Raw genomic sequence first — 144,179 nt, 5'->3', positions numbered from 1 at the left:
TAAAAAATATGAGAAATAGAACGAAGCCATAGGAAACAGGCTAGTACGTCAGCCCCAAGTGAAGTTTATCCGAGGACTGTGAGCCGCGTTGACCATTTGAGAGTTTTTTCCTGTAATTCACGTCATCAGTGAAATCCTGACTACAGCCATAGCTTCGTGAAAGAATAGTTTACCGATACCTAGCCAAGATAATATTAGCCAACCTCTTCCATGATACAAAAAAATAAATGGAGACAGCAGTTACCTTAGGGAAGGGGTAGAGGGTGTTATAACGTAGTTTGTAACTATCCGACTTGAAAGGTAGTTTAATAAGAGAATGTTTCTTTGGGGTTATTGAGTTTCCAATTCTTAATTCCAAGAGTACTGGCATACGCCTTTGAAGTTGAGTGGTGGGCAGGTGCGGAAGAGGAAGGGTTATAGTGAAAATATACAGAGTGCGAACTTCTCTTTCTCTCCCCTAGACCAAGCTGGCTCCATGTCTTCTCTCTTTACAAAGGGTCATTTTCACAGATTCTCATTCTTGCATCAACAAGCACCCTGGTTGGCACTGCTCACCACACTGTCATCTTCATCTGCCCGAACACACTCTCTTTTCTAAACCGAGATACCCTGGAAATCCACTCCGCAGGCATTAACGGATGGATCATTAAGGATTTTCCCAAAACGCAGTGCTACTCATGTTCTCGAGTTTGGTACTTGTGCGTTTCAAACATCGGCATCTTCTTACCATTGCTTTACCTACTACGTGAGAAGACAAATCTAGCAATTCTACTTATATAATTATGTCCCGTTTAAAAGTATAAAAACATATCCATGTTAACAATCCAAGAACCTTTACCTGCACGTGACCTGTTTTGAAATTCTATGTCCCTATTGCTGCTATATCCACATAACATGTTTGTTTCCTTTGCTTTGTCCATCTGACGTCCCCAATATTTTCAAGTCTGGTCAATAAATGATTTCACAGTGTCTTGTTCTGAGGTTATATTTTTTCCTCTCAGACTGCTTTTGACTTTTATATTCCATGGAAATGTCTCAGATAATAACGTGTATTCTTTTACTTGCTGTACCAAAACGTGATAATTATTAACACCTTCGCACCATCCTTCCCATTAATACGTGTTATATATTATCCCTCTGCATCATCTTGGGGGTTACACAAAGCAACCATTTCTATTAGCCCGCAGCCAATGATGTTTCTGAAGACACAATAGGAGCCAACAGACATGAACACTGAAACACTGTCTGTTTTCAAGGTCATGACTGAGAACTTCATTTGGTATCTAGATGTGACATCTAACCTTCTTTGTCACAGAGTCTGCAGCACTGGAAGTCACTCCATCTCTGTTAGTTATGTAAAGTATATATTAGGTTGTGAAATATGGAAAATACACAAGGGATTCCGAACTGAGTAGTCTTCTGTTGTCAGAGTTCCTCTTTATCACTGTGGGCTTGTACCCACACTGATCTTCAGTCACAAATATTTTTGAAACATAATCTTTTAAAAAATAACAATATTTTTTAAAAAGGTAAGCTATAATTTGGGGTATAGATAAAATAAATATGAAGAGTAGTATGTTGGTGGTGGTAACAGTAGTTCAAGGAAAAAAATGATATTTCAATCAGTTTTGTGCAGTCCTAGATTCTGACCAATTTGGATTTTCTGCTAGTTGAGATATGATGCATTTTTTAACACAAAGCAAAATTACTCAGCATTAGCTATAATAACGGACTGTTTGCCTGTCAATGCCATATGTCGTTGAAATACTAAAAATAAACTTGCAACTCAGAATAGGTTGTCTAGCACCATTATTTTTAGCAATGCTCTTGGGAGATACATAGCACATAATAAAACCACACACTCATACAAACAGTGCTAATAAGAACTGAGTACAGGGCACTTGGTGCTCTTAAGGAGGCTAATTTCTTTTAGTTCTGGCACCAGGTAAAAGCTAAATTAGAGATTAAACAGAGCAAAAGGCAGAGAGAGACATGAATTCCTGCATGGTACTCGGTAGGCAATAAACTTGGGTTCATCTGCTTGTTTTTTCTCTTTGATACATAATTGGATGGGCATGATTTTCAGATGATCATTTTACCCAATAAATAAGCAATTATGCAGTGGGAGCCTAAGAGATGATTTCCCCAAGGGTAAGTAGGACAGTGCAGTTGGAGAGTAGGGTAAAACAGGGCTTCAGCGAGAAGGTGACTGAAGCTTTATCCTCAAGTTTATCTTCATAAAAAAAAATACAAGATCAATGTCCTTCTCACACACATTTAAACAAAAACATCTTTGCACTTTCCTCTTTTATAGCAATCAGCAACAAAAATCTGTTTTTTAACCCTTGGTTTTTCTGCTGCCTCACTATTGGAACTATCAAGGCTACATTTAATGTCCAAGTACAAGGGCGTATGTCTACAATCTGACAGATTTGGAAAACAATGTGTGCATATGTGTGTGTGCACATGTGTGCACGCGTGCCTGTGTGTGTACATCTCATACAAATTGAGAGAGAGAAAAAAAGAAAGAGAGCAAGCGGAAAAGATTTAAAAAAAAGCAAATATGACAAAATGCTAACTTTGGGGACATCTGGTTGAAGGTTATACAGAATTCTTTGTACTGTTCCAGCAACTTTTCTGTAAGCCTGAAATGACATCAAAATAGAGGGAGGGAGGGAGGGAGGGAGGGAGGGAGGGAGGGAGGGAGGGAGGGAGGAAGGAAGGAAGGAAGGAAGGAAGGAAGGAAGGAAGGAAGGAAGGAAGGAAGGAAGGAAGGAAGGAAGGAAGGCAGGCAGGCAGGAAGGCCCGCTTCTTAAAATTCCAGGACTCTGCTCTGGGCTGTCAGGAAGGAAGACAAAAGCAGACCCACACATGTTCACGGCATCTTAAAACTATGACAAATCCAAGCTCTACAAAAGGAGAAATTGTCAACACTTTTAGATAATAGGTTTCTTTTCAGAACACAGTGGAAATAAGTACATGAATAGCAGAATCTGCCCCTTTGCACAAAATATTTACTAATAGCTGCTCCTTAGCCCCAGGAGGCAACCCTTCCGAAGGAGGGCACTGTTCTGCACGCTCCAATCTAGGAAACGGGGCAGCACTAACCGGCCTCTAAATCTCCGTCTCTGATGGAAATAGACAAGAAGGCCTGTGCCCTTCTCCTGGGGAACAAAACATGTGCCTTCCCCCAGCGTCTTTTATGAAGCAAGCCTACCGTCCCGACTAGACTCCCATGGAGAGTGAGGCAGAGATCTAATGAGGAAATCAAGCTCACTTCCATCCCCGCTCTATTACTGCCAATACCTTCAGGGGTCGTGTATGGACAAGTAACTGGACAGCGTGGCCGCTATACTATCTTGCTTGATTATATTTCAGCTGGATTGATTTTTTTTTTAATCTACAGAAAAGCAGGGAATTTTTTTTCATTCTTTGGTGTTACACACAGTTAAATTTGTCATGTAGTAGAAGAGTCGTGATCCTGCTGATAACAGAAACTCCGATATATTAGAAACAGACCCTCAGAGTCTATGTTTACAATCATTCCAATAAAACCATACAATCATTTATCAGCATCGACTCTCCCATCATACAAACAGGAGTCTGCAAGTCATGCATTCTTTCATTTATTCATTCAACATTTATCATCTCTTATGTGCCAGAGGTTCCTGTAGGCACCAGGAATTTGGTCATAAAACAGGAAAAAAAAATCCCTACCTTTGATTGAGTTTACATTTGAATAGGGGGAAATAGCAATAAATCAGTGATTAAATACAGTACAGACTGTATACGGTAATTAGTGTGATCAGCTGCCTCCTGCACGCCCCCTACTAGGGTGGAGCCCACAACCCTGGCATGTGCCCCAACCGGAATCGAACCAGCAAGCTCTTGGCTCGTGGGGTGAAGCTCAATGCACTGAGCCACACTGCCCAGGCTAGGTTGTCGTTTTTAATGTCTTCATCATGCACACGTTGGTCTACTTTGACATCGAGTACAACTTGCAATAAACGTGATAGCTTCTCCTACAATATCTTTTAGAGACACAAATGTGTTCCTGATTTTTTATTATTCAATTATTTCAGCCGTCAATTCCTGGTGAGTTAAAAGCGTATGCGATGATCCTCGACCTTAAAACTTTTCATGTGGTTTATTTCCTGCCTCCGATGAGTTCATGAGCACAGAAGCAAAATCATGAGCTTTTCAAATGTAAAGTCTCTTTCTCTTCTGAGCTCCAAATGTTTCTCCTCCGCCTTGGTCCTTCTCGGCAGCAAGTATAAAATTACCCAGCATTTAATAGAACCGGCTATTTTCTCCCCGAACATTAGTTTTATTTATTTGCTCCATCTAAGATACCATGCTGTATATTATCCTCGCTGTTGTCTTCACCTGGATCCATTCCAGAGAGAAACCGATGTTTCCAATGGTTTTGGAGACAGTATTTCAGAGCTTGAAGTTAATTTTAAGAACCATTAAACCCATTAAAGTAAAACACTTCAAGCATTCGCCTTTGCTGTTTTCTACCTCCCCCACTCACCATCTGCATCTTTTCCCCTTCATGTAAAGTAGGGGAAGTACTTAGCAATCTACCCGTAGAACATTCTCAATTGCTCCCGTGTTGACCCGTCTTCCTTCCCTAAATCCCCGCATCACTAAAGAATCATGCTGGAGTCAAGCCTTCTGTCCAGCCTCCCCTCCAGCTTGCTGTACTGTGTGTGGCTCTGTGTGCTGCATTCAGACTTCAGACTACAGGCTTCCTAGGAGAGAATGACATGATTTTGCTTTATTTCATCTTTCTCTGACCAAAGATACCCCCTCTGTGTGAAGTTTTCACTCCGACCCTGGCAACAGCACGTCGCACTGCTTAGCTGCTGGCCGCCTCTGGTTCCCCAGCACTGCCCACCTTCCTGCTGCTTCAGGAAGAGGGGGGCTGTCTGCTGGGTTAGCGAATGAACCAGCATCAGGGCCACTGAAAGTACCCCGATTGCTCATGAACTTTAAACATTATTTTCTGTTTTTAATGTCTGCAGTAGTTTTCACATGACCATAGTTCATTTTTCCTTTGTGGTAACTGCTACAGTTCTGGCAGCCGCACATGTAAAATACAGACAGGAACTGTCATCCTATTTGTTTTTTAATCAAGCAAAGGTGCCCACCTTTTGTATCCCGTCGGGGGCAATCGTGCTGTCTGCCACTTCTAAGAGTCTATCTCCTTACTTCTCCACAACTAAAGAAAAATTGATTGACTGATTTTAGAGACAATAAAAAGAAAACAGGGAAAAGGAAAAATTATTTTTTAGAGGACTCAGGATTTATTCTTAAAAATTCTCTATGTATCATATAGCAGAGTTAACTACAGTACCATAGGACATACGTACAACGTGGTACATAGGAAGTTTGTACCTGGTGACCACCTTCCTCCAACACCCCCCCCCAGTCTGATAGCTTTCTCTATGATTTGTTGGTGTTGGTGGTGTTGTTGGGGGCGGTTCAGATTCCACATGTGACATCACACAGTATTTGTGCTTCTTGATCTAACTTATTTCACCTAGCATAATGCCTCCATCCGTGTTGTCACAAGTAGTAAGACTTCCTCCTTTTTATAGCCAAGTACTACTCCCGTATGGGTGTGTGTGCGTGGGCGTGGGCGTGCCTCTTCCCAGGTTACGACGTCTTCTAGAGGTGGTGGACACTCACGGCAACGGCACGTTTTAATCAATGCTTCCCCGTCCCTTCCTCTGCAACAGTCTATACAGTGTCTTTTGCTTCATCAAGAGACCTGCCACTCCTGTGAACTCCTCAGTCCCATGATCATTTATAGTAACTCAAGTTCCTTTCCACTACCAGTTCTAGAAGCTGCAGCACCAAGTCCTAGATATAGTCTAAAAGGATTCTAGTCCACCCAGACAGCTGAAGCTGAATTCCCTCTAAAACAATTATCATTACCTCTATTCACAACATTTCCTTTTACAACAAATACAAAGTTCACCCTGTACAATTCCTCACCCAACCAGCAGTACCTAGAGGAGCTAAGAATCCCAAATAGAGACCCTCTGGGGGAACCCTGGGAGGTCAATATAAAGATTTCTACCGCAAACAGCCTTTGTTTCCAGTTCCAGATACTCCCTAGAAACAGCACCAGGAATCTCTTACTTAGACTGAGAGGATGTTAGCCCTTTGTTCCCAAACTTGACTTAACCTACTGGAATCACTGGCTTAACCAAAACTTTTCAGTGGAGACCTCACGACCCAGGTATCAATAACCTATGTTGCTTAAACTTACAAGAGAGTTACAATTCACAAATCCTCAAAACCAAACTGGAATTATGGTGTGGAAACCAGAAAGCTCCAGTGTAGCCACTGAAGGTAGATTTCTGCATTAGCTTTAGTTTCAGTAAAAATGTCTAAATACACCTCGGAAAGGTTACTCTGAGGAAAAGTCACTGATGTGGCTGTCATCCTGTAAAGTACAGAGTACAGTGTCATTAACATAGGGCACAGCTGGAGCAGTTATGATGGATTGTCTGCATCGTAAACTTCTCATTTCCAAATCAACTAACCTATTTTGAGGTTTTAATGTCATACTAAGAAACAAGCATATCAAGGTTATTTTAGGTAATTGTTGATGGAGAAATCTGTAGAGAGTTTGAGTGAAATCTTTCTTAAATTGCTCAAATGTCTTAGTAGTTCCAAAGTCCCTGAAATTGGAAATCAACATAAGACCCAAAATGCCTTTGTAGTCATGTACTTCAACCTTAAGTTTCAATATTAATCTTTTCAATATAGTCTTTGGAATTTTATTTTATAATCTAAAACACCTGAGATGAGCTTGCAATATTAGTTTATAAATTCACTCCAACGTAAAAAAAATCAATCTGACTGAAGATGAGAAAATCTGTTGTGATATCTGTATCTGATGGAGGGTAGCCCCAGGAGCATGATGAAACAACTCTAAAAATACAGCAAAATCATTACTTGAAAAATACCCATATATTGCTTTAACTGTTTAACTTTCAAAAAAAATCACGTTCTATGCCAATATGCATGAATTTCATTATTTTGCACGGCATGTTAAATCGCTTACACATATTAAAAATCAATTTCTAGAAAAATCTCTCCATTGCAACACTCCACACGGAGGCAGATAAACCGTGAAAATTCATTGAGCATGACTTTATAATTAACAATATTTACAGCTGGCTTCAAAATCTACAGAGAACACCTAAAAGTTGCTAAACAATATTACATTTCTTCCTGTTCACGGCCTGCAGAAACTGGCACAGTGCTCTGAAATCAAATGAAGTGAGCAGCACACTGGAAGTCATCTGCTATTCATAGGGAAGTGCGACTGGCGTGAGGTCTCTAAGGCACACCTGCTGACATATCCATGCACGATACTAGCCTGATGAATCCTACTTGCTGAGGACAATGTTCTCAGTGAAGTCAAAGCTAAAACTATTCTTTAAGGACAAAAGAGAAATAATTTCAGGTTCGGATTTAGCATGAAAACTTAATCTTTCCATCTAAGACAGTCTATAGTGGTTTCTACAATTTCACAGTTACCGCAGAATGAAAAACAACAACTAAATGTCTGGAGAGTCATAGAGGCATAAACATGCCCAATCTCCTGGGTTTCTGATGTAGGCAGCTGGAGAAATACAGTAATTTGATACGTGCTGTAAAAGACACACGCAAGCTATGGGCTGTTGGTGGTGGCGACATCACTTCTAATCACATTCTACTGGCTACATCTCAGTTGCATGGCTGCTACTAAATGCAGGAATCTGTAAGATGTACTTATCTGGGTTCCCTTTTCATAGGGGTCACCCTGTATTCTGCACATTTAATCAGACACCCCCTTCCTCTTAGACACCATGATGTTTCCTGGCAGAGGCCATGACCAAAACAAGACATAGCACTGTTAGTTTTGAAAGCTCAATAGACATGCTAGCAGGGATCAAACTGCTTTTCTTGAAATATCTTAAGTTCTAAAGGTGATATGTTCTTGGAAGACTACATCTGGCTATTGCCCTGAGAATACAACTAAGAGCCAGAAGGTCCCGAGAAAGGCCATTTGAACCCCTGGATTTACCTGTGCCTGGCTAATGTGAACCAATACCTTTGTTTTAGTTGTTTATAGATGGTTTAATTGACTTCTGTCATCTGCAATAAAATATTCACCATAAATCCTGGATAACTCTAGCATCTTGTTTGATGGAGTTCCAGACGTATGGGGTACAGATTGCACGTAAGAATTCTTTACTCTCGCCTAAGAAATTTCTCAACCGTTATGTTCAATGTCTTAATCAACCTTCATTGATTCATTGCTACAGGGTAACGGGAAATGCAACATTCTTGGCTGTGATCTGAAGTAAGTGAAAATGTTGAGCTTTCGTCCTGAGTTGACCTGATGGTCAATGGCTCCAAAGGAAAACACAATGAAGGGTGTGTTTTAGAAAAACTCAACATCCTGGAAGCATACCTGTACCACACTCGTCAACAGGCAGCCGGCTGGTTACCATGCAGCATGAATGTGTTTCTCACTTCCATTCAGCAGGGCTGAGAAGGTGACAGACACATTCATGCCTCTATTTTTTAATTTTATTTACAGAGAGAGAGAGAGAGAGCAAGAGAGAGATGGAAACACCGATTAGTTGTTGCACTTATTTATGTATTCCTTGGTTGCTTCTTGTATGTGCCCTGATGGGGGATCGAACCCTCAACCTTGGCATATTGGGAAGATGCTCTAACCAACTGAGCTACCCAGCCACGGCCTCATGCCTCTATTTCATACTGAGGTTTATTAAATCTCAGATGCTGAAGTGGAGACTGAGGATTGAAAGTGACGTTGAGGTTCCACTGAACAGTTACTTTCCAAACCAAAGCCTTCGTGAGCACTTTGAATTATCAGAGTAACTCGAAGAATAAAAGTCAATCTGTTTGATACCATCTGAAGACCCCATTTTCCCTCCACAGTGTATCTTTTGGCTACAAGAGGACGTCATCTCTGTGTTCCTGAAAGAAGACATAGGCATCACTCTGAGCTACACACAAAATGGGAATGAAGCATCTCTAGTATCAGAGAGCATAGGATCCTTAAGAAATTCCTCTTTATAAAAATGTTTACTCCTGTACACCTGAAACCTACATAATTTTATTAACCAATGTCACAATAAAGTGAATAAAAAATTTTATATATATGTGTATATATATATACACATATACATATATATATATATTACTCCTGGCATCAGAAGCTGATGCAGACAGGGTACCAGTCAGAAGTGCAGGTGTAGGAATCCACTCCGACTCTTGCCATCAGTGTGCTGAGTGTTGAACACTGGAGGGAGCCATTGTGTTGTAAGAGGTTGAGGCCAAAGATTCAGTGACATTCCTAAACCATTGCCCTTCCCTAAGAATATATGTGTGGAAGGAAGCCCAGTAGCAGGTAGGAAGCAGAGGGCTCTTTTATTGTTTGGGTCAAGTCACTAATGGGAGCAGAGAGCTAACGTGGTTGTTTCTAACATATAAGCTATCTACAGGGTCTGATGTCTTTCCCGAGAGTTGCAGAGAGAAGAGCCTAAAGTAAAAAGGTAATAGAACATTGTCAGAAGTGTTTACCGCCTGGCCAGGCATGGCTCAGCAGTTGAGAGTCGACCTAGGATCCAGGCGGTTGGGGTTCGATTCCTGGTCAGGGCGCATGCCCAGGTTACGGGCTCGATCCCCAGTCGGGGGCGTGCAGGAGGCAGCCGATCAATGACTCTCTCATCATTGATGTTTCTCTCTCTCTCTCCCCCTCTCCTTTCCTCTCTCTGAAATCAATAAAGATATATCTAAAAAAAAAAAAAGAAGAAGAAGAAGTATTTACCTATTCAGTAAAGATACACTGGATGTTTATTTTTTTTTTTTTCAGGTGTTCTTCTAGATTCCAGAACACACAGTCACTGCCCTCTAACATAGTCCATTAATTCCTTTCATAGGAAATGGTAGAAAGTGGGGTTTTGAAAGAGGGGGCAATAATTTAAGGACAGAAATGAAAGGGGCAGAAAGAAAACCACAATTTCCCACCTGGCATCACCTAGAATTGAGAGTTGCTAGCAGATTAAAGTCATGGGCAGTTCATTTCAGGGCTGACGCAGGTAATGAATGGCCAGTACCAGATCTTCATGAGTAGACAAGAGTTTCATTCAACACTTTGGGGGACAAAGTCATGAGCAGATAGTCAAGGTTGAAAGCAAATGACTAAGTGGAAACAGTAAATGTCAGGATGCTGTAATCTAAGAACAGATCAGTGTCCCTGGGAATGGGACACTGTCTCAAGTGTGTAGGACGGGCATTTAGGAGGTTCTCCGTGGGACTTCCCTGTTCTGCATGATAGCATCTTGTTCTGCTTTCCCGTTCCTCTTTTGTGGGTAAATCCCACATAAAAACAACAACAAAGCAACAACCAAAGAAAAGTTTTCTTGACATATTAAAGAGCTTACTTCCTACCTGACATATAAGTACATCCTTAGATAATCTAGTAACCTAGTTTCTGTTCATTCTGAAACAATGATTAAGCACCTGATAGGTTATATATAATATATGCACATTATAAAGACTACAAATTCCATGAGAATATACTATACAAAAATAAGACCCTGTTTATTTTATACCCATAATTCTCAGTCCTGATCCCCAAAGAAAAACACAATAATCTGGTTCTTGGATAGCTATACTTCCATATTTTCTTCAACAATTTATTTAGGAAATTACTTCATGTCAGGGTTTAATAACTCTCTTAAATTTGGATAAAATAAGTCATATTGAGCCACTGGAAATAAATAATGATAAACAATATTATAGGCCAAAAATACTGAAAAGATAGCTTTTCTAATTGATAGCATGGTCTTGTTAATCCATTGGTTTCACTATTTCCCTGCTTATTTGATGTTCTTTGTGTCAGTTAAGTGGTTTGAATGCATAATTTTCTCCAAAGAACTTTTCTTCTCGGGGGGAGGGCATCTACTTAAAGTATTTTTACTTCTACAACTAAAATTGGTTGCTTCTGAGTAGAGGGGTTGGCAAAGATCTGAACTGAGATCACTGGACACATGATTAATGGCTGCCAGGAAAGAAGGAACAGACCCGTGACAGGGTTGCTTGGAATCGGAGATTTCGATGACCCGGGTTTTTCTAGTCAAGCCCCCGAAGAGCATCTTGCTTTGGGAAAATGCCTAGCGCATTTTTACAGTCTGTTTTTATGGCCTGAGAGACAGTACTTCCAACTACGTCACTTAATAGACTGTTTCATCATCCATCTGATTTAATCATTTGGATGCCGCTTCTCTGGTCATCAGCCTCACGTTTTCTTTACTCGGTTTTATCTGATTTCCATTACTTTCCCTCTTTCCTCCATTAGTCCAGAGGAAGATGACCAGCAGGCCTCGATGGATGCATCTTGATGCACAGCCTTAATTTGGGGCATTAAAAATGATTAGGAAATTAAAACCATACAATTATTTATTATGTCTCATTAGTTGCCTTAAATATTCCTCCTATGATTTCACATTGGTCCCATGAGTAATGGTATAAGGAAGAGCTCATTATGTTACAGGGGATAAAAAACCTACACATTTATTAGATTTATACCTGTGGGTCAGAGTCCATTGCAATATTATCTCTGATTAATACTATTTCACTTCCCCGAGTTGCAATTACGCTCCGCGTGATGGGCGATCAGAATTCAGTACAATAAAGGAGTCGCCAAGGTCAAGGCTGCGCCAACGGAATGAGGTGAGTAATGGCTCTGAGGTCGAGAGAGATGTTACTAGAGACTCCACTATTTTCCTCATGTATGTGTCCTTCTTTTTATCTAGAAATGAGGACATTATTAATGTTCGGTGACATCATGCTTCTTTTATCAAACGGAAGTCCGAGACTTCTGCGTGATAGGCGGGAAGAGGAGAAGCTCCAGGCCCCGATGCTCTTACACAAACTTCCGTGTCACAAAAAATCAGATTTGAATTGGAGTCAGACAATGGATCCTAAAATACCCACATCTCTGCAATCTCTTCTTGCTGACCTGTTTTACTGATCCACAGAGCCCATTGATATAAAACGTTTTAAAAAGTGTATCTTTCAGTTCACACACACAAAAAGAGCCTGGAAGAACGCAGGTTTGCAGTTCTTATTGGTACTTTGGTCAGCTGGCACCAGGCCAGGTCTCCCTGTTAAGGAAGCAGGTGACAGCAGCTGGGGGCGCACAGGAGCCCTGGACCTACAAGCCACAGCTTCTCTCTTTGGCTGCCTGAGTGACTACACTCTAAGAAAACACGTAGGAATCCCAAGATAGGAACAATTAAAAGAGCACGTGATTTCATCATTGGACAGCATATCATTTAGACATAATGTTGTCAAAAGGGAATCTCAGCCTGTGAGGCAAAGTATGCAGGTAGGATTTCTAGAAAACCTTCCAGAAGACTGTCCCTATAGAATCTTAGGAAAGAATATGTCCCTGTTTTGCCAAGATCCTCTATCTAGACCTATTTGTGTCTCCCAAATGCACTTTTAAATCTACTAAGTTCTCAGCTAGTCCAGGTACAGTTAGAAAACAAACAGGCAACTTTAGATATAGTAACCCATATGGCAAAAAGTTTATTGTAGCCTCTTTCTTGTCTGGCAATCTCTCCTACCTTTGCCATATCCAGAAACTTAGTTCCTGGATGTCTGAATGTTTGGGTCTCCCTAAACTTCCTATGTTGAAATCCTAATGCCCAATGAGAGGGATAGCAAACAGGGGAGGTGACCAAAGCCCCCATAAAACAGGCCTGAGAGGGCTCCTTTTCCTCTCTCCCATGGGAGACATGAGAAATCTGAAACCTTGAAGGGTCCTTGTCCAACCACCCTGGTGCTCTGACCTCAGACTTCAAGCCTACAGGACTGCGAGTAGTAATTTTCCATTGCTTACAAGCCGCCCACTCTGTGATATTGCATTAGCACAGCCTGAAAGGACTGAGACAGCTCCTATGGACAGCAGCTCCGCCGTGAAACCCAGACCGCTTAGCAACACCACTGATGTCCAGCCAGCCAGTTTCTAGTCTTAGAGAGCTAAATCGGGCTCCCTGTGCCCCTGCTCACAGCCACCCTCGCGATGATGGAAAAGGCGGTCTCAAACCACGACATCACTCTTCACCCAAACATTACCTGTTCTATAGAGGACCACGGTGGACATTACCTACTACATTACACAGCTTTGGGTTTCTGTGATTAGCCAAAATGTACCTGGACTTGCTATACCCGTTTGGGTATTTTTCCCTAGAAGTCTCTGCTGTCCCTCAGGCACCTGCAGCTAATTAATTCATTTGCACCCTCTCCTACTTAGGAGGCCCAGCATGTCTTACCTGGGTACCCTCCCAGGATAACAATGGTGGCATGCTCCTAATACTGAGATGGACATTAATGCTTATCTCCATTTAGCAAGTGTTTTCCATGTCACGTGCTTAGGATTTCTCCAGGACCAGAGAGCATTAGGGAGGTCCCCAACCCACTGTATGCTATCTGTCCATTTCAGTGGTCATTGATGAGTGGGCATTCGTTTCTTGTCAAAGAAAAAATCTCAGGATGGGCAGAAGCTGTGGTCAGGGGGCTGATAATGTACTGTCCACACTGGAGTCCTCCTGGGAGTGAAAGGACAAGGGACAAATGTTAAGGTCCCAAGCTGTCTGGGACACCGGGCGTAAACCAGGCGAGAGTTTACAATCAGTCTACAATTAGGCTCCTGGTGCCAGAATCAGGGAATGCCTTCTTGCATACATTTCTTTATTGTTTCATTGAATGGCTACAATATGCTAGGCGATTTGCTAGGCCCCGAAGCTACGTGGAAATTGAGGAAGACATAATTTTGGCCTTCATGAACCTTGTAATCAAATGGTGAAAACAACTGAACAATTATGACTATAATAAGGGCTGCAAAGCCAATGGGAAAATATGACAGGGACATACAACTACAGACCTAGCCCAACTTGGGAAATGGACATAACAAAGCTGAAACCTGAAAAGTGAGTAGGATGTAGCTAGGGAGCAGGTAGGAAAAAATTATATAAAGAAGAAAAAAAGTATGTAAAATTACTAAGATGCCTTTAGCATTTCCCTTGGCATGACTAGAACTTAGACAGTTCCTTCCCAACTCCGGACCCCTTATCAAGGCTCCTATGTCACTCAAAACTTGTACTAAATTTCTATGCCTTTCTCCTGTTGATGTGGTTTTTGTATCTAATGCTCAGGCCAAATCAAAAATAAAAATAAAATATTCTAAGATGGTAAAGTGAAAATTTGCTTCCACTACAAAACCATTATTTCCCTTCCTGTCCTTGGATTGTCAAAATCATTACATCAATCGTCTGTTGGTCAGAGGCAAAATTTACTTTACTAAATAGTAGGCATTTTACACTTAAACAGAATGGCAGACTCTATTTAAAGGAATTAAATTTTCTTTCCAAGATACTGGCAATTTCACTGTAAGGAGCACCTGGAGGTGAAATGTCTGCAAACAACTACCATGGAAGAAACTACAGGGAGACTCTGATGTCCCTTCTTTCTATTCCTAACCTCTTCCTTCCCTTCCTGTTTCACTCAGGGCACCAACCACGTGCCGATCATTGGTGTAGGTACCAGGGGAATCAGAGTGAAAGGAAACTCGGGGTGTAATGATACTAAAACCAAGTAAAAATATAAATGTGATAACAATGCGATCATTAGAATTGGAGATAATAACAAGATCAGAGGCTAACTGAGGCCGGCAAGCATCACTGCAAAAGGCAGGAACGCAGAGCTAAGCCCAAACACCCTACCACATTTCGAGCCTCTGCTCACATCGAATCTCTTAGCATCACAAGGGCCAAAGCAAGTCCTACGGCCAAGCTGGAAATCCAGGAAAGACACTATGGACTCTAGACATTTTATAGAGTGGGAGAACCAGGTGATTCATCACAGGTCATCTCTACATTCTATGAGTCACTTCTACTGGGCCTAGGAAGCAAGGTAGCTGAATGGGTTTGAAAGGGTGGTAAAGACCAAAGAGGAAAAACATTCTGTTCAAGAGAAGATCTTTTAGAAGGATTTCCAGAAAATGTGGGGGAATATGAGACAGGGGGGAAAACGAGAATTTATTGGAGCACTTAAGGCAAACACTAAGTGGATCCCTGAATCCTTCCCTGAACTCGATAAATATTTATAACTTTAAACTCTTATCATTGTTGGTGTTTCCTTAACTACTATTCTCTTAGCACTTTGCAGATACTAATTTGTATTATTTGTGGCTTTATGTCAATATTCTCCTATTCCAGCCATATTATAGGCCACTTGATAGTCGAGGCCGAGTCTTATAGCTACTTGTAAACCCATCAGTAATTTAAGTCTTTATTCTTAATGATGTTCAGTAACATTGCATTAAAATATAATGTGGTAACGTACACAGAGTGCCTAGCACGATGCCTGGCACAAAGCAGCTGCCCAATAATTCTTACTTTTGTTCCTTTTCGTGCCTGTAAATATTAATTCAAAGAAGAAAGGGAGTGGAACACAGTAAACAACCAAACCGATGGCCATGTGGTTTTCCTATAAGTGAAAGGAAGAGGTTTGGTGGCTACAAATGTTACTGAAGCTGGGATTCTTCACTAAGTTATAAGTCCAGAAAAATCCAGTTATATAAAGATTTGTCTGATTTCTGTTTCATTTACTCGTGACTTTCCGTCTGATTGTTGTTGTTTAGCAACTAGACTCCCCTCTGACGCATGCATCCAGCTGAGGCTCCCTTATGAACTTCACCTGCTGCAGAGATACGCCCAGTGTTGTCCCCAGTGCTGCAGGCGCGACGGATGTTTCTCAAATGCATGACACACTGATACGGACAAACACCCAGTGCCGGTCCAGTACCTGGCACATCAGCAACCTTCCTGTAGACATTGTTGAAGAAATAATGTTGCATCTTCCATACAATTTAAGTAAATTTACAACTGGTCCTTAATCACATACTTCAATTATTTGAGACACTTCACATGTGCAGGTCCAATGTAGGCATCCAATAAATTCTTGTTGGATGGCTAATGAAAAGCTGATTAGCATAACCTGTGCCACTTAATCCGTCTAGTTTCTATAGTCACATTTCCTGACATTTTGTGCTTAGACAGTGAAAGAATTCTGAGAAAATACTGTCAGGATTAATAACAGAAACCATCTGGTGATTAAATCAATTTGGGGTAAAATTGTTCTGCATTATCAGTTTGGCTGGTCATCTTGATCATCAGTTGGGTCAGCCATGATATTTAACAATGACGAACAGCATCCTGGATCTGTGTGTGTGCTGATGACATTACACACACATATATGTATTCCTCTTAATATATGCATACCCACATAGGCACATATGTGTTCCTGTAAATCTTGAAATATGGAGCAGCAGGACATGGTCTCTGACTGCTAAGTTGATTCAAATTTTCTTTTTGTTGCCTTAATGATCTTTCTTTAACAACCCACTAAGCATTGGTATATTAACTAAGAACTGAAACAAAGAAGGCATCTAAGATTTTTAGGCACAAATATGTGCTTATAGTAGAAAAACATGGTACAAAATACTGTACATAATACAAACTTTTTGTATGTACCAAAATGTAAAAAAACTAAAATTTTTAAATGAAAATGAGGCTGAAATGAAACACAAAGAACATAATCTCCTGTGTTCTTTAAGCATTTCATCTTAATTATATATATAATATCTACAAGAATATCTACAAGAAAGGAACTCTACCTGATAAAAAAATTCTAGAGAGACTTCCAAAGTTGTTTATGTTTTGGGAAGGATGAAAAACATGCAATGACCGGCTAGGTGTGTGATTTTGTTCATTAGGCAGAAACGAGCTGGAGCTACCAGGGCAGAGCCGACGCTGGGAGAGTCACGCTCCGCCTCGTCCCTGGTCTGCGGTCCTGCAGGGGGTGTGCTACAGCCAGGGTAACAATTAGCTGTGAAGTATCTGAAAGCAGGACCAGCCTGCAGCCTATGTTCTAATTTTCTGGGACTTTAAAAAAAGAAGTTTCTAGATCTCTAGTTAAATAATTTATAAAATTCAAGATATGTAACTGATGACGTGGCGTGCTCCTCTGATCCACCTACGGACAGCATTAAATGCAACATAAATGACATTAAGTGTATTCTGTCTGGTTGGCGTCATTTTCCTTGGTGCACTTGTAGCAACACCTCACCTATGCTGTTGTTGCCTAAGTGCTGTCACCAGCCTAGATTTTGGTCAAAGGTTTACCTCACCCTCTTGGCTCATGGTTTTTTTTGTTGCTGCTCCTTTGTAAGAGGAGAGGTGTTGACTTGTCTCCGGTCTTGCAACAACTGTCTGATTTTTTATAGTTTCTCTGAGAGGAAGATGGTAGCTCCACAGTGACATGGAAAAGCTCTCCTCATGCGGGGACGTGATTCATCTGCGTTTGACTGTATAAACTACTCATGATGGACTATGCTTTCTCCCACTCTTTCTCATTTAATTAAGCATTAATCATCTGTTTTAAAGATGAATCCTGTTGCTTAGGAATAGAAAAGAAAAAATATCTAAAGGATCATCTTAAATTCACTGAAAGAAAAGCGTAGACTCCAGAGCCAGGTGTCCATGCCTCAAATTTATTTCTGCCACCAGTTAGCTGAGTGACTTGGGACCAGTTCCCTAAATGCTCTCTGCCTTAGCCTCCCCTTTATAAAAATGAGGATACAATAGGACACATCGCAAAGTGTTGAGAGAATATAACGCTGTAATGCAATGCATCATTTAAATCAGTTATTTTTCTATTTCATTTTTAAGCAAGTATGGTTTTTAAACCCCCTTTTACATATTTTGTATTTACTTACAGTAAAACAGGTTTGTCTTTGTTTCGCCTGTTGACTGACCGTACAAACAACAGGCATCATTATAAAATATCTGAAATAATCCTGGGCCGTCAAACATTTGTCTCACCCTCTGGGGCACAGTTTTTGGACATGTGCCTTCACATTGGCCTGATTAGAAAGCTAACCAAAACGTCCCTGTACTCATCATCAATGTTCATTATAATTTGTATAATCAGAATTGCATCTTATAGCACTGTTCCTCATAGTCAATGCAGTAATTCTATGCAGAGCCCACTGACCTCCCAATAACAACCTAAATAAAGCCTACAGTTTGGCATGACTCAGCATATTTTTTCAGTTTGAGTGAATTCATCTGCTTCCCTTGCATTGCTTTTGATTAGGATTAAAGCTTCAGGTATAATCTATTCATCACTTAAAATAATTGTGCTGTACATGTTTCCATATGTCAAGATTTTACAAAGATGATGCCTATTTTAAAAACTATTTTTAAAGGAGAATTTTGGTCTTTGCTCTCCTTTAACCAAATTCCTCAAAATGTCATAAAAGATAATAAATAAAAATAAATTAGTGGCATACAGAATAATAAGAAAGGATGGTTCTGGGAAATTCCATTTTGAGATAAGTTCCATGAGTGTAGAAAACATAATGGATGAAATTGAGAAGGGAACAAATTCAGGGAATTCTAGAGCCTAAAATACACATAAAAAATCACCACAAAGGCAACAGTCATTCCAGAAATTATCCAAATTCGGATTCAGTAAATCTGAGTGCAAGGGGCTCACGAGGTTGTTAGGGTAAGGAGGTCAAGAACCATGAGAATGACGCCAAATAACTGCTGAGAGGGGCACCCCCTGCCCCGCCTTTGCCAACACGACTACAAATAATATCTTTAAAAAGTGAAAGACCCTATGGAGATGGCATCTCAGTGGCACGACAGGGTTGGAGAGAACAGAAGAAAATTTCTCCTGAGAATCCACAGAGACACCTATAAAGCTAGAATCAGAGGCAACCGACTGACTTTTTCCTTTATAGATGTCTGAGGTTAGGAGGGTTATTCTCAGAGAGGGAGAAACGTCAAGAGTTTTTCCAAAGGCACTCTCTACTTTCAATCCAGACGTTACACCTTTCTGCTGTACTCAATGTCACCAACAACCTCCACATTACCCAATCTAATATTCAATTATTCATCTTCTCAGTATCACCTGAATAAATTAATCATAATCACTGCCTCCTGTTGGAAACATCCTTCACTTGACTTCTGAGATACTCAACTTTCCTGTTTTTCTTACTCTACGGTCAGTGTCCCTTCTTTGAACTTTTTCCCTTCAAGGACTGCAGTCATTTGCTGGGTGAATAACTCCATCTCGTGACTTTAAATACCAACATTAGATGTCATCAGACTTAATACTTTCTGCAAATCTGAGGACTGGGGAATGTGTCTCACTACTGGGATATGCATACCACTGATTCTTAGGAAAAACTGAACAGCTTTTCACATCTCTGGTTTTCTTTTCATGTATCCCGTGGTGCATTTATACTTTTAAAGAAATCCTTCCCCATTTCCTTTATAATAGACATTCTCCAGAAGTAAATAAAAATATGTTTTTAATCTGTGTTTTAATACCCCACCACTGAAAAGCTGGAATAAGCTTAGGAAAATCACTTATTCTGAGTCCCCATGGTCTCCTGTGTAAAATGGGGATAGTCAGGGTTCTTGTGATGATTAAATGTGCACCTTGCCTTACTTGACCCACTTTATGATTTTATAAATCACTCATATTCATTCATGTGGTCCCAGTCTATTAATGTGTAACTGTTGAGAGCATTTCATTATAGGAATATCCATGACCTATTTCTTCCTTCTGCCTTGGAGGGGAAGAAATCAGAGAAATCCTTAAGAAATCACATTTGATCAGAACTTTGAAGAACACAGAGCTTTCCCCAAAGATATACTAGAGGAAAAGTAATGAGGCTCCTGAAAGGCAATTCCTTTCACTTGGGGGATTCAACCTCAATAGTTTCTGCTCTTCCACAACTAATTAATCTTTTCATCTCTTTGACTGGAAATATTAATTTAAAGTTGTTTTCAAATTTCTGGTTCATTGAAAGTTACAAGTGGTTAGAACAACAATTGCAGTGGCTGTATTCCAGATACACCTCTAAGTAAATTTTAAAAAGTAGCCCGGGCCTATTAATGGCTTTGCTTTGTGAAAACTGAATTTTAATGAAACAGTCAAGTGAAGCTCCAATGATTAGGGCCTCCCTCACTTTCAGTTTGGGTGGAGGCATTTTTAGGAAGGTTGTGACAGAATCTCTCCTTTGGAATAATCAAGTGTGCTCAGAAAATTAAATTCTCTGGGCTTTTCCTTGAAAAAAAATGCTATTTCAAAAGTACTTTTGCATCTTTTGTTACTATAAACATTATTTTACTTGTGGTCTTTTTGGACTGATATTTTAAAACATGAAAATTACGTTTTCTTTTTTTTCTTTATTTTTATTATTGACACTATTACAAATGTCCCCGTTTCCCACTTCCCTTTGCCTGCCTCCACCCCCTCCCTTTCCCTATGGCCATTACCTCACTGTTGTCTGTGTCTATGGGTTATGCATAAATCATGCTTTCTATACCCCAAATGTTTCCCCTTAGAATACAGAAGATATTTGAAGCTAAATAAATTTGATAACGTTAGAAATCACAAATCAACCATAATTATTTGTAAACTTATTAATTTCAATGTATCATAAAACTTGTTTAAAATTCTTGCTGTGAAATTAAAATACACCACCATCATTCTATATACCAGAAAGATAATCCACCATATATATTGAGATTTAGTCCAAGTTCAAATAATCTTAAGTACAATGAGTTACTTCCTTCCATTGTTTTGGATTCTGTATGCTCTTTTCCCAGAGATGTCTCCTTTTATAAACAGATTAATGCTTACTGAAATAATTCTTAGAACATACATAAACACTCTTTCAGGGAAAAAGATCTAAAAATATAAAAAACTTGTAGCATTTTAGTTAAAATTTCTTGAACTAAACATTTAACTTTTTGTTTCAATCTGTTTTTTTCCCTTATCTGTCAAATGAGCAATATGATATTAGTCTTGATTTGGAAGATGATACTTAATGAGATTCTAGTGGGTACATCAATAAAGTTATTCAGAATATTCTCAATTTGCTAACAAAAATGCTTTTACTTTTCCATCTTTCATTTTCTTCACAGTCTCTTAGGTTTGATATGATTTGTTGTTTAATGAAGGAATCAAGAAAATGTTACCGGTCCGGAGCATTTGAGCAGGCCAGGTATTCACAGGCAATATTAAAGGAAATGTTATAAGATGGCTGGGTTACATATAAAGCTGTTTAATGGAAAACAGGCCATAACTATTTGGAGTTATCCATAACACTAGGCAGAAATTATCTGCATCTCTACTGGACAAAAATCTACATGTTAACAGATAAATTCACTACACATGGGACTTCTGATCAATAGTAACAAAGGAATTAATTTAGTACTTCCCAAGACAGTCCCACCTTTTTTGTCTTATTTTCAAGATGTGGTTAATTCTTCTACAATAACTCTTTTAGTGCCTAAGACAGTTGCAAAACGTTTGTTGACAAATGGATGGCGTTTTCATATTTTTTATTTCCCATACTGTTACTACTCTTTCATTTTCTCAAAGAACAGAAAGTGCTCCAAACAATGAACAAAGCCCAACTGCCATTTTCTTCTTAAATTCAGAACTTATTTTTTTCATGTACCTTTTTAAAATTGAATTTATTGGGGTGACATTGGTTAATGAAATTACATAGGTTTCAGGTGTACAATTCTATAATCCATCACTTGTATATTGTACTGTGTGTTCACCATCCCCAGTCACGTCTCCTTCCATCACCATTTATCCTCCTGTACCCTCTTCTACCTCCCTCATCCCCCTTTCCCTCTGGTAATCTTCCACTTTAGGAACCCCAAATCTTTACCTTATTGTCTTACTCTAAAATTTTTCTGTGGTAATTTCATCTCGGCAAGAATTGTCTTATTGATCACAAATCATCAAGCCAAGAGTTTTGTGTGTGTTTGTCTGGTTTGGTTTAATGTTTTGCTTTTTAACCAGAGAGTGATAATATACCAATTAAAATTAGAGAATATAGCATATTCCTTCTCTCTGAAGCTGAACCACTATCAGAATTCTTTTAAAAGTTTCTGCTTGGGTTGAACCCAGCGGAATGACCTTTGCTGTGATTAGGAGAGGCCCATCATGTGGAACCCTGTTAGAAACCGGAGGCTGTGCTTCTAAATGAAGAGATTAGCCCTGTCTTTCCTCCTATATTTTTTAATTGATAAAAGTAGCCACTGCAATATCTCCTACCTATATACTTTCTCATGTCTGTCCATTTAGAAAATATCAGAAATGTTTCTTGTTTCATAAAAAGAGATTCATGGTAAGATGATTGCTTAATTAGAAATAATTGGATGTGCTGGATTAACAGGGCGTTGAAAGGAGCCTGGAGGAGTTACCTGGCAAGTGATCAAGGTGCTTTGTCTCTGAAGACAACAGTCACATAAAAATAGCTCATAAATCTGCAAGGCCAATTACGTTAGCGGTGGTGGGAATGTTTTTACAAAAGAAAATTAAAGTAATGAGAAAGGGATTTCTAATGACACCAAAATGCAGCATCCCAAGCTTTTCCTCTTAGGTATCCTTATGTGGGTTGTATAAATATTTACTGCATGTTTTAAAGAGAGCAAGAAGGACTCCCCTCAGGTCATCTCCATAGTATTTTAAAATCTAAAGAACTTTAATAGAGAGACAAACCATAAATACCCAAATGGCTCTAGACATTTTGCGATGACATGCCTTTCATATAAATAACACAGCTGTGTGTTAACTCACTCATCATAGAAATATGAGTTTTTATAGCCATTGCAAATGATTTTGAGTCCCTGACAGTCTTCTGACACACCTAATAACCGGAATCATGTTGACTTTCTTCCTATAATCAATGAACCCTTTCAATCAACAAGCATACATTCAATATACATCCAAAAGTGGGCCAGCTATAGTCTGAGAGCACGATCACACCTCTCTCGGGTATACTGCACTCCTTTAAAGATGGGGATATAATTTTCCTTTGAACTAAACATTATAAAATTTCATACAATAAGGAATATGTTTTTGTGGAGAAACAGACAAAACCATCTTCACAATGTCAGGTGCTCAGAGTCAATACCTTTAAAGGACATTTTTAAGGGCCATTGGTGCCCTTGATCAGTGGAACTGGGTATTTTATGACACTGTCTGGGTCATAAGAAATGGTGAGTCATGTAATGGTGTAAATAAACAAATGTTCTCCAAAAATACAATTAAAGGGCTTGATCTGATTGGAATTAGAGGAGATTCTTTCTCCAAACATGTGCCCACATGACCTAAATCAATCTATCTATCCATCCACCCAAATACTAAAGCTGAAAATGGTTCCATAATTGTGAACATTTTGGTGTGTCTTGTTCACCTGATTTCAGATCTACTCTATGACATTTTTACAGAAATAATGCAATAGAATATCATTTGCAATCTTGCCACAGATAGTTACACCTCTGTTACATGAAGTTATATATCAATTGATGACATAGAAAGGAAAGGGCAGCATGGACTTGTAAATCAATTCCCAAATCCAATAACCCAGAAATGTCTCTCTATAACAGTGTGAGAAAGCACAATGTAAGCTGACAATTTTGTTGGAAAGCAAAACAAACACTTGTCATATGATTGCTGAACTGTTTTAATGAAATAACTTCCTAAAATAATTAATAAAATTAATACTATTGTCTATTGTCAGGATTTATTGCATGACACGAAAGGGGTTCAGGGCTATGCCAAGTCATAGATTATAGTTGTAGCATCAACCAATTGAGGTTAGAAACTCTACAGGTACCCCACCCCTTCTAAGGTTCACACCATGAGGAGGAAAAAGGTCTTATATTTTCATGAAGAATATGTTGGATTTACATTAATAATCTATTAGTGTAAAACAGAATGCTCTTATATAAAAACAAACACCAAAAAAAGCCTTGAATGAGGTTGTAGAATATATGTTGGTGGAGAAATGTCTTTAAGACATTGCTTCCTGCACCTGTCTCCATCCCTAGGCACAGGTGAGCCATGCGAGAAGGGCACAGAATAAAGAATGAAACTTGCCATGGCAAAGGTAAGCCAATTTCTAGTCCAAAGGAGGCATTGACAATGGCCCAGAGCTCCTGTGTTGTCATCTCTGCAGTCAGCCTACAGTGAGGACACTGGTATAGGTGTGGTCCTTAAAAACAGTCATTCTCAATCTCCTTCTGGGTAGAATGGGACACAGGAACCTAGCAACTCTCCATCGTGTTGAAATGTTCCAAGGGCAAATCGATAGGAAAAATTCGTGTTTATTAATAGAATGGTCAAAGGTATTCATCGTTTTGGTTGCCCGTTTGTATTCTGCTGCGTCCCCCCTGTGCTACCCTGCTTTTAATTGTCTTTGCTCTTAATTTATTCCACGCAGCCAATCTATTTAATTACAGTTCTGAAAGAGGCTTCTTTTTAATGATTTTTCTTTGCATATTTCATTTCCTCCAGTTACAGTTACCTAAGGAATTTTACTGGAATAGGAAAGACGATGGCCTTTAGTGGAGACCATGTTCAGTTTCAATGATGGCAGGAATGTGCGGAGCTCTTTTCTTGTTTTTAAGCTGATAGTGCTGTGAGAGCAGAAGAAATATTAGTCAAGACAAGCAATAAAAATTTTATATGATTTAAGAGCACAACGCCTTCTCTACAGAATTACTATGGTCTGCAGCAAACTCCACATCAACTATGAAATATAAAAGTAGAGAGACCTATTATTATGGACTGTTATACTCACATTGCTTCCAAATAGAATATATATTAATTCAGGCATCTGACATTGCTTGACATCAACACAGTATGACCCAGCTTCTGAGTTCCTCGCCCCTCTTTCTTTTAACCAAAATAGAAATGCATTTTCTGTATACTCTCAGATGTTAATAACAGGAAGCTTGGGAGGCAAAGATGCTCTTTTCCAAGAGGTTAATTATCACACACAAGAATGGATAATGGGCCCAGGTACTGTTTGTAACACTTTAATCATAATGTTTAAAAGATAAAACCTATTTTTCTCTGGTCGGTATGCTTCTATTGTGCCTACAAAGTTTCTATATGTTCAAAGAGAATATTTTTAGATTGTAAGAAATTCAAGGAAATACAAGTAAGTCTGTGGTTTGATACAAAAATAAGCCTCTTTCAACATCATCATTTTATTTGAGTCATCCAGAAATTTCTCCAGGTAAAATACCTGTCCATGCAATGTACATTCTAAGCGTTCCATAAAAATTCATTACTCCAAAATGCCTTCCAACAATTCAAGGCATCTGAAAAATTTTACATATTTATTTTCTTGCCTATAATAAAATGGGCACTTTTAATAAAATTGAGCCTAAAATGTACATAAGTGTAGAAAAGAGTTAAAAGTCAATAACTCACTAAACTTTATTTCTTGCCATAACATTCTTATGTGCAAAGTTTAAAGGTATTTCTATGTCCAAGGTCAGAGGACAAATCATATTTTAAAGGAAGGGAATCTTGGCAAATAATCCACATTCCCCCCCCCCCCCAAAATGATGACAGGACAACATTCAATTACATCTGAATAATAAACCAGTACTGTTTTCATTAAAATGTGCATCTGCAGATCACTGTTCTCAGATGGCTATCCTATGTAGTTTTTGTAGAAGGCTCACGTCACTTGGCTTTTTAGCGGAAGTGGCATGTTTGGCTCGAAGCTAGTCAGTCACGGTTCTAGGACAGCAGACGCTCAGTATGACGAGCACTTGCCACTATAATTTATTGAGGTCTTTGTTGATCAGACATGAGATCTTGAGGAAGGACTGACATTTAATTAGTGAACTGGTGACAGGACACAAATTGTTTTCTGTAGTAGAGGTGTCGCCATTTGGAATATGCTGAAAGAAACCAGGGCCCAAGGTTTGTAATCATCAGAAAACCTATCTGTGAACCAGCTTTTAAATGGCCATCAGGATGCAATTCTGAAACGCTTCACTGCAAAATGATTTCTGCTCCCAAAGTTTCTACAAGTGCTTTCACCTGATGTGCCAGCTAGACCTTTTTCACTGTTTTGTAATCTCTCAGACAGTCTCTGTTAAAATACTGGATTTCTATTATGTAAATAAAGCACCACAAAGAACAGTAAATCAGCATGCATCGGAATGATTAAAATACACTCTTTCTGTATGATTTAGTGAATAATTTGCTTAACTTTAGAAAAAAAAGGCAAAGTAGCCTTGTGATTCTGGTTGGGAAGTATCAGCATGAAGTATAAGGAACAGAGACAGTCTAACCAGCCAATTACCCCCTTTCTTCCGCAGTTTGGCTGTGCTTGACTGTGCGAGAAAAGGCTGTAGCCAAAACAAGACCCACAATGTCAGTGGTTTTCATGGCAATGTCAGGTTATCTGAATGACATGTCAACAAATCAATGAGTGACTAACTGACAGTTTATTTTTTTGAATTTATTGAGGTAACACTGGTTAGTAAAATTATATAGGTTTCAGGTATACAATTCTAAAAATATGATCTGTATATTGTCATTTCCATTTTCGACATGTTGATTGAAGGACACGTAGTTGCATGAATTCCTGTTTTGTGGCATAGTTGTGTGTGTGTGTGTGTTCATTCATAGATTTAATTAATCAAAGGCCAAACCTGTCTTTCTCCAAATGGCTTTCTCAAAGGTTCTCTAACTCTTTAGTACCATTCAAAAGAGCATCAGACTTCTATACCTCACGTGAAAAAACAGGGAAGGATCCTGTGATCCCACACCCATTGCTCTCGGTCCCCCTGAAACGCACCTGACCATCACTATGAAGAAGGGTTAGCTCCCCATTTCAAGATCGGCGCTGCTGCACTTCACCTCCTGGCTCCGAAACGGGCCTGGAGGGCTCTCTTCCTTGCGCCTCTCAAGCCTTCTCTCTGCCTACAGGACCCTATGCGCCTTCTCTTGCTTGTGCGACTCCAATTTGTGTTTGAAAACCTAGTTCTTGTACGACTTCCTTTGTGAGGCTTTCCTGATCTTAGGAAAAACCTTTTTTTTTTTTTTTTTTTTTTTACTTGTGACAGTGGCAGGATCCATAGAAATGGAGCAGTAAATAAGAAAGGGTTAGGAAACTTAATTTATGTGCTTGTTTCTACTAATGATATGAGCTTAAATACACAGTGTCTTGTAGTTAATAACAATTACCCAGCTTAACATCCGGTTCTATTTTGAGCTTTAAAAGAGACACTAGGCTTTGAATTGATAGCATGAACATAAATCTTTGAAAATGTTCAAGTGATTTACAAATAAAGGCTTTATTTTATAATTAAACATGTGCTTAGAGTTGTTGTTTTGGGGATTTTATACTTCCTCACATACATATCGGGACAAATGCAGCACCCGCCTCCCAGTGGTACCTGAGACAACACGTGTGAGGGGCTCGGCCCAGGACCGGCATTTGGGAGAAGCCCAGCGCCTGTCATGGTGCTTTTCTCCATCTACTTTCAATCCACAAGTCACTTAGGTCCAATTTTTTCAGTCTTTTTCATCTCTGTGCTTGATTTTGAATAATGTCTTCAAATCCACTAATCTTTTTTTTTCTGCCCATCTAATCTGCTTTATCCAGTGTATTTTTAAAAGTATTGCATTTGTTTATCTCCAGAAATTATATTTGCCTTTTTAAAAATATTTCTCACTTCCTTCCTCGTTGTAGTTATGTGGTCCTTCACACTCTAGAGCAGATGGGACATCTCCACAAGTGTTTCAACTCTCCCATCCACTGTCTCACTCATTTCTGCGCCCGTTTCTACTGACTGACTTTAATTCCAGGTGTGGGTCCCATTCTTCCATAGCTGGTAATGTTTTCTCTGGTTGTCAGATGGTGCAAGTTTAACACTGTTGGGCACTCGATGTTGCATTCTTTTAAGTACTGCCGGGTTTTACTTTGGACCATGGTTATGTCTCAAGAAAAAAAAAGAAAAGAAAGGAGGAGCCTGGGTTTTATTTTGGACCCTGGTTATGTTTCAAGGAAAAAAATGAAAAGAAAGGAGGAGCCTGACCTACTGAAGGGAAGAAAGAATACTTGGCATAAATTTCATTTTTCCACTCACTGTCATAAGGAATTAAGAGTTTGGTCATATGGTTTTTGAGGTTTTGAGGTTTTAAGTCTTTTAGAGGCAACACGCCTGAGTCTGCCAAAATGAACAACAAGCAGAGCAAATGCAAGGCGGGCGCTGACCGTGCTCCTTGTATCTAGTTCACAATTTATGAGAATTTTCCCTTCTGGTTTAAATTCTCTAGGTTACAGCCTCATAACCAGTTCAATCCCAGCCACAACTCTCTGTCCCTTTCAAAGCCTCGAGCACCACCCCAGAGGGAAGGGCCTTGTGTACAGGAACACTTTCGGTGCAGAACGGGACCACCACAAAGGGCCGCACTCGGCGCGCGGGCTGAGGCGTGGATGTGCTGAGTGGCACAGCCCCCCCCTCAAGCAGACAAGAGCAACCAGGGCAGCTGGCCACCGCTCAGAGGGGTCAGGAAACCAGCACACAAAACTTCTTAAGGGTATGCAAAATAAAAGCAAGAACTTTCGGTGCACAGATTGGGGGACATCTGCTTTGATTGCTTGGGGCTTTTTAAATTTTTGTTTTCATCATTATTTTTCTTTTCACCTTTTGATCCCCTTCACCCTCGTCTTACCCCAGCAACCCCTTGTCTCTGTCAACTGCCAGTCCGCTCTCCGTATTTACGAGCTTGGCTTTCTGTTTGGCTGCTCTCTTATTCCACGTGTAAGAGAGACCGTACCAGGCCTGTTGTTCTCTGTCTGACTTATTTCACTCGGCACGATACTCTCGAGGCCCACCTAGGTTACCACAAGTGGCAAAATGCCATTCTTCTTTATGGCTGAATAATTTCCATTACAGACATTCAACTCAAGAAACTTTAATGAAGTATTTACTGTTTAGCTTAGTTAAATCATTCTAAACCATAACATCTCTAAATATAATGACTGCTATTTTCAAAAATGAAAATAAAAGTCAACTCTTAAAGACAGAAACTTTCTGTATTTTTATGGTACTTAGTATCTTAAATGTACTTCTTAAATATATTACTTTTCAAAAAGAAAATGGTAATTTTATTAAGGATCAATACAAACTAAAATTTGTGAGTGTTGTATGTTACAAAAAATAATCCCATTCTAGGGTTTATTGAATTACCTAGTTTGACTCTACTAACCAACGTAGATAGATTTTTTTAAAAAACTAATTTCCATCATTGGCTTGGTGTACAGACATAGTTATATTTAGCTTGGATTTTAAATAAGTAAAAATGTAAAATATACCTGTTTAATCAAGTGAACACAATGATGAGCTGACGTACTAGAGAATGAACTATCAGGAGAGAGAATCAGAAAATTAAAAATACAAACACATCTCTAGCCCAGCCTGCATGGCTCAGCAGTTGAGCATCGACCTAGGATCCAGAAGATTAAAGTTTGGTACCCGGTCAGGGCACATGCTGGGATTTGGGGCTCGATCCTGTTGCGGGGCGTGCAGGAGGCAGCCGATCAATGGCTATCTCATCATTGATGTTTCTGTCTCTCTCTCTCTCCCTCTCCATTCCTCTCTCTGAAATCAATAAAAAATATATTTTAAAAAAACAAGCACATTTCATGTTTTGCCATTTTTAGTAAAAGAAGACAACTTCTATGAAGGTCATCTGAAGACCAACAGAGAAATAAGTAAGTAGGGACAAGCAAGCTTTGATCCCTGACTTAGGGAGGTGTAAATAAGCAACAGTAATAGAACAACCGCAGGTCTGCCACACATAACATGGATGTTGAGCAAAACACGATTTGCTTGGGATTGAAATGACTTCTTTTAAGACAAAAAAAATCAAATCTGCTTGAAATCAGATGCCTTAAGTTATAAAATGTTGCACATAAAATAAAGAGAACATATAAATTATTTAAATGAAAGAAAAGGCATACTGGACAAGACTATTGATTTCTCTCTCTTGTGAGCCTTTGGGAGTTTAACTATTAGGCCTTTATAACAGCTCATGGCATCACTGATGCTACCTCTCAAAAAATGTATACAACGAAATCCATTTATCTCATACCCAATGCAATTCCAAGATGTATGAGCTCTTGAAAGTCAGGTCTAGTTTGTAATTTTGTAAATGATGACTTCTGTCATGGGAGTTTGAATATCAAAATACTTAAAATTTTTTAAAATTAGATATGAATCTCCTGTGCCACTTGCTACCCATGTCATCTAGTGTTAGTCACAGACCATTCTGCATCTGTTTCTACATGTGTAATATAAGTGCCATACACCATCTTGCTCCACTGACTACATGAGATGACACCCATAAGGCTCTTGGTGTGGTGAATGGCACTGAGTGGTCCTCAATAAAGAGCCATGGCTGGTTACACTTGTGGCAATCATTTCCCACAAATATTATTTCATAATTTATTTCCATTACCTTCTCCTCTTTTTTGGATTCTACGTTTAGTGCAACTCTACTCCAGAACAGAATGTTAGCTGCACGGGTTTAAATGAGAAAACTGTTCAAGACAAAACAGCCTCATTTCACACAAGCCAGTAATTTCACATATCTCGCACTTGCACAAACACTCCAGGAGATATGGGAAAAAGCATTGATCAGCAATATTGTAAGAACGAAAACTGCAAAAGACACACATGTCGATCATAGGTAAACACCCACTTGACAAGATACTCATGAGATGGAAGGCTATAATTCAAATTAAAGGAATTATTACATTTGCATAAAGAAAAATTCCTGATACATTTGTTTTACTATGAAAGTAGCAAAACAACTGTGAAAAACCAAAATATAATGAGACAAAATTCAGAACTGTGATTACCCCGGGGGTAGAGAGGGCAGGATGTGAGTGATAAAACGCACAGACAGTGATGTAACGACATGTGTTTTAGCTTCTGATAGTATTTGCTGTGCCTCAATTATCTGCACTGCATTTATTATTTTGCACACATTAAGTATTCCATGAAAATAAAATCATTTTGAAAAATAATAAGGAACTAGGAACCCTGGGCATTCTGTGTAACTGCCCCTGGGGTGAGGATGTGGGTGGCTGTGTTCTGGGGTGTGGGGATGGGGGGTGATGGGCTAAACGGAGGCGGCTTCAATTGACCTGCCCGCCTTTATGAAGAAAACTCACGCTAACTTCCCTCCTCCTCCCAAGATGCTTCTTAGAGGTTTAAGACAACAATCACTTTTGTTTGTTTTTTCCTGCGGGTAACCATCGGGCTGTTTTGCTCTGCAGGCCCGGGATATGTGTGAGGAATGGGAAACAGGGCATCCTCTACCCAGATCTTTAATTAATCCCCTTGTCTCCACCCTCTGCTGGAGCTCTGACAGGCACAACTCCCTCAGTCAACACGGGAACGCTCCTGGTTCCCTCTCTCCAAGGTTGTGGTTTTCTCTCCTCTGTTTTCCATCATCAACACTCTTTCCCCCAACCCATACCCTGCATAATTTTACTCAAACCTCATTTCCTTGGACATTTCTGCTCCCCGGACTTTATACAGCAGCCTTAACAATTCATATTCTGTATAGTTAAGAGGATCACTAGAGGGAGAAGCAATAAACACAGACACCCAGTCTGCTGTCTTGAACTGGACGTCTATCAGTATTTCCCACTGTCAACATGCACACACAAAAGAAAAAAAAAATACCAAATCCAAATAGACTTGAGGTTTTGGGTAACTCGCTGTTTTGAGCTCCTGTATCTTTTTCTTTACCTGTCCAGTGGAGGGTGCTTGCCGCTCCTGCCTAGGTCGTTTACAATGCCAGCTCTTGGGCTGCTCCCTCGGATCTCAGCAGCTCTGCTGCAGGGAACACAAGCCACACAGAGAGATGTCATGGAGGGGATCTGGTCAACCACGTCACCCGAGCCACTAGCTGTCAGCCGGAAGCAACTGCAGCCACGTGGACATCCAGCCAGGTGTAGGTGTGAGATGGCCCTCATCTCCATCTGACTGAGACTGCTGCTTGCAAAGCTGCCAGTGAAAATTATCACAGAACCACGAGAGTTAAGGTTATATTTTTGTTTTAAACCACCACACGCTGGAAGGGTTAGCTATGCAACAACTAAAAACCTAAACATCTTCAAGAGTTTTACAATCAAGTAAAAATGACATATAAGTGGATCCTAATAATCCAATGCAGTGAATATACAAGGATATAATGTGCACAGGTGTCACGAAAAATGCTGAGAAGAGAAATCTTGAGAGAGGCTATGGGGGGCCCAGGAAAGGCCTTCTAGATAAGATGACATTTTAAATGAAACTCAAAGGCAGAGTAAAAATTGTTCAAGCAAAAGCAAAGCTGGTCATGAAAGGAGAATGGTGTTAAGGGAACGATGAGCACTAAAATTTTACTGGATTCAGATTATTGGGGGACAATGGTTAAAAATGAGATGGAAGAGGAAGGCAAGAGGTGATATTCAGGGCCCCAGATAAGCCATTTGGAGGATTCCACACCTGATCATGTAGAAGACTAGGAGGCACCGAAGGCCTTCAATCTAAGAAGCAACATGGCCAAATTAGTCTTTAGATGTTTTTGTTTGTTTGTTTGTTTTTATGTTTCTATTGATTTCAGAGAGAGGAAGGGAGGAGAGAGAGAGAGAAACATTGATGGGCTGCCTCCCACATGTCCTCTACTGGGGATCGAGCCCAAAGCCCTGGCATGTGCCTTGAGCAGGAATCAAACTTGGGACCTCCTGGTACATGAGACACACTTAGCCAGTGGGCCACTCCTTCCAGGCGGCCAAATTAGTCTTTAAATCAAAGGTTGAAAGCAGAAGTAAAAGAACCACCAGTGGTCAGGCCAGGGGGGGAAAGCTATTATATAATTCAGATGATGCAAAAGGAGGCTGTGATCTAGGTACACATGAGACGTGGATGGATTTAGAGATATTATAGAGAAAAATTCAACAGAATTGCCTATGAGTTGAATGCAGGGATAAAGTTGAGGGGATCAAGTGTGACTTTCACGCCTCCTGCTTTGCAATGGAGAGAAAAAAATTGTGTACAAATATGACTGAGGAAAAAATATTGATTTGAAATATCGAGTTTGAGGCGCCTGTGAGAAACTGAGTGACATCTAGCAAACCTTGTGTATATAAATATCATGCACGGCAGAATCAGGGTTGGAAATTCACTCATTCGTTCATTCATTACATCATTATTGATCAGGTGGCTGCCAGGTGCCAGCACCACTCCGGGTGATTAGATTACAGCCAAGCAGCAGCAGACAAAGGCCTCCCTGGCGGAGAACATATTCTAATAGAGGAGACAGACAGTAAATAACCAACCTGATTAAAATAATAAACAAACAGAGAATGATTGGGGTGTTATGTTAGACAGGGCAGTTGGGGAGAGGTGGGGATCTCGATGGGCATGTCTTAAAAGCAAGCAAGAAACAAAAATCACTTCAAGGGAGAACTGGGGGGGGGGGAAGTGTGGCACAACTAGGACAGGTCAAGGACATTAGAAAACAAATCAAAGACTATGCTCAGTTATATAACAAAAGGTGATAATTTACTCAAGGATTTATACAACCTGCTGGATCACCTTTTTTTATTTTCCTAAAATAACTAAGTCCATCAGTGTTAAATGATCAATGAAAATCAAAATAAGTAACAGCATTTTTTAACATGAAGGAACATCCCTCTGTTGGCACAGTGTAACATGTATAGAGAAGTATGCCATAAAGTCTCTTATCAAAATAAGATGAACACACACCGAGAACAGTCAACTACAATATAATTCATTATATAATTAAGAACTTTTGTAATACTGGGCATAAATGTTTTTAAAGTTTCATTCTTTGTTCTAGGGGTTTTTGTATAGGTGTACCATCTCATATAGGCTTATTTTTACTCATGCCTCTGTAGATAGTACCGGCTAGAATTTATGCAGTACTTTATACATTTCAAAGCAATTGTGTACCCATTGTAGGTGTAGAATGTTAACTTTAATTAGATACATAAATATCAAATATTTTCTCATGCATGTATGGAAAAATGCAATATTTCTAAATCTATGCTATGCATCACTTTTTTTAAATTTTGTTCTAAGTTCCAGTCACCAGTTTAAGTTACAGTGACCTACCTGAGGTGACTGTGTAAACAAAAGCAGATACACCATTTCCTTTCTATAATGGAACTCTTTGGAATAGCTCACATAGGACACAAGTTACAAAGAGCTTCATGGACTCTCTTCTGAGGAGAAATTTTGTGTAAATGGCTATATACAGTATGTGTACAGATAAGATATGCTGTGGCCCACAACATCATCAAGTTGACTGTATGCAGACATGAGAAAGCTGTATTACAAAACAAATGACTAAATACAAACACTGTCAGAATTATGTTTCAGAAAAACAACAATTTTATTTTTTAAGAGCGATAGAGGAAGTGTTCAAGTATTGGTGACTTTGTGTTGTTTTGTTACAGCTTTTGTTTTTCGGTGGCATGTGCAAAGGAGTCTCTCGTTTATTAAGAAACTTGAGTGTTCTCTACAAATGACAAAGCTTCTGTTAGGGCAAGTATGTGTCAAGTCTTCTAAGATCATCTGTTTTCATTTGCAACATAATTACCATACTTCAGTACCTAAGGATGATCATCTATCACATTTTTCTGGAAAAGTTTCATGTAATTTGACCTCTTATTAATTCACACATATAATATCAGGATAAAATAGATGCAGTATGATGCAAATCCTTGGCAATTATAACTCTGAAAAGTATTTGAATCCTAATTGAGATTTCGTGTCTTAAAAATGTGAAGTGTTCAGTAAGACATTGGTAGAGGTTTTTATATACAGTATGTGTCTGATATCTCAAACAATATATCATCTTTTTAATATGGAAGCAATGTTTATAGCTCTAGCTCACATATTTGAGTCCTTAGGAAATATCACTTCTAGAAAAATCAACAGAAGACATAACTCAAAATGTATTAAAGGACTAACTATAGGAAAGGGAGGTTTCAGGGTGGTTGCTGACTCCTCCCCTACCTTCTAATCTTATAAAATACTTATGTTTTTCAGCTTCAAAGAAATTAAGCTGCCTGAAAATAGTTAAATGATGCAGGGTGTAAGAGTTAGTCATTTAGTGTTTCTTTGCTCTTAGGAGGCAGCTATTCTGCCTCTTTTCTTGAGCTCGAAGAAACAAAAGTATTTGGAAGCTTGGGATAATCACTTTTCCCATCCCACTGTCCATCCATCACTGAATTCTTCCTCAGGCACAAACAGGAGTTAAATTGACAGGGAAATTATATTTCTGAGTATTGCTGTGTGTGAGGGGGAGAGATTTCAGCTGTGGGGAGTCACTAATGGAATATCCCATTTATAAAGGGGAAAAAAGAAAGCCTCTTCACTTACTTATGCATAGTATTTTCAGATGCTCAAAAGCCCTAGGTAAATAAATGCACACTGATACTAACCAAATAGATTGTTTCAATGGGCTATTCATAAATGACAGTGCATATTTGCATGTATAACAGCTACAGGCTTTGTGCCTTGGACAGAAAATACATGTCGATAGTCCGCACAGCAAACTTCGTTTAAAGCAGTAAGTATGATCTCGAGGTTCTGGCAATGACGGCAGAAGGTTCCCGGCGCTGTTTGTTTCATAACCCTGTGTCTAGCTGACTCTTGACTTCTCTGCAGCTCAAGTTGCCAGCAAAGGCTGAACGGGAGCTGGAGAGTCGATCCTTGCTGGGTTAACAAACTCCCGCAAAATAGCCCCCCCAGCCCCCAGGAGATGTAGTGATGTCATATCCGTTGTCCAGGTCTCCACACCTCTCTCGCGCTCACTCGCTTCAGCTTTCTCTCGGGTCAAAACTTTTGCGGTGGCCTGGCCGACAGACAGCGGCGGGGGAGGGAGGGTGGCCCCGGGCGCGGGTTGGAGGCGCCCCAGCACCGCGAGGGCGCCCGCGCAGCCCGCCGGCGAGCCCGCCCGGATGCCTGCGGAATGATGCCCCCCAGGGCGGCCGCCGCTGCTGCCACCGCCCGGGTCTGCGCTCCGCTCTGACCGGCAGGCGGGAAGTGCAGCTGGAGGGGCAGGGCTCTGCAGTGACACCGGAGTGGCTCCGCGGGAGAGAGTGAGGGGCACAAACCCGGATCAGAATGCGGGCGACGTCCAACCTGCTCAATCTGCTGCTGCTGTCTCTGCTGGCTGGACTAGACCCTTCCAAGGTACGAGCGATATTTTAACTCCTGTGTGAAATAAATGTGCAATAGGAAACCGATCAAAAATGCAAATCGATCCCCAACCCCAAATGGCACGAGAGGCAGCCGTCTGGCTATCTGGGGATGCCTGGCGTTTTCCCACCGCCTGGAGGGATGACAGCTCCTCGAGGTAGAGTCCGGGAAGGGGTGTTGTGCTGGGGGGGACTGGAGTGGAGATGAGGGGCACGAGCAGCGGGCAATGCGGCTCCCGGGGGAACCGGGCTCATTCTGCGTCCAGGCGCTTAGCCTGCTCCTGAGAAGTCGCCGGGTAAACGCGAAGGAGTTCGCTGCGGAAACAATGCAATCTGTAAACACGGATTAGGAGGCGGTGAGCCGTTTCTTTGTTGAGAGCAGGCAAAGGTTTGGGGGTTTTTCCCCAGCGGATCCTGGCCAGGAATACTCCCATGGCAGACGTGCGCTGCGGTTTGTGTCCAAAACCACTGGCGATGCTGCTTGTGACACAGGGCAGAGGCAGGGGCAGAGCCGTGCCCGCGCCCAAGGCGCGAGGCGCCGGAGAAAGGCGCCTGTGTTCACTCCCTTCGTTCTTCTCATTAAGGAAATTAGGGCGCACTGAGGAAGTTCTGATAACCGGCGATAAGAGGCAGGAAGTGAGGACCAGGTCCAACGGGGGGGCAGGGGAAGGATGGGGTGTCTCCTAGCTGGTGAACTCTGAAAATTAGCCAGCTCTGGTGATGCAAGTGGGCGCTGAGCTCTTTTCATAAAAAGGCAGGGAAATGGTAAGAAATGTTTCCAGCGGTTATGAGAAAAGTGTTGATGGTAAAGGGAGATAATTTGAGAGCATCAGCATTGTAAGAAAAATCTTAATAATCTGGAATAAGAGATAAGGCAACTGGTAAAAAGAGTAAGGGTTACAATTTTTTAAAATCATGCCACTTACTGAACTGGCCAAGAGCAATTTGACACAACAGGACCAATGATGCCACATTACAAAATAATTTAAAGCTGAGTTTGGGGACATTGTGAAGTTATTTATTTAAAGCTATACATCATCTCTGTGGGGGAGAAAAATTAAGTTTCTTCTCATAATTGAATAGAACTAAGTAAGATCTAGCCGAGCATAATCTAATACCGTGGCTGACAATATTTCTAGGCCTAATGTAGTCTATAGAGAGAACCTAGAATCACGGCACAGACTCAATTATTTCTGTGTACTTTCCATGTTTAGAGAGACCTGATGAGAATAAGATCATTTTGTTTGGAAGCTACAGTTGTGCTGATATTGTCACTGAAATCTTCAGTGTGAATTCCATCTTAGTGGGATGTTTTCCACACTAAGGAGCAGCCTGCAAGCATTCTGCATCTGGGTAAAAGGTGTTGATGTTATTTTTACATTTTCTAAATCTTGTTTTTCTTCTTGACGCTGGATCTATCTCACTACAGTGGCACATCCCACTGCCACTGCCACTATATCATGTCGGTTGGAACTTTTAAGCACATTCCATGATGTACCTCATTTCAAATATTGTTGGTAAACATTTTTAAAAACAGAACCTAATCTCTGAGCTCCTACAGAAAAAATATCACTTGAATTAAAGTGAGTTTTGTCATTCTTTAAAAATAAATTCATGTGTGATTTCTCTGATATCTTTAGTGCATAAATATCTTTACTTCTTGCCCTCCATTTCCCCCCAAATTAAATACATATAATCAGACAAGAGCGTCTGTTAAAAATATTGAGGTAAAGCCTCCAAATAACCATTTTTAGTCAATATGATCTTTTCTAGTAATGATAAGCTTACTTCTGGGTATTTGACAATAGAAAACTTTTCTTAAGATTTAACGGTGGCCGGTTGGTACAGCTGAGTGAGAAATTCAGGGAGGAAACACACACACACTGACTTTTCCGACTGTCCTTTCTCAGTTTCTAGGTGCTGCCACACAGTGTGCAGAGAAGAGAAGACGGTCATTCACCCCCTACCACATATGACCCATAGGGAATATTAAAATGTTCCCAGCAAGTGATATTAACGCTGTAAAAAGTGTTTGGACCAGGATAAAAAAAGATTGCTTAAAAAAATGAATAAAGGCTACTTTTGTATGTTTTATCAAACTATTGTTGATCGCCAAACTCTATCACCCCCCCCCAATCAAAGATGGCACCATTCACTTCTCAGATGAACTATCAGGTTATAAACTAGGAATTTTCTCAAATTTTATTTATTATTGGACCAACTACTTAAGGGTTAATAAATTAGCACCCATAACACATATTATGTTTAATGAGATTGAAATTAAAAATCCAGTAATACCACACAAGACCACAGTTTGGGGACAAGTAAGTAATAATTAGGCGATGACACTTGGATGTACAGTAATTGTAAACAGCTGGTTTGCTAATACTAATATATTAGGACTGACAGATTCCATAATCATATTTGAATACATTTATTTAAGTATTATTCTATGTTATTACACTTTATGTTTACAGTAAGCATATGTATAATCACACATGGATACACTGGCAAAACAGGAGAGCCCTTAAAATTGAATCGATTATTTTTTTCAGGTATAAGACTGCCTCATACACCAAATATTGGAAATCTAAATCTTAGCAAGTGCATATTGTATATTAATTTACCCAAAGACAAAAAGGCTTTCTAACAACAGTACCAATTCTACTTCATAGGGGAAAACACTATGTAATATTTATGTTTATGATCATTTTTCCTGAGCTTGAAACTTATATGACATTGATCTCATATGACATTTTATAAAGTGCTTAAGTATCGCCATCTTATGGTAAGATAAGTTACTTGAAACTTGATTTTATCTTTAAATTGTAAAAAAAAAAAAATGCCCAAATTTCTAAGTGATAAGATGAATTTCCTTTCAGCATGTACTTATAACTTTTCTTCCTCTCACTTACTACATCAGAAAATTGGCAAGATCAGTATTTTCTTTCGGCAAAGGAAGGCAATTCACCACTAACTAATTATTTGTATTTTTATGTAGACAGACTGTCGATTTTCCTCTCAGGAAAATTATGAGAATTATGTTTTCTTAATTAAAAACTTATTAACGAGTTTCCAGTTCCATTTAGAACTCATGGGTCTATCACTTTGCCTATTTTAGGGGATATTAATTAATTTCCTTTGCAATGGAGTGTCTGAAGTATAGGCAACAGGCCAAATCATCATTCATTTAATACATTTTTTTTTAAGAAACTGAAAGCTTGTCAGAATTCAATTATTGCTTGGTTTTTAGAGAGAAAGAACAGTTTCTGTGTAGGAAATTCCTGAGGGCGGCTGCTAGATGGCATCTCTGTACTTTTAAACAGAAGAAAATGAGTGGAGTAATGACCTTGATAGTAGGAGAGTGAACCTCTTTTACAAGATTTTCAGCAGCCCAGCATTTGAACACAATAAAACAGGAATCGCTGCAAATCAGAACCATGCATTTCTCCACTCTGCTGAATTCAGAAGAAAGGAGGCTAAAGCGAGGCTGGCAGGTTTCGAAGAGAACATTTACAGCCAAGTCCGACATTTGAGTAACAGTTAAGAAGAGGTCGCATGGCCACCGTCACACATGGCAGTGACTGTGAGCTGTAAGGCGGTCATACGTGGTGATCCATGTACTGCAAATGCCCTAGCGTGCTTAGGTTGAGAAAGCATCCATTATCTCCTTGCCTAGAAATATATTAAAGAGCTTAGCACCGTGGTCCTTGCTCACGCTACAGACCTGAACGTAACCATGACTCAGCAATAATCTTCCACAGCAGACTGTCCTTTCTGCCCAAAGGAACCCAGCCACTTAGAACTTGCCTCACACAAGATAGTTGCTTGAAAGCCACAGAAACATGATGGGAACTAAGAGAACTGCAATGATTATACTGCTAAAGGCTTCTTAACGTAATACTCCATGTCTAAGTGCCTTTGTGTTTTAGTGCTGGGAAAGAAAATCATCAAAGACCTCAACTGGCTAGAGGTGGCTTTTGTACATAAATCTGGTTAAAGTTCTTACAATTTTTAAATGAAATTCATAAAAAGCAAAAACAGCAAGAGAAACAAACTGAGATCAGTATCAATATGCTTTAAAATACACCTTAAATGATCTATTTTCTCCTGTATTCACTGTGTGTGAGAGATTCTCTATGCAACAGGAACAACTCAGAGTAGAACAGCAAATATGGCTCAGTGGTGTGTGGCAAGGTCCTGGAGTTACACACCAGGGACCCTGACATGGTAGGAAGTGGAAAGTTCAATGCAGCCCACCCATGTTTTTGAAAGAGAAAATGACTTTTCTACCCATCTTATCCCACCCTCGATCCTATTACATCTTTACTTTGCAGAAAGTAAATATTCCTTCTCACTCTTTCTCTTGGCAACTTGAAAAGGTTAAAATTGTACAGTTTTCCCTTATTTTTTTTAAAATTGTTACTCCCTGTATTTTGCAACTATTCTCTTTAAAAAAACAAAACAAAACAGACTATTGTGACAACTGACTGATGCTCTTTTGAGGAGGACTGCAGGACAAGAGAAACAGGGGGCAGGGTTCAGGGTCCCTCATTTCTCATCCTTACTTTGCCACGGAGACGATGTATCTACGAACAATTTTGGGGAAGGAGTGATCTCCGTGCCCTCCCCTGTAGAATGAGGGGACTACCTGTTCTTAAAACTTCTTCGTTAAACTTTAGAATGACTGACTCTGTGCTGTGGTCTGCAGGTTTGCACCCTCCCACTCCCCCACTATTCATATGTTGACCTAATGTCCAAGGTCATAGTATTAAGATATGAGGCCTTTGGAGTGATTAGGTCCTGAGGATGGATCCCTCATGAATGGAATTAGTGCCCTTACAGAAGAGGCCTCAGAGATCTAGGTCACCCTTTCCACCCCAATAAATTCAATAAAATAAAATAATAAAAAAACAAAAAGCATGTCCACCTGTGTGACTTATGCAATAATTCATTTCTGAGTACAACCCATGTAGATAATATGAAGGGTAAAAAATAGATCAGAACTATGTAATATCTAGGACAGCCCTTACCTATGAACAACTAATATTTAAAAATGTATTACTTCAGAAATACTTGCCATACTATAGTGGGGTTTACCTTATTTTTGTTACTCACTACAATTTGGGGGGGGGGGTGTCCAAGATATAGGGACAGCTTAACACCATCTTTATCACTAATGCCAATAATTTTGCAAATAAAAATATTCAAAAATGTTGTTGAAACCATTAAAAATAGAATTTTCGAGGAACATTTATGTCTTGTGCTTTAAAAATAAAGTGTTATGAAGCATATATCGCAAAGCTATGCCTTCTGTCATCCTCATAGCAAGCTCTTGGAAGCATAAAAATAGGTTCGGAAAGGGGAGCACAGATGCTGCATTTTCGTGCTCTTGCCTCTCCCTGGAAAGCACTTTCCCTCTTCTCCATATGTCAGAATCTTACCTACATTTTAAGATGCAACTCAAATGTCACTTCTTCCATACATCCTTCCCTGGCACTCCTCACATCCCTGATAAACTAAGACCTAATCTAAGAAGAGAACCGTGTTCCACTTGTCTTTGCATCTGCAGCCACTGGCTCTGCGTCTGACACAGAACAGGTGTTTAATGCACACAGGTTGAATTGAGCTGAGGGCAGGCTCTTGTCTTGACCATCATCTTACTCTTTTCTACCCGGCAACTAGCACAGTGTCTACTCAGGGAAGGTGCTTAACAAGTAATGTTGAATGGACAGGTAACTAGATGGAAAAAAAAATAAGTAAGTAAAGGAACACCTAAAAAAAAACCCAGAACTTAAAATCCTGCATTAAATGATGCCTGACTATAATCTGTGTTTTTGGTCCCTGCTACCGTCAGACAATAACCAGGGAAGGAAAGCAAGACTGATTTTAAGAATTTTGGTTGGTTTCAAGGGCTTCAAATACTTGTATCAGGCCATTTATCTTGAAGAATGCTGCAAGATTATATCTTTATAAACTTTTGATTAATATCCTGTCCTACCTCACCATCTTTAGTGTTGTTTACACTGGTAACTCTGGAATGCTAGGACCTTGATACTCTAGTGAATTATTTGCTGTGTTTAATGACACTCAGTGGCAAAGTTAGTATGCCCTCTTATTTCTTGCTGCATGTATGTGCCCATTTTATTTGCATAGCTTTATAAGTCTGAATATTTTATTAACGCTTACTTATTGTTTTGACAACCTTTATTTGATGCCATGTCTTGCCTTATTTGAAAAATTAATATATTGTCTGTATTTATCTATTTTTAGGGACTGGGTTATTTTTTAAGAATGTCAAATTTTCTGCTGAAATTATTTTCTTACTATACATTCTTATACTATTAACATAGGAAAACTAATATTGGTTCTATATTTGTACTACACTACTATATGAGCTCAATACCACCTTACAGAATGACATCCAACGATTAAAATCAAACACAGGGATAGTGGAGTTAGATTTACCTGAATCAGTACTTCTAAATATAATCAGAAATTCAAAATTTTCATAATTAACTTTGTATTTTAAAATGCTCTAAAAAGAAAAGTCAGCAATAAAATTATTTCAACAGCCCAAGCAAGCAGCTATTGAGATAACCCCAAAGAGAGGGTATAAATTGAACAGACAATTCTTTTTTATTTTCAAACTAAGTTGAAGGTGACTAAGACGAATTATCCCATGATGATTTAACAGTGTTACTAGCAGGAACAATCCCAGGTGTCAGGAATGCCTCAGAGCATCCATGTTGGAAATGTCGAGTCACTGGCACCAAAGTGTCACTGGTGAAATGTTGCATTAAAGAAACACCATCACTTCAGGGAATGACCTATATCTATGGCTGCTTGGGGACCTGTTGATTTGAATGAGCACCGACGGCGCGTGTTTTCACACCTACGTGTACTTAGTGGCGTGATGACTACGTCTTTAATGCATTTCACTGCAGTACTGAACAGACCGAATACTGTGTGGCTCGGGACCCATCGGAGACGTTTTATTGGACTTATCATTTATTATTTATATCATGCTGCAGACATATTCTCCTCTTGACAAGTTGAGTGCTAGACCAAGTCAGAGAGTAAAAGGACTATGGTTTGACTGCCATCTACTCTGGGGATACGCAGGAGGAAATGTATGGAGAGTTAGAAGCTCCTCGAAAAGGGGCAGCTATAGTCATGCAATGACTCAGAACCGGGCATGAGATATTTGAGAGTCAGGAATCAAGGGGACAGAATGAACTTACTCAGAGTGTCTCTCACTGGCTGCAAAGCATCATGACACCCGTCAGTCAAAGCCAGAAAAGAGTCCATGTCCAAATAGGTGAACACATTCAAATAGAGTTAAGCGAGAAATGAGGGTTGAGGGGAGATATGTGTTTGTTTACATATCGGGGATGGATGGAAGATTTCAGAGATGGGGCACACGTGTGGGAATGAGTATTTAAGCATCTCAAGTGAAGTTTATTCTCCCACCAACACCACATACACAATGACTGTATCCATTCATCTGAGACCTGGTTACCCTGCTATGACTAGCCCTTGGCATTCACTTTTGAAACAAGGTCTCTAGTTTAGTTCAGTAAATCTTCTGAATGTTTCTTAGTAAGAAGAACTAGATGGAAAGAAAAGGCATAAAAGTGTCAATAAGTTCCTTTTCCTTCCATTACTTGCATCTCAGTTCTGCACAGGGAGAGGCAACAGAAACATGACTGCATCCTGTCCATTTGTATGTAATCGATGCTTTGGAAAAGATGCTGCTCAAGGGACTCAACCTAATTAGTATTAACTTAACATGTAAAGTGAAAATAAAGACAGAAACCATACCAAATCAGAGCAAATTATATAGTAATGAGGAACCTGGAAAGTTCAGTGTTGTTGGCAGAGTATGAGATTAGGAGAGAAGCTGGGACTTAGCATCAGCTCTTCAACTGTCCAGTCCCATGGCATGTTTTAAAAATCCTTGCGCACGCCAGTGTGCCTGCTGCCGCACACCAGGTAAAAATTGTTGGTCTAGATGATCATAATTAACATGCAAACACAAAATGCAAGTCAGCCAAATAATAGCATCATCTATGCCTATGGATATTAACATTTAAGAGACCAGATGTGGAAATTACAGTGAGGTCTAAAAATTATAAAGATAGGTAAAATGGAAATGAAAAATTGCTTATTAAAGAAGACTAATTAGATTACACATGATTCTAATTGAATTACAGGATCGGTCATTAGGTTCCCTAGTTGACATTTATAAGATACACAATGAGTCTTTTTGTTGTTTTTATTAGGTAAAGTCTACGTAGAGAATCTCACCCTCAACCTAAGAACCAAATGGTTGTCATTTCATTTCTTGGCCAGTATTGCCCTTTTAAAGCATCTAATGTCAAAGTTTTACATTGGATTTGTAATCTACAGTGAAAATCCAAATAAATTGGCTGCTCTGATTCAGTAAAATGACAATGAGGGCCCCTTCTTTTTCATCAGTCAAATTTGATCCACCAAAGGCACTGGCATGTCTTCAGATGAGAGCAATTCTGTGTAGAGAGCCAGTGCATGATACACAATAAAGGCGCCGTCAAGCACGACGATGGCTCAGTGACATTCCATAAAATATGAGCAGGAGCCACCCCCTTTTGTGCACAGCAGAGAGAGAAAAAAATGTTGTGTTGAGTTTACTTATTTAATTTTAAATAACTGAGATTTGTTCTTAATCTTTTGCAATGTGAAGAAAATAATTAGTCCAAAAATGGATGATTCTCAATGACTGTAATTATTGCATGTGATAGAGGAGTCCATTAACCTTCATGTTGTAAGAAATTTTCAACCAATGCTCATGCCTGGTGCTATTTTAGGAGTTGGAGATAAAATACTTTTTTAAAAGCCCTTAGTACTCTCTACTGGAAGACTCAGCCAGGTATACTAGTAATTGTAGAGCAGCATGCCATGCCCAATAGCAGAGGCTTGTCTAGGAGACAAGAAGGGGATAGGCGAGGGACATCCCCAGCCAACGGGCATGCAAGAACATCTCCTGCGGGCAGTGGCACTTAAAGAAAGGTCAGCCTGACTGGGAAGGGAAGACGGTATTCTATTAGAGGCAACAGCCCGAGTGAAGTCACAGGGGCCGAAAAGAGCACAGGAAGCTCTAAAGCGCTTTGTACATGACTTAAGGTCTTCCTAATCATCTGACAGACGTCAAAGAAGAAAAATGTTAAGTTTCATTTTCTGTGACTAAAGCAAGAAAAAAAAAAAGCTCCATGTGACTCACATTCCTTCTCTCATTTCCCTCACTCTGGGGTGACATTATAATTAGAGTGACAGGAATGTGTGAGGTGCTGTCACATCAGCATCGAACTAAGAACCTGGAAATAGGAACATTAAAGTGCATGCCTGTGTATGCACACGTGTGTGTGTGTGTGTGTGTGTGAGAGAGAGAGAGAGGGAGAGACAGAGAGACAGAGAGAGAGAGAGAAAGAGAGAAAGAGAAAGAGGGGAGGTTTCATCTGGAAGCTACCAGAGTAAACCTCGGCCATCGAAACTAATTATGTTCATTATAGAAGTGAACAGCACAAGTTACGAAACATTTTTAAATGCAGCTTATTTCCAAACCCTGTAATAAGCTAAGTTCATCCTACACATTTATTTGAGATGTGAAGCCTAATAGAGATCGTTAGAACTCGTTGTGAAAATGGATGGGAAGACTTTGAAATTACCCTGTCTATTAAAGGAACGTGGGTGATTTAAATTTCCCATGAAAATTCAGTTTACACTAAGCAAGCTCGCTTCCCTCCTTGCTTGCTCCTTTCCTTCCTTCTTGGCTTTTATGCAAAGACGATGTCATCTTTGGCCTCTGTCCCAATTCGTATATGGTCCAAGTGACAAAAGTTTGCAATAAATATTTTTTTCTCGATCGAAATGGTAATAAATCACTTGCATGTTACTTCTATCTGAAATCACAGTTCTTGGTCATATAATGGAGAAAATAGTACCTCCCTCATGGTCTGTGTGACGTTTAAATAAAAGAACATTTTGAAGTACCAAGTTCCCTGCCTGGCATTTAGTCAGTGTTAAATAAACAGCAGCTTATTTTTTCATTAAATTAGTGTTGAAAATACATTGTGTGTGATATACATCCTACTTCTTAACTAACCTGCTAATTCTGTAACCTGACGTCACTCATTCAGCTTATCTTTTCCAATTTTACCTCCTTCTCAGGGTGACTTACGAAAGGAGTAGAGATACATTCCTTTTGGAACTCTACCTGCTCCTCACACCACCTTTATGAAGCGTTTGGGTTTCTTTAACTATCTCTTGAATGGTGACGTGAAAGTGTTTATATTTAGGGAACCAGGAAAGAAAAAGGCAACAATGACCCTTGCAGACAGAAAGGCTATGTCTGTGGGAGTCAATCGAGAGCACAACCATTTTTCTAAAGAAGAAGAAAACCAGTGTTTTACCATGAGCGTGAACAAATAAGATGGGAGGAGGCTCTTCCATATGCTCTGTCTTTACTCCCTCACAGGTCACCTCTCGTCCCTTGAACATGACGGGTTGGTGTTGAAAATTCTTATGCATCAAGTAGAATAGAACTGGACTAACAGACCACCCCTAAAGTCCCTTCCAATTCAGAGATGTTTTTCAATTCAACAGGTCCTTGCTAAGCACATGGTCAGTTCAAGTCTCCCAGATGCTGGGATTTTAATGTGTTCCAATTCTCTATGCTTTCTGTAATCATGCCCCATTTGGTATTTACCCAGAATCATAGCAAGTGTTCAAGGAAAAGAGAAATACAGGCAGATCTAAATTTCAGTTGACTTGTGGTCCAGCTCTTTAGCAAGATAGGGTATTGACAAGAACTTACAATTCATCAAAGATGCCAGAATAGAATAAAATCAGTGGGTCATTTGAGAACTTTCCTCAACTGTTACACGGAAAATATTGAGAATGAGGAAACCCTCTTGACTGAAACTCCCAAACGCATATTATTTCATTACAAATCCTTTGGACTCTTCCATTTTGGTAAAAGGTGTGAATTCTAGCCCTAGCACAATTGTTAATACACATAGTTTGTATAACTACCATTGAGATTTCCAGAAAGTAAAATTTCTAGTTTACTGTCACACAATTTTTATTGAAAGCATTGTTGAGAGCAAATAATTCAGGGAAGGCTGTTGAAATGTACCAATATGTTGAATCAGACTGTCCAGGAGCTAGGGATTTTCGCTGCAACAGTTAATGTCTACAAGCCTCGGCTTACTTATATATAAATTCAGGATGAAATGAAACATAAGATTGTTGTGGGAGGCACATGAGATAATATTTTCTGGGAGTATAGGGAACACAGTAAGACAGGGACAATCAATACGCACACTAATACCAACGATAGCCCAATAGCTGATCTATTGTTGGTATTAGTATTTCTGTCTGTGTGTGACTGCCTCTTTTTTGCTTACCAATTATGTAAGCTCTCTCCACGGGTGCTTTTGACAAGATGGAAAGGGCGTGGGTGCAGCTCAGAATCAGTAGGTATGCCCAGCCCTGGGCATCCGTCCAGTGACCAGATGGCCTGCACAGTGCACCTGGGTGCATGTAACTCTCCTGCAAATAACACCAGGTCAGAGTTCCTCTCGTGGGATTTAACCACGAAACAAGTCATGTGCAGCTATCCAACTCTATGTTAGGTAAGTTTATTTTAAAAGGCTAGCGAAAAAGCTAAACACAAATCACTAACTGCACGTCGACTTGATCGCATAATAGTGTTTGGGGGACCTCTCTCTCAATCTTATGTTCTTTTCTGTCTTTTCCTTATTAATTTTTCAAAGACCTTAAAATGGCCCATTGGAATTAAGCAATGTTCATTAAACTGCAACTATGCTCTTGTGAACTTGTGGCAAATCCTTAAAGCTCGCTTCTCATTCCTCCAGCACGCTCCTTCCTACAGTGACCTTTTGCTGCTCTTCCTGCCCCTTGTCTGCACTTGTGCACGGTGCTGCTTCTTGTGTCCGAGGCATTGTTACCTGAAGACAGTACTCGCTGTGCAGCGAGCTACACTCTGCTGTCTTCAACTCTCCGCCTCTTTTTGATAACTTCCATCTCTGTGTAATCGGCAATCTCTTATCAAATCTTTGTGTTACTTGTTATTTTGCAAACAATAAGAAGTGGTTTGCATTTCCTGTGCCAGTGGTCACTTGCAGTTCCAAATGACAGTTTGCTGGCTGAAATGAGCTATTTTATCCTCAAGAATACCTTGATATTTTGGGGGAAAAAAGACTGCCTGTAGGTCAGAAAGCCACCCAAAAAAGCAAATTATTTCAGATACTTTGTGAATTCCTCCATCTATAGCAAAAATAACATTTCAAAAACAGAAAAGCTTTAAAAACTCTTTTACTATTAATTCTTTAATATCCAGAGGATATTGCTTGAGGTTCCATAAAGGTGAAAGCATCAGGGGATAGATATTAAGCTCAAATTCATTCTAAAGACTAAAACCATGTGTGTGGTCACTGCTTTGCAGCCACGGGACAGTGGAGGTGTGCTGTGTCACTTTAAATAGTCATCTAAATGTCACCCAACAATATCTACGCCCTTGGCCCCCAATAGCAACTGTCTGCCTGGGAGACACCTGGATATGGATCCATTTAGATCACTGAAATGATCTGCCTCCTGTTGAGCAGGGAGAGCTACCTGCTTGACTTTTCTCTGTAAAGCACATCCCTCCATGGAGCACCTGTTGATAACCTCACATTGGCTTCCCGTCTGTTAGGTCAAAGTCATAATCAACTCACTAGCCAAGGTCCAAGGACAGGGTGTCTGAGCAAGAGCTCTTCTGACGCCATCCACAGTGGCATCAACCACACACTCAACAACAATCACGTGAAGTTCTATTGTGGAAGGTGCCCTTCCATGAATGAGAGGATGAGGGACCCTGGGGCACCCACAGAGCTGCTGCTCATTCCCTGTGCACCCTGCACCTTGCCCTTCCCAGCGCACGTGCATCAGGAGCACGGACGGCAGACCCACCTTCGTGGGGCTCAGACTCTAGCCGTGGGCATGGACCGAATCAAAGAGTAGATGAGAAGGTAGCAAACCAATGTAGCATCTGCAAACCGTCTGTCAAGAAACTGGTACAGAGCACAGGCCTGAGGAGGTAGGGGGCTTTTGTAGCATTAGACGGCCCTGTAAGGGTTAGAGTAAAGCAGCACCTTGCATCAAAAAACAACAGAAGCACAGTATTAAACTGACAGCACATCATAGGTCCTGATCACCTGGATAAGAGGATATTTACGTCTCCACGGCGGCATAAAGATGAGGTTAGGAGAGAGGAGCCACTGTTGCCACGCACAGCACTGCAGAAAGGGAGGGGACACGGGTTCCCCAGAGGTGTCCAAACCCTTGAGGCGCTTCCTCTGCAATGCCAACATGAAAGAGGGGGGATGGTGCCCAGTATGGACAGTCTAGTTACAGCTCTTAGAAATAGCTAGGGGCAGGCTGATGTTCAACAACATAGCTTGTATGGGGATACTCAAAACCCTAGAAGACTCGCTTATCCACTTAACTCGTGTGGTCATGCACTAATTTATCTCACAAACCACTCGTGAGTAAAATGCTAGTCATCGGCCAAGGAGCATCAGAAAAAGACCCAGTAGTGAGTGAAAATACCTGGGCAATAATTGCTGCTGTTGTCACACATATTTTGAGCACCTATCATGTTCCGGGCACTAAGTTCTCTGTTAGTGGGGTAGAACCTCTGGGAGTCACAGAAGTGAGAAGGGGTGACAATCAGAAAAAAATCGTAGACAGCAACGTGAAAATATTATTCATCAAATAGCTGAGAAAGTTGCCCAGACAGCAGCTCTTTTATGGGGAGTAACAGCTGCCTACAGGCCATCGAAGGAGCTCAGGACATGCAGGGGTAGTCACTGAAATTTCCTCAGCACTCAGGAAACAGCTCCTGTTATTTGCGGCAAAAAGTATCTTAGGATCTCCTGAGCGAATGTACAGTCATATATATATATACATCCAGGATGATAGGAGCTACCACTCTGGGGCAGAAAAATGGTCAAGAAGGATGAAGGTTGTAGAATTAAAATATGATCTGCTGAACAGGGCAAAGATTTTGAAGGGAAGAAAAAAAAAAAAAGCGATATTTCTAGAGAATTAGCTATTAAATCAGGCGCATTTATTACAACCTGACTTGGCAGCACAACTCCTGGTAAAAGCGTGTCAGAGGTTTCAGTGTAAAAGTCCTATTAGGAGCGGTTATTGTGTAAAATTGGCCATCCAGATCTCTGAGCATCCCGCACCATCTGGCAGACACACACGAGCCCAGATGTCCTGTGTCTATTATGTAGAGCGTAGACTCACCGGGTATCACACCAAAACCCATAAACAGCTCATTCTGTGGAAGAGCTAAGATAGTGCTGATAGCTTCAATTTACTCTACTTCCTCATTAGTTCAAAGAACACGACGTATTTATTTAGAGTAATCCACACTCTGCTATAACCCAAATCCTCATATGCTGTAGAGGCACCTGGTTTTTTGTTTTGTTTTTAATCCTCACCTGAGGATATGCTTTACTGAATTTTAAAGAGAGAGAAAGGGAGATGGAGAGAGGAAGAGAGAGAAACATCAAGGTGAGAGAGAAGCACTGGTTCCTCCCATATGCTCCCTGACCTGGGATCGAACCCACAACCTAAGTATGTACCCTGACCAGGAATTGAACCTGCAACGCTTTTGTAAATGGGGCAACACTCCCACTCACTGAGCCACCCAACCAGGGAAGCACCTGTTTTTAATGTGCACCTACCTCCAGGTCCACAGTACATCTCCTCCTGCAATGTGTTTGGGAGGAGGCGGCTGGTAACTGGCTTCTGGTTGGGTTCTGTCAATGGGAGGTACTGGTACGACATCAGGAGGCAGGAGGAAAGCAAAGCCGACAGATCTGTTGCCGTGACTCTGCCTCTACCCTAGGTCTTAGCTTACAGTGGGCGAACCTCTCCCACAGGTGTGTGTCTCTCCAGCTCAGGCACCTGCTAACTCCCCCTCTCCCTTTGGGCTTGTAGTAGCGGTTGCTTCGGTTACTAGCTCCAAGGCAGTGGGCCCTCTCTTGGTTTCCCTTGACCTCCTCCTTTGGAAAATGAGTCTCTCATGACAGTTCCTTACTTGAAACTGCCAATTGAATCTGCAAACTCTTCAAAGTGGCATATAAACCCCAAGGCTGTTATCTGATCTCCCCCTCATCTCTCTCCCTCTGCCCCACACTCCAGCAATACCCAAGGGTCACACTCCTATGTTTTGGTGCTTGCTGCTCTCTTAGCCTGAAATGCACACTATGCTCCTCCCGAACCTGCTTCTACATACATTTACCGCCATCAACAATACCACCCACGACCTGCTTCAAGACTAATTTAGCCATTCCTTCTATAAAGCATTGCTCAGTGTTTGGTCATCAACAATCAATGATCAGACATATCAGTGGAAGTGAAAACCATGCCATGTGGGCATAAATTTTGTTTTTACTATCATTTTTGAATATCCGCACATCTCAGGCACTGTGTATAAACAGAGTAGGAAGACCCCTGTGCCCTCTAGGACATGGTTATCTTAGGTGGAATAAACTCTGTAAATCAATATTTATAACGTATTTAATAATTGCTATGTTGAGTCAAAAGGATATACACTGAATCTCTTTCCTTCCTGTTTGAACTAAGAAACTGGTAAGACAGGTGACAAGGTAGACTTCCAACCTCATAAGAAGAATTTACAGAAGGAATGAAATAAAATCTTTTCCCATCTCTTGGTCCCCTCATCAAATCAAGGATATAAAAAGAATATAAAAGAATTGATGAAAAGGGGTGGAAAAAAGCCTGCTTACATCTCCCAGACTCCTTACTATTAAGCTCAAGAATGTAAGAGTGTCTGAGAGAGAAAATGGAAAAACAGTGACAACAAACCCCCAAACTGATGGAGAGATTTCTTCTGAGACTCATTCTTTTAAAAAAAATGTGTTTCTATTGATTTCAGAGAAAGGAAGAAAGAGGGAGAGAGAGAGAGCAGCATCAATGATGAGAGAGTCATCATTGATCAGCTGCCCCCTGCATGCCCCTACTGGGGATCAAGCCCATAACCCAGGCATGTGCCCTGACTGGGATTCGAATCATGAACTCTCAAATCATAGGTTGATGCTCAACCACTGCGCCACACCAGCTGGGCTCTTCTGAGACTCTTGACTCCCTCTCCAGATACATGTGATGCAACCTTCTAACAGGAGTCCTGGTAAAGGGGGCTTCAAAAGGACTACCCACAGAGTGCTGAGATAGATTTTCTGCAGTTAGACACAGAAAACTGGCATCAGACCCAGGTGCAGTGACTGACCTTGGCCTCCTACCTGAAAAGAACCTAGGGGATAAGAGCAAAGCTAACCACCTGCTTTGGAAACAGACCAAGGAGAGTGATCAGGACATTTTCCTGTACTCCTAGGAGCTTGTCGGGGAAAAGAATTCATGAAAATTTCCAAGCGCTGTGTGCTATGGCAAAGACATGCATCATGAGAACTTCAGGCAGGTCCTGCCCAATAGGGTGGCCTGCAGCACAAGGAGACTTCAGCAGAGAGAGTCTGGAGTTGTACTGCCAGCTTGTCCATTAGTATAACTCATGATAAGCAATGCATCCCATTGGTGCCAGTCTCTCCCCACCATTATGCCTTCAAATTCAACAGAGCTTTAAAAAGTAAAAGCAGAAAGCAAAGGGGAGAGAAGGAAGAATGCATTGGGAATTTAGAAGTACATGGCTGCGCCCGGCCACGCATGGCTCAGCGGTTGAGCATCGACCGAGGATCCAGGCAATCAGGGTTCAATTCCCAGTCAGGGCACATGCCCGGGTTGCGGGCTCGATCCCCAGTCGGGGGGGTGCAGGAGGAAGCCGATCAATGACTCTCTCATCACTGTTTCTGTCTCTCTCTCTCTCCCTCTCCCTCGCTCTCTCTGAGATCAATAAAGATTTTTTTTTTTTTAAATCTCTTTAAAAAAGAAGTACATGGCTGGGACTATCATATGGGTAGAAAACATAACTATCTTACCCAGAATTGCATTCTCAAGTTAATTAAAAGACAACGCATGCTCTGTTCAAGATAAAAAAAATCACTTTTCTTCAAAAATCCATTCTCTGGGTGTCAGGATGGCCAAGTGGTCTAAGGCGCCAGACTCAAGAATCCACTCTCACGCTCGTACTTTTTAGCCAGGAATCTTCCTATGTCTTCTCCAAATCCAATCTTCATTGTCTGCTCAGAGGGAGCAAATATGGCCACGTTCTAAACTCATGAAGATAAAAAGCTTACGTCCTGAAGAAAACTTAAGATGCATCTCATCCTTATGCTCTTCTGACCACAAAATCTATAATGTAGTTTTGTAAAGAGGACTCTGAATTAGTAGAATCATTTTGACATTAACACTAATAAATTGTCTGAGTTGGGAAACCATTAGACCCATCTGAGCCCATCTTCTCTGAGGAAAATGGGACCAATGACTTCAGGCAAGCCAACTACTTCACGGTGCGGTAAAGACCTACTGTGACACATTTAATCCATTATGATGGGCTGCATAAACGGAAGAGTGTATCACCGCACTAAAACTGTAATGATTTTTTAATGTGAAATTCAATAAAAAATTCCAAGCTAATAAAATCAGTACATAAAATTAACATGTAATTCAAATGGCCAGTATTAAATAGAGCATAGTATCTGTTTTTCTCCCTATCATGCTTTTAAAAACTTCCACGTTTCAGGGAAACCAGGTTGGCTACTACTGCAGGTGCAAAAATTCGAGGCAGAACGGGTCATCTACACTATTCAGCCACCAAGGCCATCTCCTGAATGTTATAGCACCTCTAAAGTTCATTCACGTAGCCACATCAATCACTGCATAATTCCACTGTCGCTGTTTCCCTTCCTGCTGGGCACTCGCATTTGATCTGGTGGTCGTTAAATGCAGGCATTATGTTACCATCCTTCCTCTCCCCTGGGACATTTCCTGAATTAAGCACAGTTAAGAAGAAAGTCTCTAAAGTTTCTCCAATTTCTATGCCCACCTCCTTACCACCCCCCCGATGTATGATGCTCAGAACTGGTGAGTTGTCCATTTTAATAGCCTCTGGCCTTTTAAGAACCCACAGTGTTATCCTTCCACTCCTTCACTATCCAGCTTCTTCCCAGAGAGACTCATTCCCACAGTGTCTAGCCTTGATAATTTTCTTACATTTGAAAGGGAGGAAAGAGAGAGTCCATGTGACTTAAGTAGTAACTGCTCTTTAACTTCTATAGCCATCCTTCAGGGCCATAGTGAGTTCTGTGTCTTAATCTCAGTCATAGTTGGCAATAAAATTCGGAACAATTCGATGTTTACGTTGTGCTCTAACAGATCGGGGTGGATTTTTACATTTTTAACCTTTGAGTTCCTCTGTGTGGTTTCCTGCAAAGGCAAAGATGATTTTTGTTTGCATTCAGTTGGCTGTGTGGGTTTCATACTGTCCCTTCGGTGTTCCTTAATCTACCTGCCTCTGATCTTCACTGTCTCTGGAGCTCTGATGAAGCACTTTAGATGAGCATCAGTCTAAGTGCTCTTCAGACACCTTCTGCTTTTCAGCAATCAAAACACCAAGTGGAAGGCTTTACTTACTACTGCACTTGGAGCAGAAACTCAGGTCTAAACCAACAGCTGGATCAAGCTGCATCAAGCCAGAAACAACAGCTGGATCAGGCTCCATCCGGCCCGAGACAACAGCTTCTCAGGGGGTAGTTAGTTCTGGCGCCACCCTCTGGATGCACACCTCCATGTTTTACATGACCAGGAGGGCACAGATTGCCTACTGAAAACCACGTGCTCTGAAGACATGCCTTCCAAAGCACTACCTGGGCCTTCTGTATTGGACACAACCAGACTGCCTGAAGCCACAAGATCCTTGCGAAGATGTATGTGCAGGCAATGAAAGGAAATAACTGAGTCTAGAAGTTTATCAACCTCATCTTATTATGATGAGAGAACTGGTTGAACTGCAAAACGGAAGATGATCAGAAGGGGGAAAATTGATGAGGAGCGCTTCCAAAGGTTCCTCTTTCCAGCAACTAGAGAGGCAGAAGAAGCATCGCCCACCTGTCCATATTCCTCCCAAAGGGACCATTGGCTAGTGCTCAGGTGCATCATGAGCTAATGCCTCTGAGAAAGTACTCATCTTGCTCATTCAGCTGAGAATGACACTGTTCTATCAAGACCCAGCTAGAATTTCATAATTTCTGTTCCATTTTCTAATCCTTATACTGCAGACTCATCTACTCAACAGAATTATGTGCTTCCTTTTCTATGGCTTCATGGCATTTGGTTTGTACCTCCAATATGACACGATATGGCTATGTAACCACCTACATATTTTGCATATATGTATATGCCTCTCTGAATAGATTATGAGCGCCTAAAACGATGGAATTGTTCTAGCTCTCATCTTTGTACCCTCAACAAAGGTAAGGTCTCATAAATTATCAACATAAACCACTTTTCAATAAATCAATTCAAACACCATAGTGCAGTTTTTAATTAGCTAGCTAACTAATTAGGGTGTCATACTTACGGACTACTCTGAGCTCTAAGCCATGATTTACAACAGCTACCTGACATCTCCTCGTCAATGTGTCTAAAGTACCTAAATTTAATAATGTCCAAAAAGCAACGGAGGCCGGTTAAATAAAAAACAGATGTCAAGTAGGTGTGACAAACAGGATCTTACTTGTATAAGGAATGAGAGATACAGTGTCATAACTTGAGTGAGAAATAGCCCAGGGTGATGGTGTTCTGGATGAGAGATTATTTTTATAAACTGGGTTCATCTCCATTTCCCATTTCCAGAATAGCTGAGGCGGTATCATGAGTGTCAGCAAACCTAGGGGTGCTTGAATCCCCTGCTTCTTTTTTCCTTTGAATCCACAGTGGAGATCTAGGTACCATGGCAGAAAAACAACTGAACATTTTTCTGAGAAGCTAAGATTTCCATCTTGGAATTTTAGAATGTTAGCATGTCAAAATGAGCCATATGGAGAACTTCCTTTATATAATATTTGGTGAACGCCAACAGCCTCAGAATGAAGCAGGCTCTGCCTCCCTCACGTCTCCCCACTTCCGGCATTCAAGCTGAGTCTGGTATACAGTGAGGCCACAGGTCCCCACAATACCGTGTGGTCTAATTCAAAACATGACTGGCAAAGGGCAACTCCCATTAAATGACCTTGAAAACAGTTACACTCAGCTGTCTGAGATACCTGACAATGTCACTGCTATAGCACAGTGCCCATAAAACATTTTATATTTCAACTAATCCAGGTCACCACTTCTTGAGGGCGAAATCAAAGAGGGCGGGCTTCCTCCTTGAGGTGCCCATTACTGTCTACTGCTAAACATCAGACACGCTGTTATTTCCCTTCTGTTTAGTTTATCTTCCTGTTAGGTGACACGCCTACTTTGAAATGTCTGAAGTAGAGTTGTTGCTTTTAGACAAAAGTCATACTTGACACTCAATGTAAGATCGCATCTTCAGAAAGCCATAAAATTAGTGAGGGATGTTTTAAGCCTAAATGAAAACATTTCAGGATGCCTGTTCTTTGCAAGAAATAAACAGTATTTCATGTCTCTAGAAGTGGAATGGAATTCACTGATTTCCAGTGCTCATCTATACCCATCTAACTACTGTCAAATTCTGCACATTTACTCATTTCTAAAACAAAAATTATAGGTAGGAGAAATAACAGATTCCTACATCTAAATTTAAAGCAAGGCTTTCTACACTGAAAGTGGACAAGTTAATTCATTTCATTTTATAACATAAGATAGAAAAGCAATTTGCTTTTTGGCCAAAATTCTATTTAAATGGGTAGGCAATCTGGTCAGTTCTTAATGATAAAAGAAATGGTGGCATCATTAAAATAATTTTAAATGGGTAATGGGAAGGTCATTTTAAATTTCTACTAGAATATATACTTTACAACTTATACTCAAATATAAATGTATCCGAGGAATAAACCCCATTTAAAATAAATATTAACACTGTAATTCATGAAAATTAGAGGAAGGAAGAAGCCAGAGGGCTGAACAACATTGCCAGCTTCTTACTGTTGAGCTGATCCCTTCTCTCTCCTCCAGGACCCAGGAGCAGCGTCTGAGCAGGTTGTTTCCTGCTCTGTGCCTCTATATTTGTCAGTCTCTGACTTGTCTTTTTCACCCAGGAACTAGTACAGGCTAAATGTGGACACACGGGTCGCAGGGCCTGCTGGGCCCAGCATCCTGTTCTGCCTGCTCACAGATGTCTGTGAAGGTTAAAGAGATCAGGCTGAGCTTTTGGCCTGGGTTAGCCAAGCATTGGGCTGAACTGAAAATCTCATCTATAGGTTGGATGAAAAGACCAAAGATGCTCTAACCCGCAGGTTCAACAGAAATGGGATAAACCAAATGGCTGTTTTCTTCTAGAGTTTAGGGTACAGATTACAAAGGGGTTTGACTCATTCATAGCAAGTGCAGGCAGCAGGGACACATGGGGAGAAGCAGGATATCATGAAAGAGCAACCAACCATCTAGAGTATTCTGTAAAGAGCCAGAGGGTAAATACGGATTTTAGGCTCTGCAGGCTGTAGGGTACCTGTTGCAACCAGTCAACTTTGCCATTGTAGCAAGAAAGCAGGCGTGAACGGGTGTGTAAACAGATAAACAGGCTGTGTTTCAGTAAGAAACGATTTATAACCACCAGGTGATGTTCTCACTTTGGCCCTGGAGCCAGTTTGCTCGCCCCGACCCTGGTTCGAGAGACTAAGGTTCAGTAGACAGATAATGTGAGCCACGGATGTGATCAGAGATGCTCTAGCAGCCATATTCAAAAGTTAGAGCAAACGGGTAAAATTCATTCATTTAAATATATTTTATTTAACCCAACTGGTCCAAAACGCTATTATTTCCACGTGTCAGTAATAAAAAGGACTACTGAGAAATTTTTTCATTCTTTTTTTGTTAAATTTATTGGAGTGACATTGGTTAATAGGGTCATACAGGTTTCGGGTGGGTTTCAGTCTTTTCTAACATGAAGTCTGGGACACTGGTGGGCATTTTACACGTAAAGCACCTCTCGATTTAGCTGAGGCCTTTCACCTAGAGGAGACCCTCTCCGTTTCCAGTAGACAGGTCTCCAGCGTGAACAGCCTCCACTAGACTAGTGGCTATCTCACTGGGCTTCTTAGCTCTTGACCATGAGAGAGATTAGGAGAGCAGCCAGCTTCCTTTGGGGCCCAGCGTCCTTAAGATTTCCATCCGAGGCATTGTTCTAAAAATAGCTTGGGAAGCTCTCATTACTGACTCTGCAGACCTAACCTGAATGAGAACAAATGAATGAACTGAGAGCCAGTGGAAGGAACACTAACTGTTTAGTGCCTGGATCGTCCCCCCCACATGTATTTCACTGCCTGGTGTTTTCAGTATCTTCAGACTGCATGTTTTTGGGGAAAGGAGGGTCTGCCCTGCGTGTTTGTGACTCAAAAGCTCCCCTACACTCCTTGTTAGTTTCATTCCACTCAGAAGCTCAATACCGCCCGGCCGGGCGTGGCTCAGCGGTTGAGCGTCAACCTAGGATCCAGGCAATTGGGGTTCGATTCCTGGTCAGGGCACATGCCCAGGTTGTGGGCTCGATCAATGACTCTCTCGTCATTGATGTTTCTGTCTCCCTCTCTCCATCTCCTTTCCTCTCTGAAATCAATAAAGATATATTTTAAAAAAAGAAAAAGAAGCTCAATACCTGCTCCTGAGTCAGCACTGAATTTGATAGTCATTATATTTACCATCTACTCTCAAACATGTTTGTGTTGCTTTCTAATAGGTTATTGGGCCCCAATACAGAACTGTGTCAAGCAGTAAAAGAAGAAAGCTGGAATAAGTCAGGGAGTCTACAAATTAGCTAAGATACGTAAAAGGTCAGCTCAGTAAGAGAAAGGGAGGGAGCAGAGGCAGCCCTCATTGAGCTACGTCGTGAAAGCAAATGTGTCTCACCAGGTAAGCTGATGGTGGTGGTAAATGGCACAGCCAGGGGACTGTGTGCATAATGATTCAAAACCAAGAGATCCAGGGAGAAAGTTTTTTAAAAAGCAGGTAACTATGAGCTAAATGTTGGGCATTTGAAACTGTAGGCCATTTGAAAAATTTAAATAGCTACATATTTTAGTCTCAAAGAAACAGTCCCAATCAATGCCTCTCGATTTACAGTCTGCCTTCTTCTGAAAGAACTGAAAAATGCAAATGACAGTCCCCATAAAATGTAGATACCTGCTCAGCAAAGACAATCCTTTTGCTATCTGGGACAGAGAAGGTGGAGTTTGAATGGTTTTGCTGACTTAAGCTCCAAATATGCCTTATCTGAAAGGTCCTGTAATTTACAATTCTGAATGAACACTTTAGAGATGCAGAATATTTCAGCATCTGTCAAGAACAGAATATGTTTGCTGAAGAAATGGCACCTTTGTAGTCTTGAATCTGGCTGACCTTTCCTCTTGGCGTGTCCAAGATAAATGTCTGCAGAGGAAAAGCATTGGGGTTGGGGAGAAGCCAAGACCCGCCAGGGTTCCCAGGTATTCTGAGGAGCGGATAGCCTCCTTCCATTGCAGGAACCCCTGCTGACGTCTGATCACTGCGATGATTAGCTTGAACTAATCATGAATGATTAATTAAGTCAGCCTCTAGTTTATTATGAGGCCCCCACACACCTGGACTACGGAGATAGGAGAGAAGCCATTGTGTTTCATTTACAATAATATGTTGCCAGAAATGTAGATTAATGCCTCCATTTCCTCTGTGTATCTATCTTGCCACATGGATAAACAAACTTCAGTGAAATCCTCACAGAGCATTCAGTTACGAATTCAAGGCTTACTCATCTGTCTCACTTGGTCTCACAAAATATATGTCTGTGGTGGTCATTCCCTTTATCATTCTAAGGAGCTTAGAATGGGAGACAGAAGGTACTAGAAAGCTATGCTAATCCACATATTTCCCTGACCACACTGTCATAGCAATGTAACCCATTTATCAAGACGAACTCTATGCCTAACTTTCCCCACGTCACAAGCAGTCATTTAACCTAACACAGAACCTGCAAATTAGATGTTCCATCTTCTTGTTTGGGAAAGAGAAACTGGAGCATGGAGCTTTTATGTAACTTGACCAAGTCTCCGTAGGTGGCAGATTTGGAATTCATTTATTTGCTCAGTCAATGAATATCCATTGAGTTCCTTTTCTGAGCTTGGTCCCCCTGTTCTGAGGGACAGAGCAATGAACAGCCCAGACAAAGCCCTTGTTCTTATAGGGGACACTCTAGTAAACAGAGGTAGGCAGTTAAAAAGAATTACAATTAAATATTATCAATAGCACTAGGGGGTGGTACCCTGAGCAATCCAACTGCGTGAAGATAGAGGGTAAAGGGCTCTGCTGGTCTGGATTTTATACACTGAGGTCATGCTGAGTCTCTCTGTAAAAATGACATTTGAGCAAAACTAAAACGGAAGCAAGAGTGTGCATGTTCCAAGACAAAAAAATAAAATAAAACAAAATAAAGGGGCCTGGTGGTGAGTCTTACTGGAGTGGTCAAGGAACACCAAAAACACCAGCATGCTGGGAGAGGCTGGAGAGTGATCAGGGATGATGTTAGGGAAGTCACTGGGACAAGATCCCAAAGGGTCTCAAATATAGCAAGCAGCATTTAGACTGAATTCTCAGCAAAACCACAGCCATCCGAGGCTTTTCACACAGGAATGACTTCATCTTAACTTTTATTCTAAAAAGATGGCTCCTTCTCCTTCGCAGAGAATAAAAGTATGAAGTATGTAGGGGTAAAAAAAATACAAAGGTGTGTTTATACAGACTTGTCTAGAGGGAGGGATAGTAGTCAAAGTGTGAGGAAGGTTCTGGTTTTTAAACGACTTGGAAAGTAGAGCCAAGGTTATAACTAAGAATACAGAATTAATTGGGGACAGGATTGGCGCTTACAATCTTCACAATTTTGCCTTTCGAATTATAGCTACTTTAAAAATACAGGTGGAATGAATCAAGTGATCTCAGGAGGAAATTTTATTATTTATTTACTAACTTTCTTGATAGTTTGTTTAAAAGTACAGCACCAAATGACATCCTAGCATCACCAACTTTCTTCTGTTACGGAAGTTATGTCCCTTTGCCTCTGGGATTTTCAGAGAAACATATGTGTTCCCTCCAGTCCAGGCATCCCCCGAAGGCCCACTCCATCAGGTACGCTTACCTGAGGAAGGAATCACGTCCTCTCCCACCCTCTTCTTCCTACCCACCCCTCCCTTCCCTTTTCTTTGGATGACAGCTGGATGCCCAGAATAATGATATGAAACTGACTGGCTGGTATAAGTCAGAAATCGAAACTCTAGTAACTAAGAACAACAAATATGGGTGTGGACTAGGTTCAATTCCCAGCAAACCTTTCATCTTGATCATAAGCTAATGCAGATGCATTTAATGTGACGTGCGGTTATTAACTCCACCCATTCACCAGCGGTTAGCCTGTGGATGTCCCTAGGCAAACACATGCTGAGGCGTGTTAGATGTACATACAGATCTACAGTAGATGATATGTAGATATACAGATATAGATACAGTTATACATTTTTATACTTACCCTTGAGAAAGTAGTATAACTAATACTGATAATAATATCTTTGCAAATTAAGTGAGACTAGAGGCGGAATATCTACAATAGCAGCTTTCAGATCCAAACCCTTTCAATGTTCTAAAAACTACAAAGGAATGGTGTTTCCCTCTAACTTGAGGTCACTCCCTACGTTGGGTTTATGTATTTCCTGAGGACTAAGATGTTACCTGAAGCCATTGCTCAACTTCAGGTGACATTTGTAAGGATGGTCCAGTTTCAGTCAATATTCAACTGGAGAGAGCAGAAGCAATAGGAGGCATGGAAGAGACTGACTGCAAAGAATTGTCTTACACAGGCACAGAGCAGGTCTGAAAGCCGTAGGCCTGGCTGTCAGGAAGGGAAACTGACCCTCCTAGCACGGGCGGGGCAGCCGCCACAGGTGGAGGTTCTCTCAGGGGAGCCTCAGCTCTGCATTTAGGGACGTTCTTCCACAATAACTGATTCAGACCCACCCAGATTATCTGGAATAACCTCCCTGACGTAACGTCAATGATTATGAAAATTCTAATCACATCTACAAAATACCTTCATGGCAACACTTAGATTCTTGTCTGATTGAAACACTAGGGACTCTAGCATAGCTGAGTTGACGCATCTATAGACCAGCAGGCGATCTAGTGTCCTGTTAGGGAACATGGGACAGAAAGCTGAGGGGTCTGCCAGTCCTATGTTTCTGAGTTCAGATGTCCATGGGTCACATTCATCCAAAGGTGCTATGTAAGAATCAAAGTTGTAAACAGCTGTTTGCAGCCGTCACTGCTAAGAGCCCAAGAGGAAACTATGGTCTAATTGCTAAGAGGCTAGAGGTCGCTCTTGATTTTTTCTTTCCCTGTTTTTCTAAGAACAAAGCACAGTGGAACCGTGGCTCTTCTAATGCAGTGCTATTAGTCAAAGATCACGCTCCAGTAATTTATTCATTAGCGGCAGGAGGAGAATCATTTCAGTCCTCATAGTCTACCAAACTCATCAAAGGATGGTTCGCCCTGTGGCTACCAATTATGACAAGCAATTGTCTAGTCATAATTGGAAAAAACGGAGCAGGTCCATAAAACAGTAGAATTGTAAAGGACAGTGCCATATAGCGATCGTGTGGACTGAGGCCATAGGAAGAGAGAAACGATGAAAGCTGTGTCATGGGGATACATGGAGGGAAGAGGAACTAGAGAGAAAGCCTCGCCGCTGTGAGAACACAGAAATTGCACTAGGAGGAAACACTCTGTAATATCTCCCTGGCACTCGAGATCTGAGAATTGCTTTGCAAAAGTACACATCTGGATTTTAATCCAGGTGTGGGAGAGAGCATACAGCTGGGGAAGGGTTTAGACCTGTTTTGTTATTTTGTTCTACCTTTTCGCACTCACTCTCCTCTTACTAAAGCGAACCAAAATGGCCCTCAGTGTATCACTAACCCTTAGTCTGCATTTGTTATTCTGGGGTTTTTAGATATGTAGGGGTATCCCTGAAAATGTTTCAGAAAAGACATTCCAATTTGTGTATGTGCACATCTGTGTAGTTTTCTGGGGAGAGGGTTTACTATTTTCTTTAGCTTCCCAAATATTCTATTACCTTATGATGATTGAGATGCACTGTGGGCCTAGGCCCCTACTCGTAGTGAGGCATTTGTGATTGGAAACCAAATACTTAAATTCAAAATCACTGTGATCCAAGGTGTGACTTCATCTCCCCCTTGACTCTGATTTTCCTCATCTACAAAATTGGGACTAAAATGATTTCTTGAGAGGGTGACTGTGAATAATAAGTGAAATGGTGAACATGAGTATGGCAATTATGAAGTGTTTCAAATGCTAGTTTTATTGGTATGTGTTTAAGGGTAAGGGGGTAGAGCTCGGGTCTTCTACTCCGAAAGCTCTAACGGCCTAGAAATATCAGGCACCCTCGCCTCGCCTTCACCGCTTTCTGTGCCATGAAATGGGAAACAGCACTTCCTTCTGATACAGTGGTCCCACCAAGGGCTCCTTGCAGAATTTAGTGAGTCAACTCTTTGAGTTTTACCTACAGCCTGTTGTTCCCCAGGGTACAAATGTGTCCACTGGCACAGATTCAGGACACACACACTGTATTGTGACCACCACTTTTGACTGCCAGTTTCCTAGACTTGGACAGCTAGGTAGATATAAAAGAGACTGGATATAGGCATGGTTATGGCTATAGTTACAGAGACAGAGACAAAGACAAAGACGTAGACGTAGGCACAGGCACATCTGGGCACTTACAGGTATTGGGGAAATGTCAAGGAACATGTGCCACTGAACCACTGAACACACTTGCATTTTCCTCCCTCTTAACTGAGACTTGTTCTTGCATAAAAATGATTGATAGATAGGCATATGAAACTTTTTTAAAAGTCAAGACACAGACTTTTTCAAAGTGCAAAGAGAGGGAGATTTAGTATGTAAGCGGTTCTTTCTCTTTATCTGGCTATAGTACTGTTTGGGCCAGTCTGGAACTGCTCACTCTCCAATGAATATTTGGGGTTGTTTATAAAGCATTGGAGGGACTTTACAAAATGAGGGCTACACTGGCTTTATAATTTATAAGAAGTATTAAAATTAGGACTATGTAACTGAACAAGGACAGAGAAAACCACCCTCTCTCTAGTACCAGTCTCTCAGCAAGGACTCCGGGGTGGTGGGGAGTTTACCGGGGGTAGGGAGAGACGAGGCATCTGGGATTTTTCCCTGCCAAGGTGGTAATTCTCAGCATGGGAGGGTGATTTGAGGGAGTACTTGAGAGAGACACTCTAATTCTCTCCAGCCTCAGGGAATCTGTTACAAACACCTGGAGAGAGGCAGCCGTAACACACTGGGAGTATGAGCCTAATAAAAGTTTCCTCTGATAGATTCCACGGAGCAATATAAGGAGCAGTAAATGGGAAAACCCAGCAGGGGCCCCAGTGACCTCTAACATAAGTGGGCCACGGCTCCTCTCCCTTTCAGGAAAAGCAGCCTGTGCTCTGCTGTACACAGCTGATGACTTTGACGGGACCAGCAACACTTAAGTCACCACTCAGCAGCCAGGTAACAGCTGAGCCACCAAGCAGGCCATCAGGAAATTCAGAAAATAGAGCAAAGTAACAAAAGTGAAAATAGGTGTGTGACAATGAGTATATGGAATTATAAAGAGGGTGTACTAAGCTCATCTAGTCCTACCAGCTGGATAACATGGGGTAAGACCTTAGCCTCTGTTCCTCATTTACCTCGTGGGTAACTAACTGGGGGAGTAAGAGCACCTGTAGCACAGCTTTGTTCTGAGTGTTACATTAAAGTGTCTGCATATAGTGGGCACTCAATAAGCATTACTTATCACTAATATTATTATTATATAAAAACAACCCAAACCTTTCATTACAGGGAGGAAGGTGAGCAGAAATGGTCAAACAATCCGTTGCAGTAATAAGCAGCTGCTAAAATATGTATATAATAGAAAATGGGGAGATGCCCATCCATCCACCCATTTTTTTACAGGATTCCAGCAGGTTCTCATGGCAGGAAACCACTGCAACTAGTCAACATGGAGAACACAGGATTTCCACAAAAGAAAAATTAAAAATCAATTTTTCTTTTTGAAAGCTTCATAGCAGAAAAAAATAACTCTCTCCACCTTTCCCATATGTAAAATAATCCACACAGTACAAATTTTTCCTTGCAATGCCCCAAGCGCTCTGATACATCCGTGCCCTGTGAAAAGCCACCGTCTCATTACATCAGTTGCCCTCAGCTGACCATGTGAGAACGAGAAGATGAGCTTGTCCCCAGGTGACAGGCTGCCCTGGTGCTTTCTGGTGAAGATAAATTGCCTTAAGTATTCGGAATCTGTTTATCTGGCTGCCCACAGAGCCACAGAAAGTTCCCTGAGCCTGCCTTCCTGAGACAGGATGACCTCGGGTAACCCCGGCAGATCGCCAGTTATTATTAGGAGATGTTATTAATGAGCTATATTAGGGGCACAGGTCAACACACCTGTGAGCTCTGGCAAGCATGAGCAGCCTCTGATCGTTCCCACGGAGGCCAGAGGAGGGAGAGAAGGAGGGAGGTGCTCCCTGCGACAGTCTTCAAGACTGAGAGAGCGATGGGAAAGGGGAGAGATGGAGGAAGGTACAGAGAGGTAGATTTCTCCCCCTTGGGAGTGCTGATTTGTAGAAAGGTCCTAAGCAACAGAGAAAGAAAATAAAGCTTTGAGGGTGGCCTTATGTATCTTTGTAAGAGCCCAATGCCTCAGAATGGGATAAAAATATGAGTCTGGCAAAAGCCTTGAAGAGCTTACTACTGAAATACAGAGACAGCTGATTTTAGTTTCCTAATATGGTTTGGAGACAAGACAAAAACTCCTTGAAACAGGAAGACCTCTTACATACTTACTAGTCAGAAGCCTACTGTGCATGGTAGCAATGTAAGATTCACCATTGATTATAAAAAGTAATTACAAACAAAATGTTCTGTGCCTGAAATCCTCTGAGATCCTGCGACGCACATTCCCATCAATCTACATGCTTCCCATGAATCCCATTACTTTGGTTATCCCTTTCTAAGCTACACAGAATTCATTGCTCCCTGTGAAAATGCTACGTCCTGGCTCCTAGGTCAGCCACTTACTAACTGCACACCCTTGGGACAACTGTTCACCTGTCCCCAGCTCTCATTTTGCTCACCTATAGATATGGGTGATAATGGCAGCCTCCTCCAGGAAGGGTTTCTGGGTCTCCCTTCTGTGGGATTGACCGTATCTTCCATCAGAACACCTACCATGCTTCCTCCCCCCACCCACACCCTGCACTGCACACCTACGCCACCAGGCAAACAATGAATACTCAGTACTAAACTCTGCATGAATAAATTAGAAAAGTCTTGTGCAAAACACCTGTGACGTACAGCCTGTTACTCCCATTTCACAGACCACAAAGCTGAGTCCACAAAAGGCTAAATAAGTTGCCTGGGATGAGGAATGAGTGGGTGGGAAAGCCAGGACCTGAACCTCTCCAGGCTCTGCAGACATCAGCACGTCAGCACCGTGTGGTCTGCACTCGGAAGCTCACAGAGCATTTATGCTTACCCAGGGCCACGGTGACTCTCTTTCCCTGCCCTGCGTGGTGCCAGTGCTTGCCTTGTCCCTGAACTCAATGCACAATTCCTTAAGCACAAAACCTCGCACTGCTGATCTTTGTATTTGAGTTCCTAATGCCTCATTTAATAAATATTTGTGGAACTGAGAGATTCGGCTTCCCAAAGACATCCCTGCAGTACCTCTGGGTTGGTTTAACAGTGGCTCTATGACAAAGGAAAGGATTTAATCATTTTCAGAAATAGGGTTATTATTTTACAGCAAATTGAAGGCCCCCTCCATTCTCTTACATCCCTCATAAAATTTTATGTCATTTCTGCACAAATATCACCTTTTCCCTCTATAATTGGTATGTTCCATTTGGTCTCATAATTTTTGAGGAATGATTGAAGACTATGAAATAATTTCTCATAGATTTGCCATCTGCTGAAGGTCTTTTCTGCATGTACCTTCTCAAGTGTAAGCAACCTTGACCTACATCTCAGGGCAGTTAGAGCAAACTAAGCAAGAAAGCCTGGTTGGGATTATTTTTCAAAAGACATGCAAAAAATTCCATTCGCTCCAACTTTCTGATAATTTAGGGATTTCCAGATGAAATTCAAACAAACTTGATTTCTTTCGTGGGGCAGAAAGTTTGAACTGTATTATCATGGCCCCTGTATATAGCAGTTTAAATCTGATTTCACAGCCCTGGCTGGTGTGGCTCAGTAGTAGAGAACAAGTCTGAAGCACTGGAGGGTCTCAGGTTTGATTCCCAGCCAAGGGCATGTACTTGGGTTGCAGGTTCAATCCCTGACTGGACTGGTCAGGGTACGTGTGGCAGGCAACCAATCGATGTGTCTCTCTCACATCGATGTTTCTCTCTCTCCCCCACCACTTCCCTCTCTAAAAATCAATGAAAAATGTATCCTTGGGTGAAGATTTTTTTTTAAAAAAAAAAATTGATTTCACAGAGCCCTAAATTGTTTCCTACGTTATTTTTAATTCACTGGAATGACCCGCACTGGAGATCCATTCACTTTCATGAGGCTGTCCCAGGAGCTGACTGCTGGCAAAGGGCCAAACCCCTGGAGCCCTCAGGGTAGAGACAGAGGAGGGGCCACCAGAGTGCAGAGGCGGGAACCAAAGGGAGACCTCCAAGAGCTGAGCCCACCTCCTCTTCTGCGTTCATATAAACAAGACTAGTACTTTTGGCATCAAATCACTGGGATCCAAGAAAACAGTGCAATGCAATGGATCGCTTTCCCTAGAAGCCTCTACATTTGGACTCTGCTTTTGGAAGGGCTGGGCTGACTCAAACGCTCCCCAATTCTGCTCACCCAGATGTAGCAAAGAAAGGAAAAGAGGATCACACTGGGAGTGCTGATGACATTTCGCAGTGCCAGGATGATGGAGTATCTGCTTGGTTAAGAAGTTTCACCTGCGCAGTTGCTGCTCCTCAGAATCCATCACTAATGAGTTCGGGCCCATGTATCATAGCCAGGGAGCCTGTGACAGGTCTGAGTGCCATCCAAGGCCTGGCATTTCAGGGTTGCACTGTAACTCCCATCGGGATATCTCAGGCTGTGCATGATGCTTACAGAGAAGGGGCGGCTTGAGAGTGGATTGGAGTTAAAATGTAAAACAAAACATCAACAAAGGTAGTATGTTTGGATCTAGACCTACGGGAATTCAAACCTCAGCTCAGGCACCTCCCATGGGCCTCCTATGGGTAAATTTAATACCTTTGAGCCTGAGCTTTGCAAAAATACCCACGTTTAGGGGGATTTCAGAAGAACTAAATTAGAAAACAAATATAAGTGACACGCATAGACAAGGTCTGCAGAACATGGGACTAGCTTCAGCCTCTATAGCTGTAGATACAGCTGAACAGTTACCCGTTATGACCCCTCTACCTGATGAAAACACCAGGAATGACTGAAATTCTAAACCCCAGTGGATTCTCTCCCACACTCTCCATCAGAACGTGGAAAAGTGCTTATGAATTTAAGCCAAAGGAGATAGGCATCCTGTGCAGTGCTACTGGGTAGATGTGCCAGTGAAAGATCCTCCCAGGAAAGGAGGCCACAGCGGGTGAGGAGTCGGGCTCAGGTCCTCTCATTCCCCCGACCCTGCCAAGCTCCATGCATGTGGAGACACCCACAGCAAACCTCTCATCCCACACACAGACCCTCCCACACACGTAAGGAGCATGCGTGCGCGTGTCCTCCCCACTGAGGGCTCATGCTGGGAGCATTCGAATGTGCTGACTCCCGTGGCAGTGGCCCCAGTGTGAGATCCGGGCCTGCCGATGCACAGGCTGCCCTGAGCGAAGACTCTCCGTGGTCCCTAAGGCAGCCTCCACGCTAGTTGGGGCGGCTCCCTTTAATGTTTTTATTTATTGGCTTGAGAACTAGTTATTAGTGGCTTCTGTGAGGCAGGTGCCAGGAGGCACAATCATGAGCAGGAGAGAAACACACCTGCCTTTGGGGGGTGACACCTTCTCCTTCATCTCTCGCTCTCGACTGCAGGGGGCCTATGAGTAACAGTTTAACAACACCTTTTCCAGACTGCAGAAGACGCTTACATTCTCCTATAAAATCCGAGAGAGAGAGTAGAATGAAAATGCCATTCTATTCTCTGCAACATCACCACCCTCCAGAGCCTGGAATGTGTTTTTCTACTGAGATGTCTAATTTCTCTCTATATATATTCATATGTCACTACTTTTTAAAAAATAGTGTTATATTGTACAGTCTTTAATATTTAGCATAAAGACTAAGTCACAGTAGCTATTCAATATATTTTCTTTTAATACAGTTGGCAGGTTCTGAATTAACTTATTTAAAACAAGGGGGGTTGGGAATAAGACTGTAGGCTTTAAAAACATGAAACTGTCTTTGTAGAGTCATGAAAGGAAACTGTATAGAGCTGCCAGCTCTGCCCTCGTCATGCTCTTGCCAGATGGCCATTAGTCCCCAAATCTTAAAAGAGGGACCAGCTTGATCAGACAGGGTTTCTTAAAGATAATCTTCAGAGATGAGATAAATCTTCCTCCATCTTGCCAAGAACTGTTTGAATGGATTATTTTCCAAAAAAATATTAAAAAAAAAATTCTAGAGTAGTTCCTCTGTTTCATTCAAAGAAAATGGAAAGACAAATCAAAATTGTTTTAGAAAAAAAAAGCCATTTTACATCAAGCCATTTCGGGCAGTTATTACTTCATTTCTCATGATTCTGCTCCAGGCTTTTACAGTATTCGGTCGGAGAGGACTGTCATTTTCGGTCTTTCTATCTCTTTTCATCAAAAAAGAAAGTGGTTATATGTAAAAAAATGACAGCCATCTTTCCTTGGAAATAAGGCTACATAATTTTAAAAGATTTCAAGCTAAGTGTGCCTCTCAGATGCTTTTCAACCCCAAGGAACAGGATGGCCCCCACTTAGCAACAGGCGGATGGGATCACAGCCTGCTCCCAAGACTCTGGTTGATGCTGTCGTCATTTTTCAGAAGGCGATGCTGGAGTTAAGGGACTTCCTTTAAAAATGCAATAAAGCAAGCGAATTTCCTTTTAGTCTAAAGTTAGGAAACTTTGCTCAGTTTTTACTTTTTAGGTTCTACCATATATTTGAGGGGTAAATGTCTATGATGAAAACAGCTAGCTTTAAAACCCACCTGGACAGACGCGAAGACGCAAGAAGACTCCGAGATGGTCGCAGCTAAGCCTAAGATAGTTAAGTGAAGAAACTCAGGGAAGTGACTGGGGGGAGACGGGGGCCTCTGATGTGTCAGTTCCTCTCCGAGGTGCCTTACCTATTTTACCTCATTTAAATCTGAGAATTGACCTGAAATTGGAGGCTTTAGGCCCAGTTGATAATGTCCTGTCCAAAGTGACCAGGTGATTTTATTGCAAAACTGAGACCTGTTCTGGAGACTTCTATCTTAATACAGAGCTCTCCCTGCTCCACCAGGCTACCGTGTATCACCGAGTGATCAAAGACTCAGATGAAATACAATAATTAGTCAGTAATAATACAAGAATAAATTCTCTGTTTGAAGTACTCACAATTCTAACCCTACTTTTGCCCCACCCTGTATATGATAACCTGAATAGAAACGATTTCAGGAACTGGTTCACACTGTCAAAAATAAGAGATTTAAGACCAGATACTATAGATAGGATTTTTTTCTGTGATACAGACTCCCCTTTTAGATATAGATCAGAAATCATCTCTACCTTAGTTTCATCTTATCGCCATAGAGAGAAGGTTTATGACGGAGTTGTTTAATGTGGTTGAATATGTGGTTTAATTGGCTTACACCAATAGCTAGAAAAATCCAGTATTTTTATGGTGTGGTTCAATCAAAGTAACCTAAAGCTTTAAATATTGAGCTATTTATTATGAGCAAGAGTATAGTATATTTGGGACCCTCGACTATGATAGTCACTCAGGTTCAAATCCAGGTTCCACCATTTCCTTGATGACCATCTCCCTCACTTCTCTGCATCCTTAACACTTGGGTCAGAGTTATGACCCTAAAGATTGTGATTAAATATACTCGCCAAATATTTACTAAGCATCTGCCATGGGCTAAATCAAGTGTTAGGCTGAACTGAACGAAAATCTGGGAGAACTGTGAATTCCTCTTTGGTTCTGAGTGAACTTTGGCTGAAAAGTCAATGAGGTAGTTGGCATCCATCACTGTACGAAGAGTTCACTTTTAAAGGTTTTGATAATCGATGCAAAACTAATAAGATTCCTGTCCATTATGTGTAACTTTAACAAAGCTGGTTGACTCTCCAGATTAAATATGTGTGCAATAAAAATATCTTGTCCAATATTATGTTTTACCTCCCATATGTTTCTTAGGTCATGGAAATAATTTTCACTTCCAGACATTTATTTACTGCACTTGGGGACAATACTCTAGACTCACAGGTAGTTACTATTAAAGGTACCAAGTGGGAAATTTTGATTCTCAATAAATTAAACTCAACCAGTATTTTTCAAAATTTGTATTATTAGTTTTATCTTTAAGTGGGGAAGAGAAAGGAATGAATTTGTAGATTTTTTTTAAAAATACGTATGAAAATGTGGAGAGAGAAAACTTTCGTGTCTAACAGCTAGGTAACACAGTCCCCGCCTTTGCTGGAAGGGAGACCACGACAACTACAGCTGTCTAGGTGCTGTACATAGGCACATAAACTGAACTAGAAATCAAAGAAACTATCAAGAGAAGTACAGGTAAAGACATCCAGATAATTATGTAAGGACTCTACAGCCTGAGATCTCTTTGATGACTGACTCAGTTTTCCCTTCTTTTTTATTAATAACTCAAAAATGTACATGTTTTGTCTGTCAAATTGAAATAGAACTTCTCCCCCGGGCATCACTAATTACACAAACTTTAAACAGACTTTAGCCATCTTTAATTACTCCGCTCATAAAATGAGGCCGAGAATACATTTCAGACATCCTACTGCCAGGTTGCTCAAATTCAGAAATGCAGAAAGTCCCCTGCCAAATTTAGTGCAAAAATACAAGTTAAAAATCGTTAATTAGATTGAGATTATAAATGCACAGATTTAAAAGGACATGGCCACAGGAGAATCCTAAAATATGTATAAATTCCACCAAACCTCCTTATATTATATTCAGGAGGAAATATTCAAACACAAATGATAGTCACATTGGAAGGAGTATATCCTTGTGTAAATTTTAAAATTAGCATTCATGGGGGGCAATCAGGTTAAAGTCGGTCATTCTACAGAAATATGCCAAAGAAATAAAGGGCACTGTATGCTGCATCAGACTGCCTGGCACCCAGAAAATGCCGGACAGAATCCTCTGGGGTCCATGGTTAAGCCTTGGGGCCCTGCAGTCAGCCTGCCTGGAAGATACTCAGGCTTTATAACTTTACTAGTTTGGGCCAGCTACTTTCAGAGCTGCGGTTTTCTCATGTTAGTTGGGAGGAAATACAGCAAATACTTTACAGGGTTTCTGCGAGCACTAGGTGAGTTCTTGAGTGTCACCTACTTGGAACGGCGGCTCCCAAATCATAACCTCTAAATATATTGGCTACTGTTTTCATTTCACTTCTATCACACTTCCCATTTTCACGGGGTTTGATTTACAAGACGGTTTCCTTGTCCATAGGCACATTCGATATCTCTGAGGGGAAGACATCCCAGGAAACAACCCGCTTCTGGGGTGGGTGGGGCTTTCACTACAAGAATTTTAGTACCTCTTGCTCTAGAGAGGTACACTCCACCTACACCAGAGAGACAGAGAGTTAAGTGAGATAATACCGCAGAGGGAGGCGCTGGAACTTGGGGCTCAGACGGACCTCAATTTAAAAACCATGATGGCGCCTCTCTGGGCCTCTGCATATTTACTTGGGAGAGGATGGTGGTATTTGCCTTTCATATCTGCTTGAGCTTAAAGACAAAGTATGTCAAAGTGTCCAAAACAGAGTTAACATTGAACATCAGCAATTATTACCAGGGGGTGACAGTGACTGCCCAGAACAAATGTTTAATAAATATTTCCATCACTTTTTCAATTAGTAGTAGTCCTGATCTATGGACCACAGCTCCCCTTAGGTGTACCTACCTAAGTCATTTCAGTCTTTACAACCCAGTTTCCCACATACACAGTGAGGAGATAATAACCAGTCCTTTGTGCCTCTCAGAGTAACGGAAAGAATCAAATGAGGGAAAACAGATGAAAGCCCTTAGGAAACTACAAAAGGGTGTTATTAACAGCTGTGCTAATACTCATAGTAATTTCAATAGCACGGATAAATCTGACATCAATCCACAACAATGGGTTGTTTTACTGAGGACATTACAATGATGTATTTTCAGGAAAGTCCCCTATGAATTGGCAAGTCTGTGGAAACAGACTCCTGAGAGGCTGCCAAGGCCGGGCTCCCTCACCTCCTGGCGTCTCCAGCCACCAGAGGCGAAGCCACTCTGCCTGGCAGAGACAATTGTTACCTTACCATCTATGTTCTAAGTACCTGCCAACTTGTTTCTTGGAGGAGTTCGGAGCTATTTCTGAGAGAAGAGGGCTACTGTATTTTTAGCTCTGCCAGATGATTATGCTCATTACCCTTGAGTTCTTCAAGAACAGAGAATCAAGCTTTAAGAACGAGCATAAACTTGGAGATAAAGGGCTTCACTGTCTCGACGACATGCCTCACCATTCACATCAGGGCAACAACCCACGTTGTTAGTATTAGCATCTCTTCTAAAGATGCTTTCTTTTGGACTGTTCAAATCCTAAGAGAATTGCAGTGTAAAAAGTATCCAAAACAAAACTTAAAAAGCTAAACTAGACATCATTTTTTAAAAAATAATGATTCCAGGTGTTTAAATGAAGGACACCAAAAAAAACCACAAGTATTTTCTGTATCCTGATACTACACTGGCCCAATTGTACATAAAATGCTAACATTCACTTACATTTCATCTCACATAAAAATCAAGTTAACTTTAAGCAACTTTTTGCTCTGTATCTGACAGTTCTACCACTTCATCAAGAACATGTGCTATGCACAGAGAATGCACACAGACTGCCACCTACTATGGACCTAGTTTATATAATGTTGCTGTGTGTATGATATTTGGAGCTCTTAACATTGTTAATGCTTACTGGCCTTACTTGAAATATATATACTTTAGTAGACCAAGTGAGCAATACAATAAGATAAAAAAGAAGTGTCCTCATCGGTTATACAGTGATGAATCATACACACATTAGCCAAACTGCCAACCATTTAAATTACTGTTCTGCAAGGAAATCTCCCAATGTCTTCTTTCTGTCAAGTGGTTTTTATATCTGGACTCCATGAGTATACATGTTTACAGTTCCAATGCTTTGGCTTCAGATCCTTCGAAAACTCTTTTGTTGTTTTGACTACCACAACAAATTAAAGGTCGGAAGGAGCCCCACACAGACTTCCACCCTGTAGCTACCTACGCAGTATTAAATCCTGTCCCTTGATCCCTGCCTCAGCACATTCTCACCCCTGAGCAACTTCTGGCACCCTAGCATTATTGGAAGTGATACCTGTGGTGGCACAGGTCACTGGAATACCGCCCCAAAGCTATAAGCTAACCTCATTCTATCAAAATAGTATTAAGGAATGGAGAACTGCTCGGGTTAAACCCTGAATGAGTGACTCTGCCCAATTTAATAATTACTATGGGATGTCAGACACTGCCACCCAACAAGCAAAACTGATACAGCATAGAACATGGTCATTACCCTCAATTATGTGCCTAGTGTGTGGCAGGAGACTGGCATTAAAAAGACAACTTCGAAAACAATGTGGCAGATCCTAAGAAACCGAGTATGGGAGCATGGTCTGGGAGCGAGAGATGGAAAACCCAACCCGGACAAGGCATCAAGAATGTCTCCATGACGGTGCCTCGGTGGGTAGACCTGCAGAATGGCTTAGAGCTATTAGGTGTCCGTTTACCACGACGTGTAATAAGTAATTTATTTTACTATGTATGCATATCCTGTTTTTTTCTGAAAAGGAAATGGTATAGGTAATATACAGCATACTCAGGAAATATTGACCAAAAATAATTTGAATTTTTTATGAGGGTTTCACTGTAAATATTTAGTTTTACATGCTTGCCTTTCAGTGTTGTGCCTCAAGTATAACAATAACTATCTCAACATACAGGAAATATATCTGGAGTTTCACAATGAGACCTCTGAGCAATGTCTAGACTTAGTCATCGTTGACCTTTCCTAGTTCCTTTCATTTTATATTTACTTATCCAACTCATTTCTTCTCGTGAAGCATTTAAATCACTTTATCTGGTGGTAAATTTTCAGAGGATCTCCAATCCTAATGCGTATGGAAATTATTGTTTCTACTGCTGCTTAATGGCCTTGGGGTATGAGTATTTTTAACAGCTGACTAGTGGGTACTGATATTATTTTCTGTAGGATTTTTAGGATTAAGGATTGAGCTTCTAACTTCTGGATGCCAATAGCTACTACATGATTGTTCTGCCATCATCATCTGCACCTGGGTACCCCATATGTCAAGGTCAGTGTCAATGAAAAACAATGGCGGTTGCTAAGTGGCCGCAGGTAGGGCATTTGTACATCAGCAAAAGCAACAATGCCAGAATATCTGTTCAAAAGCTAACGTTATACAAGGCTCACATCGTTTACTTGGTCAGGCTGTAGATCTCTTCCGTTGATTGGTAACAGTAATGCTCCTTTTCCAAGAAGTGAAATTGTTCTTATAAAATTCTTGGCCACTTGTCCATGGAGGGGGCGTTGAAGTCCCAAATTATTTAATGCAGAATTAGTAACCTCAGACTTTGCTGATCCAGCTTCCTCTTAACCTTTCAATTAAAGTGTCTGATGTGGAAAATCAATTGCTGCAGCTACATAATCTGTAGCCTTCTGTGGCTGGGAAGATGGCGCAATTATGAGGACGCCAGCTATGTAATTATTTCTTTATATTCTAACTGAAGTTAGAGAGCTACACTCAGAGCGCTGGTTTAGAAACTGCTTTGCTCAAACACTTCCAAGGCTGTTCAAATGAGAAGGCTTCCTAGTAATTAATCTTCAGATTGGCATTATAACCTGGTAGGAGGGAGAAGGTAGCACTCTGGGTGGAATCTTTGCTTTGAAATTGGACAGACCTTAAAGAAAATAAATGAAACTAAAATTTGACTTTGTAGCTTCTTAATGTCATTTTTTAAAATTTAATTTTTTGGCATCACCACTTATCCCCTCTGTGCCCTCTTCCACCTCCACCCACCCCTCCACTCCCACAATCACCACGCTGTTGTCATGTCCATGAATTCTCTCTCTTCTTTTTTGCTCAATCCCTCCACCCACTTTTTACTGTCTTTTAGTTTCAGTCCTTTCCCTGTGTTTTGATGTCCTGGCCACTCTCTCAAGGATTCCACTGTCTCAAAGCTATTGCTCTCAGGTAGCTGACAACTAGCTCCTTTTAGAGTTTCATTTGCAATGACTTTCCAAAAGGTACTTGCATTTTAATGGATCTTGAAGATCGAATGGAGGAAGTATCTATTACCATGGATGGTGGCAGATGAGAGATAGCAGCTAGAAAGTAGCACCTGGATTTTCTTCAAATTACACCAACTTGGAAGATACAAGATTTGACATACCGCAGCTGCACAGTTCTCTCACTGTAGGTGTCCCCAGGGCATTGTGACCTCTGGCCAAATCCCTTTAGCCAAACAATGCAGCCCTACTGCGTTGCTTCAGTGAATGAATGATTACTGTGAAATCGGATAGTAATGGGTTCCAATCTCAGGGACTCCGTTAAGAAACTCTGACTTTGGGCATGTTGCTTTGTATCTCTAATCTTCAGTGCCCTCATCTTACTCCGTAGGATTGTCGTTAGGTCAAATGGACGGTGACTGGGACTTCAACTTCCTGAAGCCCCTCAGCAGCTTCCACAAGGGATGGAGAGAGGAGGACTATCCCATGGCTCAGGTCCCCCACTGGTTTGAACTTGCTCATATGTGAGCGCAAATGTCTGGGTGGGTCCCCATACACATTCCAAACGTTAGGAGCAGAGCAGCCCCAAAGTAGAGAAACCATAAAAGTCAGGTGATGCAGCTGGGAAAAGGTGCTGTCAGGTTATGCCTGCCCAGCCCATCACCAGAGTAAGAATTAAAGTACATGGGCCAAGAGGACGTCGGGCGGAACAAAGGGGTTTGATCATCCCTCTCCCTCCTATCACGCCTCGTTGCCAAAGCTTTACTACTTGTGATATTTTTAATATTAATCACTTGCATATTCAATATGAAATAACAATACACTTGAACTTTTAAATAGAACATCTTTTGAAATTAACCTCGTTAAGCAAGGGTAGAAAGTCAAAGTATGGGAGAGAGTTCAAGGAAGCAATTTGAAATCTTACAATTTTAGGGGAGTGTGTGGACTCAATAAACCTCTACACCAGAGTTAAATCCTCTGTCGGCAAGTCACAGATTAGTGGTTCTGTGCTGGCCCCTTAATCTGACAGGCTGTGTTGCCTCCTCTCTAAGAACTAGGCAATTACATTTCTTTATCGCATTAGCTCTTCAGAATATAACGGTGTCTGCATAGCTCATCACCGTCTCTGCAGCAAGTGCCCAATTAGTATTTGGCGCCCCCTTTACAGCCTTGGAGGACTGCTGTGAGTTTAAACTGGGGAACACGTGTAAAAGTAAAAACCCAGAGCATAGCAATTTCACTTCCTTTCCTTCCACTGTATTATAGTGAAGTAAGTAGACAGGTCATCAGAGCCCTTCAAGTCAGTCCCTTTTCTTCCTACAAAGGGCAAGCAACCCATCCACACAGGTCCGGTCACTCACCTGAACTTGCCCTGGGGCCTTCACTCACAGTTCCAGATTTCAGATGTGGTATTCTGGTATTGACTACTCTGGTTTCTAAAATTAATTTTCTGTTTATATCAAAAATCCCATTCTAATATCCTACCACCCCTTCCCCCTATCTTCTACTGCCATTCGCCAAATATAACCTTACTTATTTTAAGTTGCAGGAGATTGTTCCTTTGCCCTGGCAGGTATTTCCTTCCATTCTGTTCAAGGATACCTGCTGAGCTCCTGAGTAAATCACTGACTGGATTTATAATGCCTCTACTCACAGGGCAGCGACACATGAAATAATGAGATCCATAAAATATTACCATTAAGAGGTGTTATGCCATTGCACTGTTTTCCTTCCAAATATTATAACACAACGATGCCAGTAATTCCATAGAGTCAATGTCCTTTCTGGTGGTGGTGACTAAGAAAAAACTGCTCTCTGGGATTATGAGTTCCCCAAAGGTATCACCAAATCTTAGTTTTCACTAATCGCTCCATTTCAGGAGCGTTAAATAGAGCAGTTATGTGATTTGGAAGCAGCGGTGATTTCTATCCGGGATTTAGGCATAATTTCACTCCCTCAACAAAGAGAATTTTAAAGTGCTAATTCTGCATTGTGCTATTTCAGGGCTTGTACAAAGAGAATTATTTAAACAAGGTCCCCAGCCCTCGGGACTCCATGATCTAAGAAACACTGGCAAGAAAAAACATAAAAAGACATGTAAAATATTAACCAGAGAGGAAAGCCTGGAAAGGGACTGAAACGACCATGAATTTAGTCTAGTTTCTGTGTGCGTTTTACAGTTCATGTTGTTGATAAATTTTTGAGGATGGAAGGCTGAACTTATACTATAGTCCAGCGATTTTCAACAGGTGTGCCATGGCGCACCAGTGTGCCGCAAAAATTCTTAAAACATGCAATACCTATTTAGTCAGGGGCACCAACCTCTTTGCCCTTAGATTGTCCAATAAAAAAATGACAACAGCCAACACAACCATAGCCATCCAGTGTGAATGCCCTGTCTTGAGCCATAAATATACAGTCATACAACAGAGTTACATCTTACTGGTCATGTTGCATATTAAGGTTGCATTTGATTGGTTAATTCTTGGTACCAGAAATCCTTATACAAGTATAGGCACCTGATTTTTTTAAAAGTCACTTTGAAGCAAGAGGGTAGGTAATTACTATTATTATATATTTTTTGTAAATCAATCAAAATTATACCTATTTTTTGTCAGACTGGCAAAAAACGTATTTTTTGGTGTGCCACATTTTAGTAATTAGATTATGTGCCATGAGATGAAAAAGGTAGAAAATCACTGCTATAGTCTGTTCAGAATGTATTTTTACATTCCCCTCTGAGGCCTCGAGGGGAAATTCCTGCTCCTAATGACTCCAGGCAGTGCTTGGCTTGGGGCTGTGTAGTCACTCCAGTCTCTGCTTCCAAGGTCACTGGCCTCCTCCTCTCCTCTGTGTGTCTGTGTCCTTCTGTGTGTCTTTTATCAGGACACCTGTCATTGGACTTAGGGTCCACCCGGATAAACCTGGATGATCTCATCTAAGACCCATCCGTCACTTAACTACATTTACAAAGATCCCTTTTCCAAATAAGGTAGTGTTAACAGGTTCCAGGGTTTAGGACATGGACCTGTCTTTTGGGGAGCCACCATTCAACTCACTACAACCCCCTCCATTCTAGACTATGGTCCTGTCACGTCTCACTGCGTCAACCAAAGCCGCCTGCGCAGGTGTCCAACATACATCTACATTTGCAGTGCCACCCCAGTAACCACCACACAGGCCAGCCAGCTTTTCTGTCTGTATTTCCCTCTTCCAACAGAAGGTGCAAAGCTACTCAAGAACTCTGGGCACTTACCACTTACTCTCTCATTTCTAGAGGTCCTCCTTTTGCAAAAAGAACCTTCTGAGGTCCACATGGATAACTGCGATATGCTCCAGACTGATCAAGGGGCCTGTGCCCCTTTTCATTCGAATTTAGACTTAGAGACAAAGGTACAAGTTCCAAAAAAGCACTGACATGCAGTAATGTCAATGGCACGTGATGTTAAAAAAAAAAAAAAAAAAAAAAAAAAAGCCCTTTGAAATGAATATTTATAAGTGTGTTGTTTGGAACCCATCTGGAGACCTCCCTTTGCTTGCCCTGCTGGGTAGGCCGGGTCCCTTTTGCAATTCTGCTAATTAAAACCACAGAAAAAAACTCTCAAAGTCACAGCGCCCTGGGTTATTTTTCTCGGTAGTCTGCACGAGTAAGATCAAGTAAGGTCAAGCTGTTCTCGGAGTCAGGAAAATTCTGAAGCCAGCATCCCACTGTGTGCATCATACTACCTGGGCAGAGGGTGCACTGACATTGTGACAGTTTTGCATTCTGTATACAGAACTATTCCTAATACATGAATCTAACAATTAACGTGTGATTGGTATGTGTGTATGTGAACAGGTATATTTTAACAATATTCTTTGTAGAGATGAAAACCTTAAAATCCCTTTGATATTCCCCCTTTCACTATATCTAAGTGATTGTCTAAATACCTCAATCAGCTCACGCTTTTATCTGGATCCCATGGCAAAATTTAAAAAAAACAAAAAACTAAAAACTTCAATTCATATTATAATTGTATCTAGTTCACATGTCAGGCACATTAATCTTTTAGCTCCATTCTTAATCCTTTTTGTCACAGAAAATGCTTACACCACTGAACATTTCTATTTCAAAATGAGGAGCTTAAAATTTGAAAAAATGAAATGTGAGAAAAATAATGAATGAGTACCCCAAAGACCTATACTAGTTCAGTTTAAAAACAATATTTATAGGCATGTGCATGCAGATGTATCTTCACATTCTAAACTCATGTATATATATGGTGTGTGTGTATATACATGGTGTGTGTGTATATGTATGTGTATGTATGTGTATGTGTGTGTATGTGTGTGTGTGTGTGTGTGTGTGTATATAATATTCAAAGTCTGGTCCCTGATGGTGGTGAAGATCATTGGAAGTCAGATGAGTCTAGCTGTCAGATGGCCAAAGGACTGAAGTAGATATTTATTTATGTCAAAAGCCTGGCTTTTGTCAAGAGTGCTGCATAATCTCCACCTGTAAGCTGTCCTTGCTTAGGATAAGAGATTTATTCTTGCTATAGTTTCGTGGGACCTAGAAAGTGAGTTTTTTCCATAACTTTACTGACTTGCTGTAAATGTGGCAGGAATCACTTATCATCATGAAAAGATTATTAGGCTAGAATCAAAGGACCCTTCGTCCTAAACCCAGCTTTCCACTCATAATCTTGTTCATCACAGGAAAAAAAAACAAACACCTATTTCACTTCACTGGGCCTCGGTTTTCTTACACGTATAATAAGGGTACTAAGATAAATGACCTCTGAAATGATCTCCTTGGTAACATAAAGTACATGAGATAAAATATGAGAACATTAAACCAGGCAGTGCACAGTTGGAAATATCAAAACCAACCATCTGTATTCAGACATTTGCATTTTCTATTTCTAGGCTCTGAATTAAACTTTGCCCATGTCATTGGTAAATGTGTGTTTGTTTCAACCAATAGTTTAGCAATGATATAAGAAATCAGATATTTTTTATAAGTGTGTTGAACACCAAAGTGTTAAGAGAAACTGTGGCTATAAGAATATTTTCTCCTAGAGAGTCTAGACCCTGGTTTCTGAGGAAAGATTTACCAGCCAACCTCCAGTTTATAGGAGGAAGGACAACTCTCCTCGCCCGGCTCAGGAGAAGGCGACCTGAATCCAGCCTATTCCCACGCTACTCACAAACGGAAGAGATGTGGCAGTGAGTCTTCCCTTGATCCTCACTGATCACTATTGATTTAACTAGATAGTTAAGGCAAAAGAAGCCCATACAAAGTTAATATGATCAGAATCAATCATCTGGCTGCACTGCTGAGAATTGGAGTCCTCTGCTCAAGTCAGAGTTGGGTTATTTCTAGTTCTGAATTATTCATTAAACCTTGAAGGTAACGTTGGTAATGGCTGAGTGTCCTCATGGATTCCGGCTGCTGCCTGCAGCTCAGCCTGGAACACACCGACTGCAGCTCCAACATCAGGCATTAATGGTCCATCACAATTCTGACAGCCGGTGGTCACAGTTTTTATGCTGCCTCCTTGTGGTCATCAGTGCTGGTTTCAGAGGCTGGATTTCCTCCCTGGAAACTAGCTGTTAGAGGGACAGACACTCTCCACTGAGAAACTAGCTTTACAACTTCCTTAAATCTGCAGGGCAACCCTTCCAGAGCAAACTGCAGGCTTCCCCCAAGAAGTCAACAGATCTAAAGTAAAGTAACTCTTTGGGCAACAGAACACGGGTGGGAGCTAAGAATTTCCCATACCCAGTCTGGGTTAAACTACATTTGGCAGGAGTCCATCGCTGAGTGTATCTTAAGTGATATTCTCATTCAGTGGCTGCTGTTAATGAGATTTTGATGTTCCAGGAAGTCCAGCTGGAGTCAGCTGCAGTCCTGTGAACGCTTGATGGTCTTCAGATTCCTCCCACTGTTTAAAAACTGGAGGCGGCGTTTTCCTCCAGGGTTGCACGCAAGTGTTGCAATAAGGATATGTAGGGTGCAGAATGGAAGAATGTCGATGACTGAAGGCTTACCAGTGAAAGATAAACTCCCCGAAATATGCCAAGGGCTTCTGACTCACGCGCACCATCAAATCCCACGCTGCTGTAACCTCACGACCAAAACCATCTTTAGGAAATCTTTGGAAAGGCTGTAGCACAAGAATGTTTAACAAACACTTCCTTGGCCCTCCTCATCTTGCACATTCTCTTGTGTCCACTGACAGGAGTTTTGTGTCCACCACATGGCGACAGTGAGTTATTTGAGACGTGGTGGGTGCTGGGGGGAGGGCAGAGGTGAGCAGGGATGGGAAGGACTAAGTCAGCAGTTTCATTGTTTCTGGATGGCCAATTTCCAAAACGGTGAGTTATTTTCAGTCACAGAGAGCAAGTTACTTGCCTTGATTTGTTGGCCATCAATTTTCACCTTCCAAGAAGAAATCTCTCAGGGAGAGTCATCTGTCATAGTTGAATTGTGCCGCTGGCCACCAGCTTCAGGCATTTCTGCTGCCCAGGGCTCGATGTGATGCTGTTTTCATGCATGTATCAACCTTGCACTCGAGGGCTAGTGCAGACCTAGCTTCCCCCACATGTTAAAGAAAAAGCAATATATCCCACCTTACTTAAAAGGTAGAACTTGGCAAACTCAGTCCCATCGGCTCTTCCCATGGAACTGAGCACAATGCTTCAGTCTAGATGAGCAGCCAGCAGCTGTACCTTCAGAAGCGGAGACAGGAAGGTCCCTTTCTCCCCCATCTGCTCAGCGTCACAGATAACTTGTGACGGGTTCCTGACTTGTGAAATCAAGGTTTTTTCCTCGAGTGGCACGATTCATTTTGAAGCTCTGTTCCAATTTGCCCCAAGCACATCCTCTCCTGCCTTCCGCCACTCAAGAGGGTTTCTTTTTTAACTTTTTCCATTATTTGTTGATGATCCTAATGGTTTCCTCAAGCAAGTGAGTGTGGTGGAGTATATCCCATAAAGAATTACTTGGCAACCTACGATGGTGCCTGAGTGAACAGTAAAAATACTCCACAATTACCTGTACTCTCTAGGAAATAATAGCTGGTACAGAAGGGGGGAAGCTTGGGAAAGTATGATTTTTTAAAAATTGAGGAGATGTCTTGTCATTGTATCTGGAGCCCTCTGAATAACAAAGGAATTTAAATCCAAACATGTGGATTAAAAAGTAGATACATCCAGCAGCACATCAATAAATAAAACAATCATATTTCTTTATTGTAATCAGAGAATCACTTCAAAATAATAATTAGAAACAATTCATTATGACTTAAGAATTATTATTCTAATAATTATTATTGTGAAAAAACTTTTTCTTCAATTAAAAATAATATAATACTTTGTCTCAAAGAGTTCTTCGGATATCAAATCCTCTTAAGAAGGGCATGTATCAAAATATACAAAACTCTAAGTTCCCAGAACAGTTTCAAGAATTGTTTTACTTTGATAGGACATGAGCAAATTCATGGATTTTAAGGAGTTGTAAGCACCCCTAATCATCAAGTTTAAAAGAGCAAAAGTAAGGAACTATGTAGTGCCCAGCCTTTCTAGACCACGGTCCCAGCCTATCCCTGGTCTCATGCTCCTCAGCTCCGAGGCTGCAGTGACCCCATCTCTATTCGGTTTCGGGCACCTTGAACCTCATCTCCCAGGCAGAACCAGGTCTAGGCAACCTCTGAATATCCAGGGCCTTTCACAGTGCCACATACTGGGCACTTAGATACTTTTGAAGGAACGAGACTCTTTGAACCCAGTTTTTCCCTCTCTCCTACCTATTAACTCTGCCCCGTCCTTGTGAAGTCCAAGCTCCTAATAATTCCCTGAGCTTCCAATTAGCGACTCTCATTGGGCTTCTCCTCTTGTCTTTCCCCCCAATGGGAATTCACTGTCAGCTGCTTCAAACAGACGTCAACACTCACTTCACAGTCTTTGTCTCCTTTGTCTGTTTGTAATGTTTGTCTTGCAATTCCTGAAATTCTCTACTGTCATCTCTGTCCTAAGGCTGCCAAATTCCACTGGAAGATGTCACAAATACCAGACTAAATACTATACAGAGCTGGGCAGTCTGCGTGTATCACCGGGGCTGCTGCGAAATCCCTTTTACCCTCCCATTCCCAACCCACCCACCTCGCCTGGAGATCAAGGGCATGGGCTCAGTACCCAGAGAGTCTTAGGTTTGACTCACAGACCTACTTCTCACTGAGAGCCTGGAATACGTCATGTTCTCTAAAGATTGTTTCCTACATTTAAAATGAGAGTGTTTACAGCACACACTGCACTGAGCTGTTGGAAAGATGAAATGAGTGCGTGTAAACCATTAAGCACAGTTCCTGGCAAATAGCAGCCCCTAAAAAAATAATAGACTTTTTTTTTAATTTATTACTGCAATCAGGACCCAACAACGGGAGGGGTTCCTTCACATAGGAATTCTTTCTGGCATTTCCACTTCTCTCCTTGTATGGCTCACGACTGAGGCATTCTTTCTTGCAACAATCTCTCCTTTAACCTCTCCTTTACTCTTGACCTCTGTCTATTTTAAATTTCCTAGTTCCGTTTCCATCTTCAATCTTTTCCTCTTTGCTACACAGTTCCTTCCTCTTTGGGTAGCAAACATGCTCAATTTCCTCCTTTCCTCTTTGTGATGCCTCTATTTCAAGTTTCCACACCATCTGTCCCCCTACCTTGCTGCCAAAATTATGGAAATGGGGCATATCTTGATGCCTCCACTTTCTGGGAATCCATTCACTCCTCAAGTGTATGCTTTGTAATCGGGATGTGCTGTGGACCTGTTCTATTGAATCAATCTACTGAATATTACATTGAAATGATTCTCTCCAAACTGCTGCCCGCCTCCCAACCACCCGGCATGTCGTCTTTCCTGAAACCTCCCCCAACTTGGCTCGCAGGCTGTAGGGGCACCGTCCCCCACCTGGTCTTCCCAAACACGTCTCAGGCGTGTCCAGTACCACTGGCTCCACTTCCTCTTTCAACCTTCCAACAATAAGCGCTCTTGTGGAAGATGTGTTCTGTTCTTAGCTTTCTCTGCCCTCTACCCATTGATTTCTATCGTTCTGAAAAGTCTGACTCTCCTCTCCATAAAGATGATTCCTGAGTCTGAATCCCGAATTCTGGCCTCACTTCTCAATTCCCAGCTCAGCATTTGAATTGCAATATTGTACTTTCCCACTTTAGCTTATCTGTAGCACCAACAATTAACTCAGACACAGCCAAACTCATTCTTTCCAATGATTTTCCCATTTCTGTTAAAGTATTGCTAGTGTCCCAGTTGAGATCGAGGAGTTGTATTTAATGTCCTTCTGCCCAGTTGCCCCCACAATGAAATATCCATAATGTCTACAAATCACCACATATTTCTCATGTCTCTACACCTTCCCCCACTCATAACTCTATTTTTCTAGTTTAGGCTTTTTTTTCCTTGGATGTGTGTTGCATTAAACAACAACCTGGTCATAGTAAAACCATACAGTTCATAACCCCTGCTCCAGGGACCCTGCCAAACAGTTCAGCACTGCAGGTGTGTTGATGTGGGTCTAAGGTCCAGGACTGGGCCCAATAGGAATAGAGGTTTCAATGGCAGGAAAGATTAATTTAAGCTCCCATGAGTATACGGTGTTAGTAATATGATGCTTGAAAAATGGAATTTAGGTCTACTTTAACATGAGAAAAAATAACAGTAATCTCTTTGAGGTTTTTCAAGCAAGTCTAAGGTCAGAACTCCTAGCTTGAATGGAGTCATTTGGTCCACATGGACTGATCTGCATAATTTATCTTCAGCAACTGAACTAGAGGTTTGGGGTTGCAGCAGAATCCACCAGAGACAAGACAATGGATTGCAAACAAGCAAGCAAATAGAGCAATTCAGTCCAAGGCCCTGGTAAAACTGTAGAAGAAATAAATCCCATTAATTGAGGTTGGCAATAAAGGTCAGCGGCGTGTGCAGGGGCAGACTGACTCCCACGAAAGGCTCGAGATAAAGAGGTTAAGACCCTGAGCGCATCCATCTCGTGCAGCCACTCCACCCCCAGCTCACATGAAGGTGAGGGCTTACATCATCAGTATTCATATTTATTCTTTCTGGGAAAGGTAAACAACTCAATACCATGGGTCATGTCCTCTGTATCCTGAGAGCTGAGTAAAAGAAATCTCTCACATGCTTCTACATCATAAAAAGCATCTGCATCTCCACCTGGGGAAAATATGTCCAAATATGCTAAAGACAAGCTCACAGCAGGCAACCAGCCTTTTAGTGCACATGATGTGTATTCAAGATGCTTGAAGTTACATGGTAAGGAAAAAAAGAGCTTAAGTTATTGAAATTTAGTTACAATTTGTATTATTATTGTTATATTCACTGGACTGGGACACAGACTTAAAATGAATTCTAAAAAATTAATTCAAGTATGACAGGGAGGCAAATACTGAAATAATCACTTATTATTGTGCTATTAGCTCTATTTCTCTTTAAAATAGAAAAGATCTTATTCTTTTGCATGTGACTTTCCAATTTTCCCAGCACCATTTATTGAAGAGACTGTCTTTTCTCCATTGTGTGTTTTTGGCTCCTTTATAAAAAATGATTTGCCCATGTACATGTGGTTTTATTTCTGGGCTCTCAATTCTGTTCCATTGGTCTGTGTCTGTTTTTCTGCCGATATTGTGCTGTTTTGATTATTGTAGCTCTGTAGTATAATTTGAAGTCACGTAGTGTGATACCTCAGGCTTTGCTTTCTTCTAGGGACTGCTTTAGCTATTTGGGGTCTTCTGTGGTTCCATACAAATCAGATGACTTTTTTTACTTTCTGTAAAAAATGACATTGGAATTTTGATGGGGATGCATTAAATCTGTCTATTGCTTTGGGTAATATGGCCATTTTAACTATGCTGATTCTTCCAACCCATGAATACAGAATCTTTCCATTTCACTGTGTCTTTTTCAATCTCTTTTATTAATTCTTTCCAGTTTTCAGTATGCAAGTCCTTCACATCCTTTGTTAAGTTTATTCCTGGGTATTTTATTCTTCGGTTGCAATTATAAAAGAAATTTCATTGTTAGTATACAGAAAAGCAGTGGATTTCTGTACATTAATTTTGTATCCTGCAACCTTACTGTATTTATTTATTGTTTCTAATAGTTTTTTGGTGGAGTCTTTAGGGTTTTCTATATACAGTTTGTTTCCATGTACAAAAATTAATTCAAAATGGATCAAAGACCTAAATATAAGGTTTGAAACAATAAATTACATAGAAGAAAACATAGGTACTAAATGTATGGACCTTGGTTGTAGAGAACATTTTATGAATTTGACTCCAAAGGCAAAGGAAGTAAAGGCAAAAATAAATGAATGGGACTATATCAAACTAAAAAGCTTCTGCACAGCAAAAAAGCCAACAACAAAACAGAAAGGCAACCAGCCAAATGGAAGATGAGCAATTCCTGAGTGCAGAAAAAGGTTGGGACATCAAATAGTTTGGTACGCAATGTAAATATTTCGGCATTTTAAAAACGTGATTCCTGAGAGGAGGGGGGTTGGGGGGATGGGTGAAAAAAGTGAGGAGATTTAGAAGTTCAAATTGGTAGTTACAGAGTAGTCATGAGGATGTTAAGCACAGCACAGGGAATATAGTCAATAATACTGTAATAACTGCATATGGTGTCAGGTGGGGACTAGACTTATTGGAATGATCTCTGGGCATTCTGGTGCAGAACTGAGGCCAGGCCCACCCATCTCTTCTTTGGCACAGCAGAGCAGGTGGTTCCGCTGCAGGAAGGGACTTGTGGGAAGATATTCATGAAATGAATATTTATGAGCAACCCCAATCTTCATTCTAAGTATAACGGAAAAATAAATTTTAACCGCAGAGAGAACCGTAGGAATTGCTGATCTCAGGCACCATCTTTAAATATTTACAACCTCCTTGTGTTGCTTCTGAAATCCTTTAATCTGAAGTACAGTAAATAAATTTGCCAGAGAAGTCTGATAAATTCTCTTTAGCACAGGGAAACCAGTCGTTTATGTAAATAGTTCCCTTGTTTTTGTGCAAATTGCTTTTCAAGCTAAGTTAAATCACTTTGCCATCCAACTAAAATCCAGTTTGTGCCACTCACTTAAATGATGGGGTTCAAGCTTTTCCTGGTAGTTCTTTCTAGATTGAATATTTTCACTAGATTACCAGAAGTTGGGTATAAGAATTGAGTATACTTTCCAAATCCCTTCCAGGCAAACAATTTTGGGGGGGTCTTGTTAAGCTTCAAAAGGGGAGGCAAATGGTCTGATGACGGAAGAAAACAGTATTTGAGATACTGTTTTATAAAATTCAGTACAGAGAGTATAAATGGTCACTTCTTGTAGGCTCTTTTATATCTGTTTATTTAACTCTTCCTGTGTCCTAGACTATGGATTTCAAATTCTTAAATAGACTTTATTTTTTAGTGCAGTTTTAGGTTTACCAAAAAACTGAGCAGAAAAGTACAGTGTCCCCTTATACATGTCCAACCTCACACACATACACAGTTTCCCATTATTGACATCTTTTGAATATATTTCTACCCAGGAATCCACCCACTCTTTAATCCCCAGCTAAATTATCACCTCTCTCTAATGCATTTCATAGCTCTGAGACTACAGGTGAATGGCTCTCTCTGTGGTCCCACAGGAGTGATTCACTCTTCTACCATGACATTTACCACATTACCTTATACACACACATCCACCACATTTCTCTGTGTGCTACTCAAATGTGACATGGTCTTTTTTTTTTTTTAACATTGTAATGTAAATGCTATTTTCAACATATTTCAATTGATATTTAACGTGTGTCCATGCATAGTCATGAATGTTTTATTTTCAATGTATTAAAAATTAATATTTGAATGCAACTTAGAATTATTATAAATATGCATGTTTTGTTTTTATCATTCCTGAGTGACACATCTATAAAAATGCTTACTATTGAATTAAAACACACCAAATTTTTCAGCTACTGTAGGGTGTTATTTTAGGGTTTGTGCCTACTGATGACCTATTAGACTATCAAGTCTTGTGGCCAACAGTACATCTTTCTACAGGAGATTTGAATCAAATCTATTCCAATTTTTATTCAATTTACTGTGAGCTAGGACACCAAGAGCTGACCTTATTATAATTCTGTATACAGTAAAAGTAGACTGTGGCCTGGGGCCTTCTCATGAAACAAAGCAGATGCACTCAATGCTTAAAATGCTCTCTAAAAAACTTAAGATGTGTTTCTTTATTTTGTTTGAGGTATCCAATCAAATGACAACGAAACAAACAATATGATCCTAAACTGTATTTATCAATGTGTCAGAACAACAGCATACTTACTCATTTCCACTGGGTGTGTAGCACTATACTTTCTTGGGATTAAAAAAGTGAAAAGACCTCAAAAAATTTGGGGGGAGGTGGTGAATCTAGAAATAGGCAATTATAAAACAATATGCCTGCACCCTAATCAAGTCACATAAGGGGCATAAACATCAAAAACCATGTTTCTTTATGATGCAACAGGAAGAGGGAGTCATGGGGGCTTAATTACAAGTATCTGAGAATGTTTTATATCACACATTCTTATGCTCATCCCCACAGCATTTGGGAGAAGCCCCCAGCATATAAATACTTTAAAAAAAAACTCCCTAGGTAATTCTGATCTTTTCTACCAAAGAAAAGGCACCCTTGCTCTCCCCTAAGTTTGTGGAGGGCAGGAGTTGAGAAAACCTTCAGAGAGGAAACAAACTGGGAGTTGATTTTGATGGGTAAGGAGTCTCCTAGCATTCTATTCTAGAAAAAGGAAATAGTTTCTAAGGGTACAGAGGAATGAGAAACTTAGTGCCTGGGGAAGCCTTGTAACATGCGTGAGGACAGGATGGAACAAGCAGACAAAAAGTGAGGCAGGGACCACATGTGAAAAATTGGGAGTCCCAGGCTGTTAGGACGAGGCCACTGTGTTGCTGGTGGCTCATCCAGCATGGGTGATTTCACCTTCACTGCCCTCAGTGACAGCAATGGGGAAATGAGGTCACTGCTGGGTGCTGCGGCCGAAGCCCTGTGACAGGAATGACTGTGAGGGGCAAAGACGAGCACGGTGTTGTTGGTAAGTTGTAAAAGAGAACTTTTAAGACAACAAGGAACATCCCTGGAGCTACTGACATCTCGGGGATCTTTAAATGTCTGGGTGCAGAGAGATAAAATAGCCACATTCCTTGGGGAAGGCAGAGCAATTGCTTGGAACTGACCAAGTGGAATGTCACAATCATGCACTGACTACAGGCTATTATTCATTGGGAATATTTGTCCCAAAATAGGATGGGAACATTAGTACTGGTAACAGCTAATGTCATTTAATGGTGATATGTTTCAGACACTACAACAAGCATTTTAGCTGGTCAGTTATTGTATAATAATCCTTATCATCAGCAAAGAACCTACTGCTTGAGTTTAAAGAATGGTATCACCTTCTAACATCATCAAAATGTAATAATCTTGCTTGTTTTCTCTAAGACTGAACACACAGTAAAGCTAAATAAATATTTTAAATTGAGCGCACACACAAACACACATGAGTTAAAATTAATGAAGCTATATTTCGTTACTGAGTTATGTTTATTATTTTAAAAACTTCAAATATTTGACTAAATGGTAAGTGATCATTACATATTGCATTTCGATGATCACCTAACTTGCAGAAATGTTTTATGCAGAATGTGTATCCGAAAACATTAATGTGAGTAGATGAATGTTTATTTGCATAAGCTGACTTATTTACATTAAGAGCTATTAAATGTTCTGCAATTCACCTCATTCTTTTACCGCTGTTTTAAAAATTATCATTAACCAGATTTCAAAATGTAGATTGCATTCCTAATATGCTGTGACATTTAATAAACTGCCTGTGATTTTATGAAGCCAAGCGTCCAAATTAAGGTACTAATCACCACAAGCTAAAGATTTAGATTGTGGTTATTACGTGTTTTCAATTTTTGTTATTTATTGATTAAATGTGCAAATTACAGTATGTGAACAATGACACTGAAAGTATTTAATTTTGGTAAAGTAGAAACAGAATATCATTAAAGAAGGTTTATTCAATTTAATGCCAACACAAAAATACATTTTAATCCAAATCAGTGATTCTATTGACTAGGACAGAAAAGCACTGAGCTTCTACTCCCAAAACACCAATTACACTTTTTAAGTAGAAACAACTTTATCATGTTCATTTATATTTACCAAACATATTAATAGTGTTTCCTTAAGCACATTTGGCTGATAAAACAATTTTCTGAGAATTGGGGACATTTTATTTCACCTGGCTATATATTTTTTATAAACAAATTGGTGTTCTATGTATTGCTAGATTTCTTCGGCTGATGAAATACGATTGCATTTTTTCTTTTGTGAGCATCTGGAAACAGAAACAACTCTGTTACCTAGAACGGCAAATTGCTGCACTAACTCTCTCTTTGAGAAAGATTCTGACCAAATCAATACTGAGCCAACTAGGAATGTAGTGTGAATTCCTAAAGACTTTACTACAAACTCTTCATTTTCTTTTTAAAAGCAAATCTGATAGAGTGGAATGTTTCAGAGTCTTGTGTTTGACCTTGAACTTGCCAAGTCTAAGTCACTGTGCACAGTCTCATCCCTGGACTAATGGCTCCACAGCCAGAGGCACCAGGAGCTGCCAGGGCGGGACTCCATGGGCTGCTAACAGGCTGGGATAAACGCTAATGGTTGTAGGTAGGACGCTGTCCTGTGGTGCACTGCACCAGACCCTCCTGGCATGACCTGGCGCTGAGCTGAAGAATTAACATGCCTTTACCTTCCATGCTGACACCCTCCCACCTGTAGGATAATATCACATACTTGGAGAATCTACCAGAATATAAAAATCATTATAATAGAAGAGCCACAGGCTCAGGGGTCTGCAGTGTCGACTGGAATTCACTTTGGGCTTGTGCTAACACGCAGACTGCTTTTGCACATACAAAGTTGAAAGGGCACAGACAGCCTTGCTGGAAAGTAACAATGACTTCGAAAGGTCCACAGGATCAAAATGTGCTCCCAGGACAGAGACTTTCTCAATCAACTTCTTCTTAAGGACTGGACAGGGAGGCTCCAACCAGAGACACTGCTGAAAAAGCAGCCTGGTGGGGAGAGCTCCATAGTGCCCGGAACTAGAGCAGGGAAGAGAGAATGAACCAGGAGCCATGCAAAGTCCACGATGTGAGCACCAGAGAGAGGAGGATCATTTACTTAAACTGCAGTAACTTTCACTAATCCCACAAAGGAAAAAGTATCGTTACTTTTACGGGTCAGCTTTCTACTTTTTCCGGGTCTAGAGCAAGCAGACCAATCTGGAGCAGTTCAGAGAAGTCCACTCTGTTCCCTGCAGGGTGACACAGGCCCACGAGAGCGTGTCCAGGTGAGAAGGTCCAAGAAGGTGGAAGCTCTGAGCGCATGCTGTAAGGGGAGCAGGCACCAAGCCTCAGCATATTCTTCCTGGAAAAACACGGGTTTAGGGAGCTTGACATTTTAAAGGGCCATTATGTAACAGAGACAAGTATGCCTCTCAGCTGGAGCCTCAGAGACAGAGCAAACACAGCAAACGGAGTAGCAGTGGCCACGAGGACTCGCTCACGGTTGGAAATGTCCAGTGTGGAAGCCCCTTTTGCAGAGGATTTGGATGATTCGAGCTGAAAAGTCAACGTTTCGGGGATGCTGCTGAGGGCACATCACTGCTGAGTGGGATCTGGCCCAGGGGACCTGCAGCCATGGTCTCTGATGTCTTAACCCTTCTCTCCTAGCTTCTGGGAAAAAGAGATACAGGGTGTCCCCAAAAATGTACACACACCTTTAGTGATTATAACGTCACTGTTTATTAACACACAGTTCATTTTCAACATTTAAAAGAATCCACAGAAATGAGTAATTTTTTTGGTCAACACCTGTTTTCAAACTGATGACCGTTCTGGTCCAGGCCCTGCTGTTAACGCGAAGCAGTGGAATCGCCAACATCAGGAATCATTTTGTGAGGTATCTGTGCGCCCTCACTTCGTCAACTGTTGTGGTTTTGTACTGCAAACTTTATCTTTTATGTATCCCCATAAAAATGTCTAGTGGCCCTTTAGGATAAATTTTCTTTGTTCAAAGCTTAGTCTGGCTTCACCCATTATTTCAAACCAATTAAACCTGAAAAGGAGCAAAAATTAAGCGAGTTATCAGCTGTTAAAGTGTGTGTACATTTGGGGGGGCACCCTATACACTGATGATGCCTCACACTCATTTGGTACCTACATGTGTCTGGAATTTGGCTGCACAACAAAATTGGGTTTGGGGCTCTATTTCCAGTACAGAGCGTCCAGGAGGCAGCCAATCAATGACTCTCTCTCAACATTGATGTTTCTCTCTCTCTCCTCTCCCTTCCTCTCTCTGAAATCAATAAAAACAACAACAAAAACCCATGCTCTTAACAGTAAGCACACAGTCAGAGAATGCTGAGGCTGAAAGGGAAACTGAGGTATGCCTTGCTGCTGCCTGAAATGAAGAATTGGGACTATCACCCAGGTATCCAGCCCTCCCAACCTCTTTTGCAGGGGTCATTTTGTTTTTATTCAACTGCCAATCAGCAACTTTTCATGCTTTCCCTTCCACATGCACCTTCTGTAGACCCAGGGTGTACATGGGGCTTCGGGGATCCCCAGAGCCTTCACTGGGATTAACGGGCAACTTCAGACAGCACCCAGAACTCCAGAGGGCTCCTAACTGCCCCCTCCCTGGGAGGTGAGGGCACAGCCAAATCAAATGAATGCACCTCAATGCCTGCAGCTGCTGAGACACAGCGAGTCAACCTTCCTACTTACATTCCCTGACGTATTTCTCCCTCGTCCCTGTCTGTGTCCCACCAGAATGAGATCTTGAGAGGGAATTTTATTCACCTTTGATCACCTGCATTTAGTGTCCAGCATAGAGAGGGTGATCAATAGATCCCACTAGATGCATAAATGATTCACCAGGAGACAAAACTTGCTCCTCAAATAATTCTAAACATAATTTTTTGTAGGAAAATATTGACTAACATATTATCGAAAGGCAAAATGTATGAGAGGAAACTTGTTTTTTATCACTGACATGTTTACAAATCAGTCTTGGAAGAAAGGCTATTAACGAGGTCCACAGGAATGAAGGACCACCTTCACGAACAGCAGTTACGAGCCGTCCCCCACTTTAAATCCAGTATACCTTCTGGAAACCCTCACGGACTGCAGCCAGCAGTAAATTATCGTCTGAGCATGCAAGCGTGGGTGCTTAGGAAGGGGACTTCTCTTTGTTTGGCTTTGTTTTAAGCAGCGCTGGATGAGTGGAGAGAGAACCGTAAGACATGACGGGCGCACTGTGAGGATTCTCCCTGCCTGAACTGCAGTCGTGCTGCTCAGGCAATACATCAGATCACCTGGGAACCCTTGCAAACTGTGCTCAGACCCCTCTTCAGTGTGGCTCCGAGGAAGGCTCAACCAAGTTTGCTGGAAGTGAAAGAGGTGGAGGAGGGGAGGGAAGGAGGGAGGAGAAGGGGAGGGGGAGAGAGAGAGAATGCACTGCAAAGACAATCCACCTTCAATAGGGGCAGTATCTCGGCCGCCTCCTGTTATAATGTGTTTGTACACTTTTCTGCAGAAACCTGACAAGAAGCCTCTCTGCTGGAATTAATTTTTTGGCATATGCCTTACAACTCAGATTACAGATAAATATCAGAATTCACACTGCTCCTGTTGACACGCCCATGTGATTTTTGAGTAAGATTTTCTCAGTCAACGTAGGGCCCTTCAAGCTCTCTGATATTCCTACTTGGCTCCCTTCCTTCCCAAGGAAAAGGCTGTTTTTAAAATGTTCATTTCCTCTTCACAGTCTCTTTACACTCAGTAGCCCTATATTACGGTTTAGATGGATGCCATAATTTGATTTTATTAATCAAAAGAGAGGGCAAAACGAAAAACGCTGGGACAGGAGATGCACATTGACCCAGGAAGGGGCTGAAAAACATAAATCTCGACTATCGGCCACATTGAGCCAAATTCCTTACAACCTGGATTTTATCTCAGTTTAGGACCCATAGAAAATTACACTGTCCATTGCCCTGAGCAAGTTGGAAATTAAAAGAATTAAGAGCTAAACTTCTAAAACTAGCTCAAGCTCTTTCCCAATTAAGTTCCTCGTGACCATTTCACCGATGGCACGAACCCCACCTTCTTGTGCCCCCCACTGCATGGCTGTAAGGCGAGAACCCTCCGCTTGAGTGGACACAGTTGTTTCTATCCCATTATATTCCCAGACTGATAAATTACCCAAAAGACGAAGCTGTATCATGTTAACCTTGCATTTCTCAGCACACTACAGTTTCTGGCCCAACGAGTGAACTTAATAAATGTTTAACAGATCGATGCCTTCAAAGGGCAATGAGAGGGTAATAACACTTCTATTTATGTTTTTCTAACAACAAAATATCACATATACTTAAGCTGGAAAATGTGGGGAAAACAAAAGATATTGACCCCCCCAAAAAATCATCTATTTAATGTCAGTAACACTAGCAACCTTTGTCACGACTTCCTCATTTACTCATCCACTGTCAAGCTCCTAGCTCTACATGTCACTGGGCTTCCTTCAGGTGTCGTTACTATGTTCTCCCAAAGCCATTCTTACATGGTTGATAGTCCTTCACTGCACTGAAACTGAAAAGACAAGGGAATGAGGTGATGAGCTTTGTGCAGCTCCGTCTGTGTGGTGGCTGTTTTAACGACCGGGCCTTAACTGTATTTCTGACTCCCTTTTATAAAACTGTGTAATTCTCACAGCCCTTCCAATGGCAGAGCATGAGCATGCCTGGTCTGCCTCGAGTCCAGATCTTTCAGCATTCAAATCATAAAGTCACCTTGACTGCACACACTGGCGAGGGACACGCTGACAACACAGCTAAGTGACGACGCAAAATTAACTCTGCAGAGCTTCACTGTTTCTGTAAATTTGTTCAAAAAGCAAGCTCCAGATGTCATCTTTCTCCACCCTTCGATGTTTGGGGCTATTTGCTACCACCAGGATTTTGGTTCCTGCTAAACATACATTTCAAATTTCATGAGGAAGATGAGCTTCAGGAAACAATGTACAACAACTTGTCAGAAAATTGCCCGTTTGAAGAGCCAGTTGTGTTCTTTCACGCTGCCATGGAAACAGTCCCCTTCCCGATCACCGGGCAATTTCCTGGCTGCTCTGAGATGTCTCTTCCTGAACAATTTCTTTCAGAAAGGCTTTCAGCAGTAGCTTAACACTCTGGCCTGCCCTGGCGAGGTGGGCAAATTAGAAAAACATGCAGATTCCGATGGAAGTGAAGTAGGTGCTGAGCTCTTACCTGAGACTCGGGGTCTCCCCATGACAACCAAAGACAAACTCAGGAACTGAAGTCAGGGTACTTTTAATTTCTGTGCTCAGCCAGATTTAAGTATCTATTTGCGGAAAGCATACCGATAACTAAACCGTAATGCTCCCCCCAAGTAACTCCAACCGTCCCAGAAAGACAACATCTGAAGTTAATCTGTGCGTGATCATACTGTTCCCGTCTCTGTGTGGTGTGTGCGCGTGCCTGGGCATAAGGAGATGCCGAGGATGTGACTCTGGGTTCTGACACTGGCCGTGCCATCGGTCAGCTCTGTGACCTCATCCAGCTGATTTAACCTCGCCAAGCCTCAGTTCCTCGTCTATAAATCAGTTGTAGTACCAATAGCACCTCCTAGGGTTTGCGTGAAAATTAAAAGAGTTCATACAGGGGAAGTTCCTAGAACAGTGCTGGGAGGACAGGCTTCAGTAGCAGCTCCTGGGGCTGGGCGTAGCCTAGACTCTCCCTGGGATGCTGTGAGCAGTCGATCCCTGGGCGCCAACCATATTAGAATCAAGACTACGCTGCGCATTTAAAACTGTAAGATAAGCCCTTATATTAGTAATTCGCCCCCAAGCGTGATGGCCTTCTCTTCTTCATCACTAACAATGTCTGTCTCTATCCTTCTGCCACGAAGATGAGGAGACACAGAAGCCTCTGCTGCCCTGGAGTAATGCTTAACAGTGATGGAAAGCTTGTTTGCCAGGCCCTGGGGCAAGTGCTTTACCTGTAGACGCTTATTCCATCCTCACAAATGCCTGAGGAACCGGGTTCTCTTATTTGCCCCAATTTCCACACTTGAACGCAAGGCACTGGGAGGTCGCATGGCTAGCAGTGTGTCAGAGCAGAGTGGGGAAGTGTCTGTGGGACCGTGAGGACATAGGTGAGCTCCTCCTGGTGACACTACAGAATGGCAGGGACTGCAGAGGAGACTTGGTTTAATACCTTCATTTCCCAGTGGAAGAGCCTGGAGTAAGGCAGCCACTAAGCTGACACAAACTCTAAGTCTTTTGCCTCGTGGTCTAAGGGCCGCTGTCCTACTGCTCTGCGGCCTCCCTTCCTCTGGCCGAGCCCTCAATGTCGATCTTCCCACTTCTCCAGTCTGGACTAAAGTCAGGGGAAGGAAAAAGTGAGTTCGCCTGAATATATTCCTCCCACACAGCCATTTTACCTCCTTTGAAGCAGCAGCAGCAGCTGCCAACGGAGATCCCCCGGGCCTCGCAGATGAAGGCAGAGATAAGAAGACAGAAATCCTTCCTCCAAAGAACTCGGAGAATGTTCCTCCCTCTAAACTCATTCTTTCATTAGTGAACGCTTGAAGACGCCCCCAAACCCCAAGGCAAGATCAGCAAAGCACGAGTTTCAGGAGCTGTCTGTGGTCCCTAATTAATTGCCAAGGGCCAAACGAAGGGGCGTCTGCTGATTGGACCCTCAGATCTCTTATCTGCTCCAAATTGTTTTATCTAAACTCATCCTTCCGGTAGCCTGAGGTCTCTCCCGCCTTCCCTCCGTTGTTAGAGACGAACTTCAGTAGCCAAAGGCAAGAGGAAGGGAAGATTACTTCCACGTTCATTTGAGGTTTTAGTGACCTGGGGCTTATCAGTACTGCGGGGCTTAGACCAACGTGCTGCGCTCTCACTCTGAAGCGTGGCAGGAAGAGCATCCTCAGCCACACGCATAACGTTTCACTCTCTTACACTGTCCTCTACTCACACACCTCCATCGGGCACACACAAAGTGCAATATATTACACTAGCTTGTTTTGCAAACAATAGGGCTGTGTTCTAATTTCACACGGAGAATGGTCTCCTTTTATTTTATTTCTTTTAACCCTCACCCACAGGTATTTTTCCACTGCTTTTCAGAGAGTGGAAGGGGGGAGGGAGGGAGCAACATCGATGTGAGAGACACACTGACTGGCTGCCTCCTGCCCACGCCCCAACCGGGGGCCGGGGATCGAGCCTGCAGCCGAGGTTCGTGCCCTTGGCCGCAATCGAACCCGGGACCCTTCCATCCTCAGGCTGACGCTCTAACCACTGAGCCACACCAGCCAGGGCAGAGAATGGTCTCCTTTTTAAACTGAGGGCAGGTCATGATCAAAACAGCAACATGCTCATTTAGTTGTTAATTTAACAAGCATTTATCGAGAACCTACTATGTGCCCGGCCCTCTCCTAGGTATTGGGCACCCAGGGAACCAGCCAGGCCAGGTCCCTGCCTTCATGCAGCTCTTTCTGGTGGAGGAAACAGTAAACAAGATGAGTAACTGACATACACAGAATGGTAACTTGTAGCAGGTTAGGAGGAAAAAAGGAACCCAGCAGGGACAGTATGAAGTAACCAGATGACAAGAGTAGCAAGAAATGAGATCACAGAGATACCAGGATGCGGGCGGGGCCCTGTAGAACCTCCCAGTCCATGCTAAATATTTTGACTCTTTCCATGAGTGAGGTGGAGATCTGTTGAAGAGTTTTAAGCCAAGAAATAACATGATCTGACTTACATTTTAATAGAACCACTCTGATCAGAGGGTATGGGGGTTAAAAATAGCCCGAAGTGTCACAAGGTAACTGGTGGTTCCTGTGATAAACCAGATGAGAGACGATGGTGACTTGGAGCAGCAGGTAGCAGTGGGGGTGGGAAAAATGGTTAAATGCTGGATATATTTTGAAAGTAGAGACTAGAAGAACTGCTGATGGAATCAATGAGATGTTAAATTTTATTTCCCTTTTTATAGAATGTATTGGGTTAACAAAATTATTCAGGTTTCAGGTGCAAGTTCAACACATCATCTGTACACTGAACTGTGTGCTCACCACCCAAAGTCAAGTTTCCACCCATCACCATTTATCCCCCCTTGACCCCCTCTACTACCCCCCACCCCAGCAATCAGCACCTGAGTTTTTTCTCTTTTTTTTTTCCTGTTTTGCTCAATCCCTCCACCGTGATGTAAATTTTTTTTAAAAAAAAGGAAAAGTTAAGGTTGAAATCTAACCTTTTGTCCTGACCAACTGATGGGGTGCAATAGCCTGAATATTATGATTTACAGTTTGATTGTAAAACTAGTTGTACATATTTCATAGTATGATGTATGATACATTGTTATAAGTTTGTCCTTTCCAGACCGTTGGTGTTCCCTTTGAATTCAGCAGAGTGGTCTATGGTTGGATACAAACCCACAGGGCGATAAGAAAAATAAAGTCATAAATCTAGAGGCATGAAACAGTCAGAGACACGTGCTGACCACAAGACTCAGATACTGTCTTGTCCTGCACCGAACAATAGCTGACGTCTGCGGACCTTCAGGGCTCACGTAGCTGCATTCTGTTCCCAGCCTCAGCTTACCCCATTCCCCTTTATAATCCCATCCCTTGAGTCATGCTGTGAGGCAGGTTTTGGATGCTTGTATGCTCCCTGTCTTCTTGGTTGGCTGGCCTTCTCAATAAACACCTTTCATGACTCAACCCTGCCTCCACTGAGTTGGACACAGCAACAGGCAGCCCGAACCCAACCAGGGTTTCCCCCAGTAACACAACGAAACCACGGACTGAAATGGGGAAGACTATGTAGGAATGACTGCATGTCTATGTGGGGTTTTTTTGTTTATTTCTTTGGGATTTTGTGTTGTTTGCTGGAGATGGGGAAGGCACACTTTTTAATGTGCTCGATTTAAGATGTCTATTAAACATCCAAGTGGGGATGTCAAGTAGATAATTGGATGTACAGGTCTGAATTGAAAGAACAGGTCTGAGAGGAAGAAATGAATTTGGGAGCCATTAGCATATAGATGAGGAAAAATCAACAAAGGGGACCGAGAAAGATGGGTCAGAAAGTCAGAGAAGACTCAGCGAATATGGTGTCCTAGGAGCCAAGCAAAGAAATTATTCGAGGAGAAGGGAAGAGTCTGATGAGTAGTGCTCATAGGTCAAGCAAGTTGAAGACTGAGAATTGACTGCTAAATTTAGCAATGTGGGTTGCTGGCAGCCTTGATAAAAGCAGGGTCTATTGGTGGAGTAGAAAAGTGTTGACAAGAAATTGATTAGGAAGAGAAAACCTGAGATGGTGAGTACAGACAAACTCTGTAAAGGAACAAATGGAGAGAAAGCGCTATCAAGAAGGCGTTGCTTATTTTCCTGTATTTCAGATAAGGGATAGAGAGAGTAGTATTTGTACACAGCTGGGAATGATCCATTTAAAAAAGAAAGGTTTGTCATCAGAAAGGAAAGAGAATTAGAGAGTTGTCTTTGAGGCAAGATGGACGTGACCGAGGGCAGTCTACTCGAAGGGCAGCATGAGCTTCAGCTGGGAGACTGTCATAGATGCAAGTTATCTGGCCCAATGCTAGAGCCAGTGTCAGGTTCTCAGGGTGGGACCTGGGAGCCTGGGTCTTAGCAAGCTTTGCAGGCAGCCCTCACGCACAATGTCTGAAAGGGACCGAGCGCGTGCGCAGGGGAGGGACCGGCCTTCCTAGACACAGACGACTACCAGTGGCAATGGGAGAAAAGGTAGAGTGCGTGGATGCAGGTGAGCTGGGCGAGTACACGTGGTAGTGGGACCTTGTGGATGTTCTCGCGTCACTGCTCTGACTTTTTTGGTGAAGGAGGAAGCAAGACCATTAGTTCTTTTTCTCTGAGTTGGACTATTTGCTCCAGAAACCCAGTGACTGTGTCCCTCGGCAAAGCTGTATTATTCCCTTCATCCACCGTGACGGGGTGGGAAGTCAGCATGGAGCCCAGGCTCAAGTCCCCCACCCCAAGCGAAGACACAAAACGTCCCAGCCTTTCAGGGCCCAGTGCTCCTTAGGCTGGTCTATGGTTTCTGGCCCTGCCCCAGTCACACCACTTCAGATATATTCTCATTCAGTCTTTCTGAGAATCTTTCATATAGGTACGTTTGTCACTTATTTTATTACAGATGAGAAAATGGAGAGTCACAAATGGGGCTGCCTATTTCCCTGATCACCCCCATAGCACACCTCCACCCAGGGCAAACAGTTTCCCCAGGGCGGTTTCAACTCCAGCACTCTTGTCTCCTGCCTTACTTTTCGTAACACTCTTCCCACTTTTCCTACTTAACTTACTACCACGAGTCTAGTCTGCTTTGCTTTTCCTACACGTCAGTTTGGTTCAACTGTTCTCTGAGTCAACCACAATCCATCTGCCATTACTCTACCCAAATGCCACCCTCCTCCATTGATAATTTCTTCAGCTGGTCTCTACAACTGCATCCAATATGCCATTTTCCACTCTTCCTCAAACCATCCACAAAGTTGAAATGTTTTAAACTACAATAAAATACATGTAGACTATTCTTCTTTAATTTTCTATTGTTTAACAAGTAATCACAGTCTCCTTTTCTCATTTTGCCCAAGGTCAAACTTTTGGGTTTTTCTACTGTATTTTATGTGGCCATTGGGTCCTTCCATGTATCTGACTTTTTCGTATCTGCCTAAGCTGAGTTCCCCAGAAACCCACACTCACCAACAAACAGCCCCCAAACCAGAAAGAGCATTGATTATTAAAGCAATGTTAAACTTTTGTGCTCTAAACAAGGGAAAAAAATAAAATTCCAATGACAGAACTTGCCAATATTACATAAGATCACCTATAAGTCTATTTTGGTCATTATTTATTTGCTTATTAATTATTATATAGGTTTATCATTAAACACTCTCTGGATAATAGGAAGGCAGGTTTCCATAAGAAATCTAATGAATAAATATGTTAGTCAATACCTTTCAGTATTCCATCAGCAGTAACGCCCTTTGTAGGATTTATAGTTATTGATCCACATTGAGGTTAGAGATATAGGTGACAGATAGGTATAAATATAGACATATAGGTATACAGATATATAGCCAGGTCACATTTTCTGTGAAATTACTAGAATTACTAATATTTTCACTATTCATTAGTATTAGAAGTCGTTTTTGTTATTTTTAAACAGAAGTGTATAGGTAATTATGTATAGGTAACTAAACCTAGAGATTACCTTGAATTTTTTTTTAAATATATCTTTATTGATTTCAGAGAGAGGAAAGGAGAGAGAGAGAGAAACATCAATGATGAGAGAGTCATTGATCAAGCCCACAACCCGGGCATGTGCCCCGACTGGGAATCGAACCCTGATCGCCTGGATCCTAGGTTGATGCTCAACCGCTGAGCCATGCCCAGCCGGGTGAGATTACCTTGAATTAAAGTCTAAATAAAGTCATTGGTAGGCAGTTTTAAGACTGTCCCCAATTTAAGCATTTCTGTCATCTACTACATAGGACACATTATTTTTACTAGGGCCTTGGGGTTGTGTGGTCTAGTGAAATTTACTCTTTTCTGAACTTCATATGTGGGTACATTACCATCCGGGGACTCTATCTACTATAGGCAACTCACGTGCAGTGTAACAATACACTCTCCCTTTTCCCCAAAGTCATGCTTCCACTTGTATCTCTTATCCTGATGAACACCATTCACCATCCAAACCCTGAACCTGAAAATTCCCCCCAGGGAACTGCCTCTCTCTCACTTCTCACACCTATTCAATCACTGAGTGCTGTCAATTCTACCTGAAGTCTTTGTGGAATCCATCCTTCTAAACTCCCCTGACAGTTCTGCATTCCAGGACCTCATCACATCTCACCTGAACTATGAGACTAGGTCCCTATGTGATCCCCCACCCCCGGTCTCTGATATGTTTTGCTGCTCCTGCCATCCCCACCTGGCGGGCTGGCTTCATAAAAAAGCCAAAGAAATAAATCATTTGAGACAGAACACAAATGACTTCACCACTCTGCTTAAAATTCTTGGATTCCTTACAAGGTAATGTCCAGACATCTCTGGGTGACCCTGAAGCCTGGGAGCTGGTCACTGTGAATATTTCCAGCCTCATCTCTTAACGTTGACTCCATCACCATTCGTACTATCCCTGCAGAACTTCTCTAACCACTGGGTTGCTTGCCCTGAATGCAGGCTGCTACTTCTACCCAGAGTAATCACCTCCCCGTCTGCAAACTAGAGCTCAACTTCCAAGATGGAAATTGTGATGATCATTTCTCTGTAGAGTCTGAGAGCGTCAGGAACTATTTAGGTCTTTACAAATGGTAGTTGTGTTTATCCCCACAACTAATAATCATTAGAATGAAAGCTTTTCTATTTCCACATGTGCCGTTTCAACCTGCTCTAAAAACAACACATTATAGCTTTTATGATGTTCATAAGCATCAGCAAATCGTAAACCTTCACTAGTGTTCTCTCTCAGCCTCTCGTGCGGTTATTTGCATCTCTGGCAAATGGAAAGAGGCGTTCCATTGATGCTGGGTTTTTATTTCTTCCTTTCTTTTGGATTTGCAATTAAGGCCTGGTTTCTCCTGCCATTAAAGGACATATTCTTCTAAAGAGACTATCATTTTGTCAACTGACGGTTTCATTAATAAGTATAATTACCATCTGCCATGTTGCAGCTTAAATTACCCAGTAATTGCATGTGTATTAGTTTTCAATTTGGGGAATTAGGATCTTGAAAAGACACTCCCCTCCTTTATTAAAGTCATATCGAGTTACAGGTGTCTTGCTAACAATTAGATTTGTAAATCCACTTCGCTTTTTGTTGCTGCCACTCTGTAATATTAATGTAAAATTTCACAGTCCTTTCTACGAATGCTCTTATCTAATGCTGACTTTAGCATGTAAACTACTGTGCATTTATCCTTATAGGTCTCTCATATGATATGATCTTTGAAAGACAAAAAGAAGTAACTGGTGGTTTTCTGGGAACTTGGCTAAAAAATTAGAGTCAACTGAAACCCTTTGGATGTATATTAAAGGGCAAAACATAGCCTGGGTCCTAGAGGTAGGAAGGAAGATCCAAGGAGTGTCTCAGCAATCACCCCATTTACAGCTGCCGCTGAGAATAAAGGGCACATACACCTCTATAAACGTCTCTCTTTCTACTTCATTAGAGCACCTTCCTAATTTCTCCTGCCAAAACCATTGAAGAAAATTACATAGCAGATGGTAATTATACTCATTGTAATTGGCTAAAAGTTACAATTACAAACAATTTCAGGATTCTTTTAAGGAATCAAAACAATATTTCCTTCTTTCTCTAACAGGTTCCTTTTCATTTCCTTTTCATCCAGCCATACTCCCCTTTATGTCTCAGATCTCTATTTTTATTTTAAACTATATATATTACACAAGACGATGGCCCCTGATTTATTCCATTCGGTAGCTGAGGTTTGGGTGTCGCTCTGTCGCGTCTGTAAACCAAGTAACAAAGTTACCCAGTTCAATATACTCATTTGCCAACAAAACCCTAACAAACAGATCTCTGAATTTTAAAGCTGAGGGGAACCTTGGAGAGCTGGGAGTCTAACCCCCATATATTGTAGAAAAAGAAAAACCTGAAGCCAAGGACATTTAAGTCACTGGCCAGTCACACAACTAACTACAGGAGAGCAAGGACTAGACCTCAGACCCTGGTTCCAATTCTGTGCAGTTTCAGTAAGTCACATGCTTGCTCTGGAGACTTCTGGATCTGGCTGCCCTGCCTCCCAAGGAGAAAGCAGAGTTACCTGAGCTTGCTGGTGCCTGGGCATCTTCTGAAACCGGTGAAATTTCCACAACCAGAGCTCTCCTCCAAGGCTGTCTGTCCTGTCTCTTCACCTAAGGTGCCCAGGGTACTGTCCCCACAGGCAGTAGCTATTCATCTTTGACTATTCTTTCTTCTTTTTTTTTTTTTTTTTTTTTTAGAGGCAACACAGCTAATTTTAGGTTACTGTTTAAAAAAAAAACTCTCTCTCATATCTTGGAAATTCTTTGCATAGTTTTGTTCCTCTGCTCTGGATATGCCCAGAGAAATGTGTAGGTATTAGGCGTGGATTCGAATGGGCCTGTCGACCTCCATGTAAAGGTGTATTTTTCATGAAGGGTAAGGATCCGCTGACTGCACCCCAGGAAACCCCAGAGGGAATGGACTCTGGATGCTCACAGCGCCTGGAGTGGGGCAGGAAATGCTCGGGCTCCCCCTCCCTCCAACTTCTGCTCAGAAAATTACTAACCCAGCCCCACCCGGAACATTCCTGGAAGAACCACCCAAGTGCCTGGGAAGGGAAGGGAGGGGAGGAGAGCAGAGGGCAGGGCAGGGCAGGGCAGGGCAGGGCAAGGCAGGGCCCGGAGGGCACTTCTTCCCTTCCCGGAAGCCTGAGGGTGGGGAGAGAGGTTCTGGAGCTTTTCCCGGTGCTGAGAGCTGGGAAGTTGATCTCTTGCCTGTGGAGCTGTAGCTGCTGCAGTCCCGCCTCCCTCCAGCCGCCAGCACCACACCAGGATCTCCATCGGTCACTGTGAAAACTCATTAGCGCCTCAGCCATGAGCCCGCCACCGCTGCAGCTTGGCGCTGTGCTGAGCACCTTGGCCATGATCTCTAACTGGATGTCCCAAACGCTCCCCTCCCTGGTGGAGCTGAACACCACGAGGCTGTGGACGCCAGACACCCTAGTAAGTCACTGGGTGGGTTTGGCCATCTCGGGAAGTGAGCACAGTAAACCAGGGGGCTTAATTCTGTAAATTGCAAAGGCTGATATTTTTTTGCTTCTCTGTGTGGTAGATTTTGCCTTTTTTTTTTTTTTAATGAACACTTGAAAATGACACCAAAAAAATAGATAGACTTCCCAAGGAATTACCTGTGAAAGGAAATTCTGAACTCATTAAATTCTTAAGCATAAAAAGCTTGAACTTAACTCTATTAACCTGATATTGGGAAGAATTCTTAATTTGTTTAGTTTCTTATTATTTTAAGTCTTCTTTTAATGTCTGTAAAATCCCATTAATTTTTCCGACAGGGTATGTTCTTTCTAATCTGGACATGCTATAGCAGGTTCCTCCTTGGAACTGAATTCCTGCAACTCTGCAATGCATTGTCAGAAACCAACCACTTTTAAACATAAATGAGTAATAAGCCTGAGCAATTTAAAGTCTGCCAAAAAGACCTTAAGCGGCTAAGAAACACCAAGAACAGATAACTTGCATGATAAAAATCCTCTGTCTGCACTTTTTAATTTTTTATAAGGACTCTCCCTATTACAAGTGGAACTCCTGTAGCTTTCCTTCACCTGAAATGAATGGCTTCTTAACCCTACCCAAATTATAGCCAAGTCTCTTCTGAGAGCTTGAAGTATGGTTTAGTTAGCAATACTCTCAAACCTTCTGAATAAAAAAAATTTAAAAAATGCCCTGCTATCAAATAAAATGCACAAAAACAATTAGCACTTGGAGGGCTTTACCTTTTTATCTTACCTATTTTTACCACTGGACCACCTCAGTGAAATCAGAAAAAGTCAGGTACTGAAAGGAAAAGTAACCCTCTCTTTTTCAAGACTTGTTTGTGGTTACTAATAATAATCTATCAACCAATGTGCAAGTAACTGAGCAGAGTCAGGTGAAATTAGACAGATTCGCCCAGCGCTTAGGACGCCAGCAGAGCACGTGGGAGGCACACTCTCGTCTGCTTTTAGGTTTTGCCTCCACCTCCCGTGACTCACTTAGGAAACCTCAGGGCCTCTGGTGTTGAGTCCCCCTCACCTGCATGATGTGTGTGGCTGGAGGGATGTAAAAGAGACTGTAGTTACAAAGAATTCTATGTCACCAATAAACAATTACAAAACAAAGAAACTCACAATATTTAATATTCAATGAGCCAAATTTTCTCAATGTTCAAGTACCTGATGGTTTCAACAATTGAGCTATTGAAGGAATGCTTTCAGGAAGTGAGTCTAAACGAAGAAATTCAGGACTGAGCTCTTTTTCAAACTTGGCAGCTTGCTTCTGAAATCGATATTTTGTGTGTCCATAGCCATTGGTTTGGTCATTTCCTGTTGTTGATAGTGAGGAATAGAATTTCCAAAATGATGCATGGTTCTTTTAGGACTTCTTGCTCTCTTGTAATTTTAAAGTAAATTTATGTCTTTTACTTTCTGGTTGGCAATCTGTTGGTTGAAAAATAGCCCTTGCTATGGTTTGTGAATGTGCTGACACAACCAAATATTCCTTTGGGTGAAAAGAATATCCCAGAAAGTTGAGGAAAGTTTGCACTATGGGACTTACTGGAATGGTTGGAGAAATCAGGTTGCAAAATCTTTTTTTCTCTCTCTTTTGCACGTTTCAGAAGGGCCGTACCTTACTGAACAACAATGTCGAGGATGCCATGTCCCCACCTTAATTCTTCAATATAATTGCTCATACTTTAGAATTCCCATGGTGAGAAATGAGTGAATCTGTACTTCCTAGATTAAGATCATAAAGTGTTCATGTTGCAAGGCTGTTAGGGACCATCTAAGCCAGGAATTTTCACACTTTTTGGCCACAATGCCCTCCTATTTTTTCCAGATCTTACATAAACATCTGAATAAATATTCATTGCATGAAACTTGAAGGGGAAATCCAATATGTAAACCAGTTCACACAAATAATAAATGATGGGAGGAGGCATTTACTGGGCCTCTGCCCTCTGCCACCTCCCCACACATTCAACCCCTTGCCCCAGTCAAGACAGGGCCCCAGAAACCCTAGAGCTCTCAAGAGCTTACTGTAGTAGGAAATGCGGCTGAGCTAACTGGACGTCTCCGTTTGTAAGGACTGTTTTCCTTCCCCGAGTCCTCAGACAAGGTCCATTTTGTGAAGGAGCCATTCAACCAATTAAGGGTTGAGAGATGGATGAGAGAACATAACGGCGCATCTTGAGAGCCACAGAGAGTGTGATAATTGCCTTTTCAGAGAAAAACAGAGACCGGAGTAAGGGGGCGGGTTGATTCCTGTTTAAGTACTTACGAGAGAAGTAGGACCAGAGGGGGAAAGGACAGAGAGCAGCTCAGAGTCAGCCCAGCTTTTCCACCAATGGGACAGGCTGCCTGGGAAGCAGTGACATTCTTACCATGCGGGCTCAAGCAGAACACAGGAGCACACACAGGACAGTGTCACTGAGTGGACAAAGGACCAGGTGTGACGCCCAAGTCCTTCCCAACTCCAGACTGCAAGCAGAGACCAACTGACCTCAATTTGATGATTTGATGATGTCTTTGAGTTTTTGGTTTTTGTTGCTGTTTGTTGTTGGAGCCTAAAGTTTCCCTTAATTGAGGAACATACATTTTGTGTTTCACTTCCAACTAGTCTCACAGGAAAGCAGCAGAAGCCCTGGCTGGTGTGGTTCAGTGGTTGGAGCGCTGGCCCGTGACCTGAAGGGCCCCAGGTCCAGTCCCAGCTAAGGGCACGTACTAGGTTGCAGGCTCCATCCCTGGCTCCGTCAGGGTCCGTGTGGGAGGCAACCAGTTGGTGTGTGTCTCACACTGATGTTTCTCTCTCTCCCTCTCTCTCTCCCTTCCACTCTCTCTGAAAAGCAATGGAAAAAATATCCTTGGGTAAAGATTCAAAGGAAAGAGAGAGAGAGGAAGGGAAACACTATGCAGTGCCATCTTTATTAACACGCCCCCCAGAAAGGAGCTCCGTGAGCGTGGTCTGTCGATGTCTCTTTAATTCCTCTCTTCACCTCTCTCCCCCTTCACAATGAGAGCCATCAGCATGCTAAACCACATGTCATCCCTGAGCCAAACCTGTCCTCAGGCGGAAAAATTATAAGGGGTTTGTTTTCATCACTCAGAAATCTCCGCTCCACATCGGACAGGTTTTAGTCAATGGATTCTTTTCTCGTTACTCCCCGCACCTTGTACGCCCTCAGCAGCTAGGGAGCTTATTCCTTTGTGCCTGTCTTTACTTTAAAAAACACACCAGAAACCCAGCATAAAACATAAGACCAGCAATGTTCCGCCTGTTCACTATGTTCCCTTCAAAGAATCAGGTTTCTGTCCCTTTGCCTGGGCACTGATAAATGACTGCAATGCCTTCCACAGAAATAGCCACTTGTGTCACCAAGAACTCACTTCTAACTTCTCCTCTGGGTTGCCAATGGCCACTTGTTTCCATGCTGTTTGGAAAATGCCCTCCTGGGGGCATCTCCTCTAGGGCACAGTATGCTTTGGCTACTGACAAATAGACACAGACCATCTACCTGCATTTACCTGCAGGGAATGATTGTAATGAGCTCTGGGCTCAAAGTTGGGAAAAAAATGGTATAAGTCCCATATGTAGCATTTACCAAATGGGTGAATTGGAAAAAAATTGCTCAAGATTTTTGAATTTCGGTTTCCTGATCAGTAAAATAAGATACTATTTCTAGTCTATTTCTAAGGGTAGTTGGTTCAAAAGAAACGAGGCTAGTACAATAAATTTTCTAAACAGAAAAACCTCCTGAAATGCAAGATATTAATTTTTACGTTTACCTGAGTCTTGAGGGTCCTTCGAAATTTTCTAGTACAGAGCCCTGATGTTTGGGGGTAACTCTCACACAGTAGTTTTATATTTATAAAGCACAGCTTTGCACTTAAATTATAAACGAAGAATGCAGACTTGAAATACAGCTGCTAAAATTATCATTTCGTTCTTCTATTTAGAGCACTCTTAAATATTTCATGAGTTTTGTAATATTAAAAACTGCTAAATACTTCACTTAGTTCTAATTAACACAAAAGGTTCAAAGGGGCTGCAACAGTAATCACTGTGATTAGTAGTGTTCTCGATGGTAATGAACTAGACACACCCTCCAAGTCCAAGTACAGGGCCTCAGAATTGTTCAGGACACAGAGAAGGCAATTTCAAGTAACTAGTGGTGCCCTGTGCCTGTTGAACTTCCGGTCTCTGGAATCAGACTGTGCCAACAACACCCATCCCAGCTCTGCTGATTACCCCCAGTAACCTTGGAGCAAGCTCCTTACTGTTTCCAAGTCTCAGTTTCCTCATCTATAAAATGGGTGGAAGAACATCCCCTAGCCCACGTGGTTTCTGTGACATTCAAAGGCAATAACACTTGTCAAAGGCCAAGCAATGGCTAGAGCTCCGGGAATGTCTGCTATTACTTTACACAACTTTTATTGACACCTGAATACTCACTCTTACAAGTTAAAAATGGAAACAAGTCCTTTCTCATTGGTGCCCAAAAACATCCACATATTTTCTCGCACAGGAGGTCTTAGTTGGTATTATTTGCATCCTCATTTTAACGCTAGTGTGGATGCCCTAAAGAAAGTCACCGGAGACTCGTAAAACCTCCCTGATTCGTCCCTAACCTGAAACAGATGCTTGTGAAAGCCTGCAGGGCTGTCGGGCACTCTTATATTAGCTTTCCTCTCTCTCCAGTTACCTTTTTCTTGCCAGGGAGGTCACTTTAGTTGAGATCATTCAAACTAACTGTTATATAGACAGTCGTTCATGGCTCTTTTCAATGGTTCTTCCCGGAAGACAACTGGAAGTACAAACGAGGCTCAAATCTTTACTTTGACAACGCTGACATGTTAGGGGGAAATGCCAAGTGAACATCAAAGCCTATTAAACCTTCCCCCCCTCCCCCCCCCCATTTCTCAATCCAAGCAGCAGCTGACACCTGCTTTGTCACCGTAAGCTCCTCATCAGTTAGCCAAACACTGGGCAGGGGAGCATCCCGATTAATGCTTCCAGGTTTAACAAGCGCTGTTCACACTGCTGTTAAGGTATTTTCATGTTATCATGGGCTTGGCCCTGCTCCTTCATCCGAAAGCTAAATTTATTCTAGTGACAAGCTCTAATTTTCTGACATTTCTGAGCTTTGTGTCCAATGCTGGAAGACTCCCTGCGCCCGCAGAACCTATGTCTAAATGTATTAACCCCATGCTGTTACTGAGCGTCAGCCTTTCGTCATCTCGTTGAGACCATTCTGCTGAGATGTTGCCATCTCCACTCTGGAAATGATCTCTCTGCATTTTTTCTCCCTTTAATACAAAAAGAATAATCTTTAAGATCCCATCTGGCTCTAAGGACATGTCATCCTGAATACATCTTTCTATCCCAACTGGATATTCGGGTATAAATTGTCCGAGGAAGGGGTGAAAGGACAGAAATGATACTGAATCCAGGGCCCAGAAAGAGGAGAGGCACCGCAGTGTCTGTGAACCATCCGAAACAGGACTCAGCGAAAGGAGGCTAGAGAGATGGGTGTGCGTCATTTGCTTTTCATTACAGATCAGTAACAAGGACTGTGACATCGTTAGGAGTTACTTGAGTTTACAGTTTATAGCTTCCTCAGTATGTGCTCAGGACGACTGTTGGAGTGCCGGTCACTACCCCAGTGACTATTGCTAATGCCCTTGAAAAGGAAAAGAACCTTGTTGGTTGATGGTATGTGATGAGCAAGGACCTGGGACAGCAAAAAAGAGGAGGCAATAGCCACCCTGAGAATTCCAGAGACAGAAGATCCCAGACTACGGCAGGGCCATAGGGAGAGAAGTCAGCCTGGTTTGCTCCTTTTAAGAACCTGCTTCCAAAGTCTACAGGTAAACAGAACAGCCCAGTGACTCTAGGCATTTTGCAAGACAATGCTCCACTGGCCTCCATTCACCTCCTATCCCAGCCCCACCTCAGTGACCCCACCCCCAGCCCCTCTCAGCCTTCCTCGGCCACGCCCTCCAGCCTGATTCATTACACACCTTTTCTAACCTAACTCATCTTCCTCTTCTGATCATGAGAGACATGCCTCCCTACCTGCTGAATCCCTGGACACCATAAAGGAGAACTGAGGAACATCAGGCCCCAGGTACAGCTGTGACCCAGGGCTTCCTAGAAGATGGCCACTGATTTGCCTGTTTCCACGGGAAAAACACATTCAGATGCAAAACTAGCAACATAGTAGGAGGCAGGGCAGTGGAAAGGGGCCACTTCACGAAGGTCCCCAGGGAGGTGGGGTGGCAACTGCACGGAATGTAGGAAGTTCAGTTTGGCAGACAGGCTGGGCCCAAGTAACTCCTCGGGGCTCTGCATGCTCTGCAAAGCAACGCGGACCTCATGATTTCTATCCCATGTTCTCACAGGATGCCTTTCCAGCTTTATTAATTGGCTCTTCAATACACGGGCAGCTCCCTGGGATACAGCTTTGCTTCAGACCATCACACGTGAAGAATAATCAGAACATGTGACTAATTACCATTTACAGTTGAGAAAGACAAGCTAATGGCTCTCATGGAGAAAGACGGGTCCTATGTGTCTAAGTGGTTACCAGATGCTTCTAAAGTTGCATTAATATGTCCAAAAAGCATTAGGGAGAGGTGCAGGGTTGATGAATAGCTAATAACAAGAAGCCTAAAGAACAGAGTCTCCCACTGAGCACCGATGAGGGAGGTATAACTGAATGAACCTGCGCCGTCCATGCAAACCATGCAAACTGTCCTCCCGCCTTCTTTTTAACTGTAAGCAATAAAAACACAAACTTTAATTGTAAAAAAGATGCTTTGCTTAAAACGCTACCAACCTGCCTCCTCTCCCTCCTGTAACGGGTCTGTGTTTGGTGTGTTTCTGCCTGCTTCCTCAGACTCAAATCAGCCCCAAGGAAGGATGGCAGGTGTACAGCTCAGCACAGGACCCTGACGGGCGGTGCATCTGCACGGTGGTGGCTCCGGAGCAGAACCTGTGTTCCCGGGATGCCAAGAGCAGGCAGCTTCGTCAGCTGCTAGAGAAGGTGGGTGCCCTGGTTTCCTGCATAGCTGCACTGAAATCTACCGTTCCTTGAGAAGGAAATGGGGGAGGCAGGGAATGGGGACCAAGGTCCTCCTGATTTCTGCCCCTTCTCAAATAAACACTCCCCCTTCCTGGAAAGGAGCACCCTGCGCTTCCTGCTCCATTGCTTACAAGACTTTATTTTTTCCAAACTTGTCTTCTTAAGACTGGCTCTCTATCATATATCTTAATATCCAGTGGGTGTCTCCTTAAAAATAAAAAGTAGAAAGTCGCATTCCACTGCCAGAAATTGAGCATCGCAGCAGGTTCTCTGAGCTCACCATGCTTTTGGATCCCATTACCAACCTCGTGAGGACGTGGAAGTAACCGCATGCGCTATGTGAGCTCTCCGGACGGATAATGAACAATTCCCAGCATTTGTCATCATCTCTAAGTCAGGCCTCAGAACATTAAGCCCTTCGATTTCACTCAATAGCATTCTCTCCGTGTAATTTACTTAAGCCGGATCCCTAACAATCAAATGCTGAATGCCCTTGATTTCTTCCCTTCTGCAGATAAAAGTCAGCCCGTGAAAGGTTATTTACGTTTAGTATGGGGAGGAAAAAAACAAACAGAAAAACAGCAACTGGCTCTTTCGATCACTTTCAGTCAGACTTCTCCTGTGCTGGGCTCTGAGCACAGTAGGGCAGCTGGCATGGCCAGGCTGACGGAAGGATGACAGCAGGGCAGGGCTTTAAAGCCCGTCAGGGATGATAGTCAGGTAGCAGGAGCTTGTAGAAGAAGTCACACTCAACAGTGCCCACTGTGTCATGTCCTTCCTGTGACCATCCACACAATTAGGGATCAAATGAAAACTTCACAGAAAATTCAGAGAAGCGGGAGAAATGACAGCATGGCCTCTATGAGTACACACATTCCTAGTTCATTCAGTTCCAAGCCTGGCTACACTCTTCCACCGCCTATGTGAAAATCAGTTCCTCTGTGTACACTGTTTGGAAGTCTACTGATACCCTACAGATTAAGAAGGCTTTTTTTTTTTTTTCATGTTTTAAACAAAGATTAGCCTGTTTTTCCTCCCTGTCTCAGAGCTATCGTCACATATGGGTTCTCTCTCTATAATAAGATCCCATGGTCCCTGCTCCTTCGATATCTGTCCTCCAGACAAGAGCAAATGCCCTTTCATTCAAACTAACAATGCGAGTTAATATGCTTCTCACCTGTCAAGAATCAAGACACATGAACTGTGCTTAGTCTTGGGTATTGTCTTCCACCTTGATTTTCTTTATTTCTATGAAAAAAAAATGTCCAATATACAGTTTGATGCTGCTTGGTTACTAGGGAAATTAATTATATTGATAAAAGATTTACTCTTCCAATCCAGTTTTGCTCTTCTATGAAAATGTCTTACTGATTTTCTGCTCCAATCTTCTTTTCTATGCACTTTTATTCCTCCATAAGTGTGGTAAGAAACGTTTCCTCAGGCACCATACCCTTGCCTGTGTTACTGTTTTCCAGGATAGCACTGCATATTCACACCCCCACATAGACTCAGACAGTTCTTCAAAAATCAGTTGGAAGAATTCAAATAACGTCTGAAGGTCAGGAAGCAGATGCTATACCCCCTACAGGATCAAAGTAAGACCTATTCCAGAGCTATGATAAACCAGGAATTAACTCATGATGGGTCAGTGAGGGGAGCAGGCACCAGAGCAGGTGGTCTGGAAACGATCACTGAACTGGACTGGACAGGACCCTCTGTCCAACATGCAGCTTGTTTCATGTTTTAAAGAAATGCTGCGAAAAAATCACACCTTTAAAAATGCATCAATACCTAAATGACAACAACAAAAATGTTAACAAAATGAAGGTCACCGCAGGTGAAATTGATCCAATTTTCCATCTGGTAACTTGATGCCGACAGGAACAGGAAGCTGTGTGTGCTGTGTGGGTGGTGTGAAGGGAACGACAGGATTGACCCTTGGCACTGACCCAGAGAACAGAAATCTGACACACGCAGTCCATATTCAGACTGAGTCAGTGCCCACCTTGCTGGCTCCCCTGTGGGCCCACATGGGTCCAAGGGACCAGATGGCACACAGGAACATGCCCTCTGTGTCACCATTTAGCAAGCGTTAGTCATATAATAAGAGAACACTGTGAATAGAACAATATTAATAACAACCGTTCCCACCTATTATTTTTTATTCTGCTCCATTCATCCTCATAGTAGAGGTCCTTGGCTTTCTCAGTTCTCATAAGAGGAAACTGGTGTTTTTGAGGTTAAACCACCTACCAGTGTCGCTCACGGTAGACAGTGGAGCTGCACCACGTCCGTTTTGCATTTTCTCAATACCCTGGAAGGAGTACCCAGGATGCCTCTGGTGGTACCCACACTTCATTAAGCAATGCTCTGCCCAGCAGTCTGAATAGTGTTTATATCACTGCATACTGGAAAAACGGCCACTGATTACACAGTGTCTCAGATCTTAGTGTGCCCAGACTCAAACTGTTCACTTAACAAAGTCTGTTGGCTATGGAGCTTCTCTGTGCAGCCAAACCTGCCCCACACTGTCCGGCTCAATCATTCCTAAGGTGTAGTTTCTGGAAGAGGATGCCAGCCATGTCCTCACTGGTGGAATAACTTTAAGAAACTCTGTACATGATACTTCCCTCTTGAAGATTTCTACCACGTAGTTTAACACTAAAGGCTTTGTAAAGACCTACGGTAAAGAAATCTGTTTATCGGTATTAACTGAGGCCAACTAAACATATCAAACTGTTGGACTTTTTTTCCAAGTAGCTTACACACTAATTATGAAGGAAAGTGAAATCTAAGTTTATTTGCATTGAAGTTTGTTCCCTCAGACTTTTTATTTATACAAAGAACCAGGACAGAGAGCTCAAGAATATCATCAATGAAGAGGGACCATGGGCTCACTGAGCTACAGGGAGAGGCTGTGGGCATAGGGACAGGTATGGAAAGCTAACATTGGAGGAAGGACGTCAGAGATAAGCAGGCTAAAGGGGAAACCATGGCAGATGGCTTGTTTTCCTGCGCGTGGAATCCAGTCTCCGGTGTCATCAGGAAACAGACTCTCCATGGGTCCCCATAACCAGCGGGAAACTAGACAGTCCTGGGGACAGCCAGCAGGAAAAACAAAAGGCAGCCTGGAGCCAAGTCCTTTCCAATTAGACAGCTCTATCTCTAGCCATTGCCCAAATGTGGCTCTTGTAATTATATACGATTCTGCAAGACAGAAAGTCAGAACCACGACTCAGCAAAAATTCTCTCCGGGCATTTCCCCACAGCATGGACAAAGCTGCAAATGAGCTCGGGGGATAAGTCACGAGGCAAAATAAGAGGCAGCTGTTTTCACTTCATCCAAACTGTCTCACTTGCCCATCATTTTCTAAGTGTACAGCCTCCACCCCAGTACACGGAATTCCTGGGAGAGCACCCACCATGCCAATGATGGGCGTCTTCACAGACAATTGCCGTATTCACATGTGCGGTTTCTTTAACATAAATGTCTTTTCTTCATTCGTGCTTAACCGTAATGAAGCTGAGAAGTATTCTGAAAGCATTACATTTATCCGAGATGCAGTTATGATGCTTTGGATGTTGCCTGGGTGATTTTAGACTGCACGAAAGACGGTTTTTAAAGGAAGCTTTCTGAATGTAGGCACGACAGTAAATTAATAAATATTTGGGAGTCACGTAACGCTACAGCCTAACCATTAAAAGGAGGAGGAAACTTTCCTTCAAATATTAAAATACTAATTACACATTTACTGCCATCGGAAGCCTAAGATGATTTTACACAATAAGATATTCACCGAGCAATTATTCTGTGTCCAGTTCTACGCAAGGCCTTGGAAATAACAGATATGAATGAGACACAGCGTCTAACCTCATAAAGCTCACAGGAGGGCAGTCACTGCTCTGTTTCCACCCAACACACACATCACACAATTAGTTGTAATATAAGCCGGACTGTCATGAATATGTCCTGACAAGGTAAGGTTCATAAGGGCCAGAACTATAGATCAAGACAGCAGAAGGAGAGACAGGAAAATCTGACCTTCCCCAGCAAGAAAAGTAGGGGAACTGCAGCAGGCCATGCAGGAGAAATCCCTGCCTTTCCTAAAGTGCCAAATCCGAGGCACATTATCAAGAAGGAGCTCTTTATGGCTGGCTGGTCCCCTAAGCATTGTGACATCGCCTGATGACAAAGATTTGTCTGAACAGATCATCCCTTCCTTATTTGAAACTCACAATGTTTGCAATGAAAATAATATTTTACTCATAACGTAAAAATGCATGTTTATAAAAAAAAAATCAATGGCATAACATAAAAATGTATCAAACAAAGTAAAAGTCACCTGAAATCCCACTTTTTTTTTGGTGTCCATGATTTCATATTTTTGTTTATGAAAAAAAAAATTCTTTGCAGATGTATTTATACCTATTACATGTACCAGGACCTCTTTCTATTACAATATTCAGTACTTCTCCCCCACACCTCACCCCCAAATGGAAACCCAGTGTTAACAACCTACATGTAGTCTTCTAAACGTCCCGACCTTCCGCCATGATTTTTTGTTCATATGCTCCATTTTCATTTACCTACATGTGCCTCTGTGTGCATGAGAGAGAGAATTGGATTTAGAATTTAAAAATCAAATCATATCAATTCTTTACAGTGGCTTTTCTTACTTGCTTTTCTCACGGAAATCCCTCTGTGTTAAGCACTGATTCTCAAAATTTCATAGACAAAGGGATCACTTGGGGTTCTTGAAAAAAACACAGATTCTGATTTTCAGACAAGAATCTGTGTTTTGGACAAGCTCCAGGATGCCCAAGTTGCTGCTCCGTAGACAATACTTTGAGTACCAGAGCCACGGAGCTCTCTCTTGTCCTCTAAAACCGTGTATGCATATTGCATTCAATTCCCTTCACAGTTTTCCTATCAGAGGCCTGCATTCTGTTTTTGGAATTTTGCTGCCACAATTGGAGCAAGTTTTCCTCATTTCTACATGCTTTCTAGGTCATCTGTTTCCTCCTTCTAAAGAGCCTGGGGTTCAACGAACCTGGGATGGTGCCATTAGCTTAATGTGGGTTGATTGCCAACCTACCAAACTCCTGATACAGCTGCCACCTTCCAGGTCTCTGCAACAGTAGGCTCTGCAGTTAGGAGGGGTTTCAGCAGGTGTCCCAGGACTACCCCATGTGTCTGGGTCCAGCCGGCCTCACCTCTGGGAGTATGTCCAGTGCAGCTGGAAGTAACTGCACCACGGTGAATGTTTTCTGGTCTGTTAGGCACCTCAGACCATCCACAACCTCTAAGCATACCTAGATCTTGACAAAGTCAGAGTGGGTATTTATAGAAACAACTTATTTTAACAAAATGGGGCACTGATAATCTTACAAAGCCCTGGAATAAAAATTCTATTTTCTAAAACATATTTTTCTGACATGTTAAATTCTCATTTATATTCAGTCATTTCTAACACTGGGATGTCCGTTCCATTATTTCCTGCCTAGGTAAAATTTTCTCTTGCTGAATTCTTTGACTGTTCAATATGGAGAACTGTCCTTCTAAAAATATGTCATGTGGAAACACAATTACAGACTTGGTACTTCTAGTTCTCTATGTTGATGTCATTTGTGCTACTTCAGGAGTGATTGTACAGACCTGTAAACAGACGGTAATTTACAGCCAATGTTCTTGTTTTAACAGGTTCAGAATATGTCCCAGTCTATTGAGGTCTTAAACTTGAGGACGCAGAGAGATTTCCAATATGTTCTAAAAATGGAAACCCAAATGAAAGGGCTGAAGGCCAAGTTTCGGCAGATTGAAGATGATCGGAAGACACTAATGACCAAGCATTTTCAGGTAGGTTTGGCTCCTGCAATCTTGTTCACCCAGATGAGACACTGAGTAGGATGAGCAGCCAGCGTGGCGCTTGGCTAGAAATAACTGTGCGTTGGCCCCTATGTGCAGTGTTTAAGGCTCACAGGGATGTCCCCCTGAAACTGACCATTAGCTCGTGGGAATGCACAGGAGACTCGCTATAGAAAGAGTCTTGTCCTCCTAGAGCTAAGTGGAATTTCTGCATAGATTTATAGGCTCTTCAATATCAATGACGAGGGGAAATCTCAAGGAAAATTAGTAATTCAATGGATCGAAGTTTTTCTGATGACTTTATCCCATGCTAGTATGAAAAATATTTAGAATATAAACTATTAAAAGAGGAACTCATCCCACTATTAACAGCCATAGAAAGGGGGTTGCTTCACCATGACACAAATGAAGTCTTCTTTAGACTTGAAGTTGTTTATGGGACATTATTTAGAAACACTGAAAATGGAGAAATGGTGCTATGTGGACTTTTAACTATGTATGACAGTGTCATAGATTAAAATAAAACGTGACTGGGATAATGCCATCCAAACCTCTATTCAAAAGAAATAGTCCGCCTTGCAAAGCCACATCACGTCATTTATAAAACATGCTGTGGTTTTTTAAACATCACAGCCTCAATTTCCCCTGCCAGTTAGGAAGTGAGTGAGAGCCACTGAAGACGGGGATAAGAGGGTCTGAAGGCAGGTGCTCGGTCAAGCCTCAGAAGTGCTTTCCACACATAACTGAGGGCAGGATGCTGATCAGGGTCACACAAGGCTCTCTGCACTGCACAGTTTACCACAGCAGAGATCCTTGTGGCTGTGGAATTCTCTTTGGTGGTGCTCAGGAGCCCAGGCAGAGGGGTACAGAAAACAGTCCTGCACTGAGCCGCTTCTAAAATTTTACCCAAAAGGACAACATGGCAAGAAAGCTGAGGGTACTGACAGGAGAACGAATCATGAGGTTTAAGCTGAAGGAAGATGTCAGCCAGGCCAGGAAGTTAAGGAATTAGAACAAATTAGAGCAAAGTCAAGAAGACACCAAAATTGGAAGATGACTGGAAATAAGAGAATGACGGCCTGGAAGAGTAGAGGGTGTATAGGGAATGCATGGGGAGCCAATCAATTCACTTTAACCAGTGTTGATTGAGCAGGTGTGTGAGAGGCAGTGTTGCGCCCTCTGCTGGGGATGCAATAAATAATCTCTGTTCTGTGAAAGAGAGTTAACAAGGGGCAGGTAAAACTGAGAGTAAATAGAGGCATAAACATTACTTAACAGCACAAAGAGAAGAGGAATTTTGTTTAATTTTCTTTAGAGAAAATCGGGGGAAGAGTTAGAAGGGAATATTCAAGAAAACCATTTTGTGCCCCGGCCAGCATGGCTCAGTGGTTGAGCGTTGGCCTATGATCCAGGAGATCTAGGTTCGATTCCTGGTCAGGGCACATGCCCAGGTTGCGGGCTCGACCCCCGGGGGGGGGGGGGGGGCGTGCAGGAGGCTGCTGATCACTGATAACTCTCTCATCATTGATGTTTCTATCCCTCTCCCTCCCTTTCCCTTCCTCTTTCTAAAATCAATAAAGATATATATATATATTTTTAAACATTTTGGACTAATGCCTCCCAATGTCACCCCAATAAATTCAATTAAAATAAAAGTAAATATAAATGCATTTTAAAAACCACCAAGTAGGTTTTCTCCTCTGCATCTTGTAAGATGAAAGTTGTTCTAGTTATAAGACTATCATCTCACATGAAGAGCTCACAGTTGGGCAAGATATTTGAGTACAACCTTCACTGTAAGAGCAATGTAGCAGAAAGTGCAATTCTAGAAGGAATGAGTGAACCAGGCATGCACTATTCTGCTTTAACCTTCTAAATACCCAACACACATGCTGGTTGCACTTTCCACTGCTCTCTGACAAGTGTACAGAATTTCCAAATTGACTCTCTCAGTAGCCAAATTATAAATTTTTTTAAAAGACCCAAAAATATAAACACCTTTTTTGTTGTTGTTTAGTTCGGGGAAAAAAACTGTCACCAAAATTGTGACATTGCGTTGTTCTCTTTTCAACATTCCCATAGCAGAATGGAAAGCTCTTCAGTGTAATGGTTGCTATATATAATATGCAGCAAATGTTACCAACAGAACTACCTCTCCTTCTTAAGATCCTGATGAAGCAATTGTGCCTTCCTTTAGGGACGTCACAAGGTGTTCAACCTAATAAGTTTATTTCAAATGAGCCACCAGAACGAGTGAAACTCTGCAGTTCTGCCTTTTGACTGTAATATTTATAAATCTTTCTCATTACTAAGACTCTGTCCCCTCCCACTCAACACGGACACACAGGCCAATCCAAAGAATTCTGAGCTTACAGAGCAAGTAGAAATCGCCCCATAAGAAGCATAAGCCCATAGATCAGGGCAGCAATGGGAGTTCCTGCTAGTTTAATGCATTTATAGTAATGACATCTTCTTGATGTACTTTAAGATGCAATTTTCAGCTCCTTAAATTAGCTGGTGTGCAGCATGGTTTCTAACAGCCACCAACGGGTTATTCTTCAATGACTATGACAGTGACAGCTCTTTCCACCATGGAGATCATCTGCAGTAATCTCACAACTGAATCAAACTCTGGAAATATTTTCACTGGCGACCACAACCACCAAGTTAAAGGTCAAGAAGAGGAGGTGACATGTCTAGAACATGAAAGTGAAGCTGTAGGTGTACCTGTGTCCCAGGTGTGGCTCCATCCCAGGATGCTAGGTGGGAGGCCACTGTCCTGACAACATGCACTTCTTGTTCCCTAGACAAAAATCAACACATCAGTTTCAAATAACTATGCAACTGGGCAGCTCTCTATATCACGTAACTATGAGCATCTCGGTCCCTGAAAGAGTTAGTTCACCACGTGGGCAAGCAGCCTTGCCTTACGTAAGGAGCCCTAAAGGATCTGGGCTAAGGCAAATGAAGTCGGTGGGAGGTAATAATTCAAAACAGTAAACAGCGATATCCCTTTCTCTGCGCTTAGGGAACGCTGCATGATTGATCGTAGTTGCTGAGCCCACCTTCCTGAGGATGCTCTGCTAGGATGGATATTAGAAACAGTGAGGGACACCTGGGCGTAATGGAAGGGCAGAGGGGTGGAAGGGCATAACTGGAAAATCCCATTAGGGAAAAGCTGTTCCCAGACCCCCGATTCCCGGAAAGGGCCCCTATAGCATGAAAACTCAGTAAATGAGAGATTAGACTTAACTAAACAGGCACGGGGGGGGGGGGGCTATCTTACCTATCTCTAGTAATTCATCATTAGAACATGGACCCTGCTTCTATTTCCTAAGTAAAGAATGCACTGTTGACTTTATGAAATGCTACCAGAAAGTGAGATAATAAATCACCCGTAATTGCTACCCTAGGAAGCATCTGTAATTATGGTTAAGGATCAATCTGCTTCCTGGAAAAGCATGTGACCATTTAAGTAGAGGTTCTTGCATTGAAAAGATACATGGATTTGCTACTAATGACCATGGGGCCACTTACATTTTCACAAAATTCCTCATTCCAACCAAAAATCAACACGGGATTTTGAATCCATTTTAATAACCTCCTGTAAGTGTCAGACGACAGAGAGCAGAGCTGGTTGACATGTGTCAATGACACTCAGGAGCCCGTGGCTGCTTTTCGCAGGAGCTCAAAGAGAAGATGGACGAGCTCCTGCCCCTGATCCCTGTCCTGGAACAGTACAAGACGGACGCCCGGCTCATCACCCAGTTCAAGGAGGAGATCCGGAACCTGTCCGCGGTGCTCACTGGGATCCAGGAAGAGATTGGTGCCTACGATTATGAGGAGCTGCACCAGAGGGTGCTCAGCCTGGAGACCAGACTCCGCGACTGCATGAAAAAGCTCAGTGAGTAGAACACAGCATTTGTCTAATTGTGTTCTTAAGTCACTTCCATGAAAACTGCATTTTTACATTTTGCAAGTGGTCATAAATGCCTCATTCTGGGGAAGTCAGGGCCAGCTTCCTAAGTATGGAGTGAGTGTTCCTGACGGCCTGAGCGCACCTGGGGACTGAGTGGTATGTGACTAACAGCTGCCCAATTTTCAGATCACCCTGTTACATCTGAAATAAGCAGTCTGACAAACACAGCCAATTCTATTGGCTTCACTAACAGGCATGAGTTTTACTACAGAGAGCTTGTGATGGTTAATCATTGCTCGGCCAGGGGGGAGGGGAGGCATTTCTGGCGGTGGAGAAAGTCAGAGACGGTGGGAAAGGAAGTTGCCCTGGGGCAAAATATGAACCAGCGATGTTTCAAGCAAACCAGAGCAACTCCCCTCCTATGAGGAGCTGCCAACAGCCGCTCTGGTCCACTTGACAAATCAAAAGGAGGCCCCTACCCAAGTAGGTATCTATGCACTGCTGTGTAAGGGGCCAAACCCACATCACATGCTGGGTCCCTTACAATGCAGAGAAAGTGTCCAGGTAAAGACAGGTAGCCTTACTACCATGAAGTAAGGGGTCCCTGAAAAATGAATCTTCAGATTTTCCCATAAGAAAAGTGTTATTCAAATTTGAAAGGCTGTGTCTGATAAGGGATATATACATAATATACATTTCATATGTACATATGAAAACACAAACATATACCTTGTTCTTAATTCTCACCTGAAGATATTTTTTCCATTGATTTTTAGGGACAGTGGAAGGAAGGGGGAGAGGGAGAGAGAGAGGGAGGGAGAGGGAGGGAGAGAGAGAGAGAGAGAGAGAGAGAGAGAGAAATATCAATCTGAGAGAAACACATCAATTAGTTGCCTCCCGCACACACCCTGACCAGGACTGGGGATCAAACCTGCAACCCAGGCACATCCCCTTGACTGGTAATTGAACCCACAGCCCTTCGGTGCATGGGCCAATGCTCCAACCACTTGGCCACACTGGCCAGGGCCACAAACATAATTTTGAGTGTGGCGCTGTTATAGTCTGATTAACATCTTACTTAGTATTTACATTCCCTGGGAACTGGTACAGATTAAACCAGATCATATCTGTGAACCCTTTTAACCCCACACCTAGTATTATCTCATAGGTAAGTGCTCAAATATCAAAACATCAGAACACATGGACTCAGAGAAGCGATGTTAATCAACACGACAAGGACCATTAGCAGGAAATGTGGGGGAAGGCGTATCAGAGGGTCTAAAACCCAGTCGCTGTGCTGCTCAGATCTGACGTGGGATGCTGGACAATCACGGCCTCAACAATATAGTCCCAGGAGTAAGGCTCACTCATCAATGGCACCTCATCAGTCTCCACAAAAGCCTCTCTACACTCACAACCAATCAGTAGACAGCAGACATGAATTGAGGAGAGAAAATAAAATTTTCTTTGCAACTGTGATGAATGCATTTCCACTCACCTTTTTGGTGGATTAGCTTTTAGGGAAAATGTCACAGTGGATACCACTTGAATTTTAAGATAACTAAAAAAACAAAGGAGACTCCTCGCCTTAGAGGTCTTGGTGACTCCCACATAGTAAAGAAGGAGCTGAAGGAATCACGAGTCATGGAGACAATGAGAGCAAGAGCACCACTCAGCTTATTTCTACTAGAGAATTAACGTTTGGGGGAAAATAGAAATTTAAAAAAAAAAAAAATGCTTCATTAGCAATGCACCCTACTGGCCTGAATGAAGTATAGTTAATGCTCTTTCCTAAATGCTTAATTTTCTCCTAGGAGAGACCAAATAGAACAAAGTCCCCTGTGCTTAATTAAATCATACCATATTCCCCAGGCATGCAAACTATAATTACATGCATGTGAGAATTTAACTGAGAAAGCACAGTTAAAGCTCTAGCAACCCCCTGAGATCACCGATAGATATTTAATGCTGATTATAATCAGGCTGCCAGCCTTCCAGTCCTCCACCCCCTGCCTCTTGTTAGTTCTGTCTCAGGGCAATGGTTTGGTGCCACCTTGTGAAGGTCACAGTGGTCTTTCTATTAACACAGTGTTTGGAGGCTTCAGGTTGAACAGGAGTTATCAGTAGCATTCAAAACTCAAGGTCCTGTCTTGGCCGGGTAGTTCAGTTGGTTAGAGCATCGCCCCAATACACCAAGGTTGCAGGTTCAGTCTCCGGTCAGGACACATACAAGAACCAGCCAATGAATGGACAAATACGTGGAAGAACAAACCAATGTTTCTATTTTTCTCTCTTCCTTCCTCTCTCTCTAAAATCACTAAAAATTAAAAAAAAACAAAAATTAAAAAAAAAAAACCCTCAAGGTCCCAAGTGATGACACTTGGGTTGTTGACTTTACCATGGTCATGCCAAATTAGTTTCAAAGGGGGAAACAAAATGTCTATGTGGCAATAGTTCTGTTTGCACATTCAACAAACATTTCATGAGTCCCTGCGTGTGCTGGCACTTGGCCATGTACTGGGGAGACATGTGGAGCAGCAGACAGGGTCCCTCCACTGTCAGGGGTTAGCATGTTGGTGGGGACAGCAAGCGCATAACAGAGAAGTGTAGCAGTGTTGACAGCCTGCTGCTTCGCAGGCACCATGCCAGCTCTTTTCCATGTGGTCGTTTTAATCGCACTGAGAATGCTGGGTTAGGCCTTATTATGCAATTGATTGGAGACAGATTGCTCAGCTTAAACTCATTTGCCAGAGGGGCGTGTTGGAGGCAACAACTCTAAACCCAAGTCCTTCTGCGTTCAAAGACAGAGACGTGTTTCCCACACACAAAGTCTTTTCCTGGGTACAAACAGTAACAGAGAAACTCCCTGGACACCTCAACACGTTTAATTCAGTAAACAGAACCCAGCTGCTGTAGAAAGAAGCCAGAGTACATTTGGATCCTCACCTCCACCGCCCGAATCCACAGCATCCCTCACCATCTCTCAGCTGGGAGGGCCTCCCGAGCACTCCCCTTACCTGAAGTCACCTCACCCACACACACACACACACGCTGGGTATTTAGACTAATCATTCCAAATGCAAACCTAACCATATTTCACCCGCACTGAAGTGATTTTCCTTTAAAATTCAATCCATGCAGGTTTGCATGGTTTGTCTTGGTGATGTGGATTCTGCCTGACTCTCCGGCCCTTTTCTCTCAACTTCTCACCACACACTCCCTCTCGCTCCAGCCACTCTCATCTCCCAGTTCCTCCAAGGTGTAGACTCTTTAGTCACCTCCTGGACGTGGAACTCCCTCACCTCCTTCATGGACACTCTTCCTCCCCATCTCACCCACCCAAACTCTAACGGGTTTTCATGTTACAGACCAGAGACCAACTTTTCTACAGACCTTCTCTGATTGCTCTCTAACATGGAGGCACATACCCTTGCGTGGTCTCCTGAAAACTGAAAATGAGAATTTGCTTTCTTTTTTAAAATCTGTACCCCATTATGAGTACACTGTCCTTGCTCTGAGAGGTCAGGGATCACCTGTGTCTGGCTCCAGCTAAATCTCTGTAGATTGTCATAAAACATCCAAAACATAACAGGTGAAAATCTATGTCTACAGAGTCTTTGAGACTCTATAGTCTCAAGTACTATTTTTAAATTAAAAAAGCTTTATATTGCTTTCAAGAAATAAATCAGTGTATGTCAAATATAAAAATTCTATATTTTTTACAAAACCAAAAATTGGGGGAGATGAAGATAACAAAAGGAGCGCCTCTTTTCTCCTTTCCGTGGCTTTGCTTTTGTTGCTATCCGCGCTTTCGGCAGGGCCGGTGCTACAGTACTTCATTCCACAACACCTGATACCTGGCCCTCCTTAGCACGTGACGCAGGAAACACCGAAAATCTCAGTGAAAACCAGATTAACGGAAAAGTCAGACTGTGCGCCTGGAGCGGAGCGAAGTAAGATTTAACTTGCAAATGTAGTAGGGAAAACTGACAACAACCCCCTGCAAATTAAATTCAGAGTACCTGACTTTGGGTGGTGAGCACACAATGCACTATACAGATCAGGTGTCGTAGGACTGTACGCTTAAAACCTATATAATCTTACTAGCCAATGCCACCCCAACACATTTAATTAAAAATAAAATTAAAAATGATCTGCAAATGAGCTGTTTATCAAAGACAGTTCTACTCTCCCTGAAATTCTAGAGTGCAAAGCAGAATACGGTTTCTCCAGTGCCCACTCACCCTGGAAGCCTAGTCATTTCAGCACATTTTGGGGTTATGGCATATTTCACTATAAATTTATTTATAGTTGATCTTTCTTTATACCCTACATTTTCCTAGATTACCACTAAATTACAAGCCTCTTAATGATACAAAGCCTGTGTTTTCAGAGGCAAGCATAAATCACCAAATTATTTGGGATTTCATAGTACAATTCTGCTCCATTCAGTTTGGATACTAAATAGGGTTTGCCTTAAAAATATGTTCATGGTATAAGCTCGATCCCAGAAAAAGTTGAGGCGGTTGTTAAAATAAAACGGGGGTAAAGTTGTGTTAATTGTGGAAAACAGATGTATTTGGACACACATTATTCTTGGTCCCATTTGCCACACACCCACTGAAAACTCATTCTAGTGCCCTGTCCAGTATGGCAACTATTATGTTACCCTTCTCGCCACCCTTCCCTTGGCACTCCAGTGGGTAGGATTAGACATGAAAATAAAAGGTTAAATAGTAGAAACAGCTTTTACTATCAAATGTAGGGTGGAGGTAAACTTATTTTAAGTAGCTTCAATAGACAGACTTTAAATATCAGATATCTACTTCTTGCTACATGGATTCTCCAATGGCCATAAGTAAAAAGAAATTACACTGTCATAAAAATATTCACTATTCCATTTAATTTACTTATACAGGCATAGCCTAGGATTCAAATTCAGAAGCTGTTAGCCCAGGACCTTACAAAGTACAATGATCTATTAAAGAAATAAACAAAAGAGAAGACGGGAGTTTTTTATGCTTTGTTGATTCAAACAACTGACCTTCCTGCTGAATTCCAAATGACACCTCTTCCTGAGCTATGGATGGGTAACCATAGGTTCTGACTGATGTTACAAAGTCCAACGTCTGGAAGGCATCAGGGAAACAACATGGTCACGTACTTCAGCTACCTATTCAGTATATTTTCTGAATATATAGAACCAGACACACACAATATATTATAAAATGCTAACATGTTCGCGTGTCTCGCTGCCGAGCGGAGCGGAGCAGAGCAGGGGGAAACCAATGAGGCCAATCTCTCTGCCTCTTCCTCTGCCATCCACTTCTGCGGGAACATTTGTCTCCCAGGCGTTTGGGAAAATTATCCTTCCTGTCTGGCTCCGTTTGTCCTCATGGAAAGTGAGAGTGAAGTGAGAAGGATAATTATTTCTTGGAAAGAAAGCTAGTGTGGGGGCACTAAGACACAGAAATGACTATGTTTACAATTTCTGCATTGCAGCAAAACCTGAGAATAACAGTGTTTATGTAACAGAGATCCACAAAATCATAACTACAAAAACAGCCAGCTTTTATAAATTCCCACAACCTTAATTTTACTAATTTCATTTGACGAGATGAATTTTAGCTTTGAAATTCAGTAACTATTTGTACAAGAAACTTCTTTTGGGGATGAAATCAGCAGCGAGAGGCCTTTCTGTTTTCTGCTTCCTGAGAGTAAGAGTGGGTGGTAATAATGACGGAGATCTTGGGGTGTGTGTGTGTGTGTGGTGTATGTGGTGCATGTGTGTGTAACTACAACCACAAATACCACCTTCTTCCCATCAGCACATAAAAGTTTGTTGATCCCCTATCCATTCAATGTTCTCTTAGATTAACAAGATGTCAAGCTTCAGACTGTCCGTCTTAATAGATGAGGAAACCACCCCCGAGAATCACTGCACAATCCAATATTGTATGATGAGTTAATGTGGTGGCTTAGACTCGAAACCAGCCCTCCCAACACCCACCTGAGCATTCTAATCTGGACCGAATGCACTCCACAGGGAAATACTTCCTGGGAAATTTCCTGGGAAACTGTGGAGTTACTTATTTAATTTCTCCTTTATGTCATCAGTTTCTCCCTCTGTTAGATTATCCCTAAAGGCAAACAGTCTTTTCTTAAACAATGAGATCAGCACAACGGTTAAATTTTGCCAATTTTACTGATTCACTAGATTATAGAGCTAAGCTTCCTTCACACAGAGAAGCGCCATTCAGATACATATGAAGGACCAGATCAGCGAGACCTAGTAAGAAATGTAAGTGCATTAAACGTGTCCTCTCTAGACCCTCATGTTTATTTTTTCTAGGTAACGGAACATGCAAGATCCGTGGAACTTGCTTGTTCTTTCTGTGTTTGACAGTTTATGTGCATGTTCTGTAGATGAGCAGGGTAAAGGCGGCTTACAATGAAATAAAATTCAAGTTATCCAAGGAGGCTGTCTCAGGGGAAAAGAGATGCTCTTCAATATCACAGGACTCAGGGCTGGCCTTCCGAATTCTTTAACCACCCACCGGTACTCGTTGTGCTCAATGCAACACCCTTTTCTTCTCTGAAACACCTTCTTCACCTAACTTCCCTGCCAGCTGAGTCAGAAAGGAGAAGGCAGGGAGGGAGGGAGGGAGGGAGGGAGGGAGGCTAAGGATGGGCATAAGCAACCGTCTATTGAGAAGCTACAGTACATACACCTATTTTACCTCCCTGTTCCTATATCACCCAGCACCTAAGCATAGTCCTGGTACATGAAAGCTTCTCAGCAAGTGATTGTTCAATGAATAAATCACTTTATATTTAAGTAGTAACTGGTTTCACCCACTAATCTATTTCAGAGAAAATGCCCATTGCTACAAGGAGAAAGCAGTCATTTTCAGTTTAGGTGTCAGAAGCTTTTAACCAACCTCTGGGATAATTTCTGTCTCAAGTCCTGGTCTAAACAGTCCGAGGCTTGACAGCTCCACTCTGCCATATGGACATAACACTGGGTTCCATCCAAACACCACGGAAGCCAGGACACCCACACTACACCATGTGTTGTCACTTTTTAGAAATGTTGATTACGTGAGACTCATGGCAAAGATAACCGCCAAAGATAATTCTTAAGCAGATGTTAACTAACCCCTGCAACTCAACTCCCGTTCAAGTTATGTCTACATGAAATGAATCCAGAAGACCATTTAAACCCAGAAAACGAACCAACATCTGAAATGTGCACCCACATGAGGGCAAATAGGAGCTGTGTGTCTTCCAGCTTTGCCCAAACCATGCTTCATTCTTCATACAGGAGATGTACCGATAGCAAAGGGGCCAGTTTTGCTGAAAGGCAGGTTCAAACCCTCACTCTGAGGTTTAATCATACAGCTTCACCATCTGAAATGTTAAGTCCAACACCAAAAAGGGCAAAATCTCTATTCACTGTCAGCATAAAGACCACCTGAAGTCACCGTAATTTCTTCCTGGTCATGTGCCCATTTCGTCATTTCATCTGGGCATGAAGTTTCGTGGGGACAAACATTTCATTATGTTTATGTTTCCTCTACAGGACATGATATTGATCTAGTCCCAGGACAAACTTACACTGGCCTCTGAGATTCCACGTATCTTTTGTTGCTTTGTTCAAATAAGCATTGCCCATGGTCACCTGGCGTGTCTATGTTTCTCTACTTCCAGCATGCGGCAAACTGATGAAGATCACGGGCCCAGTTACAGTCAAGACATCGGGAACCCGGTTTGGTGCCTGGATGACCGACCCTCTCGCATCCGAAAAAAACAACAGAGTATGTCGCTCCCACCAACACCTTTGCTTAGAAGCGTGTTTTATTTATGTCTTTTGTCTACTGGACTATTCATTTCCTTTGAGGATAGTTTGAACTTGAAAACTTTTACATCACTGCAAATATTTTTAGTTTGATAATATTAACATAGTTATAGATATACAGCAACTTATGTCAAATGTTCCATTCTGAATTCACCAATACAGTGAGTCTAATTTTTATTTGTTTTAGTCTAGTTTTACACTTTAAAGGGCCAACTACAAGAATATAAAATTCTCTGTCTAGTTCTACTAAAATCTGTTCCTTAATATGAAAAAAAAGTACTAAATAAGTAAAAGGCTCAAGAGCTAACCAATTCACAAAACAAGCTGAAATATTCCCGGCATCTAGAGGTAATTTTAGAGAAAACAGCACTGAAGCTTGGGGGGGGTGGGGGGGAGCAGGTATTTTCATAAATTGGCAACACCTGTATTATGTAAATCACTATGCTGGAAACTTACCATAGCTCTGTTTATGTTCTACTGCAGAACTCACCAGACATCCAAATTCTCAAGGGTTACTTACATCCCAATGAGATTAGCAGCTAGGTTAGTAAAATGGTTGCATTCAAAGGTAGTTATACCTTTAAGCTGGTCCAGTGAGTAAGGGTTAGTTACCAGGAGGTTCTGTGTTATTCATAAAGGGGAAATATGTCAAATGGTGTTAAGTTATAACTTACATATTTTTTCACAGCAAGTTACAGAATAAATAAATTAGCTGATGATAGTATTTTTGCAGTTACTGATTGAACTGGTTGACCAGGCACCTAAACAAAGTGATGTGATTTGTACCAACGCGTGTCTGGGTCACTCAGTCCATAGGCACTGAATGGTTAAAAAAAAAAAAGACAAAAAGCGAATCAACTTCAAGGCAGTCAACTCAGTTGTCTCCTTTCCACACAGACCATGCCACCATTTCTGCAAAGGCCTGCTGTACCATCAGTCATAGATACTGTGGTCTCCAGAGCCTGAGAGCAGTGCTTCCAATACATGTTGACCCTCACTGTCTTTATTTTGGACTCCTCAGAAAAGTACAGAATTCACTTACTCCATTTATTTTATTTTTTTCCCATCTCCCCAGGTCTGGTACATGGACAGTTACACTAACAACAAAATCGTCCGTGAGTACAAGTCGATCGCAGACTTTGTCAGCGGGGCTGAGTCGAGGACATACAACCTCCCCTTCAAGTGGGCCGGCACCAACCACGTGGTCTATAATGGCTCCCTCTACTTTAACAAGTACCAGAGCAACATCGTCATCAAGTACAGCTTTGACCTGGGCCGCGTGCTGGCCCAGCGCAGCCTGGAGTACGCGGGCTTCCAGAACGTCTACCCCTACACCTGGGGGGGGTTCTCAGATATCGATCTCATGGCCGACGAGATCGGCCTGTGGGCCGTGTATGCCACCAACCAGAACGCGGGCAACATCGTCATCAGCCAGCTGAACCAGGACACGCTGGAGGTAGTGAAGAGCTGGAACACCGGCTACCCCAAGAGGAGCGCCGGGGAGTCCTTCATGATCTGCGGGACGCTCTATGTCACCAACTCCCACCTAACCGGAGCCAAGGTATACTACTCCTACTCCACCAAGACCTCCACCTACGAGTACACAGACATCCCCTTCCACAACCAGTACTTCCACATATCTATGCTCGACTACAACGCCAGGGATAGAGCTCTTTATGCCTGGAACAACGGTCACCAGGTCCTGTTCAATGTCACCCTCTTCCACATCATCAAGACCGAAGATGACACATAAGCAGATGTCATTTCTTTTCACTGATCTAAATGGCGTCATTGGTGATCAACTCGATAGGACCCCTTTTGTTTTGTTTTTTCTTTATTAGAATGTTCCACCATTTCTCCAAAGCATTCTGTTATAATGTTGGTGTTTCAAAAAAAAACCACACACAAAAAAAAAGCAGCGGAGCCTGTCTAAATATTAAACCTGTGGGAGACACATCTGAAATCCTAAATTTACAAGGCCTATCGTGTCCCTGTCATGAAAAGCACTAAAAAGAGCTTGAGTGGCAAAGTCATACTTCTGCAAAAGATTGATGGTCTGCCTTGTACTAGATAGAGTCAGAGACAAATGGTCACTTACATGCACGAATGTCGGGGTTTTTTTAAACTCTGCCACTTTTGACTGTAGCTCCACATCAGGAAACATTCTGGTAGGAATCAGGAAAAAAAAAAAGAAAGAAAAAAAGAAAAAGCACTTTCTCGCCATTCATTTCTAATGAAGAGGCGAGGGTTTTATTTCCACGGAGAAGGACCAGAGTCATTCGCTGCTCCTCAGTCCTCCGACCCGGTGCTGTGCAGCCATTTTTAAATCTCTTGCTAGCGTTTTACTGGCGATGTGTCTTTCTACCATTGTAACCACCATTGTGCAATTCTATCTCTTCACTTCTGTGAGAGTGATATTTTTTTATAAAACACACTGAAGTTCAGTCTCAGTAATCATCATGGGCCCCTTGTCAAGTGTGGTCAAGAAGGAAGTATCTCCTCAGCTTACCCCTTTACATCGTATGTAAATTAAAAAGAAAATCAGACCAGGCCCCTTCCACCGAGTCTTTATTTCACCCCGTTTCCTGGACCACTGACACGGAATGCTCCACAGACTCAGTAGGGATGAGCTGCTCTGTTCACACTACTGAAAGCAACCCTTAGTCACAAAACTTGGATCTGAGTGGACTCTGCTCGTTTGATACGACCAAACAAATTTTGTTCTTTGTAATTAAATATATCAGTGATTTAACTTATACTTCACACACAACTTGCAATAATGTAACCCCCGTGTCAGCCCTCGAAAAGTACATGAAGCACATATAAAAAACTCTTTAAAAAATGTCTGTAATATCATCTAGATTTACATTGTAAACTCGGGAGAATTATTGGCAAGACTTGTATAAAAAGGAATGCTGGGAAGACTGGGGAGTTGTCTGTGTCATTTAAATGGAAGTCCATTTGGAAAGCAGCCCCTGGTTACACCAGTTCACTGTATGTGCGGAAACAATGTAACCAAAAAGGACAGCTTTAATAGTATTTTATGTTAATAACTCCAAAAACATATAATCAATATATAGCAAACACCTCACTGAGTTTGGATGGACTTTCCATGTATTAAAAATACTTAACACAGTTTTACAGAAACTAGTATGGGTTGGTTTTTGTAATTTAAAAAGTATAGAATAAATAAGATATAACTTAAATGGTTGTAAATGTTTAGTTTCACACATACATCCTATTGTAATTTCCTTTGTAAAGTAAGGATGTAACCATTCAGATGAAGCATTGTGTAAGGAAATGCTAATGCTTAAGAGTAATTCATTTCCATTGTCACCAGTAAGACATCATTCTCTAATAGCTCATTATCAAAAATGTAGGGTTAAAGAACCCAATCTTGAAAGTGTCCAAGTTTAGCAAAGATGTGTCTGTCTTTCTCTCTCTCTCTCTCTCTATCTCCCAGGTCCTTCTGCAATGTTCTTTCTTCTCTTTGAAAACATTTATCTAAGTTCTCCTCTGCTTTTGAGCATTAAAAGGTCCAGGGGATTCACTTGTCACTATACACATGCCACAAAAGTAATCAGCCAATACTTTGTGTATCAAGAGTTCGTATGAAGAAAAGAAAGTCACCTACAGAAATGGATGCATTTTTAAGTAGAGGGCCTCTAATGCACAGCTGGATCTTCATTTTTTAAATGGTGTACTATGGTGTCACGTACATTCACAGCCTGGACTGCCACAGCTCTGTGAGAGTGCAGCTTATAGAGCACTCTCTTGTCCGCCGTGTGGGGTTTTGCCACCATCTCCCATTCATGTGTGTGCCACCGGGGGGGGGGGAGGTAGAGGGTGGCACAGATGCTGTGACTGCCGCTGGGACCGGGGACATGAGGTCGAAAATGTGATCTGCATTAAACATTTACAGTTCAAAAGCATTTTTCTTAATAAATTATCAGTTTTGTGCCTGAAATAAATCAGAACTTACTCTAATCACTGTTTTATTTTTAAATCTCAAATAAAATAAATTTTATGAGGGAAATAATGAGTATTTTTAAATCATCCACATGATTCAACGAGTCAAGAAATCCAAGCTTGCAAAGTCTTTTTTTTAATTATTTTATTTTTCCAATCACCATGTATCCCCTCTGTGCCCTCTTCCACCCCACCACTTCCCACCCCCACCCCACAATCACCACACTGCTGTACACGTCCATGAGTTCTCTCTCCGTAGATGTCCCCTTCCCCCCATGGGTCCCCTCTACCCCACCCAGGCCTTCTTCGTTCACTGACCCCTGGTTCCTCTCCTCTATAATCAGTTCCACCTTTTGCTTTGGCCAAGGTTGACTTCCACCAGCTGTGGCTTTGTAGAGCCCTCCCCGACCAAGCAAGCTCCCCACTTCCCAAATCCAACTAAAGGGTGGGGTCTGTACCTTCCTTCAGCATTTGCATTCAAGACTGACCTCCTGCTCTCTTCCATTAAATCCCTATTTATGCTTCGTAATTCTAAAGCAGGCTTCACTTGCACCCTCGGATGACCTGTCCTCCCGTGCCCAGTCCATTTTCCTTCAGGGGCAAGTACCTCAAAAAGGTGACCATCGTTACTTGCAGTATTTTTCTCCTTAACACCCATTTTTAAAAGGAAAAAGCATCTAAATTTTTGCCCACCCAATGCCTGGTCCCTTATTTTGCCTTTTGACCCCTGTAAGTGAAGACTTCGCTTAGGTACACGCTCTTCTTTGGTGGATTAGACAGGGTTTGGTCCCAGGAGCATGTGTGCCTGGCCTCTCGCGTGTCCCCCCTCCTTCCTCATCCTGGGTTTGCAAGGGGTGCAGCCATAAGCAACCCGATGTCCGTCCACCTGTCAGTGATTCTAGGTAAATGCATCTTGTAACGTCATCTAAGGAGCATTAGTGAGGATCATACTTCATGTAGTACAAACAACTCTTCCGAAGGCAGCGTATTGTGTCTAAAATTAGGTCTAACTGCCTGTCTTTGAGCCTGTTTCTCAGTTTCTGTAGGTGGAAACACTGGCTGGATGAGTAGTTATCAAAGGTTCCTGTTAGGGCTTGGGGTCACTCTAGGGGCCCCTCACAGTCGGCCACAAAGAGACAGAGGAACTCCACGGAGGTGGGACCAGGCCACCGACTGTGCTCACCACCTCCAACAAGAACAACCTTTTATCTACTTTCTACAGTGCTTCTGTGTTTTATGCTTTCATTGTCAGAAAACACTTTTTGTTGTGTATTTTGTGTGCTTAAGTATACAAACCACTTAGCTAGGTGGTCCCGAGGCTTCTTCCGGCTCTACCTTCTCCTAATCTGGATTCTAGAAGATCAATAAAGGACATGCACGCTCGGGGACTCAGAGGCCTGTGTAGCTCAGAATAAAGGGGGAGGCGCCACGGGGAGAGGAGAGAGAAATGGAAGTTCGCTCAGTCAGCTCCAACTAAGACAAACACTTCAGTGTGCTCTGTTACTCGACTGAAACTTGCTACCTCACCAGGGATATCCCGCTCACATTACTCAGTTCAAAATCCATGGTCCTTTCCTCTCTACACTCCTTTTAAGAACTCACTCTCTATAGCACATCATCTGCGCACTACACTGTGCATTCACCACCCCAGGGCAAGTCTCCTTCCATCACCATTTATCCCCCCTTTACCCTCTCCCACCAGGTTCTAGATAAGGCACATGACATACTCGGCTGGTGAAAACAGAGCTTGTTCCCGTTACATGGATTCCGGCTGCCCTAACGGAGCCCACCTGAGTTTGCAGCTTTGTTTTCCTTTATTACCCAACAGACTTCCCTGGTCCAGCCACAAGGTCCCCTTCCTTCTCTCGCACACAACACAGTCCCTCTTCCTCTAAGTTTGTACCTACATTCCGAATGTCCTCTTTCCTCTCTTGCTATCCAAAACTTTATTTATGCTCCTTGGTCCAAAGTAAAGCCCACTCTGTCCAAGTAACTCCATGAGGGACATCCACGTTGAGAAGAGAGGAAGGACGGGAGCCAGAGACACCTGCAAGGGAGCGAGAGGAGCTAGACTCTGCCCGAGGACAGAGTGCTTTGGGAGAAATGGTTTCAGGAAAAGACTAGTCCACATGTGGATAAAAGGGACCTAAGACCTTGCCCAGGACCCTACAGTCCAATTAATTAATTTCCAAGCGTGTGGGAGCTGTTTCCTTAGACCAACCTCTGTCAGAAGCTAACTAATGATGCTAAAACCTCATCAAATGAACCCAGTATTTCACCACATCAGCTCCCATCAAGTGAGTTACCCCAGAGGAAATATACAATTTCTAGTGGTACCGAGAAATAGAGGGGACCCCTCCCCTTCAGTGAATCCCCAAAGGAAACTGGAGCATTTGTTACAGTAGAAATAGGTTCGGACTACAATGAAATTCCTCCTCGAGGCCCTTCACCTCCCCAGGTCTTTCGCTTTCCTGAGGTCAATTTTAAAGCATCTCATGTTCCCTGAAAGCTGCCTGAAAACCTAGAATCTCAGTTCCACCGAAACAAGGAAGGCCGGTTTGAATCAGAATGTGGAATGAAGGAAGGGAGGGAGGAAGGAAACCAGGCAACATGAGATGGTGGAAGAAAGCTTTCAGCAAGATCACAGAAAGCTTGGGGTGCACAAAAGATCTGTTCCTTCCTTTGGCAAATATTTACAGTGTATCTACGAAATACCACGTGGCCTATTAAACACACTCGCTAGCTGCTGTGGACACAGATTAATTAAAGGCAGGCCCAGGGACTACCGTGTACTCTGTGGTCCCCGGTACCTGACTAGCTGTGCTGTGAATTTGTTGAGAGCAGTAAGCAGACACTGACCCCTTTGTCAAATGCTTCTTATCGGACTTGGCTGCAAAATTCAACTTCGTGTCCTGGAATCCGCTCAGTTTCTCTACTTTCATACACTGCCAAGCCCTGTCCTAGCAGGGATCCTGGTTGTCTCCCTCATGTCTTCGCCCGCCCTGCCTGAATTAGGGCCTGACATACAGCAGTTTCCCGATAAATAACTGCTGAATGAGGGAATGAGTGAATGGAGCAATCAATTGTTAAGAAATCAACAATTCCCTCAGTCAGAACTCCCAACTGTATATTTCAACCTCCGATGTTACTTAGTCCTTTATTTCCTCACTTACCTTTAATTTGCTTTAGTTTTACATTTATATTCATAATAGGATTAAATAGTCATTTGTTTAAACACAGTAATTAAGAGAAATGCTGATTCTCCAGTCTGTAATAACACAAACCAAAAACCTTTTTTTCTTTTACCTGTCAAGAGGTAAGAGTCAAAGAGAATGCTACTGTAAGACTTCCTATAACTACTCTGACTATTACTACTACTAATAGTCGTGCTCGACTAGCAACAGTAGGCAAGATTAATCAATAGTGTCTACTTGCCCTTCTGTGGTCAGCTTTTCTTTTAACAAGGGCACAGAGGCCAGTATTGGGGGATTTAGGGTTAAATTTTTTCTCTCTCCCTTTAAACACATCTGCGGAGCCATAACCAAATAATAAAGTACTGAGAGAAAAACCTGCTTTCTAACAAGAACTGAAACGTCCTCATTACTTCTTTCCCTGTCGGAGTGTTAGTGTTTTTCCACTCTTTATGACAGCAGGCTGTCTAGCCCTTCTGTTCTTCTGGCCAGCAGGCAATTGGAAGTTCCCTATTTTTCCCTGAAAGAGACAGAGACTCACAACATCAAGTTAGCATTTCCCTAAAAACCAGAAACATCTGTTGCAGTTGTAAGTAACTTGCCTTCCGAGGCTGCTCAAAACATCCTGCAGAACCGCGCCTGCACCCACCGCTCCGGCCAGAAAGCAGTCACTGCGTGAGTGACACGGTGAGGGCACGGGACAGGCTGAGTGAGGAAGGCTATGGCTCGGGGCTCTGTATGACGGCAGCACAGATTCTGACCCCCTCTCTGCGTGACCTCAACCTAAGCAACTGGCTCACGGGGTCACACAAGAGCATCTTCGCCCAGCCAGCGTGGCTCAGCAGCTGAGCGTCAACCCAGGATCCAGGAGGTCAACGCTGGATTCCCAGTCAGGGCGCATGCCAGAGTTGTGGGCTCAGTCCCCAGGAGAGGGCATGCAGGAGGCAGCCGGTCAATGACTCGCTCATCATTGATGTTCCTCTCTCTCCCCCTCTCCCTCCCTCTCTCTGAAATCAATAAAGATTAAAAAAAAAAAAAAGTGTACACATAAAATGTGTTTCTCTTCAGAAAGTTGCCATCCTTCTTACTTCAACAGCACCCTCCCCCCCAGAAAAAAAAGGCAAAAAAGTAACCAATTCACCAGAAAAAGACCTGGAGAACTAAACCAACCCTGCAGATGGGCTACAGGAAATGCCCCATTTCTGAATCAGGTTCCAGTGCTACTATCTGAAGGTGTTACAATTTTTACACACTGAATGATTCTGGAAACAATTAAATTTTTGCCACAGATCAGATTTTTTGTTGTTAAATAAAGTGTTAGACTATGATCCAATTTATAATAAAGAGGTTTGGCCTACTGTCCCAGGTACTGCATGCCACGAGGAAGGAAATTAGTCAATTTTCCAATTAAAACAAATGTGTCTCAGTCATCATGGTGCACACGGGTGAAGGAAAAATGACCTCAATTGCTGCACTCTGCATTTCTACAGAAACGTTCATCCGAGAAGCTCAAAGCACTAATTTAATTAAACCCTCAGATACTCCCACGAAGTAGCTGTGATTATTTCCATTGGACAAAGGCAGAAATGAAGTCGCAGAAAGATTAACAGACTTGCCTGTGGTGACACGGGGAGTTGCTAGTAGGAAGTCAGAATAAATCTGAGACCTGGAGCAAACTGCTCTCTGCAGTCCGGATCAATAATCTCTCAGCATCTGCACATTCTCCCAAAGCCTCACCCTCCTGACTCCTGCCTGTAGTTGGACCACTGATGACTTCGTTTCCCCAAAAGCTGGGGGAAAGTGAAGCACATATTATTCAGAAATGTTTCTGATGTGCATTCTCGCACCCCACGTTCTGGGATGGCATTCATTTGGGGCAAATGCTGGTGGTGTTTTCTTCCGAGAAGAGTGGTATTTTCAAACACTCTTTGTCAACATGTCCTCTCTCTCTTTTTTACATAATTAGGTGGCCTAATCCCAGAAAGCAAGGCTGTTTGCTTTTAATTAAGGAATGAATTTGTGCATCAAAGTTTCATGGGGAATTCTGCAGCATCGTCATCTAATCTCCCCTTAATGAACTGGGTCTGATGCCACTCTGTTTGCGTTAGTCACAGTGCATGCAGCAAGTGACTTAAGAAGTATATTGAGCAAAGGAAGTTAAAAAACACCAGGAAGCAGTCATTATCGGGGGGATGGATATTTAGACATTTTCGAGGGCAAAAAAGTCCACCCTCATATTAAATTACTACATACAATCAGCCCGTCTTTGTCAAAGGTAGTTTCTTACCACTGTTTTCTTACTTTTTAACCAAGAGGCCTATAAGCCTTTTCAAAATATAACATTTCAAGAGTTGGGGGAAAAGAGTCGGGGGCTAACGAGTGACTGGTAGGATCCGAACTCAGGACAGTCTGGCCCCAGAGTCCCTGTGCTTGGTGACCACACTGTTTATCATGGAGCCTAGAAGCAGCTAAACCCATGTTACCTGAAGAGCCACAGCTGTGGAAGACCTTCAGCTCAACTCGGGAAAACATGTCAGTGAAACAGCGCCCAGCTGATTGACAGCTACAGTCTGAAGAAAGGACTCAGTTGTGACACCCCCCGACAACGCAACCCTCCCAAAAAACAGGGCTGCAGTGTGTCGATCGAACTGTTTATATGGTCAAGTCGGTGCCCTCATTGTTGCCAAAACCCAGCCTCACTGCAGGTGACATGTCAGGAGCTCTCTGAAGGAGAAATTGCTGCTTTCACTTTGTTCCTATAAATTGTACAAAATGGCCCATTACCCCTGTTCCCTGCGACAGGAAACACTCCTGTGACCGGCAAGCTGACAGCAAGCAGAGTAAAGGGAGAGGAGGGGGCTCCCTGCCTGCAGAGCAGCCTGAGCCACTGCTGTCTCGGCCTCCCTGTTCCTCTACCTTCTCCTGCCAAATGGGAGGGGATACGATGTGAATCCTCCACAGTGATGCAGGTTCCCGTTCACAGGCACGCACCTGCATGTCCACCCTGTGGTCCCAAATCCGCAGAAACTCAGTCTCCTGCCCAGAACTTTGAAAATAAAACCAAAGAGCATAGTCTCCTGGTTAAAAGACAAACAAAAAACCCCACTGAATGCCACTGCATCAGACTCCTTGCCGGCTGAAATCACTGAAAGTCAGCTGCTTTATTCTGGTTATAAAACTCATTTTAAAAACCAGTCTCCCTCTTTTTTAAAAAAAGAAAAAGAAAAGAAAAAGAAAATCTGCTGAGAGTACAGAAAAGAACCTGATTTATTCAGGCACCCAAATCCCACTGTAACAGTGTTTATGCCACGGCTCGTTGACCAAACCTTCAAAACACAGCCATGAGCAACAACAAAAAGCTTCTACACATCACATAATTAGCCCGTAAAACAGATGTTCATTTCTTCACACAATGGGAGCATTCTTGGGGGAAAAAAATCACTTTATTTCATTCAACTCAAACACACACAATGGAGGTGCATTTTATAACATTGGCATAAAAATGCACCCAAAATGTTAGTGAGACATCGGAACTGTGTATTGTAGTGATGGCTACAAATGTTTTCGTCTTGGAAGACTGTGCATCAATAGAGACACTACTGAGTCTGCCAAAGTGACCAGGTATTAAGACTTCTCAAGTCATCATCACAGGCAAGGAATAAATGTGCATTATGACGGAATGAAACTCTGGCACATGATTCTGTAAACTAGCTGATGGGGTAGGCTGTACAGGAATCTTTTGTTCTGGTAAAAAACAAGGGGCCACAGATGCACAACTGGAGCGACTCCCTGATCACCTATAGTACTTACTCGCAGAAGTGAGCACGACTCACTCTCAAGTCTCTGCTCCGTTACCACCCTGCTGGGTCACTCTCGAGTCTCTGCTCCATTACCACCCTGCTGGGCCAGCCATCCTGGGCACCCCGAGATAAGATCTTTCACTTGCAGGAGAAGAAATGGGAACATTACCTGCAATAATTCTATAAAAGTAAATTATTTCTACTTTAAAGGACTGCCTCTTATTTGTCCTATCTTTTTGTGAAAACATTCTTTTTGAAAATTAAATGACAGTGATAAAAATGGTAGCTGTTTGTCTTTCTAAATGGCCTTTCTTGGTACATTGGTCTGAATGCCCTCCGCTGCACATGTCTAAACCTAACTCAAGATAGTTTAAGCTAAAAAGAGAATTTACTGGCACATGGAACTAAAAAAAAAAAAAGTCCATGGTCAGTGGTTCAGATGTGGCTGAATCCAGGATTCCACACACATGTAAAAGCTTTGGTCTCGCTCCATCTCTTGGATCTGCTTTATATTTCAAAGGCCTTCTCAGATTTCATGATGGCCTCGGGAGATTCAAGTTTACATGGTCCTAACTGCCAACCCTACCGGTGGGGAGAAAAATTTCCCTTTTTAGTAGGTCCAGAAAAGTCTTCCTGGATGTGGTTAAGTCACATGACTAACCCTGAGCCAGTTGCTGGAGCCTGAGGATACAATGGTGTAACGGTCCATCCACAACCCAAAGTGGAGTCAGACTCTCATGAACGAAACGAAGTCATCATAAGGAAGAGGCGACCCCCTAAAAAATCCGGGTGCTGTTCACACAGAGAAAGTGAATCATTTTGAGTTAAGCAAAAACATCAGCTACCCACTAGTCTTGACTTTTATGCCTGAACAATGTTACATCAGTTTCGCAACTCTTTAAAAAACCTTAGAGCACCCTCAAATCCCCAAGCTAGAAACTGCTACACTAATGTTCTCTAAAGAGTAAACTTTCATTGGGCCTACTAAGTAGTCACAAAAGAATCTCTGGAATTCCAAGCAGCAAATAGGGTGACACTGTCTCTTTTTTCCTCAGCTATTTACAGTTCCAAATCCAACTTTTCATCACTAAAAGCCAAGCACATTCATTAAACTCCTCCTTCCAAAATTCTGAAGAACAAAGGCAACACAGTTATTAAAAACACTGTTGCCTATGAGCTAAATTGCAATTTACTCGGATCAAAATTGAGGGAATAAAGGAGAGAGATACACTCAGCCATCAGCTCCAAAATCATACTGCAAAGATGCTCTGGGTAGAGACCTGGTCTTATTGGAAACCTGCATGTTCTCTGTGCTTGGTAAGTAAAAAAGATATTAGAGTTCTGATGCTCTTTAAGAATAGAGTGGGAGCCCTGGCTGGTGTGGTTCCTCCCATGCACTGAAAGGTTGCGGGTTTGAT

General features: G+C 42.0%; 1 protein-coding gene across 2 annotated transcripts; it reads left to right on the top strand.

The window, feature by feature from the left end:
* The first annotated feature begins 36,154 nt into the window (after positions 1 to 36,154).
* On the top strand, positions 36,155 to 134,725 carry OLFM3 (olfactomedin 3). 2 transcript variants are annotated; one of them, XM_016204580.2, is made up of 6 exons: positions 36,155 to 36,248; positions 113,973 to 114,119; positions 119,860 to 120,015; positions 123,709 to 123,928; positions 131,654 to 131,760; positions 132,877 to 134,725. In XM_016204580.2, the coding sequence occupies exons 1-6, from the start codon at positions 36,180 to 36,182 to the stop codon at positions 133,552 to 133,554; spliced, it is 1,377 nt and encodes a 458-aa protein (XP_016060066.1). In that variant the 5' UTR covers positions 36,155 to 36,179; the 3' UTR covers positions 133,555 to 134,725. The 2 variants fall into 2 exon arrangements, with proteins under 2 accessions (XP_016060066.1, XP_016060065.1); XM_016204579.2 differs by lacking the exon at positions 36,155 to 36,248 and adding an exon at positions 106,726 to 107,026.
* Positions 134,726 to 144,179: the final 9,454 nt, after the last annotated feature.

The sequence above is a fragment of the Miniopterus natalensis genome, chromosome 19 (assembly GCF_054644295.1).
Source record: "Miniopterus natalensis isolate mMinNat1 chromosome 19, mMinNat1.hap1, whole genome shotgun sequence".
In the NCBI taxonomy this organism is placed as follows: Eukaryota; Metazoa; Chordata; class Mammalia; order Chiroptera; family Miniopteridae; genus Miniopterus; species Miniopterus natalensis.
The sequence above is the reverse complement of the archived record's forward strand: the minus strand, read 5'-3'. Positions and strand labels throughout refer to the sequence as shown.

Bases quoted from the DNA above. Each gene is read 5' to 3' on its own strand.
- OLFM3 (XM_016204579.2), top strand. From the start codon at position 106,898: ATGAGCCCGCCACCGCTGCAGCTTGGCGCTGTGCTGAGCACCTTGGCC. The intron at 107,027-113,972 runs GTAAGTCACTGG...CTGCTTCCTCAG, and splicing joins TGTGGACGCCAGACACCCTA to ACTCAAATCAGCCCCAAGGA. The intron at 131,761-132,876 runs GTATGTCGCTCC...CCATCTCCCCAG, and splicing joins CATCCGAAAAAAACAACAGA to GTCTGGTACATGGACAGTTA.